Source organism: Sinohyriopsis cumingii, chromosome 8 (genome assembly GCF_028554795.1).
Source record: "Sinohyriopsis cumingii isolate HCF-2022 chromosome 8, ASM2855479v2, whole genome shotgun sequence".
Classification (NCBI taxonomy): domain Eukaryota; kingdom Metazoa; phylum Mollusca; class Bivalvia; order Unionida; family Unionidae; genus Sinohyriopsis; species Sinohyriopsis cumingii.
Window position 1 is genome coordinate 3,537,249 of NC_142968.1, and position 144,179 is coordinate 3,681,427.

Below are 144,179 nucleotides of genomic sequence, written 5' to 3' on the forward strand. Positions count from 1 at the left end.
CATGCGTACCGAACAACGAGAAGCTTTCTACGCTTGGTACCAGGCTCACGCCTCGGACCCTTTCGACTTTCAGGAAGAAATGCTAAAGTATTGTCGTTCCGACGTGGACATTTTACGGCGTTGCTGTGGAAAATTTCGAGAACTGTTCATGGAACACGGAGGGGTCGATCCTTTGAAAGAAGCTTGCACCATTGCCAAAGCGTGTTCCTTAGTGTATCGACAACGATTCATGCCTGAAAACACCGTGGCTGTCATCAGCCCTCAAACGACCCACTATGTCAAACGTCAATACTCGGTCAAAGCCCTACGTTGGTTACATTACTTGTGCGACAAGGAAAACAAATGGATTCAGCATGCCCGCAACGGAGGGGGTGAAAAGACCATCGGAACGTATTCGGTCGATGGCTGGGACTTAGAAAACCCCAAGATCGTGTACGAGTTTAACGGTTGCTTATTTCACGGATGTCCTGTCTGTTACCCTGATCGTAGCACTAAAAATCAGTTTTTACAACGAACCATGGAAGACTTGTACCAGGACACTTGTCAGCGGCGCCTAAAGTTGGAACAGGAAGGATACCAAGTGGTGGAAATGTGGGAACACGAGTACGATCACCGTATGAAAACCGATCCCGAGTTTAAACGCTTTGTGGAAAGTTACCAGTTCATGGACCCGCTGAACCCGAGGGATAGTTTGTACGGAGGAAGGACCAATGCCACCTGTTTGCTGTACCAAGCCGACGAAGAGAAAGGAGAAGAAATCAAATACTTGGACGTGTGTTCGCTGTATCCCTACGTGTGCAAATATTGTCGCTTTCCTGTAGGGCACCCGCAATTGTTAACGGAACACATCGACCTGGTCAACATTCGACAATACGAAGGCTTGATCAAGTGTAAAGTTTTGCCTCCCACGAACCTATACCATCCCGTCTTACCTCACCATTGTCAAGGCAAACTGATGTTTCCATTGTGCCGTACTTGTGTCGAAACGTGCAACCAAGACCAACCTTGTCAGCACACCCAGGAAGAACGTGCCTTGACGGGAACCTGTGTCAGCGTAGAATTGTTCAAAGCTCTGGACATGGGATACCAACTGTTAGAAGTGTACGAAATTTGCCACTTTCCCAAGACACAACAATACCACAAGGGTGATCCCAGTCAGAAAGGCATTTTCGCTGACTACGTGGATGCCTTTTTGAAACTGAAACAAGAAGCCAGCGGCTATCCTTCCTGGTGTCACACTCCCGAAGACCAAATACAATTCAAAGAGAAATACTATGAACAAGAAGGCATCTCTTTAGACCACATCGAGAAAAACGAAGGCAGGCGATCGTTTGCCAAAGTGATGTTAAATTGCTTGTGGGGTAAAATGACACAACGACCGTGTTTACCCAAGACGGAATATTTGACAGAACCTTCCCGCTACTTCCAGATGATTCACGACAAAACCAAATACATGAAACACGTGGACGTCGTTCGAGAGAATTTGATCTTGGTCAATTACGAAGAAAATCTGGACTTTGTACAAGACGACCCTTTTGGAAATGTCATCATTGCGGCTTACGTGACAGCTCATGTTCGCTTAAAATTGTACGAAGCTTTAGAACTGTTAGGGGAACGCGTCCTGTACTTTGACACGGACAGTTGCATCTACATCGATCGACCGGGTCAGCAACACCCTAACATCGAAGAAAACCGTTTAGGAGCCTGGACAGACGAACACCCCGACGACAAGATTCTAAGTTTCGCGAGTGGCGGTCCTAAAAATTACGGCTACCAATATCGGGACAAACAAGGAGAAGTGCAGACGGAGTGCAAAGTGAAAGGACTGACTCTGAATTATCGTACCAGTCGAGTGGTCAACTTTGGGGTATTGAAAGAAGCCTTGCAATCGGGAGAGGATGGAAACTTTAAAGTGACCACTCACCAACCGAACAAGATTGTACGTTTACCCACTCACCACATCGTCAGTCGACCCGTGGAAAAAATCTATCAAATCGTGTACTAGAAACGAGTGAGACTTCCCAATCACTTTACGTTGCCGTACGGTCACATCAATATTGGTCAGCATATAAAAAGGGACAACGTCCAAGACCAATAGTTCATTGTCACTGCCAAGACCAATCGACAAAAATGAATCCTTTCAAACAGCAAGTATAGAGCGTAAGACTCAAGTCCAACGAGAAACTCGGGTGTGATTCTATGCCTCACGATCACATCACCAATGCAATACCACATCTTAGTTGTTATGTACTAATGCCATGACAAACTACGTGCAACCAGTGAAACTTCCAGACCACAAAACTTTACCTTATGGACATGCTGATATCACCCAGTATAAAAAGGGACGACTTCCAAGAACAACACTTCATTGCGAGGACAAGCGACGAGAAAGATGAATAACTCTACGCAGAAGAAAAAAGAGAAGGAACAAACATCATTGACCTCTTTCACCACCATACCGTCACAGCAAAGTGCGTTCAAGAAGGGAAAGGATTCAATAGACCTAAAGGAGTATTTTAGCATCCAAATGATCCAGACAGCGACCTCGAGAAAATTTAGAACGACAACTTACACCTACACGGTGAAATTTAAAGACTTCGCGTCTGACGTTCCAGCCGAGGAAGTATCAGGTTTCATTACGGATCTACTTGACTCACTGTTAGAGGAACTCAAATGTCATTGCCAAGTCAAAGATGAAGGTCGTTTGAGCCTATCTATGTATCACGACAGTTTGAACTCGCCTGTATGTCTCGGATTTAGCACACCTGCAGAAATAACTTCTTCCAAACTTTTGAGGGCTATTGAAGACGTGCGGTCGGTGAGAGAACAATTTGACATCACCGATGGAAAAGTGACTATTCATATGGCATATGTTGTACCTCCATGGGAAGAAGACGATCACTGCTCTTGATCTGCTTACCGATAAGTGTACCTAGCACAATGGACGTAACAGCAGATTTACGACTGACAGGGAATACGAGATCGGAAACATCTATGCTGGGACACAAGTGGTAGCTGACCAGATTTTAAACAACGTGTGTAACGGATAGAGAGACAAACACGAACTTTCTCTTATTTGATTGTTTGTTACTTGTTTTGTTTTAACTTTTTCTTATAAACGAACATTTAATGTAAATTCGTTGCATATGAAGTGATTTTAGAAAGGAGTGAACGTTAATTTTAAACATTAGTTTACTAGAGTCAATAACTAAACAACTCGTAAATATGTTTCTTTTATGTTCAAATGTTTATGTATTTAATGGATAGTGCTTAGACCAAAGCACAGGCCAGAGAGCCCATGTATATATGTACTTGAATAAATGTTTTGAACCCATACAACAGACTTTTCTTTATCGAGTCTCTATTCTATCTGTGAGTCTTTCTTTAGAATATTTCTGTCCTCTTTTCTGTGTGTTTCAATGTGGATTTGTTTGTTTCTGTATGTCTATGTTTGTCCCTATCAACCCTTTGTCCCTACAAATACATTTCACCCTATAAAAGGTTTTGACCCTATAAACCTATGACGTTACCAATGTTTAATTCCCACTGATCCCCAGGTGACATTCCCATGTTCAATTTCCATGTTCAATTCCCCTTGTTGCTAGAGTGACCCAGGGTTTTTCTCCATGTTAAATTTCCCTTGTCGCTAGAGTGGCCCAAGGGGTTTTGTAATGCTAATTCCCATTTTCTCTAGGGTGGCCCCATATACTACTTATAATTTCCTAATTTCCCTCCTATGTTTTGTCTCCATCCATCAAAATATACTCTTCAATGTAACTGCTTTTAGCTAATTATTTCTTTAAATAATCCTTATTATTTCCATTGGAATTTAATCGTTGCCTCTTCTTTTCAGTAAGTAGTAACTTCACTTTAAAGAAGTGAACTATATTTCTATTCCTTCCCTCTTTCGTGCTACTTTTAGATCTTTCTGTTTTGCCTCCTTTTTCTCCAATGTTTAAATTATATCACCGAATACCTTTTTTAATACAAACGAACCTGGATTAGAATAAATGAAAAACCTGAAGATTATCTGAAGGTGTTATTCCGTCCGTTAATCACCCACCCACCCCCGCCACCATCAATCATGCCAAATGCTTATTGAGGTGTAAACATCGGAGAAAGCCCTAATTAAGTTCTGTAAAGAATTGCCCCCGTTACAAATGCAACATAGCATTTAAAGACATATATATAGCAATATAGCGTGTGAAGACATAAATATAGCAATATAGTATTTGAATACGTAAATATAGCAATATAGCGTGTGAAGACTTAAATATAGCAATATAGCGTGTGAAGACATAAATATAGCAAAATAGTATTTGAAGACGTAAATAGAGCAATATAGCGTGTGAAGACATAAATATAGCAATATAGCGTGTGAAGACATAAATATAGCAATATAGTATTTGAATACGTAAATATAGCAATATAGCGTGTGAAGACTTAAATATAGCAATATAGCGTGTGAAGGCATAAATATAGCAAAATAGTATTTGAAGACGTAAATAGAGCAATATAGCGTGTGAAGACATAAATATAGCAATATAGCGTGTGAAGACATAAATATAGCAATATAGCTTGTGAATAGATAAATATAACAATATAGTATTTGAAAACGTAAACATAGCAATATAGCGTGTGAAAACATAAATATAGCAATATAGCGTGTGAAGACATAAATAAAGCAATATTGTATTTGAAGACGTAAATATAGCAACATAGCGTTTAAAGCTATAAATATTGCAATATAGTATTTAAGACATAAATACTGCAATGTAGCGTTGGAAGACCTAACTATAGCAAGATGGCAAAATAGCGTATGAAGACATATATATATATATATATATATATATATATATATATATATATATATATATATAGCGCTTGAAGACATAACCATAGCAATATAGCGTGTGAAGACATAAATAAAGCAATATTGTATTTGAAGACGTAAATATAGCAACATAGCGTTTAAAGCTATAAATATTGCAATATAGTATTTAAGACATAAATACTGCAATGTAGCGTTGGAAGACCTAACTATAGCAAGATGGCAAAATAGCGTATGAAGACATATATATATATATATATATATATATATATATATATATATATATATATATATATATATATAGCGCTTGAAGACATAACCATAGCAATATAGCGTTTGAAGACATAAATATAGCACAACAGCGTTTGAAGACATAAATATAGCAATAAAGCGTTTGAAGACATAAATATAGCAATATAGCGTTTGAATACATAAATACAGCAATACAGCATTTGAAGACATAAATATAGCAATATAGCGTGTGAAGACATAAATAAAGAAATATAGTATTTGAAGTGGCAAATATAGCTATTAAATATTTAAAGACGTAAATATAGCAATATAGCGTGTGAAGACGCAAATATAGCAATACAGCGTGTGCAGTCATAAATATGGCAGTATAGTTTTTTGAAGACAAAAATCGTAAATATAGGCTACTGCATTTGTGTAAGAAACAGGAAGGAGCTGGGTTTTTTCTTCGGATTAATACTGCTCAATCTTTGGGATTGAAGTATTCATCCTAGAAAACGAATTCATATTTGCCCATACAAGTGCAGTAATCTTTTTATTATATACTCGTTTTCGTATCCTACCAAAAGCTTAATTATAAAAAAATAGACTACAAGAAACAAAATAACTGAATGTATGCTGTATTCCAAAATAAATACACAAACGTAGATTCATTAATACACATTAACAATTTTAATGCGCACATAGCACCGCCTAGCGACCTTTGAACTTCGTCCCCCGATCGAAAGTAGTTTCAAAGAGAACTGTCGTTTTGGTCTACTTAAAATTGAAATTTAGAGTCATATTGTAAATAAATGCTCATTGCAACAAATTTTATTTTCGTCTGGAATGGATGGAGTTTGTTTTTATTTTGACCCAAATCAATTCTGCTTTTCTGATTATAATGGACTGGATTTATTGGGTCAATACAACGCAGTAAAGAGAATGGATTTTAGCTGGAAATGACTATAAATTCCATTACAGTTTCGCTATGTATCAGGTTTGAGGGACATGTCATTCGTATTTGTAAGACTAAGAAAGAACATTTTAAGGAAATTCAAGATGCATGTAAATATATTTATTACCATTCTAATTACAAGCTAAAGAAGACATGTTCATGTCCTGTCAATTGCATCTAGCTCTTGGAGGGACCCTAACAATGACCTATATCATCCAGTGTGTCTTCTATCGCTAGCCTTACATTGTATCAAAATAGTTACACGGCGAAAATTACAAAGCAGCAGTTGTGCGGCAGTCCATCTAGCCAGCGAAAATAAGGCTTTTTCGTCTTCAAAACTTATTGGCTCTGTTGCTCTTAGTTTCCTTGCAAAACATTCAGTTGATTTTCTCCTCGAATCTAGTATTTTACAGACTTGTAAAATTGTACGTCTCTGATAGATATGCGATTGTCCTTAGCCTCAACATGCTTCTCTGTGCTATATTTTTTATTGACCATAGAGAACACTGGTCATATTCGGAACCATTCTATTTGCGAAACGTATTTATTCTAAATAACTGTTTCAATTATCAGAACGGTAATTTCAATTACTGCGTCTCTCACGTTTGTTTTTGACACTGCAAATATCACGTTCATTCGTGTGCTTGTTTGAAAGTTTCGTAAGTGACTCGGTGAACTCGTCCACGTCGTTAACTTGATCATCTGTACTTCCAAATGGAAGACACAGCTTGTTCATTTTATTCACAAACAATTCTAATCAATCAAAACCTAAAGCATTTACTACATGTGTACATGGTTTGCAGACAAAGTAGTTCCTAATACACTAGATTATTTTTAGGCAAACTTGTCGTGAACGTGCGTGCAGTATCATAGTGTTCAGTATCGTAAAATACTGCACGATTCTGAAAATGTAAAGTTAACTGAGACTAAAATAAGCATAACATAAATAAGCATATTCACCGTATGGTACAAAAGTTTGCAAACAAAACAATCATGATACCTCAACATAAAAAAAAAATTCATTTTATGGTACCATTCATATATAAATACATTGACACTTAATTCATCTATACATACATTAACAATATGTACTGGCAATTAATGACACTATATTCACATCCAACCCAAGAAAAGAAAATCTAAGTATTACCTTCTAGCACGTTATTAAAGATTTTTATTTTCCTTTTTGATCGACTAACATGATGTGCAAGTGGCGAACATATTTACATTCCCAATATAATTTTTATTTGCTCTATGGCTACCCGACATTATTTTTCTCCTAGCATTCATCCATTAAACATCATTCCTTTTGGCTAATATTTATATAAAATAAATTTTCACTACGAATCGATAAAAAATTCTAAGCATTACAGCGCGGTAATAAACTTTTTATTTTGATCCGTGTTTAACATACAAGTTACTGCTGTATCAGCTCTTGTGATTTTAATTCTTGTTTAACATACAAGTTACCGTTGTAGCAACTGTAATTGATTTAATGCTTGTTTATCAAAGAAGTTACACAGTGGCGTCACTCGGGTTGGTGTCACCCAGTGCGATAGCTCATGGCGTCACCCCTATGGTCCTCCTTCCGTAACAGACCATACAGAATCCTTAGTAATGTCATTTTGGTGTCACCCCCTCTGATGGTGTCACCCGGTGCAGTCCGCACCCCCCTCCCCGCATCCCTCTAGCGACGCCACTGCTGTGCCTGCTAGTCATGTATTTAACTATGATCGGTTATCCGCTTATGAAATCCGACTAGACCGAGCAGTGTGTGCTCTGTAAAATTTGGAATTTTTCATTTTGGTATCACCCCTCTTAGATGGTGTCACCCGGTGCGGTCCGCACCCCCCGCACCCCACTAGCGACGCCACTGAAGTTACCGTTGTAGCAACTACAATTGATTTAATGCGTGTTTATCATACAAGTTACCGTTGTAGCAACTGTAATTGATTTAATCCGTATTCATCATACAAGTTACCTTTGTGGCAACTGTAATTGATTTAATCCGTATTCATCATACAAGTTACCTTTGTGGCAAGTGTAACTGATTTAATCCGTATTCATCATACAAGTTACCTTTGTGGCAACTGTAATTGATTTAATCCGTATTCATCATACAAGTTACCTTTGTAACAACTGTAATTGATTTAATCCGTATTCATCATACAAGTTACCTTTGTGGCAACTGTAATTGATTTAATCCGTATTCATCATACAAGTTACCTTTGTGGCAACTGTAATTGATTTAATCCGTATTCATCATACAAGTTACCTTTGTGGCAACTGTAATTGATTTAATCCGTATTCATCATACAAGTTACCTTTGTGGCAACTGTAATTGTTTTAATCCGTATTCATCATACAAGTTGTTTCTGTAGCAACTGTTATGATTTTAATCCGTGTGTAGCATACAAGTTACTTTTGTAACAACTGTTTCTGCCTATTATAATGCTGTAAAGAGCAACGATAAACACAAATCAACCTTCTGCATCAATAATTACATCACCACCACCACCAACAATACTACTACTACTAATGCTACTACTACTAATACTAATAATAATAATAATAATAATAAATAATAATAATAACAATAATAATAAATGAAGTTCACCGAAAACTTGTAAGAATAACATGCAAAAAATTGATCAATTAAATGGCATGAATTATGTAATAATACTAAATGCAACAACGATATCAACAACAACAACAATAATAATAATAATAATAATAATAATAATATAATCACAACAGTTAATCATCATCATCTTCAAAATGATAAAAGCAGGATTCGTATATATATATATATATATATATATATATATATATATATATATATATATATATATATATATATCCCAATAAAAATGAGGTGCGTGTAATAAAAGTGACAAAATTAATATAATCTGCGCAAACATGAACAGCTTTCTCATTGGAAGGCATGAACACACAAACAAAATGTCCTCCGTTTTAAAAAAAATGGCACAAGTATACCGATCTTTTAGGGAGACCACTCTATAACCGGATTATATTTTGTTAATCTGAAATGTTATGAGTATCCGTGTACAAATGTTGATGTCCATTAGTTATAATGTAAATGTGAAGTATTATAAGCAGTCAGTTTGCAAAGTTTTGCTGTCCATCAGGTCTAATGTCAAACGAATAATAGCGTCCCTAATAAAAGATATCCACGAAAAAGATACCAGCGATAAAAAATCTATTGTTTTCATTTAAAATATGCTGAATGTAATCTTTGCACATTGCATTTGCATTGCAATCAAATCTGCAATAAGCCATCCCCATCCTACAAACGTGCCAATGCAATCGAAGTCTGATATTTCGCAACCAAATCCGAGTTATGATAAACAAGCATTGTACACTTTTGTCATTAACTTACTGTATATTTATTAATTCTAATTAAGTACAGATTCGTGGCAGATTCGTGGCAGAATCCCGCTGCAGCTAGAGGCTTGTCAAGATCACTCGTTCGTTCACATGTCCGGTATCCATACAATACTTTGCAATCGTATCAAGCATCCTGTGACGAGTATTTACCTGGATTCGTTTGTTTACAATTTCAAGAAAGCATGCGTCATAGTCCATTTTCGGCAGCAGACGACTGGATGAATATTATCTCCGTTATAGGCTAAACAATAGAATAAGCTGGTTCACACGTCAAGAATCCACACAGCAGTTTGGACGCTTATCATGCTTCTGGTATGGTTATTGACCTTGAGCCATTAGGCAATGCATCAAATATTTCCGCTGTTCGAGTCTTGTCAAAACACTAGCTGGGTGACATATCCAGCTTCGTACTAACAGGGGGACGGATGGAGCGGTTGCTTCGGGCGCAAAAGGTCCTGGGACGCCAAAACCATGGGCGCCAGAGGTTTTGGTGTGCCAAAATCCCCTTGAGCCATCATCGTCCTAACGGGCGCCATTTACCCTTAGTACACAACTGGACATATCCAGTATCCAGGAAGCCCTTTGTATTAGCATCAACATCTGTCACTAATATCAACAATGCGCCGTTGTGTTGTGAACTGAATGAGTGCGTTGTTTGGAATACTTTTTAGAACACCAGAGTCAGTGTAACTACACAGCAAAGGATGCTCCCAAGAATTTCTCGAATTGCTGAAAGGATAAAAAATACCATATCATAATATGGAACAATGAACACAGATTGCTTAAAAAATAGACAATTGTGTTTCTGAGTAACTAGAAAGTACTTAAGAGTTTAATGGTTTTTTTTTTCTGAGTTTATCGTGTTATAAACTATCAGCTGCTGAATCACACAACGTTTTTATTTCGTTTTAAAGGCATGCAGTGTGTATGCCTTCCAATTCAGTGTTTACGTTAGTTACTTTGCACGCAACTATAGAACTTAGTAAAAAATAGTTTTCCCTACAGTTTATACAGAAATAAACCCACCTGTGTATGATCACATGATTATGTTCTGACCAATGGAAATCTTCCCCTCATTTATCAACTGATGCAACTGCACTTATTTTTTGATAACGTACCTAATACAATAGCCGTTACTGCGTAAAACTTGAAGCTGTTTCATTAAAAGTAACTTAAACAGTAAAATAAATTTCAATACGTTGTGTATGCAATGTTTTACGTTTAAATACATACATATATATATATATATATATATATATATATATATATATATATATATATATATATATATATATATATATATATATATATATATATACAGAGAGAAAGAGAGAGAGAAACAGACTGACAGGCAGGCAGACAGACAGACAGACAGACACACACACACACACACACGTTTACAAAACCTATAGCACAACGCTTTATCGCTAAGGATGCCTCAGCTAAGAACTGATTGATACATCTGGTCAGGCAAATTGCAAAACTGAACCATTAACTAATGCGTTGATGGACTGTTGAAAGTCGCATTGCAATAAACATCGACTTGATCATACAAGGAAATCAGCGCTGAGTTGATGGACAGTTGAAAGTCGGATTACAATAAACATCGACTTGATCATACAAGGAAATCAGCGCAAAGTTGATGGACAGTTCAAAGGCAGATTACAATATACATCGACTTGATCATACAAGGACGTCAGCGCCGAGTTGATGGACAGTTGAAAGTCGGATTACAATAAACATCGACTTGATCATACAAGGAAATAAGCGCAAAGTTGATGGACAGTTCAAAGGCAGATTACAATATACATCGACTTGATCATACAAGGACGTCAGCGCCGAGTTGATGGACAGTTGAAAGTCGGATTACAATAAACATCGACTTGATCATACAAGGAAATAAGCGCAAAGTTGATGGACAGTTCAAAGGCAGATTACAATATACATCGACTTGATCATACAAGGACGTCAGCGCCGAGTTGATGGACAGTTGAAAGCGGGATCACAATAAACATTGACTTGATCATACAAGGAAATCAGCGCTGAGTTGATGGACAGTTAAAAGTCGGATTGCAATAAATATCGACTTGATCATACAAGGAAATCAGCGCTGAGTTGATGGACAGTTGAGAGTCTTATTACACTAAAAATTGACTTGAATATACGAGGAAATCAAGCACTATCTGACTGAAGTCCTACAGTTGTCACTCACATTTTGTCTAGGATATTGTTTGGAGCCAGACTCCTAGACATCATGAAAAACAAAGTTTTTGTTAATGCGTACTTTCGCATTAATTTGAATTTTCTATTTATTTTTGGCAATGTCACTTACATGGACCCAAAGAACAGTTTCAAACATACTTGGACCCGTATTATGTGAGCTATCTGTGCACGAAACTCAACTTCACAGTTTTTAACATTCTTTGAAATGAAATTAGAATCACAGAACATTCGTAACTGTGTAAAATTCAGTCCCTCTACCTGAATGCTAAATTTGACTGCCCTAAACGTATCTATAAAGGTCTATATGTTTGGGTGTGGGCCCGTGCCACGAACGTGCTTGTAAGTGTCTATTTGTTTGGGGAGGGTGGGCATGACCTTTAATTTCTTGCTCAAAATATTACTAGAATATTGAGTTTGTTTAGTTCTCTAGAAAGCCAAATAATTAATTAAGTCTTCATTAATTTTGCAGATGCTGTAAATATCGGTAGCTTCCTTATTGCAACATTTTATATGAATGAATGCTTTAATTCGAACCAATTTCTTTTTAATAAATTTATAGTCAAACTAGAAATGAAGTTGATGTACAGGTTAACTTAACAAGATCGATATGTTTAAAAATAGGACACTAGTAACTGGAACAATAAAAGCAATTATTGAAACACAACAAAATAATCGACCAAAATGATCAGATCACTTTTTTTCAAGATCGTTGCCAAAACAACTGAGAACAAAATAATGGTGGCAGTGGAATTATTGGGGAAGATAAAGCGCCATCTGGAGAGTAGCATGCACAAACATATAGCCGAATCTATGCGATGTAATTTGTAATTTTTCTCTATTTACTTCTGATGATGGGAAAAAAACCAACTAGATTTAGGTCAGTCAGAGAAATCGCATAAATAATTGGTAACAATGTGTCGATGCTAATTTTGCTTACCTTTGTGATTGCTGCTTCATTTACACCAATAAGTACCCAGGTGTAATATTGACGGTATTCAACGGCGTACCTTTTGTAGTTAATTTTCTGCTTGTTTTTATAAAACGAGTTTATTCCTTCAAGCTTTTGTCTAGCAGCGGCTGTACGTAAAATCCCCCTTCTGTAAAAAAAAAAATGATAATGAACAGAATATTTTCTTTTCTCCATTATATTCTTCTCTCCGTATTTCTTTCCTTTCATCACATGTCCTTAACGAACAAATGTTTCAGATGTGACAAGTAGCAAGCACTTTGCACACAAATCACGTGACTTTTAGAGATATCGTGAAATGAATAAAACCCGCCCACTAACTGAATCCTATATCTAATATTTGTACCACGACATCACGTGCCAGATATACACCGTGACAGGTACACGTTCACTATCCGCATATTGTCCATATCCCCAAAATTGAAACGTTACAGATTTGGCAAGAGACAATGACGTATTACAGTTTACTTGACAGAACGGAGCAGACATTTATTTCTCTCGGGGTCAAAAGGTGATGCGCGAGACAATAGATAAAGGTAATAGGAGAAAGAAAAAGAAAGAAAAAAGTTACACCGTACGATTATTTTCATTAGACACTGAAAAGTTTGCACAAAATGTTTATATTGTAAAAGTGAGTATCAAATTAAATTTATGTGCAATAGTAAATTTATAACATTGGCTAATATGGTTAATAATATGTGTGATAATAATTTCTCCAAAGAAGATAACAGAAATCGTCTCCTACTTCTGGTCAGCAATACAATTCAGACTTTCTATCACTCATTTCTGTAGTTTGACATATTGCAATTTTTATGTCGGTTGATGATGATCAGAAGCGGAATTTTGCAAACATAGCTGATCAACGCGGTGGTAAAAATGTCAGATTCGGTTCTAGACAATTACGATGTTTTTGGAAGATTCTGTATATGATCTACTTTTAGGAAACCCACCCCAGTGCAATCATTTGAAAACAATACATTTTCAATGTCGTTTAATACATTCCAAAACAGGTCATGATAGCATCTCCTCTTGAGTTTCATTACTGCATGTCACTTGTACGAAACCTTTATGGCATGCCTACACATGATTTTCACCTGTCTTGTATGTTATTGATTGCTCTAAACAATTTACCACCTATACCAAAATTAAATAACTTTTGTAAGTCTCTGTACACAAACTGCATCAAAAGTCTTACTCAGCCCTATAAAACACAATGTAGGTGCTTTTTTCCCCTTTATCCTAACCCTCAATATTAAAGCATAAAATACACACACACACACACACATTCCATACATACATACATACATACATACATAACTACATACATACATACATAGAACCCCGAGTGGCCGAGTGGTCTAAAGCGCTCTCCGTTACGGATCACTGCCATCTCACCTCTGTCTGCGTTGGTTCGAGTCTCGGATTCGGCTAATGTGGGTATGTGAGAAAGCTTGCCAGTAGCTTCTCGTGGGTCGGTGGTTCTTTCCGGGCTTTTCCCGAGTTCTTCCTCCACCATTAATACTGGCCGCCATGTATAGCCTATCGTGTGCTGAAAAATGGCATTAAACCGTACAACAACAACAACAACATACGCACAAGTTTTTGTTGTTGTTTGTTTCTTGTTTTCTCAATCAGTGGAGAGAGTTTGACATGGCGTATGGATACGTAAATCGGATATGCATTCATAGCTCACACTAAACGAGTTCTGCTCAGTGGTTAAAATGCAAGCATGAAAAGATACTGGTTTGCGGATTCGGACACTGTGCATACCAACTCAGGATAGCTGCCATTGTGTGACTATAGACAGATGTAAGAGATTTTCAGATAGCTGAAATAATGGTCATACATCTCATTTTTTTCTTCTTCTAATGTGTGACTATATTTAGCTGAATTAGACAAAAAAGTAATTTAACTAAGAGCAATGAACGATTCCAGCTTCAAAGACGCTCGACAGAGCAGTACGTTTAGAGTGTTTTATGGTTTCCTTATAATATTCATGGAATATTCGAATTTTTGCTGTCAAAGCTCAAAACGAAACTTTAAAAGATAACTCTTGGGATAGTACACCACTGTTTGATCTTTAATGATACGAGTTTGTTAAGTGTTGAATTTACGCAAGGGAATAAGTAGTTGTATCCGAAAGTTAAGAAATAAAAAGCAAGCAATGACTTTAATGATATTAGAAATAAATCAATAAATAAAATTTAACAGAAAACGATGTTATTCATATAATTTTTCCTTCCAATTATATTTTTTAACATGGCGCGTTATCAGAATCTTGATTAAACGATATTATACAACGAATACATAAAGTAAAAGGTCTTGCTGTGTCACGGAATCGTATAAATTCCTTCATTTGTTAGACACATCTACTCGGGTTTCGTTTTTTGTGTGCATTGATACCCGTGGGTGATTTAAGTATATTGTAAAATAGTTCGAAACAGTGAGTTCGGTTCATCCTATGCCGCACATGTGAAGTGCTTTCGATGGGAAAAACCGAATTCTTCCAGCGTACAGATGATGTAAGTCTGTATCGTCTGTATATAAATGCCTCACCGTAAGATTAGATCTTCACATTACCGAACGTCTTGTAAGTGATCAGTCTACTTAAGGACTTGCACATCTTCAGCTGTAGAGGTATGTGAGTTATTTATTAATTGCTTGTGTACAAATTTTAACTATCGTACTAACACGTGTATTATTTTATATTTTCTATGTAACTTCAGCGTACGTAGTATAATGCAGATATTTTATGCTCTTGTTTGTGACTTAGCAGGAGATTTATATTAAAAGTTGCATTTTTATGAAATGCTTAGTATCGTAGGATTCTTATCGGGCACGGGTAGGTTCACTTCTGAACCTTTTTATTGTTTTATAATGATTGTGTCGATAATGTAATCTGTATTGTTTACCGGGGTAAGGGGGCTCTGGATAGCGGTTGTACTTTTGTTGTCTGGCAGCTGCATTCTCTGAGTGGACGGACGTACTGGTACTCATCTATCTCCCAAATCTCTCACGTCTGCCTCCAAGAAGGAATCATTCCCGGCATAGCCCGGTACACGGCTTCAGCTGGCGGGCCACACGACTTTGACGGGGTGATTTTAACACTGCATCACTAGGCGTATGGACATCGACAGGAAAGTCAACGGCTAGGGCGGAAGGTCTCCACAGAACAACAGCCAAGTGCTCGGGACCAAGGCGCACCATATGTAGTTGTGGATTGCGGCTGTGGCCGACCAGCTATTTTTCAAAATAGCAGGGAAGTTAGATCTCTTCAGCCATGGTTGACCATCTGCCTAAGAGAGGGAAACTTTGATATAAAACCTACGGCCTGTGGTCCTTGCTGTCACCGTCCTGGTTTGCTGGGCCATGGCAGATGAACACCATGTTTTCCAGTTTGCACAGACTGCACTTTATCTAAAAGCTCCATTGCGCAAACATGAAGTAACTGTCAATTGTCTACTGTTTACGTTCGACTCTATCAAGCCCTGCAGCGATAGGAAAGGAGCGAAAACGGCAGGTGAAAGATGTCACTGGAACCTCAGTCCCAATCTTACATGAAGGTGACTCAGGCCTTTGGCCGTCTGGTGTTGATCCGGAGACGACACCATCACCCGTCAGCAGCCTGATTGAGCAAGCAGCCTTTTATAGGGACAGCACTTCTTGCTCCGCAAGGACAGGGGCCTAGAAAAAATGGCCTAACCAAACCTCGTCTCCTTACCCCCCTCCCCCCCCCCGTTGGTGTTCCGCAGCCAACGGGCATCTTCCAACGCGGTCGAAATATAACAGAAAAAACAAGGCATGGCTTACATCATGAGAAAAGACTAAAACTGGCTTTTTGGAACATCAGAACAATGCTAGACTCAACCGACGGCAACAGACTAGAACGACGCTTTGCCTTAATTGCACACGAACTCTCTTGCCTTGGTATTGACATTGTTGCATTTAGCGCAGTCCGCCTTTCAGACGAGGGAAGTATGAGAGAACTCGGCGCTAGATACACCCTGTTCTGGTCAAGAAAACCAAAGACTTAAAAAAAACTTTCCGGTGTTGGTTTCATGGTCAAGGACTCAATCGCCACCTAGTTAAAAAAAAAAATACGTTCCATTGGTCACACCGACCGCATCATGTCCATGCGTTTCCCGTTATGGAACCAAAAACACGCAATACTCTTCAATGGATATGCTCCAACACTCCTGGCAGATCCTTCTGAAAAGGATAAATTCTATGCTAACTTGCGCAGACTTCTCAAGAGCGTTCCACAGAGCGACAAAATAATCATCCTCAGGGATTTCAAAGTGGGCGGAGACTCAGATGCTTGGAAATCCGTTTTTGGGAAACATGGCGTGGGTGGCTGAAATTATAATGGGCGCCTGCTTCTTGAATTTTGCGCCGAATTACAGCTCACCATCATAAATACCGTATATCAGCAGAAAGACAGTATCAAAACGACCTGGATTCATCCTAGATCAAAATACTGGCACCTAATCGATTACATCACAGTACGCAAGAGTGACTTAAAAGACGTCCTTGATACCAGAGTGATGCCCAGTGCAGAGTGCCACACAGACCATTGTCTTGTCCGATGCAAGCTCGACTTCCACTTCAAGACCAGGCCCAGACAACAAGGAGGTACCCCGAGAAGGAAGCTCCAGATCAAAACCCTTTTGTGTGCAGACGTCAAGGCAGATTTTCAAGAGAACCTGCAGTCTAGACTTGAAGAACCTAATTTTCTGCAAGATCTACCTCCGGAAGAAATGTGGAATCACGTCAAGGCTGCCCTTCGGCAAACCCGAGAAGAAACCCTTAGATTCACCACCAAGAAAAACAAACACTGATTTGATGAAAACAGCCGATAAATCCAAGAACTGCTTGCCAAAATGAGATCAGCGTACCTATCTTGCCTCTCTCAACCATCCTGTCCACAGAAGAAAGCAGCCTTCCGTCTTATCTGCAGCTCCAACCAGTGCAGGCTCCGACCGAGACATACAAAATTAATGGTGGACAAAGCTTGCAGGAATAACCCAGCTGTACGCTGACACCGGTGACTACGCGGGATTCTATGAAGCGTTGAAGCTGTGTATGGTCCTTCCTTCCAGAGCCCCCTATGGAGTGCAGATGACCAAGAGCTACTCACTGACAGGGAATCTATCCTGAACCGCTGGTCAGAGCACTTCCACACCCTCTTCAGCACTAGCCATACAGTTCAGGAGGACGCTACTGATCGCATCCAACAACAGTCACTAAAGATGGAACTCGATGAGGCACCAACATTGCAAGATACTGTAAAGCCATAGAACAGCTGAGGCTGGAAAGGCTGCAAGTAAAGATGGTATCCCACCAGAGATATAGAAGAAAGGAGGCCTAGCATTGCACACCAAAACTCCACGAGTTCTTCGTTTACTGCTGAGAGCGAGGGAACCTTCCACAAGACCTCAAAAATGCAGTCATCATCACCTTGTACAAAAATAAGGGGGAAGGTCTGACTGCTCAAACCATAGTAGGATAACTCTGCTCTCCATTGCAGGCAAAATCCTGACTAGAGGGTTGCTGAAGAGACTAGTGCCTACCATTGCACAAGAACATGCTCCAGAGAGTCCATGTGGCTTCAGAGCCAATACGGGCATTTCTGACATGGTTTCATCCTGAGACAGATCCAGGAGAAATGTCGATAACAAAACAAAGGACAGTACATCACATTTGTGGACCTGACGAAGGCATTTGACACGGTGAGCAGAACTGGACTGTGGAAATTCCTTGAAAAGCTCGGCCCTCCTCCAAAATTCCTTACCATGGTCATCCAACTACATGAAGACCAGCCATCTTGGTCAGGTCAGAAACAATAACGACCTGTCACAGACCTTCCCCCATTGTAAATGGCGTGAAACATGGCTGCGTTTTAGCCCCCACACTGTTCTCAATCTTCCTCAGCATGATGCTCCAAAAAGCAACAGAAGACCTTGATGACGAAGATGGCATCTATATCCGATTTCGTACAGATGGCAACCTCTTCAACTTAAGGCGACTTCAGGCCCACACCAAAACCTAAGAAAACTGATTAGAGAACTTCTCTTTGCAGACGACGACGTCCTTGTTGCCCACACGGAAGCCGCCATACATCGCGTAACAGCCTCCTTTGCAGAAGTTTGCCAGCTCTTTGGATTTGAAATCAGTCTAAAGAAAACTGAGGTACTTTACCAGCCTGCTCCTAAAGAAGAGTACCGGCCACCAAGTATTATCACTGACCAGACAGAGGTGAATGTAGTCCACCAGATCACATACCAGGGCAGTGTGATATCCTATGATGCCAAGATCGACAACGAAATAGACAACAGACTGGCCAAGGCAAACAGCGCCTTTGGCAGACTCTATCAACGAGTGTGGTACAAAGCCAGTCTCAAGAGAGATACAAAGATCGGCGTCTTCAGAGCTGTCGTACTGACCACCCTCCTATATGGCGCCGAATATTGGTTCACCTACAGCCGCCACCTCCGCCACCTTGAATGATTCTATAAGCGCTTCCTCCGCACTATCCTCAACATCCACTAGAATGACTTCCTCACCAACACTTAAGTCCTCAAACAAGCAGAGATCACCAGCGTTGAGGCCATGCTCATGAAGATACAGCTACGCTGGGCAGGGCACGTGTCCAGGATGGAGGAGCATCGCCTGCCAAAGATTGCACTGTATGGTGAGCTGTCCACTGGCCACCGTGATAGAGGGGCACTTCGAAAGAGATATAAAGACGCCTTGAAAAAGACCCTCACCACGTGTGGCATCGATCACCGCCAATGGGCATCACAAGTTTCTGACCGTGAAAGCTGGCGACGTACAGTTCACCGGGCCACTGCCACTTTTGAACAAAACAGACGGGCGAGCTTAGAGGAAAAACTATGGCGAAAAAAAAACGGGAACCATCGGCAGCACCCACCACAACCCAGACATTCCCCTGCAGCCTCTGAGTGCGGACGTGCCTGTCACGTATTGGGCTTGTCAGCCACCAGGGCTCGTGCAATAAACGTGGACATCCCCCTTCCTAAATCTTCACAAGCGAAGTCAAGCCAAAACAGCTTACCGTATATAACGTCATTATGTTTTATCGCATATGCCCGTGACATGCATAGTGCGCGGTGTTAGATGTATTTTCAACTGATCGGAGTCGACGTGGTATCAGCTGTAGAGCTAACCATAGAAGATGACCATAGCAGCTGTAAAGCTGAACCATAACAGCTCTAGAGCTGAGTTGACAGTGTTGCTGGTTGAGTAGCATGTGATCTGGAGTTGCTGACCGATTGGTGGGCGCTGATTGCTTGATTGACCAAGGAATTGAATGGTGGTTGACGACAATGTGGAATACTGACTGCTTGATTGACCAGTTTGACTGGTTTCCAAGTGTGCTGGTGACGGAGTGTGTAACTCCATACATGTAAACTTTTAGCCGTGGGCGAATTTTGGGGTTTGTTATACTCAGTGTTTTGGGCTTGTAAGATATTTCATATATCTCTCCCTTTGTTTTCATCATTTTACTATTTGAGTAAAATGTCTCATTTTTCACTATTTTAGTGAATTCATTTTCACTATTTGAGTAAAACTCGTCATTTTTCGTCGTGTGAAATTGATGAATCATTCACCTTTTTCCTTGTACTGTGTAAGTCATTCACTTGTATTTTCATTTGTTGCATTATTAGGTTCGTGCGGATTATGTTAATTTCTCCAATATTTTGGATCTTGTACACGCATGTATTAATCATAATTCTTTTCTCGTTCAAGTCATTCATCTTTAAGCTTTGTATTTGTATCACCGTCAAAAGTGTTCTGTTGTAAATCCAAATCCAACCCGGTTATATTATTACATTCTGGAAACCCTATCATATTCGTCTCCTATTACAATCTCTATCTCATTAACTTAATTAAATATGTTTCAAGTTCAAGGTTTTCAAAATATTTTAATAATCGTCTAATTCAAGAAAATTAAACAAGTTTCGTAAATCGTACACTGCTGCTGGTAATATATTTTACTGCATACCACGGGCGCCCATACATCCCACCCCCACGCTCCGATTTCACCTCTCACTATCTTTTTTGGCCTACATCATAAAACTTAATCGCTGAATGAATAGTACGTGTCTGCCCCCCCCCCCCCATAAATTCTGCGGGCGCACTTGTTACAGACCCATTTAATCCGTATTTCCGTAACACGAACACAGATAGGAACAACATAAATGTCTTCTTTGATATCCGCGCGTCTATATTTTTACACGTGGACGTAGTGAGCGAACTTTCATAACTAAGGCGTTAACCAACCACGTGATTTGTCAGTCGTGACGTAAGTCATATAAACATTATATACTGCACGTGCTGCGATCAAAACAATTATCAAACTTTTGTTTATATTTTATCGTTGCGTGTTTTCTCTTAAAACATGACATTGATAGCGATGGAACATATGAAATGAGGTGGAGACAAATCATGTCTAGTTCATTTATTCTTGTATCGCACCGGTGGATTAGTGGTTGGAGCGTCCGCCTCGGATTCGTGAGGTCGTGGGTTCAATCCCCGACCGAGTCATACCAAAGACTTACAAATATGGTACTAACAGCTGCCTCGCTTGGCGCTCAGCATTAAGAGGTTAGTGTTAGGACTGGTTGGCCTGGTGTCAGAATAATGTGACTGGGTGGGACATCATGGTACATGTCTGCGGCATGATGCCCCAGTGCTAGACATCAATATAAACTGCCACATTGGAGACATCGTAGCGATATGACTGAAAATTTGTTAAAGCTACGTTAACAATCCAAATCACATCACATCACATCCTTTATTCTTAATAATCAGACTGTTGTTGCTATACTATTCGACGTCACATTTATTGTTTGGCAAAGGTTCATCCAAAGTGGTTCATTCAGTAGGTACAGGACTTTGATATCAAGCAGTGTCTTCGTTTCAAATTCCATCTGGTCTCGCTGACAACCAATTTTTCGGCACATAAACATTTATTCCTTTTTCAATAACAGAATATGTATTAGAGTTCAAACAATGTCTGGCTGTTTTGTGAATTTATTTCATGCAAATTTGAAATGTAAATGTTCTCTTTTAAAATGTATGTAAACAGAAGAAAGCATTGTAGGTATTTAAGCTCTATTTCACAAATAATATGGCGGACGCTACTGCAACGCACCTAGCGAGCAAGATCAGTACAACGGGCGATAATTAGTAAAAAGTGTCTTAGATTAAGTATAAATCAAGCGGGGATCAGGGTTTAAGGTACACGTCATTACTATTGGATTTTGCATGGAGCCTTGATTTAAGAGAGAGAGAGAGGAGGAGGGAGACAGACAGACAGACACCTTGCAGGATTTATCGGGTTGCTACTGTCATTCTCATGTGGTATTGCCATATAAATCCCAACGTCTTCTTGCGGTCTTACAAACTGCATACCAGCTTTTCCAACCCTGAAATGAAAAGAGTTATCTATCTATCTATCTATCTATCTATCTACTTACCTATATATATATATATATATATATATATATATATATATATATATATATATATATATATATATATATATATATATATATAGATATCGATCTCGGCGTCCTAGTGGTTAGAGAGTCCACCTTGCATGCGGGAGGCTGTTGGTTTGATGTCCGGCTGAGTCACACCAAGGACTTATAAAATTGGTACTAACAGCTACCTCGCTTGGCGTTCAGCATTAAGAGGTTAGTGAGACTGGGTGGGACATTATGTCTCATGTTAACTGCCACATTGCAGACATCGTAGCAATATAACTCAAACATTGCTAAAGCTACTATAAAAATCCAAATCACACAACTACATCACAACATCTATCTATTGATTAAGCCTGGTTTACCAAATGAAAACCTATTTTAGGATGACAAATCATTTGCGTGTTGGGAGCTTATGTTTTAAAGCAGATAGTGATTATAAAACAAACGTTCTCATTGTACCTTATTACCCTCCCATATATATATATATATATATATATATATATATATATATATATATATATATATATATATATATATATATGGCAACATTTCAGGGTGGAGTGGGGCGGGATGGTTGAGAAAGATTAAGAATAGATTCAAGTGTGCATATACATTTCTCCATGCCCCCCAGTAAGCACATAAACGTTTATACTCACATGCATCAGGTGGGGATCTCAACAGTCTCCATTTCGTGACCCACAGACACGGCCAGAAGGAAGACAGCGGACAGCCTAGGGTCCCATTCAGAACCAGATTTGATATGTCTCAACAGACGGAACAGTGATTAAACATCCCCAGACAAATATGGCTTATGCGTTACGAGCTTTTTCAATTTTGTGTAAAACATTACTCATTCCTTTAGCACCCCCACCTCATCAAAATTAAGCAGCCGTTGTATCCGTTGTATCCGTTGTATCCGTTGTATACCCATTCCACAGTACATCTCAGTCTTGTGCAAAGGTATGAGGTGTCTATTTTAAACGGTGTAGAAAAAACGCCACAAACGTATGCACACAATGACTAAACAAAATAAATTCCACACTTTTCTTCCATTCAACTCGGAGATAATAAACCTAGCTGCAAAAATTGACAAAAGGATCGTACCGAAGCCTGACAAGCATCACAGTGTGTGTGTGTGCGTGTGTGTGTGTGTGTGTGTGTGTGTGTGTGTCTGTTCAAGAAAACATAAGTATTTAAAGGTAAATAAAAATAGTATAATGTACATGCTTTGAGATTAATAATTAAAGTTTTATCTTTTGTAAAAAATTTAATTTAAACTGAGATTAATCCAATATTAATCTGATTAGTATGTATACTCATCATAGAACGTAAGGACCGCTCCGGTGGCCAAAGTGGTTAGAGTGTCCGTCTCGGATGTGAGAGATCACGGGTTAGAAACCCGGCTGAGGCATTCCAAAGACTTATGAAAATGGTATTAACAGCTGCCTGGTTTGGCACTCAGCATTAAGAGGTTAGTGATAGAACTCGTCGGCCTGGCGTCAGTATAATGTGACTGGGTGGGACATGATTCTACATGTCTGCGGCATGATGCCCCAGTGCTAGACGTAACTATACACTGCCACATTGCAGACATAGTAGCGATATGACTGAAAAATTGTTAAAGCTACGTTAAAAGTCTAAATCACACACAAACACACACACACATACACATACACACTCATTGAAATAAGTGGGGGGGGGGGCACGGTCACTGTCAGTCGTATGATACAGTAAATCGATAAAGTAATGACAGTGTTATAGACTGTATCATACGTTTAATATTGATCGTACCACAAAAACTATTACGTACACAATTTACGTTGAAAATCTTCTTTGTACATAAAAAAATGAAATATCTATGAAAACTTTTCAAATATCAATATATGTATGCAACTACAGCTTCTGCGATAAACAAATCAATGTTTTCGTTAGGGGTAAGCCTCCTTGTGCCAGTAAAACAAATGAGAAGGTTACATTTGTATCGAGGGATCAATTCTGAAATTAGATATGCATTACATTACATATTCAATTAAAGGCCTAAGTTTGAACGCAGAAGAATACCATTCTGGAAGCTGGATGTTTTGTTAAAACTTTTCTGAACGTTTCTGATGTTAACCTTACCGAAACGATAATCTGCGGAAATACGGTGTGCTGTTTTTTATAATTAGTGACCACCTGTTCCTAAAGTCTATCAAAGACGTGATGGATATTGATCGTGTCTGACGTGTCTGACGACCGTTGACGGAAATGATAATCGGTGGACATAAGGTGTGTTGTTTTTTTAATACTGACCATCTGTTACTTACTTCAGAAAATGATTTGATTGATGTTGATCGTATCGGATGAACGTCGACTGGTTATATGTAAAGTATGGTGTGTTTCTAGCGGCTATGAAAATTTACCAATGATAGCGTGAGAAATATATATTTAATATTGACAAATTAGAAACGGACAAAAAAACCCAACAAAGTGAACTTGTTTAAAATATCCAAAAATTCATCGCAGAGTTATTTCTCATCCGTAATGCCGTGGCATAATACAACACCCCGCAAAGTATATCACTAAATGTGCGTGACTGTGACCTAATTTTGCACGTGGTTGGTCATACCCTCAATGATAAATACACCAATCCAATCCAGTAATACCCTCCATGATAAATACACAAATCCAATCCAGTAATACCCTCCATGATAAATACACCAATCCAGTCAACTAATACCCTCCATGATAAATACACCAATCCAATCAAGTAATACTCTCCATTATAAATGCACCAATCCAATCAAGTAAAAACCTCCATGATAAATACACAAATCCAATCAAATAATACCCTCCATTATAAATACACCAATCCAATCAAGCAATACTCTCCATGATAAATACACCAATCCAATCAAGTAATACGCTCCATTATAAATATACCAAATCCAATCAAATAATACCCTCCATGATAAATACACCAATCCATTCAAGTAATACCCTCCATGATAAATACAGCAATCCAATCAAGTAACACCCTCCATGATAAATACACCAATCCAATCAAGTAGTACCCTCCATGATAAATACACCAATCCAATCAATACCCTCCATGATAAATACACCAATCCAATCAAGTAATAACCTCCATGTAAATACACCAATCCAATCAAGTAATACTCAACATTATAAATACACCAATCCAACTAAGTAATACCCTCCATGATAAATAAACCAACCCAATCAAGTAATGCCCTCCATGATAAATACAACAATCCAATCAAGCAATACCCTCCATAATAAATACGTCAATCTAATCAAGTAATACCCTCCATGATAAATAAACCAATCCAATCAAGTACTACCCTCCATGATAAATACACAAATCCAATCAAGTAATACCCTTCAAGATAAATACACCGAATCCAATCAATACCCTCCATGATAAATAAACTAATCCAATCAAATAATACCCTCCGTGATAAATACACAATCCAATCAAGTAATACTCTCCATGATAAATACACAAATCCAATCAAATAATACTCTCCATGATAAATACACCAATCCAATCAAGTAATACTCTTCACGATAAAAACAACAATCCAATCAATTATACGCTCCATTATAAATACACCAAATCCCATCAATACTCTCCATGATAAATACACCAATCCAGTCAATACCCTCCGTGATAAATAAACCAATCCAATCAAGTAATACGCTCCATGATAATTACACCAATCAAATCAAGTAATACGCTCCATGATAAATACACCAATCCAATCAAGTAATACACTCCATGATAAATACACCAATCCAACCAAATAATACCCTCCATGATAAATACACCAATCCAATAAAATAATACCCTCCATGATAAATACACCAATCAAATCAAGTAATACCCTCCATGATAAATACACCGATCCAATCAAGTAATATATTCCATGATAAATACACCAATCCAATCAAGTACTCCCCTCCATTAAACATACCAATCCAATCAAGTAATACACTACATAATAAATACACCAATCCAATCAATACTCTCCACGAGAAATACACTAATCAAATCAAGTAATACCCTCCATGATAAATACACAAATCCAACCAAGTAATACCCTCCATGATATATACACCAATCCAACTAATTAATACCCTCCATGATAAATAAGCCAATCCAATCAAGTAATACCCTCAGTAGTTAAGGGGGATATTATAGGGTCAATGGGATTTATCATTACAAATACCCTTGGGACAATATAGGGTCTATGTAAATTTAACATGGAGAAAAATCGTGGGACAATATAGGGTCAATGGGAATTAACATGGTCAAAAACCCATGGGACAATATAGGGTCTATGTAAATTTAACATGGTCAGAAAACACCTGGGACTGTATAGGGTCTATGTAAAATTGAAACAGGGAGGGTCTCTATCTCTAAAAAATAAAAAAAGGGGTAGGCAATGGAAAGGCTATCTCTTTTCGAGAAATATGGCTGGCCCTGAAAAGGGCCTTTGGGTTTTCTTCTTCTAATTTCTTCTTTTCCTCCACCAAGTTCTTATTTTATCTCCTACACTCTTCTTCTCTTTCTTTTTTTTCTTCTCCTCCTCTTCTTTCTTCTTCTCTTCCTCCTCTTCTTTCTTCCTCTTTTCATTTTCTTCTTCTTTTTCAATTTTTTCGTTCCAATTGCGTATTCTTATTCTTTCCTCTTCATCCTCCTTCTCCTCCTTGATCTCTTTCATGACACCACTAATCTTGTCCTTTGCTTTCCTTAAGTTATTAATTTCCATCTTCACACGATGGGGACTATAGGAATAATGGTCTTCAACCAGTCTTAATAGCATCTGTTCCATTATTCCTAAGTTGTCTAAAACGTCTTGCAAGGTTTGTATTTTGTCGATTTGGTTTGACGCCATCTTCTTTTTATTCTTTGCAGAATGGTTTGAACAACCAACACTGTGGGTTCTTATAGTGAAAGCGCGGACGTGAAGGAAAACATCCCCCCTAATAACATAAAATGGATCTTACCTAGATCATGACCCAACATCGCGCGTACGTGAAGGAAAACATCCCCCTACTTTCTCATTTCATATAATATAACCTCAACTATACTCTCCACATACGCTAAGAAACAATAAAGAAACCCTTAATCTACTATTCACACTTACTTCAGCATTTACAAACACAAACACACAAACACATACACTTCCACTATTAATAAAGAGTTAGTGTTTATATTCACACTACTCTACCTACACACATTGGCAAATCGATCGTTATTTCTTTTCTAGAGTATTGGGTAGCCCTGAAAAGGGCTGTTTTGATTGGAACTTCATGGACACCTGGTTAATGGTGGCACCTTCCAGGCCTTGCGCCACATACACATCTTATCCCCCAGTTACTTTTTATCCTTTGGGGGGAGAGAGCAGAGGCAGGATATGTCGCTTCAGAATCCCAATTTTCGCTCTCTGGGATTTTGAAATTTCTTCTCTCCTTTTCCTCCTCCTCTTCTTTGTTTCTTCTTTCCTCTTTATATCTTCTTTCTTCTTCTTCTTCTTTATATCTTCTCTCCTCCTCTTCTTTGTTTCTTCTTTCCTCCTCTCTTATCCTTCCCTCCTCGACAATGGCTTCCGCGGCCAGTTCATTTAATATGCGCCTGGCATATTCCAGATGCACATGAAGCTCCAACAGTTTCTCAAGTCTCGTGTTCATTTTTTGGTGTTGATCAATCAACAAGGGTAGCTGGACTGCCGAACGAGTTTCAATTTATACTGAAAGCGCGGACGTGAAGGAAAACATCCCCCTAAGAACATAAAAATCATCTTACCTAGATCATGACCAAAAAAAAAAAAACAACAACGCGCGGACCTAAAAGAAACACTCACTCACTTTTTATGCTACCCATTACTATTTTAAAATTTTTTATAAATCACTTCAATAGACTATCCACATACGCAAATCAATCCAATCTAACCCCAAATATACACCTCAAACACTAAGAAAAGATATCATTTTAATCTACTATCCACACCAACTTACTTGAGCTCTTACTAACACAAACACACCAACACATACCCTCACATTTTTAAAAGCAAGAGTTAGTGTTTATTTTCACACTACTCTACCTACACATTTTGGCAAATCGATCGTTATTTCTTTTCTAGAGTATTGGGTAGCCCTGAAAAGGGCTGTTTTTTTTGTTTGCTATGGCATTCTTTTTTAGTTTCTAAGAATGCGATGTCCTCTGAGAATAGACTTTCTGGCGATAGGTCTGCTTCTTCGGAAAGAGAAGAAGAACTCTTTGGTGTCGATACGGCAATCGACAAAGCCTCTGTCAGGTTCAGGTTGCTGCTGCTGTTGTTGCTGCTGTTGCTGCTGTTGCTGCTGTCTCTGAAGTCTGTACTTCTCTGTCCATTCTTCTTTTTCCCTGTTCATTTCTTCTCTGAAGAGCTCTTCTATCAGGTCTTCAGTGATTTTTAACATTCTCACATTCTCTATTTCTTCTGGCTTCGGTATCAGACTGTGTCTGACCCTATGCAAATTCACGTAGGTTTCGTTGAGCTTAGCTAGTTTGGAGCACATCTTCTTAGGAGGATGAGTCGACAATGGATGGTTAGACTGGAAATAACCCGGTTCTTAAAGTCAAAGCGCGGACGTGAAGGAAAACATCCCCCACACGGTTTTCGAGCCGCAACGTTTAGTGAGTGTCATGAGAGGGATAGTAAGAAAAAAAGAGCATCAATCCAACATTCTTATAGCTAAACAAACCACAAAGGCATTTTTTTCAAAACACAACATTTTTTATTCAAAAATCACTTAACACTTAACAACAACTCTAACATTTTTTAACAATAATCCAACACTATAACATCAAACAATTTTTTTCAAATCACTAACATTTTTTTCTCAATTTACAATCTACTTTAAACAAGGCTGACAACGTTGTGAATGAAATCGTGATTTCCACTGTTGGAAATCATTAGGCCATTGATGGACACTACGTTTCCTAGCTTGAGACAAAAGATAAGCATAATGGTCACAAAACCATCGATCTACTTTCACATCGTTTCTAGCAGAAGAACGAGGATCAAAATGAGTCACTAAATGTTCTAAGGAATAGCCCAGGCTGCGATGATGCAGAAAATACACACAGTACTGTCCACACACCAAAGAATCTGTGCCTTGTAATTTCACATTATTGAATCGGGTGGTTTGAGCATTTCTTTTCATAAAGTCGATGATATCGTCTTCCAAAGGGGGCAATCCGTACGAATCGAAATATTCCACACATCCTTCTTGAGGAAAGTAGACGGCTACCCAGTGGGTTCCTGGGAGATGACTGTCGTCCGTGTTGATCACGTAAGCTTGATGGTCTTTAGGTTTGCGATGAGGGAGTTCATCTTTAGCACAGACGACAGGATTCCAAGAAGCCGTATACGAACTGTGGTTCAAAAGGTAATAAAGTTCCCAGGTATCCATTGTTTTGTGTTTTTTTCTTCTTCTTCACAGGTAATAATAAGTCGTCAATTCGATCCTGACTTTTTGCTTGAAAATGTCTGACGAATAAACGGTTATTCGTTCTGTTTCCTCACTCTGATTCAGGAGAGCTTCGATACGATGGATCTCTTGAGTGGTTAATGGTGGACAAGAATATTCACGCAAGTCTTTATACCACTTGTGCAACACGTCTTTGTCCGAGATGAGACTCCAAGCTTCGTCCAGATACTCGTCCAATTTTTCTTCTTGACTTAACATTATGCATTTATCGTGTTGAATTTGACTGGGATGATCGTTTTGACATCCATAACAATTTTTCTTGATCAATTCTGTTATTTTGTCGACCAAGTGTTTGGCAAAACAGGAGACTAAATGGGCTTCTTGTTCTGGCCATCTTGACTTCATCATGATTACTTCTTCTTTTTCCAGGGTCTCCTCACATTCCATGTCCAAAGTTTCTCCACTAGGTAATGAGGGATAACAGTCTTCCATGGCTTCTAGTAATCTAGAATGACTTCTCTCAAACTGTTGATTTCTATGGTATTATCGAATTCTGCATACAGGATGACGTTCACTGTCTCTTTCAGTGGTTCTGCAAACTGAAGTTCCACACGAATCTGGCCTGATTTTATAGGGTGGAAATGTCCCTCGTCGCTGCCTTGGCCAGGAGTGAAATCGAAAGCCCACAAAGCATAACCTCCTGCGTAATCCTCGTACGTAATGCCGTGACTGGTGTTGGTTCCTAACTGGCCGGTGGCTTCGTACAGGGACAAGTACGACCTTAAATAATTCATCTTCGTGTCACTAAAGTCAGGTTCGAAAGGTCGGGTACACAAGGTTTTGCCATCGCGACTGACTTCGATTTTCTTCACGTTAAAGTGTTGAAAGTTGAAAGGATTTTTTTTGAAGGCTCCATTGAAGGCTTCATTCGAGACCATACCAAGGATCAAACGTTTGGGTAGCTGTCCTTGGAACAGATGATCTTCGATCATGGAATGATGTCCAACGGGAATGGTGAACGTTTTCACTTCCACGCGTCGTATGGGATACTTGGCGGTCGTTCTGCTCAACGTTTGACTGATGTCGTTACCTACTTTGGGTAACACTTCCACGCGTCGTACGTAGAGTTTGGCCTCTAAAATTTGGCTTTTGGGATTGCTAGCAGTACTATCAGCCAACAAATGGAAAGCGGTACTGCTACGATTCAGTCTCAAGCGAACATTCACCCCGTTCAGCAAATATTTCTCTTGCAACCACATGTCCAAATGTAAACGATCCATCAGTTCTAAACTCTTTCCACCTAGGATTTTCTTTTGTCTTTCCCCGAAGCCGTTATTGTCTTTATCTGGGTTGTCAAACTCCTTCGCTTCGTCAGGTTCCCACAGCACACAAGCATTGAGATGGGTATCCTTGGCATCTATTCCGTACGTCAAAAGATTTTCCAGGTAGGCACGGTAAGGGTAAGTATCTATGCTGCTGCTGACTAGTTTGTTATTCAAGTACAAATCCACTGAGCTGAACAAGGAATGCATGAAATTGTTGACGGGAGCTATATTCTCAGTGTCATCTACTGCACCACCATCCTTATCTAGAACTTGGACTTTCAAGTACAAGTAACTGCTGTTCAGATCGATGTAATCTTCGGGCTGTCCTTTGATTTCAAACTCGATGGGAGCTGAGGCTGTCAATGAGGAGACGGGATGAAATTCCACCCATTGGGATTCTTGCATCGTCATCATGGTGGGGGGCATGGCAAACAGATCCAGTTCCGTCTTGGAACAAGCGCAAGACTCTCGGTGCATCATTTTTTGTTCTGTTCTTTCTCAATAATCGAAAACGTCTAAGTCTCGAACGGTTCTTCTTTTCTTAGCCTTTCTCGCTTGAAGTCTGGTGAAAGGGTGTTTTCTTCTTCGTCTCTTTCTGCCTTGTCCTTGCTGAATGCCTGACTCGGTAGCGTGCAGGGCATTTATAGGTGTGTCTCGTCGGCCTAAAATGTCTTTGCCCGTTTGCAGCAAGACATTTTTGCCAGCCCTCATGAAGGCTTCTTTAGGGTTTTGTTTGTCGATGATGACATTTTGGAGAAATTCTTTGCCTTGCGTCAGTGCCGCATCTTTCAAGGCGTGCAATCCGCGTGTCACCATCGGTTTCAACACCGGGGCCACCGAACGAAAGGCCGATTTTAACATGTCTCCTAAACCGTGTCCTCGTTGTCGAGCAACCCCTTGGTACACTGGATACATGACTTACTTACGAGTCGTGAGAGAACCGTTTTCGAAAATGGAGTTTCACCGTGACTTTTCCTTTGGTGAATGGAATATTTTGTCCCAAATCTCCTTTTATAGCAATGTTGACCGTGTCCAAATACGACTTGCTGACAGGCAAATAATGAGGATGTACAAATTCCCGGTGGACGTGGTAAGTGTTTCCACCTTCCTGGTCACTGGTCGTGTTACTATCCACTTTGAAAGGAATGACACGCAGTAATGGCACGGAGGTGTGTCCCACCACGTTATACTCCACCACATCGGAGTACACGAACATCAAATTCAGTCCTTGGTTCAGTTCTACCGGGGAACGAAAATACTTGTAAAATTCCGTATTGCTGTTGATCTTCGGATTAAAATTTGGAGTCATTTTTGTGTCTCCACCTAAAATATCAAACAAGTCACGATTAAAACTGATCGACAACGTTTGGGTGTCCTGAAATTTCATTAGGAAGCGACGAGCCACTTTATGGTACTACAGGGTGACACTTTTTCTGATTCTGTTCAGGGCTTTGCCAAAGACTAACTCGAACCTGTCCGCAATGGTGTCCACCAAATGTTGGCCACTAAAATAAAACCCTGCCGGAATTTTCAAGGTGTAGATTTTGAAGGTTGGATTGATGGTGGATGTTCTTGTGATCCCTGAAAACCCGCTGATTTCATTCATGCTGTCTTGTAATTGTTGGTTCAGGATTTCGACCTCAAAAGTGTTTTGCTTTTCGGTGATGTTTTGGATTTGTGTAGGGTGAATCATTTCTACTAAAGCCACTTCCCAATGGGCTTCGTGATCCAAGGGGATGCCCTGAGGTAATTTGGCCGTGTAACAGCACAACGTGTTGTGGGGAAACACCTCCATGGAACTGTCACTGGGTAAGGTTAAGTAAAATTGGTTTTCGTGACTCATAATTCCAGAGTTCTGTGGCTGTCCGAGGGGATATTACTGGACGTCAGAGTCGTGTCTCCGCCCAAAATGGGGTTCTGGTTGTGATTGAAGTGGTGACTGGCACTGGCACTGGACACGAGGTTCCCGGGGTTCCCGTTCGAGGTGAATTTCAGGGAGGGATTAGGAAGCAGGTAACCGATGCAACTGCTCAATAAAATGGTCCACAATTGTTTGTCTCCTTGTTGCAAACTCAAATTGGCAATGGCTGCCCCGATGACACAATACACCACGAAGATTTGACAGAAAAAGACGATTTGCGTTTTAGGCACACGTTCTCCACACCACACCCACAAGGGTTGTTTTTGTAAATCTTGCACAGAAGAACTGGGTGAAGAGGGAGTGGTCGACGTAGCTGCGTCTGATGTGTGAAAGGGCATGATGGTCACTTCTTCTTTTTATAGTCGATGACTTGCGAAGCGTCAATCCAAGAATCGAAACTGGGGGGATATCCTTTCCAACGTACTTTGACTTCTTTGACACGTCGTTTGCCCACTTTACGGGTTCTGCGTTCGAGAATGCTTTCGATGTCGTACACGTCGTCTTCTTTTTTGGTGACACGTTGTAATTCGGGTAAATAAAACGTTCCTTTGAGCACTTCTCCGTTCATGTCTTCCAATTTATAGACGGCAGGATGACGGCCATGCACTCGTCCAGTGACGCGAAACAATTCGGTCGTCCAGTTAGGTAAGTAACCTTTGTCGAAAGTGCGTTTGGTTTTGCCAATGCGCACCCAATCTCCTACGGTCAACTCTCCACTTTTCTTGGGGACAGCCCTCGTCGGGGACGTACCGAACAGGCGCTCAAACACCAGCACTTCGTTGTCTGGAGTCACGTCCTGCGGGGCACGTCCGATGCTTCGATGGTAAGATTGGTTGTACGCTTGCACCAGGTGCGGTAAGATGTCGATGTACTTCAGAGTGTGGTGATGCGTAAAATATTTCCACATGCGTTCTTTCAAAGTGCGTTGAAAACGTTCCACGATGCTGGCTTTGGTTTCGGGATTCTCGGTGGTAAAAAAATGAATGTCACGTTTCTTTAATTCTTTTTGGAAAGCTTGGTTCAGAAATTCGGTGCCTTTGTCCGTTTGCCATCGAAGAGGGTGACGACCGCTTTATTTCAACACCCGTTGCAGGGCTCGCACTAACTCGCTGCTCGATTTGGAAGTCAAGGGCACGACCCAGGCAAATTTGGAAAAGACGTCGATGACACAAAACAAATATTTGTAGCCACGATTGTAGCTGGTCAAATGAGAGACATCGGCTAAATCGGCTTGCCATTGATGATCGATGCCTTCCACTCGGGTGCGACTTCTGGCAAACTTGCGTCGAATGGGTTTGTGTAAAGTGTAGGTAGCTTGTTCTTGTAACCATCGTTGCACTTGAGGTAAACGGAGACTTTTCAGTCGCGTTTTGGCAGCACGATACAATTTTTGAACTCCTGCGTAACCTGCAGGATGCGAGGGATCGTAGTAAATGCTGGCTAAGACTTTTTCCATTTTTTGTGTTGGTTGGTGTGTTAATAAGGCACCCACTCTTGGAGGATGCTACTCTTTTTCTCTTGGGGTATTTTCTTGGATTGCAATGCTTTGCGTGTGCGACCGGCAATAGGTGTCGAAGAGGAGGAGGAGAATGTCTGAGCGGGGGATATCGGTTCTTGTTTCACTTCTGTCTTCACTTCTGTCTTCACTTTCTTTTTCTCTTGTGATGAAGAAGGGGTGGCCATCATCTTTTTAATCCATCTAATTCTGGAGGTAGGTGGTGTTGTTAACTTGCGTACTTTTTCTGGTGGAGTTTGAAACCCTTCTTCTTCTTCTTCTTTTCCTTTTTCTGTCTTGGTCACTGGTACTGGTACTGGTACTGGTGATGGTGCTGGACTTTTCATCAAGGTCTTAAAATCTTTCAGAGTGGGTAGAGCTGTTTCGTCTAAAGCTTTCTGGTGAAAGAGTTGCAGTCGTTGCAAGAGTTGACCGTACTTTTGCGATTTTTCTGTTTCGGACAAATCTTGGCGATCCATCAAGGACTGCAATTTGTGTTGTAACTGGGACATCTCGCTCAAATGGGGATTGGGAGGTAAATGCGGGGTGCGTTGTTCTTGCCACCGATGGTATTCCATCCATCGTTTGTAAGGCACTAAAGCTAGTTTTCGTCCTTCCATGGGGTTGTCAGGGGTCGATTCTGAGATCTTGGGACTTTCGAAGGCCTTTTTATCTTGCTCCCATCAGTCCTCCCAACATGGTTCCCAAGATTCCTTTCAGTATGGGGCCTAACAAGAGAGGCAAAATACCTCCACGTTGGACCAACATCTTCTTTTTTTGACGAATGGGAATTTTCTTTTGAACCATTTGGCGAAGAACGTGACGATGTTTGCCTAAGCATTGTTTCTGGTGTTTGGACAAAGGGATCGTGCCTTTCAAAACGTTCAAACAACATTCGCACACGGTATCGATGACCTCTTTGGAGGCCGTTTGAATGAGTTTTTTTCGTAGGGGTGGAGAAGCTTTGGACAGGACAGATAACAGGTCCCCATGTTTGGCTAAACGTGGTGGCAGTCCTTTCCTTTTCTTTCCTTGGGGTTTTCTGGAGGGTGACATCTTTGAGTCTTTAGAAGCACCAAAAGAACACTGATACCCTACTTGGTCACAGGCCTTTTTTATACTGGAACGCGTCGCCACTGATTGTCTTTACGGCGTATCAGTTTGAGGACAGGCATGACACGTCGTGCAGGGGTACGTAACTGACTAAATCGAGTCAGTTCTTGCTTGGACAAATCCAGTAAACTTTGTAACATGCCCGATCTTTCATGGACTTTGATTTTGGGAGAAGGTACTTTGTGAGCAGCAGCCACTGCCACTAAATGGGAGGGTCCTGCCACTGGGGAATTTCTTTTGGGGGTCATCAACGGAGAAGTTCTTGGTGTGATTAACGTCTCCAAGTACTCTTCAGTTCCTGGTGACATCAACGGAGAAGTGGATAAACGTGAGGCTGTCGGAGACACAGTCACCGCTGTGTCAGGTCGTGGTTTGCGAGTGTAAGGCTGCGTCCTGGCCGCAGTGCCTCTCTTGCGACTAGTTTTCTTCTGTGGACTTTTCTTTTTCTGGGGACTTTTTCTCTGTTTCTATTTCTGGGGGCTTCTTTTCTTTTTCCGGGGTGGTGTCTGGTAAGAGGAGGGTCCTGCCACTGCAGAAGTTCTTCTCTTTGGGGACCTGGTCTTTTTCTTCTTGGGGCTTCGTTGGACTTTTGTCTTGGGGATAACTTTGGGGGCATTAGGATCCCATCTTAAGAGTGAGCGAATGATGACCCCTCCTAGAGTACCGCTCCCTCCAGGTTTCAAAATGATTTGTTTTTTGGTTTGAGTGTCGATGCGGGGATCGGCCAGTTGGACCAAAGCGACTTTGTTTCGATCGAAAAAGCGTTTGGTTTGATGAGGAATCTGAATGATTCCTTGGAGTAATTGACGTGCCGTCACCGTGAACCATCGTAAGACTTCTTTGAGACTAGCTTCTAAGACACGAGCTCGTGTTTGTGGATCTTTTTCTCGACTGATGCCATACAAGGCACGAATCAATTTGACGGGAAGATGCGACTGAAGGGACGTCATGTTCACACTGTGTGAGACAGACGAAAAAGGGTCTGAGGTTTTTATAGATTTTTTATGGGGAGTGAAATGAAGTCGAGGACGGAGACGTGTACAGGACAGGCCCTCCGTCTTGGCACCAGTGGTGAAACAAGTGGGTACGAAATCGCAAATCCTCGGGAGTGGTAGGTTTCAAATCGACGAGTAAATAGGCGTGTGGCGTTTGAGTGGCATCGTCGTACGCCTGAGTCAGCCAAGGCGATCCTAACTGTTTGGCTAAGACTTGCACTTGCGATTTATCTCGAGGGCTTTTAAACAAGACCACGTAATGTGCATTGAGACTGATGGTGCGATGGGCTTTACTTTGTTGAAACAAATTTTGGGTGATGTAAATGACACTGGCATTACGGTGATGCCCTTTGCGCGTGAACCACAATTTAATTTCTTCTTCGTCTTCTCCTAACATGTCGTCGAAAATGACCAAATGGGTTTGACGGGAGTCAGAGACGATGCCGTCGTCTTCTTTAGGAATGCCTTCCACAAACACGATGGAATCGCCTTGACTTTCTCGCAAGAATCTGTACGCCGATTGCCACTCTTTGTAACACCACACGATCCGTTGAGGGGGTCGATCGATCAAATGACGACATGTTCGATCAAACGTTTGACGAATTCGGTTTTGCCTGAACCGCTAGGTCCAGCAATGAGCATGTTAAAGGGATGGCGAAGATACAAAGCCTCCCAACTGACACGATCTAAGTGTTCGTCGATGACTTTGACAGTAGAGGAAGAGGGAGTAGAGACAGCAGAGGTAGTCATGGTGTGAGAAATGTCACTTGTGACACGAAAAACAAACAAGACAAGAGTTTATATACTTTTTCAGAACACGTTTATTGAATGTTTTTTTCAAACATGAATACGAAAGACAAAAATGCATAAAAGCCAAAGGCTTAAGTACAAGGATAAAAGGCACATGATAACTATGAACGTGGAATAAACACAAGTGTCTTTACAACAACATGTTTTGGGTAATGTTCTAACCAGTTCTATAGTAGGGGGTAAGGTCACACAAGTGTCCTCCCGAAAGGGTCTTTCAGGCCTGTCCACGACAGTCCTGTCCTGGGTGACGGGTTCTTCTGGCACCGTCACTAACACGGGTTGAAAAGTAACTTTTTTCCTTGAACAACTCTCGTGCATATTGGGTCACTTCTTGGGTCCAAGCCTCAAAACCCCATTCTTTCCAGGCACGGACATCTGTCCAATGGGGATGTAAGTCACAAGCTACACACACATCGTCATACACGTCTTGGGTAGCTAAAAGTTGACGAATCTTTTTTTCCTGTTGAGGTCGAGAAGTATCCAGATGAAACCACAAGGCTTTGAGCAAAAGGAGTTTTTCGTGACCATTTAAGGCCATGGAGGTGGTAAGTACTGATCGTAAAGAGTCCACAAGGAATCGGCTGGTAAACGAAATCCCAGAAAACAAGTCACTAAGACACACACCACTTGTCGTCCCAAATTGAATGGATACAGTTCTTGTAATAATTGATGGTAATGATCCACAGTTTGAATATGGTCATTGAGTTCCTTCCACGGAATCTGTTGGATGACATGTGACATAAACCGTGGCATGGCAGCCTGTTTTTATATTCTCTTTTTTTCGGATGCAATACACGTACTTTCTAGCCAGAGATCTTCGTTCTCCAGTAGCGAATCTAAATCTTGCATACTGTAGCCGAAACGTCAGAGTTCGTTTAGGTGTTTCCTCTTCCTCTAAGTAGATTCCACGTAACAAATGTTTGTAATCCTTTAACTTGTCTTCCTCAATGCGTTGCACTAGGTGAATCTCGAAGTAACCATAATCATGAACATGTCGATCATTAGCGACCTCAAAGTTTTGAACAAGGTCTGACCATTGAAAGAATTTCTGACGAATCAGTTCTCTTATACCATTCAGGTACCAGTGGTTAAAGATCTGGTGACGTATCGGATGCAATTGTTCTTTACGTTTCACTTGTATTTTGACCAGCTCTCGGTAAATCCTTTCTCTCAATTCCACAGGCAAAGCACGAATGTTCTCTTGTAAAGTACTCATGAATAGGTCAGTCTGTACAATTCACAAAAGTAATCCACATAGTGAGTAATTTCTGACCACTGCCATTCAGGGTAACGTCCAAGAATGTCACTGAACTCTTTTGATGTAAACGGTCTAAAGCGATATAATAGGATGAATGCACCCTTGACCCAAAGAAATCTAACACACTGGTTGACTTTTTTCACTTTCCTCTTATGAATTTCTCGACACAAAAGTTCTACAGTGACCCATTGAGATTTCACTCTGGCAAACCCCTGCCAAACTTCCTTGTAAATCTTCTCTTGCAGTTCTTTAGGTAATGATTCAATATCGTTTTTGAAATGAAGTTTAAATACTGGTCTCGGTGATGTCCAACATTTGACTCCTAGCCAATCTGGTTTCTTCTTCGTCAACGACATGGTAAGTTACTTCAATGTCTCGGTCCCACTAAGGGTAAGTAATGACAATTCGGTGACCATCGAGCATGTTCTACGTAGGCCGAATCTTGCGGTTCCCAGTGATGAAGTGACACACCGCAACTGAAGCACTTGACTTCATCTCCTTCGCCCAAGTAGAAAAATCCGGCTCTGGCTAATTCTTCGGGGGTCGGTCCTCCCAGATACTTTGGCCATTTTCCTTTGAACGATTGAAGACGATTTTCAAAGTCGCAGTATTCCGACAAACGCACAGGGAATGAATATTCGTCTTTCACAGGTTCGTTTCGATGAGGGTTGAGTGACATGGGTAGGAGTTTGCTCAGGGCTGGATGACATCCGTAGGGGAGTAGACGTGAAGGTGAACATTCCCCTTTAAAACGAAACCCAGTAAAATGTCCAAGAGGACGAGCGGCATCACTTTCGCATCCCTCAGGTTTGACACGCACAGCATCCCTTTCCATGATAGGGGTAGGGATACTAAAGTTCCCATGATGCTTTACGGCATCGCTCAGGTCACAACGTACAGCATCGTACCCATCGCAAGGCTCACAATCGCACTCGTCTGCAAACTCCGTTACGCAATTACAATGGTAACCACATGGACAATCGCAGTTTCCTTCCGGACATTTTCCGTCGCAATGCCTGGGTCTTATCCATCCAATATTAGTCACACTAGAGGAAGATACAACTTTTTTACAATCCCCAAACTGGAACGATGTCTCTTTCAAAGTATTCATCTTGTTCGCTCGATCTTGGTAGTCACAATGAACTATCGATCTTGACCATAGCCCCCTTTTTATACTAGTCGCAATGCAGTCTCCAGCTTGTACATCTTTCCTTTTTTACGTTTTTTATGTCTTGTTTCGGAAGGTACCGTCTCTAAGGTATCGTCAACATTGTACCGTAGTGTGATGGGTGGAAAGGCCAAAGAAAGGTAAGGGCAGTGCGTAGACCATCGAGTATCTTCCAGAATAGCTGAATCTTTATAGATACATAGATCCATTCGTAACTTCAGTCCGCAAGCGAAACACTGTACCTCGTATCCCAATCCTGACTCAGGTCCCAAGTAGACAAATCCTGTTCTAGCTAAAACATGCGAAGAAGGTAATCCTTCCCTATTCGTAGGCCATTTCTGAAACGTGTCCAATCGACGGGCACAATCACAATAGTCAGGTAAGAAGACTGGAAAATGGTAGGGTTTGAACTTGGAGTTCTCATCGGGTTTCTTACTCGATTCTTGCTGTGGCGAAGTCATCTTTCTGGTGGGTGACTATCCTCTTACAACCAATGTTTTATACCAACGTGTCCATACGGTAAGGTGAAATGATTGGGAAGTCGCACTCGCTTCTGGTACACGATTTGATAAACGTTTTCCAAAGGTCGACTGACGATGTGGTGAGTGGGTAAACGTACAATCTTGTTCGGTTGGTAAGTGGTCACTTTAAAGTTTCCATCCTCTCCCGATTGCAAGGCTTCTTTCAATACCCCAAAGTTGACCACTCGACTGGTACGATGATTCAGAGTCAGTCCTTTCACTTTGCACGTCGTGTGCACTTCTCCTTGTTTGTCCCGGTATTCGTAGCCGTAATTTTTGGGACCGCCACTGACGAAACTTAGAATCTTGTCGTCGGGATGCTCGTCTGTCCAGGCTCCTAAACGGTCTCCTTCGATGTCAGGGTGATGTTGAATCGGGTGATGGATGTAAATGCAACTGTCCGTGTCAAAGTACAGGACGCGTTCTTCTAACAGTTCTAAAGCTTCGTACAATTTTAAGCGAGCATGAGCTGTCACGTAAGCCGCAATGATGACATTTCCAAAAGGGTCGTCTTGTACAAAGTCCAGATCTTCTTCGTAATTGACCAAGATCAAATCCTCTCGAACGACGTCCACGTGTTTCATGTATTTGGTTTTGTCGTGAATCATCTGGAAGTAGCGGGAAGGTTCTGTCAAATATTCCGTCTTGGGTAAACACGGTCGTTGTGCCATTTTACCCCACAAGCAAATTAACATCACTTTGGCAAACGATCGCCTGCCTTCGTTTTTCTCGATGTGGTCTAAAGTGATGCCTTCTTGTTCGTAGTATTTCTCTTTGAATTTTATTTGGTCTTCGGGAGTGTGACACCAGGAAGGATAGCCGCTGGCTTCTTGCTTCAGTTTCAAAAAGGCATCCACGTAGTCTGCGAAAATGCCTTTCTGAGTAGGGTCACCCTTGTGGTATTGTTGTGTCTTGGGAAAGTGGCAAATTTCGTACACTTCTAACAGTTGGTATCCCATGTCCAGAGCTTTGAACAATTCTACGCTGACCCAGGTTCCCGTCAAGGCACGTTCTTCCTCGCTGTGCTGACAAGGTTGGTCTTGGTTGCACGTTTCGGCACAAGTACGGCACAAGGGAAACATCAGTTTGCCTTGACAATGGTGAGGTAAGACGGGATGGTATAGGTTCGTCGGAGGCAAAACTTTGCGCTTGATCAAGCCTTCGTATTGTCGAATGTTTTTCAGGTCGATGTGTTCCGTCAGCAATTGCGGGTGCCCTACGGGAAAGCGACAATATTTGCACACGTAAGGATACAGCGAACACACGTCCAAGTATTTGATTTCTTCTCCTTTCTCTTCGTCGGCTTGGTACAGCAAACAGGTGGCATTGGTCCTTCCTCCGTACAAACTATCCCTCGGGTTCAGCGGGTCCATGAACTGGTAACTTTCCACGAGGCGTTTAAACTCGGGATCGGTTTTCATACGGTGATCGTACTCGTGTTCCCACATTTCCACCACTTGGTATCCTTGCTGTTCCAACTTTAGGCGCCGCTGACAAGTGTCCTGGTACAAGTCTTCCATGGTCCGTTGTAAAAACTGATTTTTAGTGTCACGGTCAGGGTAACAGACGGGACATCCGTGAAATAAGCAACCGTTAAACTCGTACACGATCTTGGGGTTTTCTAAGTCTAACCGAATACGTTCCGATGGTCTTTTCACCCCCTCCGTTGCGGGCATGCTGAATCCATTTGTCTTCCTTGTCGCACAAGTAATGTAACCAACGTAGGGCTTTGACCGAGTATTGACGCTTGACATAGTGGGTCGTTTGAGGACTGATGACAGGTACGGTCTTTTCAAGCATGAATCGTTGGCGGTACACTAAGGAACAGGCTTTGGCAATGGTGCAAGCTTCTTTCAAAGGATCGACCCCTCCGTGTTCCATGAACAGTTCTCGAAATTTTCCACAGCAACGTCGTAAAATGTCCACGTCGGAACGACAATACTTTAACATTTCTTCCTGAAAGTCGAAAGGGTCAGAGGCGTGAGCTTGGTACCAAGCGTAGAAAGCTTCTCGTTGTTCGGTACGCATGTTGTCGGGGTCGTAATAGTGAGCCTCGGGCAAATGGGGTAGAACGGCATGTTGATTGGCTTCCGTATTGAAAAAGTGTGGAAAGTACCCTTTAGCCATTTCTGTCATTCCAAACGTTTTAGGCATTCGACTCAAAGGCATGGCCAAGTAACTCATCGAATCTTTAAACTGTACTTGTCCCACTTGCATGAAAATGATTTTGGCTCCGTTCAAAGTGACTTTAGGACGTTCGGTGACTTGTTCCGTATAGTACCTCAAAAGAAACTGTCCATCGTATCCGGAGAAATTGTGAGCCATCACCGTGGCATGACGATGACAATCTCCGTAACGTTCGATGTCCTCTTGGCTCCACGTCTTGTCGACGGGGTCTAAGACCCATTGGGCAAAATCGGCTAACGTGTTCGGCCCCCGAAAGATTTTTTCACGCCCTCCGGGAATCTTGCTGCAGTGAGGGCAATGACTGAAGATAGGTTCTTGAATGCACTTCTCGCACGCTCGATGAGCCACGCAGAAATTAGGAATGTGAATGCCGGTCTCTTGCATGCATTCGAAATCGAAAAAGATGAAATTGCCTTTCTTCTTGTGACCGTCCTCTTTCACTGGTGGGGGTTGGTATTTTTGCACGTGACATTGGTGTTCCAAGTCCACGATGTGGTGACAAATGTGACATTTTTTCTTTCCTGAACATACGTGTGCCTTGGTATTATTGGTACGTATGACTTGTTCACACGTAGAGCACAATCGCAGCAGTTGACAAGCGCATTTCTTCTGTGAACCTTGCGTCTTCAAATGTTGTTGGTAACAGGTAGGGCTGACAAACGTGCGCAGACAAGTTGAACAAGGCACTGGTTCTTCGCTCAGACAGGGTGAAGAGGCCAAACATCCTGTGCATTTCGATCCACAATGCTTGTGTTGCTCTCGATTATTATAACCATGGTCACATTTCTCACAGTAATAACCGTATCCCAGGAATCCGGTGATACTGGTAATGGTATCGAAATGGTCATCGTGATGATAAACGTGAATGTATTTTCCGTCCTTAAAATCTTGCCCTCGAAACAACAGAGACCCGCGCACTTCTTGAGGATGCACTTTCAAGGTGTAGCGTGGAGCTAGAACATCTTGCAATTTTTGCATTTCAGGAATGCCACAGGGTGTGTCTTTGGACAGGCCAGCTTGTTGCAACAGGAGTTCTGCTTCGTTTCGTTGTTTGGCTCGGTCCGATTGTTGAATAGTTTTCCAGGCTCTTTTCCATTCTGCCGTGTCGTTCTTGTTGGCATAGGTTCGTCCCACCACGATGGCACGGGCTAAACACATCTGGTCATGAGGATTGTGAATTTGGACGAGGCTACGCTTAATGCTGCGAAGGTCGTTCACCAATAACATCTTTTTGCGTCCGGTCCCTTGAGGAGGAGAGACGTGGGTCATGTCCAATGTGGCTTTTCCATCGGTGATGTCAAACTGGTCATTAGATTGTTGCACGTGTTGAATCTTGTCCATGACTTTGGAAGCGGTCAATTCTGCAGGGGTGCTAAACTCGATCCAAACAGGGGATTTCAAACCGTCGTGTTGTATGGAAAGTCTCAAGCGATCGTCTTCTTTGGGTTGACATTGTCGCTTGAGTGAAGTGAGCAGAGAATCCCACACTCCGGTGATGAACCCTTCTGCTTTCTCTAACGGTACTTCGGACTTGAAATCTTTAAACTTCACCGTGTATTTGTAAGCCGTGGTTCTAAATTTTCTAGAGGAACGCTTTTCCGTCTCTCGAATGGAATAGTATTTTTCAGGGTTGACTAAGGGTAGTGAACTTGGTTTAGAGGTTTCAAATTCTGGTTCACTCATGTCCTCTTCAAAATCACTGGCATGAATTTGTGCCAAGATTTCAGCCCTGGTTCGAGGCGATAGAAGTCAATGAACTTTTAATTAAAGTGTTGTGTTGGTAATTGTGAATTGGATTGTAAAAAATGGAGAAAAGAATAAATTAATGATATAAGGTAAGTGTCTTTGAGTTGTGATTTTAAAATAAGAAGCTACACTCACGCACTCATACACAGACACGTACTATAAGGGTAAAATGGGTGGGGTTTATTTTTGGAGTTTTTGGCAAATTGAAATTGTATTTCTTTTCGAGAAATGTGGGTGGCCCTGAAAAGGGCCTTTTTTGGTGTAGGGGTGAGTTTAAGCAATCAACTTTAACTGCCTTAAGCCTTTGCCACGGCCAAGGCCTACTTCTGGACTACGTACTGTTGATGATGATGATAATGATTGAGTTGAAATCACTAAGGGTGGTACGGTAGGCTTAGTCACAGGGTTGACGTGTTTAGCTCGGGAAGGTCGTATTCTCTTCGGTCGTGATAAAGAAGTCTGATACATTTGTTTCAGACTTCTTAACTCCGCTAAAATGTCCAACAGTACCGTGACCGTTTGATTTTCGCCCTCTTGTTTCTTTGCTGCTACTTCTTCTTCTTGCTGCTGCTGCTGTTGTTTTTTTCTTACCTCTTCTTCTTGCTGTTGCTGTAGGAGAAAAGCCTGTTCCGCTTCCTTTTGTCGTTGTATAAATTTCTCCAATTCTTCTTTCTGTCTCTCTCTAAAATTCTCCACTTGCGGTAATGAAGAAGGTAACGAAGGTTCCGGAACAAATTCTTGCGAGGAGAGAAAATCCACAAAATCCCAATTCACCTCTTCTGAAAGTAAGTCCGGGTTCCCTTGGGCGGTCTCCGCTGCTGGTGCACCCCATTGGATCGTTTTCTGAGTTTCCGTCATGTTGAATCACTGTCGCATAGATTGACTGCACACAAGCGCTAGCAGATCTATATTGACTATGTGACGTCACAGACTGCTCTCTTCGGATTGGATGCGGCTGGCTGAATTTTGTAACGCGTTTTCGGATTGGTGAATGAACTCAATCCGTTTCAATCCTACCTGTACCTATAAATAAGTGCCGTTGACTGCATTGATTCACTTGTTTCTCGGAGCCTCAAGATGTGGACCGACGTTCAATCTTCAACCCTTGTGTCAACAATGATGTTCAGAACGGACATGCTCATGTATGTCCGGTCCAAGTGGACTGTTGTTGATAGGACAGATACAAGTCTATGGATGAGGAGAGTTTATATAGAAAGACAAGGATGTCTGAAGAGGGTACTTGTGTATGGACCGGCAGTTAGAAGGAGTTTAAGAAGAAGAAGATGTAACAGATGCCATCTATGTTAATATTAATATTAACATAAACCCAAAGGCCCTTTTCAGGGCCAGCCATATTTCTCGAAAAGAGATAGCCTTTCCATTGCCTACCCCTTTTTTTATTTTTTAGAGATAGAGACCCTCCCTGTTTCAATTTTACATAGACCCTATACAGTCCCAGGGTTTTTTTGACCATGTTAAATTTACATAGACCCTATATTGTCCCATGGGTTTTTGACCATGTTAATTCCCATTGACCCTATATTGTCCCACGATTTTTCTCCATGTTAAATTTACATAGACCCTATATTGTCCCAAGGGTATTTGTAATGATAAATCCCATTGACCCTATAATATCCCCCTTAACTACTACCCTCCATGATAAATACACCAATCAAATTAAGTAATACCCTCCATGATATATACACCAATCCAATTAATTAATACCCTCCATGATAAATACACAAATCTAAGTACTACCCTCTATGATAAATACACCAATCCAATCCAGTAATACCTTCCGTGATAAATTCACCAATCCAATCAAGCAGTACCTTCCATGATATTTACACCAATCCAATCAAATAGTACTCTCCATGATAAATACACCAATCCAATCAAGTATTAACCTCAATGATAAATACACCAATCCAATCAAGTAGTACACTCCTGATAAATACACCAATCCAATCAAGTGGTACACTCCTGATAAATAAACCAATCAAGCTGCATGGCTATATCTAGAACAGTATCTAAGAAAATGAGTTAATGAAAATAACTGGAGCGTGAAAGTAACTTCCAAAATTGAACATGTCCGCCAAGTCTCACAACAAGTACAGAGATAAGTGTCTGAGAAACGGCTAAATGTAAAGCCTAAAAGCGCTCCCCTACTTAAACTACGACATCGATGATAAAAATAACGAACCGTGCCATCATAAAAATGAATCATCAGTCATGCATGTGCCTTGCATTCGAGACAAAGAAATGTAACAAAATAAATGGACAACTGTGCTGGTTTTGACAAGAACCATTTGTTTTTTATTTATTGAATATTTCCAAAGGATTAAGGTGATTTCGAAAACCGTTTCCATTAAAATTGAACATTCTTGCTATTACATTCTTAAATATAGAACGAAATACAGTTTATTATTTTCGAAAAAGTTTGTGTTGCAGGTAAAAGATGACTACAGTCTCGATGTATGTATTTTATTTTCATTCTGAAAGAACTCTGACCTTGTAAAGAAGAGAGTGTCATTAATCATAGAATATTTAGACTGTTCTTATCATAGAATATTTAGACTGGTCTTTTTAAAGTATAATATGATTTTACCTAAAACTAAAATCGTCATCTTCTCCACCCCATCCAAAATAAACATTGGAAAATCCGTTGGCTTTTTGGTACTGAGCGTCCGTTAGGGCAATGACTCCACTCATGTATTGCTTATACGGCAAACTGCGGGAAGAAAAAGAGAGATGTATAAATACTGATCAGCAATAAATTTTGAAAATGGAAAACAATATTTGCAACATAGCCATATTGAATATTTTATCAAGTGACTTCAGTGATACACTGTCCCATAATCCCATCTTAACTTACACAGATGCAAATTGTTCGTAGAGGAACATGAACTACAAAATGTATTGTCAAAACCCAGGATAGGTGCGATTTGTCTTTAAGTCTCCGTTTATAGCCTTGTTAGAATTTGGCGATTATATTTTCATCATGTGGAGTCGGTGCTGGGAAGATAATTTTCAATCCGAGTCATTAACCAATTTCTAGGAGCTGACGTCATAATGTTCAGCATGCACGGAATGTTATGACAGCATGAATTAGTTCGTAAAATGTCCTCTCCCTAATTTATTAACTTAACTATTTGGATATTTTAGGCATATATGTTCAATAATTTGAGATATGAATAAGTCTTTGTATTGGTAGTTTGGGTAGTGTTTTGCATTGTATAACGTAAACTCCTAATATTCGGCTCGTAAAGACTTACTGAGGAATCATACTGATGTGAAATAAAAATGCGAGTCTGAAATTATAGTTTCGTGATGTGTGGTAATTGAGCGATTAGAAAGAAAGTACTTCAGTATTTGCGTGTTTAAGAACCTTTAAGTTGACAATGGCTGTTATCTTAAAGTCCTTGGAAATAGGGGAAAACATGGACTATCAAGCCGCACTCGTTCAGATGTTTGATTCGCTCGGTATCTTCGTGTATCAATATTTTTTCGATTGCTCGCCTTCCTAAGTCCCTGTGTTTGTTGTGGCGGAAGTATGGTGGATACCAGAGTGTGGGGTCCTAAGTTTTCATTGCGAAATCTGTCCATCGATGCAAGGAACCAACGAAAGAGTTGATAGAATGCCTTGCATGTTTATCATACACCAATTGCGTTAGGTGGATTGGCATAGTTTTCATGCTATTTATTCAACTGTATACATCAGTCCAGAATCTGCTTGAGCGAGACCACACAGAAACTGTTCGATATATAAATAAATTAATTTTTTTAAGAATATTTATGACCATATAACGATACCTCTTTCGATTTTATTTCCATTTGAACAATTTTTGCATTGCGAAATGTTAGATCTGTGCTCACTATCTTAAGATTTTGTAAACGCGTTGAAAGAAAAGGTGCATTCTCTAGCAGACACTTAATGTTCTGTATGAGTGTCCATTGACGAGAATGCAAATTGATAAGGGTGGTGAGAGAACATTTATGAATTTTGTTTGGTTATAATAACAAGTCTAGTCATAGTAAAAAGAATAGGCTGCTTGTCTTTCTTTTTTGTTTCCTTACTGATAATGTACTTCAGCGAAGAACGGAGGGATACAAATAGTAGCCATGTAATACCACACTTTCCTAATAAAGTAATGGTGTGGCAGTAGATAATTGTGTTTTGTTTGGCAATGTGATGTTATTACAAAAAACAAATGAAGAATAAAACTTTTCACTTGTGTTTCAAACACATCTCCCAGTTATGATGTCATATCTCAGATCAGCAAATTTGGGACACAGCATGCCAAAATATGAACTGTACTTATGATATCTGAGATCAGAAATATTGGAACACAGCTGATCCAATTAGCAATGGTACGTATAATATCTGAGATTAGAGATATTGGAACACAGCAGATCCAAATAGTAATGGTACGTATAATATCTGAGATCAGAGATACTGGAACACAGCTGATCCAATTAGTAATGGTACGTAAAATATCTGAGATCAGAGATATTGGAACACAGCTGATCCAGTTGGTAATGGAATGTATATTATTTGGGATCAGAGATATTGAAACACAGCTGATCCAGTTGGTAATGGAATGTATATTATTTCGGATCAGAGATATTGGAACACAGCTGATCCAATTAGTAATGGTACGTATAATATCTGAGATCAGAGATATTGGAACACAGCTGATCCAATTAGTAATGGTACGTATAATATCTGAGATCAGAGATACTGGAACACAGCTGATAGAATTAGTAATGGTACGTATACTATCTGAGATCAGAGATATTGAAACACAGCTGATCCAGTTGGTAATGGAATGTATATTATTTGGGATCAGAGATATTGGAACACAACTGATCCAGTTTATAATGGTACATGTCACATCTCAGATCATAGATAACGGAACATAGCTGATCCTCTTAATAATGGCATGCGTCATATCTCAGATCAGAGATACTGGAACATAGCTGATCCAATTAGTAATGGTACGTGTCATATCTCGTATCAGAGATTTTCGAACACATGTGAGCCAGTTAGCAATGGCACGTGTCATAGACCAGATATATTGGAACACAGCTGATTACATTAGTAATGGTACGTGCCATGTCTCATATCAGAGATATTGGAACACAGCTGATCCAGTTACTAATGGTACGTGTTATAGATCAAAGATATCGGAACACAGCTGATCCAGTCAGTAATGGTATGTGTCATACCTCAGATCAGAGATAATGGAACACATCTGATCTAGCTAGTAATGGTACGTGTTATAGATCAAAGCTAATCTAAAACCTAGTGAATCTGGACAGATTTAATCTGGTAAACCAATCAAAATTCATATGTGGATGACCTGACTGGATTACATTTTCTTGAAAAATTTAAATGGATTGTTATTTTAAAAAATTATATTTGAGAGTGTGTGTGCATTTTAGACACGAACTGCAGTAATAGGCAATTTCTGGTTTCAATGTATACATTCACCTTTTCACCTAGTTATTTAACTTCGTTGAAATTCAGTTAGTGTGACCAAGACTCCTCCAACCGCTATGTCCACTGATACCATGCTATGCGTATACAATGCCACAAACTCTACAGTGAAGTGCGTCGCCCAAATATGTATATAAAGGATGCCGGCCTGGAATGCACCAAACGGAATTTAAAGGACTCACGGTACTAATTCAACTCCAATAGTAAACATATGGAAAAACCATCATGTTCAAAATTCAATAACTTAACATTTCTGGGTGCTGATGATGAGACCTATATTTCTCCGTCCACAACTAACCTTGGTTCAAGCTTCTGCGTGGAGAACACTATATGAGCAGCGGCATTTTTGTTGTATCTACATGTGCATGAAACACGTGTTATTGATACTGCACCAAATGAATTAGGTGCTACTTTCATTATTGAATACACCTAAGTCAAGTCTGTGTAAAATACTAAAATTGCATAAAAGAATTTTGTCTATATTTTTTTTTAAATTACAGATAGGATAAACTCTCAAAAGATATTTTTACTAAAATTTAACGTTTTATTAGTAACCAATTATGGACCACCAAATCCTTATATACTCAATTATTTGTTCACCCATTTCTAGACTGGTTAACAGTTCTTCCAAATAATTAGTACCGTGTGTCCTAAATGCCCACTGTACTGGTTCTGATTCCGGTATGCTAATTACTAAGTCACCGCAACTTTTACCGTATAGAACCCACCATAGCAACACTGCACCCCCAGTATCCACGTACAACAGTAATAGTTTGGACTATCCCCAGTGACTCCACCAGTACTATCACTCTTGACTGTGACCTAAGCGTAGTAACCTGAAATTTATTTCTGTGCGTTTCTGACCATTTAATATCAACCCTACCCCCTCAGAACCAGCGTCCCAGAAGGATATATGGCGTATTGGACAGACAGACGGACATAGGGTAACGTGATTTTAAAATATCATGGGTTCAACAAGTCCTACCCATATTCCTTGTTCTTGGTGCCATACTTTGTGTTTCCAGTTACAAGATGTCTCGGCTGACTTCCACATCTGTACAGATTTGCATCGTTCATCATTAACGAATCGACGTCATGGATTATGAAGCAGGAAAAGTTACCACTTTCCTTTGCAATTACGAACCCTATGTTTGCCAGTATACCCCTGTTGAATTGTGTTGGAAGTGCCTATAAAAGACAACCACTAAAAATATTTGATCAGTTAATACCAAGTGAATAAACGAACGCGGATGCTTATATTGCGTATTTAATACACTGCAACTTGTGGACTGGATTACGTCATACACACATACTCCTATGTTCCATTTTTTAAATATTGAATGTATCAGTTTAGCTGAACCAGTCACCCTCTTCCCCTTACTCGTCGACAAAGAATAATCCAGCTATAGGTGTACTATGTATGTATGTATGTATGTATGTATGTATGTATGTATGTATGTATGTATGTATGTATGCAAGTATGGATGTATGTATGTATGTAAGTATGTACGTATGCATGCATGTATGTATGTATGTATGTATGTATGTAATAATGTATGTATGTAATAGGAGTATCCTTGGGTGGTCTCGTTCAGCTGAAGTGGTTCAAGAGCCGTCGACGTGGGTCTAATTCTTTGATCTCATAGCAGACACTTTGAGCATCTGAGGGGAGCTTACTCGAGGATGCTTCGATCCCATTCACGGGACACTGTTGATATCTGTTTTTTGTGATAAAAGCAAATATCCTACTTTCAGAATTTAGGCAGTTACAGGTACTGTTTTATGGGAAATACAGATATTAAATTCTGCCTAAGGTGATACAAGCACACAGCCTACAATCACAGTCCCCAACTGCACCAGCAGTTACAGATATTGACTTATGCAGAAGACAGAAATAAAGTATCTCACATGTATGCATTTTTGAAATAATAAAGGCGAGCTTTGGTAAGCGAAAAAATAAAATTATTTAAAACGTTTCATAAAGCTAATATGACACGAACACAAAATGTACGATGATATTTATTGTATGAAGGAAACTACTGAGCCAGTTCTTTCTTAAAACTAAAGTGCTTGAAAAGAACTTCTGCAGTTCATGTGTCTGCCTGTGGCATTACCATTCTGTCTTATATGACGCATTAATGTCATTTTGTGACGTCAAGATGCATGCGTGATAGAGGATCTCAAGCTGAGATTCTGTTTATCATATGTTTTTTATTTTAATGGAAATAGCTGAGATAGAAAGAAGAACTAATTTCGTCCATTCGGTTCAGACGAGGCACCTATCATTTCTTGAACGTAAAAAATAGTCCCAGACGCTATATGAATTAATAATACGTTTTTCTGTAACCATTAACATTTAAAAGTAGATTTTATATTCAAATAATAGTTCCAAGAGCAACGGTCCTTTTAAATCACCGATGGAAATTAATGTGTGATGTCACGTGGTAGGTTCATGTTTGGTTAGACGAGCGGTTATATTTCAATTTGTCCACCTAAAATGTGTCAATTATAGTACTAAGCATTCCAGTTCTTGAATATTCTTGTAAAGGGTTTATTAATGGATGAAGAAATACCAGATTTACTGTAATGTAATTGTGACCGAATATTTGCACTATTTATTAAATAGTAGAAATAGATACAAACAAATTTGTTAGAACTGCATCACATAATACGAAGCATCTGCTCGTAGGACCATTTTAACTGAGTTAAAATGATGTGGTTGGAAGGCATTTTGTCGGCTGATAGACCGGTATTTATCTACATTCTTCTCTTAACATATGTGAATTTATTTAACCCCTTTAAATCAATATTTAAACCATGCTTGTCATGGGGTGGATTCGCTATAAGAGGATCCTCCATCCAGCATTTCATCAATTGACACACACTCTGTTTTATGTGAAACACCCCTGTGGGCTGAAATGGAATTTTCCGACAGACTTGACCTTTCTTCAAATGGCCACCGAAATGTTGAAAGCAATACCAAGCACAATTCCAGAAAGTGATTAAAGAAAAAGTTATACGATAGTAGCCAATCAGTAAGATAGAATATAGCTCGAAATTTTAATTGGCTTTTATGACTAATTAGAATCACATAAAGAAATATGTTTATATGCTCTTATATCAATGTGATGTGACGGGTCGTTAGGCCGCCACTGTGGTAGGTGTAGAAGTCCCACTCGATTTTGGTTGGAAGTTAAATTAGTGAAAGATATATATAAAGCTCCGAGACCCCAGTCAGCAATGCCGACGGTTAAACGACTGAATATAAAAAAGCGAAATGCAACGAATAACAATTTAATGACAATTCAACAGTCAATTGATTACAATTTCACAAGTACTCTTCTTCCGCTCGACCATGTGATAGCCTATTGCATCATTCGATTAGTAGTGTGAGATAGTTTTCCACCTGTTCTTGTATTCTACTCATCTATTCCACCAATTCCTTCTCCTCTTCCTCCCGACTTTCTCAGAATTCCTTATCCTCCTCGACTTTTCTAAGCTCCTCCGCTTTGCCCACGTTCTCCTCCTCGACTCCTTTTCCTCCTCTTCTTCGACTCTCTCTACAGACCAGACTTGTCGACTCCGACTGCTCTGCTAGTCAGACTTCCGTCTCCCCTCTTAGAAACTCAGGACTCCACTGAACCGAAAGTTCTGTCACCCCAAAAGCTTCCTTCACCAAGCTTTGTCTTTCCTTAGAATCTCATCTCTAAGTTTTACCACCAAATTACGAGTAGCTTCCTCGAAGTAACCCTATACTGCTCAGCAATCGTCCTAGGCGTGACTAAATTTTGCTTGCTAGTTAGAAGCTATAATTCAGATCGAAACTGTTATCACAATTCTGACTGGGCGTCGTTTTGACCCGATCCAATCAAACTGTGCGGATAATGTCCTTCTCGCTGTCTGTCCACGTGGGGACGGATTTAGAACACGCCCCGGTGCCTCGCGGGTTCCTCTGATCTTAGGACTATGCTGTAACACATAGGTGGGAAGTCGCTCGATCTAACGCCTGTGCCGATCCAAGATGCCGGGTCTTCTCTCTGGTCACGGTAACCTTGTGTAATAGACCAACTCTAGCCTACGGCAATGTTTATACATCAACCATGGCTTGTAATAATACCTTAGTTTATACACGACTTACGAACTGGGGCTGAGCAAACTTGACAATCAATAATAGTAAACTGCACATATTATATGTAAAGTGTACCATCTATGTGATAAGCAAAAATATTAAATGTGTTTTTGTATTGTTTAAAAAAGAATAGTAATGAGTGGTTACTAGGGTCAGTAAAGCCCCAACAATATTGATATAGCAAAAAGGAAAGTCTGACAGTACGTTGCCATTTTCAGACGATGATGGCCGCAAGGGGAATTTAATGTTAAAAATGTCCACTGTATAAAGTTTGTGTCACTATCTGTACTAGGTGAACTTAAAATTACGCCGCCATTTTGATTGGGGTAGCTATGTGCACTTACGGAATTTAATATTGAAAACGTCCATAGCATTAATATTGTTGGTCAGTATGGGTATAACTCAATATTGTATGGACTTTTATATTGTGGGACTGTATACACTTTTATATTGTGGGCCTGTATGGACGTTTATATTGTGGACCTGTATGGACTTTTACGAGAATTTAACACAATGGACTTTTACGAGAATTTAACACAGTGAATCGGTATGGGTGTGTTACGCATTTGATGATAATCCAGTTGAAGAGATGGCTGGGAAGCTGATTTATGCTGACATATATGCAACTGATATGGTATGAAAGTACCACAAGATTAGGTGATATTCAGAAGGGCGGTTGTAATTAGGCTATCCAGGAGAAGGAGGACTACTTTTAGCATATTGGCAATCGCCATGAAATTTCATGCAATGACGTTAAGAATATGGCGGCCGCATAATTCGAGATGTCTACCGGATAAATATGCCCTAAACTAAAGGTCGTACTGAAAATGAAATGGAATTTAGAGGAGACAAAAGCAAATACCAATAAAATTGGATGGAAACGACTAAGACCCTGAAGTAAGACTGAAAATCAGAAAATTAAACGGAGTTTACCTGAGACTAATATAAATCCGAAATATTACGTTAGTAAAATGACCTAGAATAAAAGTGGTAGTGGTACTGAATTTAGCAGGGAGGAATGTAAATGAATATTTTATTAAATTGACCCAGACTGAATACTAAATTTCTGAAACAGACAAAGAATTCATCAGATTACAGAATTTCCGATTGTCAAAGTTTAAAAATGAATATATTGTAACAACTTAAATTATAAAACAATTAAAAAAATGAAATGATGCAAGAGCCAAAGTCACAATAAAGTCTAAAATATTACAAAAATAAAGAACAAAAGATGTGCCTGGTTTCAAAACTTGCGTTAAATAATTTTGCTACATAAGGGCCAATGATTGGAGTGGTGTTTGTGTCATCTCGGCTATTATTCCATCAAGTCCACCTGATAGATATTCCTGATTTTACGGTTCAGATACTTTTGAGATCTTCAGCTTTGGAGATAGGAGTTTCCTAAATATAATCCGAGGTTTCAGTCATAAAATTAAACAGTGGTTAATTTCAGAGTCACAACTATAGAGTAACGATCTGAAGTACTCGTACAATTGATGACACAAGGTCGTGCCCTGATTGAATGCTTTGTGCGCGCGTGTTTGTTTGATCAGCTTCCAGAACTTAGAGAATATGAACTTAATTTGATTAATTACTTTTTATACTTTTAATTCTCTACTTTCGTGCGAATTACATTTTTAACCTACTTCTACTAATTGTGTAATCTGTCAGCTTGTGAATGGAACTGTTAAATCTAAATTTATCTTTGTTACAATGAAACAAGATATACCGGGCTGATTTATGATATATATTTTAGTGATACATTGCACATCATCCTTAATCCCACGAGATAAAGAATGATTAGAATTATATCGAAAACATCAGAAAGTTCACGCTGGGATTAATTAATTAATTAATTAGTCATTTTTTATTTCATCCGTACCTGTCAAATTTTCCATCGGTATACCTTTTCTCTAACATATGCATGTTTCTAACGTTGGCAAGTGGGGAAGTAAACTAACATATACTAGCGAAGTGTACACATTCACTCCTAGAGCCAATTTCGAAATCTGAACAATATTTAACACATTCACTCCTAGAGCCAATTTCGAAATCTGAACAATATTTAACACATTCACTCCTAGAGCCAATTTCGAAATCTGAACAATATTTAACACATTCACTCCTAGAGCCAATTTCGAAATCTGAACAATATTTAACACATTCACTCCTAGAGCCAATTTCGAAATCTGAACAATATTTAACACATTCACTCCTAGAGCCAATTTCGAAATCTGAACAATATTTAACACATTCACTCCTAGAGCCAATTTCGAAATCTGAACAATATTTAACACATTCACTCCTAGAGCCAATTTCGAAATCTGAACAATATTTAACACATTCACTCCTAGAGCCAATTTCGAAATCTGAACAATATTTAACACATTCACTCCTAGAGCCAATTTCGAAATCTGAACAATATTTAACACATTCACTCCTAGAGCCAATTTCGAAATCTGAACAATATTTAACACATTCACTCCTAGAGCCAATTTCGAAATCTGAACAATATTTAACACATTCACTCCTAGAGCCAATTTCGAAATCTGAACAATATTTAACACATTCACTCCTAGAGCCAATTTCGAAATCTGAACAATATTTAACACATTCACTCCTAGAGCCAATTTCGAAATCTGAACAATATTTAACACATTCACTCCTAGAGCCAATTTCGAAATCTGAACAATATTTAACACATTCACTCCTAGAGCCAATTTCGAAATCTGAACAATATTTAACACATTCACTCCTAGAGCCAATTTCGAAATCTGAACAATATTTAACACATTCACTCCTAGAGCCAATTTCGAAATCTGAACAATATTTAACACATTCACTCCTAGAGCCAATTTCGAAATCTGAACAATATTTAACACATTCACTCCTAGAGCCAATTTCGAAATCTGAACAATATTTAACACATTCACTCCTAGAGCCAATTTCGAAATCTGAACAATATTTAACACATTCACTCCTAGAGCCAATTTCGAAATCTGAACAATATTTAACACATTCACTCCTAGAGCCAATTTCGAAATCTGAACAATATTTAACACATTCACTCCTAGAGCCAATTTCGAAATCTGAACAATATTTAACACATTCACTCCTAGAGCCAATTTCGAAATCTGAACAATATTTAACACATTCACTCCTAGAGCCAATTTCGAAATCTGAACAATATTTAACACATTCACTCCTAGAGCCAATTTCGAAATCTGAACAATATTTAACACATTCACTCCTAGAGCCAATTTCGAAATCTGAACAATATTTAACACATTCACTCCTAGAGCCAATTTCGAAATCTGAACAATATTTAACACATTCACTCCTAGAGCCAATTTCGAAATCTGAACAATATTTAACACATTCACTCCTAGAGCCAATTTCGAAATCTGAACAATATTTAACACATTCACTCCTAGAGCCAATTTCGAAATCTGAACAATATTTAACACATTCACTCCTAGAGCCAATTTCGAAATCTGAACAATATTTAACACATTCACTCCTAGAGCCAATTTCGAAATCTGAACAATATTTAACACATTCACTCCTAGAGCCAATTTCGAAATCTGAACAATATTTAACACATTCACTCCTAGAGCCAATTTCGAAATCTGAACAATATTTAACACATTCACTCCTAGAGCCAATTTCGAAATCTGAACAATATTTAATGAGGCCGATTTAAGCAATTCTATGGTCAGCTACTCTATGCAAAATCATGTCAAATTTTTATCTAAAACAAAATGGTTTCCTTTAAAGTGGACAAAGACACAGTCCTCTAGTTCTAAATAAATTCTTTCCACAGTATTTTCTACTAATAATTTTTACTTTTCACAAATACGGTCACACCTCCCCAGTATCTGCCGAAAGTATCTTACTTAATTTTATTAAAACGTAAAGCACTCTTCCGCAAAAGCCGTTAAATTTACTTTCTGACTCGCCCCAAGTTTAACAAAAAGCGCAGATGTCAAATCTTGTGTTAAAGGAATGAAATATTGACTGAGGTACGTATCTGAATAGGCATTTAATGTTCCAAACAATAAGCGGAGTGCTGTTTTCGCATGTTGTGTGTGCGAGCCTTGACAGAATTTCTATTTATGTATTGGTCTTTCTGGCGTTTCAGGTCAAGCTTAAGCAGTAATAGTAGCAGTAGAGTGCATCAGCACATGAATCAACCTGCATTCATGTAAAAGAGACAGACAGACAGACAGACAGACAGAGAAACAGAGAAACAGAGAGAGAGAAAGAGAGACAGACAGAGACAGAGACAGACACAGATTTTCGATGGCTATATCTATGACATTGCGTGCTAAAAATTCATATTTTCGTTAAAAATGTTTGACATGAGAGTATCTTCCCACTTCATCTTACTATTTCAATTACGAATATTCGGTACTCCAGCTGCTGTCGTTGAAGAATGTTATGTAAGTGCCTTGTCAAAATATCCAGATGCTCTGCACGGTCCCTGTACGGTATGATAATGGCAGTTCTCTCCCTTGCAACGCAGGCGGGTTTGTACCTTCCTCCATACGCAACACGTCTAAGACTCACTTCATTTGTAACACTTTCTGTAAGGTTGTGTATACTTATGTTTAGTTTTCCAACTGAAATGAATCGGAAAAATAATCGATCAGGTAAGCAATCAATCAAATAATACTTCATAACTTATTTGATAGAATATCCTTTAAGAGTTCACTAATCTATATTCAAAAGAATTTAAACGCGTATTGCTTTGGAAAAGTATGGAATGTCGTATGTTATATTGTGACAGACTGGTAGGGTAGCCTAAGTAAAGTGAGTTAATGTAAAGCTTACGTTTGTAGTTCTATCTATTGATACAATAATCGACAACCCGTCGATAGCAATATCGACTGACTACCAGTCACAACAGCACGTGTGAAAAATGTGTTGAAAGAACATATAAAGGAACATGGTTTTTTTATTAAAAAAATAATTACATGGAAATTAGCAAATCCATTAGAAATGATTATGACGTTGACATTTTCCTGAATTAAACCTATGAGTATAAATAAGTGGAAGATAAACAGAAGTATAATGAACTGATAGCTAAACGTGTAAAAAAAAAAAAATGCTTCTGATAGATACACTGAATTTAAATATTTAATCATATTTTAAACAATTGGAAGAAAGTGGACCTGATAATTTACATAAAGAAATAATAAAAGTGCGTGTAAAATTAATCAAAGCAGGACACATTAGAGGCATTGATAGTAACAGTAACAGAATATACAAGGACACAAAAAGAGAACTCATAAAGAAACTCGGGCGAATTAATATATATATATATATATATATATATATATATATATATATATATATATATATATATATATATATATATATATGTGTGTGTGTGTGTGTGTGTGTGTATGTATGTATGTATGTATGTATGATGTATGTATGTATATATGTATGTATGTATGTAGGGTCTTTATGTTGAAGAAAAAAGAATGAGTGCATAACTGGGAGCAGACCAATTATACAAAGTCATTGCGGAAAGAAGCAATCAGATTAAAATATCAACTGATGTACATGAAGATCTGACAGCGATCGCATAGGGGTCATGTTCTGTTAACCTATATTATTACCATACTCGCTAATTTTATCAACCAATCAGATGAAGTCTTATATCTTCGCGTTTGGAGACTGAGTAGTGTGGATGTAGATTGTACAGTATGAATTTGTATCGAACGATTTGATTCGCTTTCATAATTTCGAAAGCTGAATTTCTATTGGCTAATTCAAAGGTCACCAGAACATGACCCTTAAAAGGTCGTCGTCAGATCTTCACGTAGGACAGCGGAGATCTGATTATAATCAGATTGGGGAAAGAAGGGAAAAGAGGTCAGATTTAAGTAATACTGTATTCGTGGATTAGAATAAAATAATTTGGATGAATGTGTCAATTGATGTAAACCGTATTTTTCTGATTTAAGTGACATAACAGACGATGAATATATTGACTGTGATAATGTGAATAAAATGAACGAATAAAGCAAATTAGAGTCTGATAGCATAAAATAAAATTACTAGTTTTTAAAATCGTGTACAGCCAGCATTTAAAGTATGGCGGAAAACATCTAATATGATGTTTAACTGCTGTTTTGGGGACCTCATGTGGTCGAGTGGTGTAAGCGCCTTAAATCTTAAACCGGGCCGGGTGACAGTGGTCTAAGGCGCTCGCCCTTACAGATCACTGACAACTCACCTATGTCCGCTTGAGTTCGTGGTATGACATTGACGTCATTTATGGACAGATTGTTTGAAAAAATATCGATGACCAGAATTCAAAAATATTTAAACTTTTCGCGTGCTTGTCAGTAGGGTTTTCATAAGGAGATATCTCTGTTGCATTTACACTCCCAGAATGTCTCATGTACTGTTTATAAATAATAAGTCTGGTATATATTATGCTTTTTTCTTGAGAACGAAAAGGCATTCGATAGACTGGCATTAAGGACCATTGAAATCCATTTTACATATTTGGATATTAATACAAAAATCTTGAGAATAATCGCTTATTCTTGCACAGAGTCAATTGCTTGATTATCGTGTGGGAAAAGAGTAATGAACTCATTTCTGCTATAAAAAAAAATGGGAAACTGGTAAAGTGCGTGTAATGTCCGTTTTTCTATTTCTCGTATACACAATGATCTATTTAATGAAATAATAATGGGGTTGGGGCCCCGAGTGGCCGAGTTCGTCTAAAGCGCTCTCCGTTACGGATCACTGCCATCTCACCTCTGTCTGCGTGGGTTCGAGTCTTGGATTCGGCTAATGTGGGCATGTGAGAAAGCTTGCCAGTAGCTTCTCGTGGGTCGGTGGTTCTTCTCGGGGTTTTCCCAGGTTCTTCCTCCACCATTAATACTGGCCGCCATGTATAGCCTATCGTGTGCTGCAAAATGGCGTTAAACCCCACAACAACAATAATGGGGTTTAGCGGTTTGACAAAGGGTTACACATATATGGTGTGCTTTTAGCAGACGATACTATGCTTCTGATCTCACGAATACATCTTATCAATCTGGACACTGAGATCCGATCCAGGCAAGAGCATTGTGGATGATACTCCGTGGAAACAAGGAAGTATATCCATCAAACGGAAGTATTCTGGAATTCCAGGATATTCATATAACAAGAAAGGTGAAATATGCAAGAGTTAATTTTTCCCTAAACGTATAATACGCTCATTATAATAAAATGGATTAAATGCAATTCGAATGAACCCTATATTTTGGGGAACATTCTGGGAATAAGCTGTGTTCCCGTCTACTTTGTATGTCTCAGAACTCATGTTCATTATATCGTTTCAGGGCGTTGAATATACAACGATATTTCGCCCGGAGAGGGCAATGCTTGATAGGATAAACTACAGCATGATGGGATGAGTTCGGTCAGTTTTTTTAATCAGTAATTTGCAATTAATAATGCACCATTAAGGGAAATTCATTACATCATCTCGAGCAGAAAAACGGGGTTGCAACAATATTTCGCATTGAAGAAATGAAAGCAAGATCTGAATTATATCCCCGATTCGTGAACACAAGTATTGACCCTGTTTTATGTGACCCTATATTGACCCTGTTTTATGCATTTCAATGTATTGTCCATAAACCTAGGACGATATAAACCATTTGTAGGAAAATCTGTTGTCATATTTGCCTCCGGAAATTTATTATCATTTCGGTGATCAGTACGATGACGATGTATTGATTATGCTACATGCTGATTTAAACATAACGCATGACTTCTTTGTTTCATTGTTGTAATAAAAAATAATAATGTTATAGTGTATGGATCGTTTTCTATAATATTCACGGCCAAAAGCCATGTACATTATATAAAGTAACTACGTTAATGTGTTTTGCTGCTTTCTTTGTGTAAAGGATCGAATACGATATGCAATCTCTCTCTCTCTCTCTCTCTCTCTCTCTCTCTCTCTCTCTCTCTCTCTCTCTGGGCCCCGAGTGGCCGAGTGGTCTTAAGCACTCTCGGTTACGGATCACTGCCATCTCACCTCTGTCTGCGTGGGTTCGAGTCTAGGATTCGGCCAATGTGGGCACATGAGAAAGCTTGCCAGTAGTTTCTCGTGGGTCGGTGGTTCTTCCCGGGGTTTTCCCGGGTTCTTCCTCCACCATTAATACTGGCCGCCATGCATAGCCTGTCGTGTGCTGAAAAATGGCGTTAAACCCCACAACAACAACAACTCTCTCTCTAACTCTCTCTCTCTCTCTCTCTCTCTCTCTCTTGTTGTTTTTTTTATCGAAAGTAATTGCAAAACACAAACAAGACATACATTAAACACGAAATAAAATACTGAGTCACAAAAACTTTACATGGTTATGGATCAAATGAAAGTATCATTAAAAAGATGTGGTTATCACGACTTATTGGTTTCAATTCCGATGATACAATGCCAAGTTAGATGTCACAGACCTACAATAGCACCATATATATCGGAATATAAAGTGATGCAGCCGTAGATTATATCCCAGATGATTTATTGTCTCTTTATTAAAACTAAAAATTGCAATAATAATACTTTAATAATAATAATAATAATAATAATAATAATAATAATAATAATAATAATAATAATAATAATTACTAAATGGAGTAATTTTAGAGAGGTGCGTGAATAATGAAGGGAAATGAGGGAACTATTTAACTTAAAATATAGGCTCTAAACAGACAACGATTTTAATTTTTATTTTATTTGCGTTTGGATGCCTTTTGGTGTCTTGATTTAAGCTGGCGGCGTATCCTGTAAAATTTATTTTCTTTCTTGGTTTCAGTATTTCAGCTATGGTAGTGGGCTTTTGTAGTTAATATATTGTCACGGTAAGCACTGCCAGTGTTCAATGTCCAGTTATTAAAGGAGATAATAACAATGCAGTGGTAAATTATATGGGTAGAATGCTGGTTAATGTTGTAACATATCGTATTTAAGCGATGATCATATTTAAGTTGAATGACACTCATTTACGACACGCAAGAGTTTGTTTTATAGCAAACAAATCCTAAGCCATTCATCAACAATTTCAGACAAAGGACAGACATTTGAAAAATTTGTATTACCATCTATGATTATTTACTGCTGTTTCATTTTTAGAATTGCTGCTTGTTTAATAAGTGCATATAGTATTGATCAAGTTAACAAAAGCCTTTGTCAAACTCAGCTGGTGTCTCTGGTCTCAAATTTGTTTTCTGTACGATTTTAAGTAGTCGCAATTCAGACAGGAAAACGTTTAATATCTTTTTCAGATGTATACAGAACTTTATTCAGTCTTTAAGTTTCTAAGTTGATTCACACATTTTCCTTTACTCTCTGTTGGTGCATACGAGATTACAATTGGATTGGTACCTTTGGTGACAACTTTTGTCAGGGACAAACATCATTTTCGGTTGGAACTATGATAGTCATTGAAAAGTTATGGAGGTGTAATGCGATAACAAAATTTACTACGAACATGCAACATGTATAATTCTCTTCTGGTATTTCAAATAAATTTGATTGTATCCGTTTCATTGTTCATCAGTTCTCCATACTAAAGCAATTCTTTGGCCATAAAGATTGTTGGTGTCTAAGGACACGGGCAACTGTTCTGGTCCTGGCCTTTTTTGTACTCACTGTAATTCTTTTTAAATCCTACCATCTTCGACAGAAAGATTTCCTGTTCAATTTGATATCTTAACAGATCTTTAAATGAAAATACTAAATGCCATAGCCAGACAAATTACGAATAGTGGTATACAATGTGTTATTCGGCATCTAATATTACGTCCGTTGTACCGCTGTATTGATTTCTTATATGACTGTGATCACAAACCTTGTCTTTAGTAATTACTATATTTCTTTCTTTACTTTTTTGTCTTGTTTTATTTTATTTTTTTATTTTTTTTTTTTTGTTGCATTTTTTGCTTTTGTTTTTGTTGGCTTTTATTGTTTTGTTATATTTCGGTTTTTTAAATATCTTACATCTTTCTCTGTGAACCAGATGTGTTTTGCCTTTTTCGGTTTTAATTCTTCGCACAATAGTTTCACAATCCTATCTAAGGTATCGTAAAATACTAGAATACAACATGTTCCTCTGTAAAATCGTGCTTTCTGCTGATTCAACATGTACATATTATCTGATGGAATGTGTATGTCAGTACCTCTTGTGCATATCGATTGACCAGGATAATAGTTATTAAATTGTGTAACTGAGCATTCCTTGGTATTCTCTAAAGGTATCAAGACTGTAACATATTCGTTTATATCTGATACTTGTTATTGAGTATAGAATCAAACTGTAAAGATATCATTTTCTCAGTCATGCCCAGCTTTGTTTCATTCCAAGATAATGGTTTTTTCCCGCTTTGCAGTCATGAAGAGAAGCACATTGAAATATGAGTTACATGTCAATATTTCTTTGTCTTCTCCATCATGTGTTCGAAAACGCACGATTTAAAGGTTTCTAACTGTTGTGCAAAACACACACACACACACACACACACACACACACACACATATATATATATATATATATATATATATATATATATATATATATATATATATATATATATTCAGCTTTCAGAATTTTCTCTATTTTTACCTGGAATCTGTCAAAAAAGTTTATGTTTCTATCTGAACTGCATTCTTGTGGTTTATCAATATTATCCATTGGCATCTTTCGCACAGATTCCACAGCAGAAGGTACTTACATCCTTATTTCTGATATTGCCTCAAGCTGTTTACATTGTAACCTGTGCTGGCAAATCTAAGTATGAACAATAGGTGTCAATTTATGCGTTATAGCAACTATCCAATCCAGTCAAACAGACACCTTGTTCTTTTATTTATTTCTTTTCCATATTTAATATGCAAAATGTCAGATCAAAGTTCAATGGCAGTATCCGAGTGACCTCGATATAATAACTGTATAGGTGTTGGTTTTGAGGTGGAAATTCAACTTATTCAATGTGTCCACTTTCCTTCATAGGGTCCTTTATAAAAGCTTGGTTATTAATACGAATGAAGCCATTATAAAACCAAATTTTCTATTTTTCTGCTAATAATATTTTTCAAAATTTGCTCCATTGAAAAAGATAAAAGAAATAAGATCTATGATCATTCAAATATTCCTAAAATGAATCGATGCATTTTCGTTATAATTATGTATATACTCTCCATGTCCATATTTCTCAGCTAATTTCTATTTATAAAACGTAATAACGTAATTGTCCCCCTTGTTTTGCTGTTGGTACGTTATTTAATCGAAGTCTTCATTTTCATTTAAGTACCTATAAATATATTTCAGTATACATGTAACTACGATATGTTCTTACATTGCCCGGCAATTTAAATGGTGACAGAATTTGATTTCTCGTGGATTTATAAGATGTCAGGCATACGGAATTTGTATCTAAATATGCTACACATTTCGCCACAACTCCTTTAACCTATCGTATCTCAATAGCCGCGGAAATACCAGGGAGTGGCTTAATTGGTGGATACGTAAACTTGTTAACTGCGGGCAAATCAGGAATTTCTAAGGCGTGAACGGCTGGCGGTACTTAAACCTGATGAAGATAAACTATGCAGATGTGAGGTTGATAGATGTTTGGTAGGCTGTTTTATCTGTGGTCTTACATTGATTAGAGTAAAATTTAGGTATAGAAATGACACGTCGGGCTTTCTAATTTACACCTGAAGTTGTATGGAAGTCTTTGGAAAGTTGGGGTAAACTTATGACTTCTGGCGGGAATCGCGACAGGGTTTGACAACCGCTCGGTCAAGTAATGACCCTTGGCTTGTAACTCGACATATACGACACAGTGGGTTACGTCCCATTGGTAGGATAATTCAACTGACACCATGATCGAAATTTGGTGGTAAAGTAGCACCTGGAGAAAGCTGTACTCACTGATTACTTTATTACACTTGAATTAGTCAGTACTCACTGATTACTTAACGAAGCTTACTTTAGATTATATTCACCGATTACTTTATTACACTAATTTAGACTGTACTCACTGATTATTTTATTACACTTGATTTAGTCAGTATTCACTGATTACTTTATTGCAAAGTTATACTGTATGTTCTTTGATTTCGCCTTACATTTTTTTTATTGCCGAATATAAAGATTTGTACAATATGTTTGAAGAAAATCTCCCATAACTCTTTGCGCCTCATTGTCTTTTCACTTCGTTTCTTCTCCGTAATATCTATACCAGTCAGCAAACATTTTGTAAGGTCCATTTAGTCTCTTTAAGTCTAGCGTCATTTTTGACGTTAAGCATAGTATGATGTCATAATCGAGACCATGCCAACGCCTACTTACGGGATGGAATCGGAATGTTTCTATTTCATGTAAGGAATCCTCAAGGGGGCGTATTTTTATGCTGTAATTTCCAATGACTGGTTTCTGCACGTTCTGTATGCAGATACAGTCTGCGCAAGACAAGACTATTAAAAACTTCGAGACTGCAATGAACTAGACTGCATTGTCCATCGTTCTTCTTGGGATTTTAACGCATGCAGGTGCTGCTGCATATTCACCCAGACTATGAACTAAGGCTTAGATTAGATTAGAGGTGGGTTCTACGAACAACTTTGTATTGTGGTATGTATTACGGTGTACATCAACAATATTAGGAACCAATAATGTCATGTTCTGAGGCAGGGACCTGACACGTGTATAGTTTCTAAATTTCCGCCTGCCAATGCTGAAAAAAATGTCTTACTCTGAATTATACCGAAATAACAGTCATTATATCATTTGCAAAAATAAATTATATATCTTTAGATGACCGATAATAAAATATCTCACCTCAAAAGAATGTCGCAGCCACCAACCCACTACAATTAAATGGTCAGCACCTTACAGCAGATGAATTTGCTAGGTTAACGTTAAATGATGTATACGTTGTAATCTAAAAACTTTAACTAAGGTGGAATGATTAGGCTGGCACTATATTTGACACTCAGTGAAAGAGTGTATACTGACATTAATGTGTTTGCTGCTAAAACATATAAGACAATGCCAGTAAACATAAAGCATTCTTACCAGACAAACGAAAAATATATGTAGTGCACTTTAGAAAATGTGAAAAATTCAAGCAGAAAATAACTTCCATACTGAAAATATTATTCTTATTCTTATAAATAGCTGTGCACATACATTAACTAAATAGTGAAAAACCTTTTAAATCCGAAGTTTATCCAAAAAGTTTGATTTATCACGAATATCTTCCACAACATCCAATCTGGCCGCTACGCTGGCATATAGGACACTAGTCAAGCATGTGATCATAAATACAATCATATTTGTAATATTCAAATTTTATTTTTGATAACTACCGCTGTATTTAAAAAAAAACAAAAAAATATTTAAAATTATTTTGTCATAAAAATGGAAACATGCTGTTAATTTCATCATATTCGGGAATTTTTTTATAGACTGAATATATACCATGTATACTTAATGAGACTGTTGAAGTACCGGTACAATGAAGAAGTAAAGCAGTATGTATGAAACAAAATATTGCGGTTAACTTGCTTACCGGTAATTGCGCGCACATCTAGCTTAGATGATTCAGAAGTGAAAACATGGTTTTTGAAAAGATAAAATCTAAATGAGTATAAACTTTGAATTCATTTATCCAAACCTACGTTCTTCAGAACTTTTATGATGTCTGCCAGTAAGTTTGCTTAAACGAGGAATTACTACGCTTGTTTTCATTGACTCTTTAGGCAAAACTTGAAGACGTTCTTGACGGTGAACTTACCGAGGCCAGGAGGCGTTTCTGGACAAGGCTGAAAGCTGATATTATGTCCATCTCTTTTTTTCTCTGCCACTAAATTTGATAAGTCGTCCATATTTGAATCCCTTAGAGAGTTACCCCGGGAGATGCTGTATAACTGCTCCCTCTCGTACCTCAGCAACTGGGACAACCTTTCCTCAACATAACGACTATCATTTACGGACGGCCAAATAACCCCGACAAAGATAATGGACGCTGTGTAGATGACGAGTACGAAGGCGGTAAATATACTGTTGCTGTTCAATAGGTACTTGGACAAGCGTTTTAATTCCATATCTCCTGCAAAGATAAAATAAACATGCAATTATGCAATACGACTGTTTCCTGAGAAGGGGGGGGGGGCATTTTTGTACTGGTAAGAATCTGTAATATTGAACAATTCGAATGAAGCCTCTCCTTTGCGATCTGTAAGGCTCATGTATACATTATTATAACCATTCTTTCATTTGTTTCTCATACATGATCGAAATGCTGATTCACCTGTAACCACATAGGTAAGATGAAATACATTGTGTACCTGTACTTATCACTGTGGTATACATATTTGGAAAATATGTAACAATCATACCATTATTTACTTTACGCTTATCATACACAGGTTTTGAAAACTATGTACGAGAGTCATTCCTTTCTGTACTTACATGCATCATATAAATGTATGACAGGTAACAATCATGCAAATTTATCTGTACTTACACGCATCATATAAATGTGTGATAGGTAACAATCATGCAAATCTACCTGTACTTACACGCACCATTGAAATGTATGACAGGTAATAATCATGCAAATCTATCTGTACGTACAAGCATCATATAAATGTATGACAGGTAATAATCATGCAAATCTATCTGTACTTACACGCATCATATAACTGTATGACAGGTAACAATCATGCAAATCTATCTGCACTTATCACTTATACATACATAATGAAAACTATGCAGCAATCATACAAAATCTGTACTTATCACATTTATATACATAACGTAACTATGTATCAATCGTACAAAAGCTATACTTATCACTTTTATATACATAACGCAACTATGTATCAATCGTACAAATCTGTACTTATCACATTTATATACATAACGTAACTATGTATAAATCGTACAAATCTGTACTTATCACATTTGTATACATAACGTAACTATGTATCAATCGTACAAAAGCTGTACTTATCACTTTTATATACGTAACGCAAACTATATAATAATCATTCAGTTCTTTACTTACACTCACTGTACACGTGTTTTCCTTCAGTATGCAGTGTGGATCTGTATATTGTATATTTTCGTTTCGTTAAATTTGTCAGTAACTAAGCACAACATTTTTGTAGTCAAAACCAACTACAAACTGCTTGGATTAAGGTGGCAGGGTCCAGTTTCGCACATTGGCCCCTGGCAAAATTTCTTAACTTAAGGCTAGGGTGACTTTTTCAGCTATTATTGTTTATTATTTAAAGACATGGACATATTTGTGAGCTTAGGCGTTTGGGGCTTGCGTTGCTCTTGAAATTGATGTCAGGCATGTACAACTTCCATAGTTACTCTGCAGTATGTTGATAGTGAAATACCAATAATCGGCTAGGAAGAAGAGCTAGCCTCCCATATCAGTAAACACATGGGTTTGGGGCAAGTAGAATATCTCCCAAAACTGCTTGGATGACAACTATTTTCAATGGCATCAGCCTGTTTAGTACACACTGTTTTGCAGAATTGTCATCTAGGAAAAGGGTCTGTGTTTGCACTGTGAACATCACATAGTGTCAAAAATGACCTTCGGACATGAAAATTGCAGATAGAAATTAGTGATTGGGGTGCAAAAACTTCTTCTGCTATGATCTGCCGTTGACTTCTTTGGTCAAGTGGATAATATTCTTATGCTTTGTTTTAATATAGGTATCCAAAACTATGGACCTTATTGATCTCACTTGTGTATTTGATTTTTCTGATTTTTTATACGAGGTCGCCGATTGCGGCATTAAATTTGTACATAAAATCTGGCCCCCTGTCCCTTAATACATGCTGCTGTGCAAGTTTTGTGGAATTGGGACAAGATTTTTTTGGGTTATAATTAATAAGAATAAACAACGCAAAATAGACCGGTGTGCATTATTCAACGGCATTTACGGATCTATATTGGTTACGGTTGAATGAGCCCTATGCGACAGGTGTTTTACGGCAGGTGTTTCTTATGCAACAGGTGTTTTACGGCAGGTGTTTCTTATACGACAGGTGTTTACGGCAGGTGTTTCTTATACAACAGCTGTTTTACGGTAGGTGTTTCTTATGGTGGCGCTCTACAGTTTTGTATTTTGCATAGGGCTAGGATTTTAAAGAAAAAGAATTTTCCTGGCTTTCCTCACTGGATATACTGACTATTAAAAAAAAAAAACTTGTATATCTTAGGTTTAATTCAAAGAACCTTGAATTCCCTTTATTTTGGTGTATGATTGATGGGTGTACTATGGGTTATAGAGTATACAGCTTGGCCTTACTTCAGATGTGCACCTTTCAAAAAAGTGCTAGCTCCACTTGGTCATTTTCACTTCCTGAACATCAGAGGTAAATTGTATAAAAAAGAGCCGTTAACGTTTTTTACATTTTATATATTTGGTAATTCATTCATTGCACTTTCAGAAGCTGGTATTGTCTAGTCTGGCAAAATTCATTTTCCCTATTTTAATAGCTGCTATGTATAGTGTACTTTAGACTAATTCAGGCTGATTTTTTAGCACAAGGGAGCATTCATTTTAGTTAGCAGTGTGCTTAAATCGTGTAAAATTTCCAAACGTACAATATCCAAAGAAATATCATCCACATTACATTAATGTACAATAGAGGTATGCCAACATTCTCTCCATTGTGCATGTTTTAAATGCGAACTACTTCACCTTACATACGTCACTCTCTCAAAAGTACATATTAACTGGTGAGCGCTCCCTATACGACAGCTGTTTTACGGCAGGTGTTTCTTATACGACAGCTGTTTTACGGCAGGTGTTTCTTAGGTGGCGCTCTACGGTTTCGTATTTTGCATAGGGTAGAATTTTAAAGAAAAAGAATTTTCCCGGCTTTCCTCACTGGTTATACTGGTTTTTTAAAACAGACCTTGTATATCTTAGGTATAATTCAAAGAACTTTTAATTCGCTTTATTTTGATGTATGATTGATGGGTGTAATATGGGTTCTAGAGTATACAGCTTGGCCTTACTCCAGATGTGCACCTTTCAAAAAAGTGCTAGCTCTACTTGGTCATTTTCACTTCCTGAATTTCAGAGGTAAATTGTATAAAAAATATCTTTTTTTACATATTGTTGTTGTTGTTGTAGGGTTTAACGCCATTTTTCAGCACACGATAGGCTATACATGGCGGCCAGTATTATTGGTGGAGGAAGAACCCGGGAAATCCCCGGAAAGAACCACCGACCCTCGAGAAGCTACTGGTAAGCTTTCTCACATACCCACATTGGCCGAATCCTAGACTCGAACCTACGCAGACAGAGGTAAGATGGCAGTGATCCGTAACGGAGAGCGCTTTAGACCACTAGGCCACTTGGGGCCCATTTTTACATATTATGTATTTGGTAACTGGTGAGCGCCCCCTTATAAGAAAGGTGTTTTACGGCATGTGTTTCTTATACGACAAGTGTTTTACGGCAGGTGTTTCTTATACGACAGGTGTTTTAAGGTACGTTTCTTCATAACGTAATGAAAACCTTCAAAACTTTTAGTTTCGCTATTCCTTTTCTACGATACAGTTTGCAGTATTGACTCGATTAGGGCTCGCACGATAATGCGATTAGTGTGTATCAAGATGTATCGTCCCTCGATACAGACCGGTGTCTACATCGTTAGTTTTGATTTTAATTGAGAAAAAGAAACCAGATACTGTCTGAGGTCATGTACAAAAACCTTTGCAAACAGCATAAAACATTGAAACTTCAATCACTTTTAATTTCTAAAAACCTCGGGACCTATTATCATTGAATATTATTATCATCCTGAATATATGCTTCTGTGCCTTGAATATAATATGAACCAATACATTTTTTTAAAGCTATATGTATTGGAAACATTTGTCATCCATCTGCAGTTAAGTAATAAACAGATATACGCATTACTGAAGTTACTTAAAAGAAGATAGTAAAACAAATACAACATTACACTTCTTGAACCATTCCTCTATCTCATTTCAAGTAATGATAGTCAGATTTAAAAAGATGGCGTGAGTAAATTTGTACTTATCACTGTCAACCATTCGTGACCGCCCAAACCCACATAGCATAGTTAGTTCCCGGCATCCTCAAGCGAACACCGGCCTGCTTGCTACACTGAAGAGTATGGATCAAGTAACATCTTGCAATCTGCCCGAGGACAGATAGTCCATGGATTGTTTTGATAATAATATAAGGAGGGGGCAGCCATCATAGTGGGCCACAGATAGTCCATGGATTGTTTTGATAATAATAAAAGGAGGTGGCTGCCATCATGGTGGGCCACAGATAGTCCATGGATTGTTTTAATAATAATAAAAGGAGGTGGCTGCCATCATGGTGGGCCACAGATAGTCCATGGATTGTTTTGATAATAATATAAGGAGGGGGCAGCCATCATGGTGGACCACAGATAGTCCATGGATTGCTTTGATAATAATAAAAGGAGGTGGCTGCCATCATGGTGGGCCACAGATAGTCCATGGATTGTTTTGATAATAATATAAGGAGGGGGCAGCCATCATGGTGGACCACAGATAGTCCATGGATTGTTTTGATAATAATAAAAGGAGGTGGCTGCCATCATGGTGGGCCACAGATAGTCCATGGATTGTTTTGATAATAATATAAGGAGGGAGCAGCCATCATGGTGGACCACAGATAGTCCACGGATTGTTTTGATAATAATATAAGGAGGGGGCTGCCATCATGGTGGGCCACAGATAGTCCACGGATTGTTTTGATAATAATATAAGGAGGGAGCAGCCATCATGGTGGACCACAGATAGTCCACGGATTGTTTTGATAATAATATAAGGAGGGGGCAGCCATCATGGTGGGCCACAGATAGTCCACGGATTGTTTTGATAATAATATAAGGAGGGAGCAGCCATCATGGTGGGCCACAGATAGTCCACGGATTGTTTTGATAATAATATAAGGAGGGGGCAGCCATCATGGTGGGCCACAGATAGTCCACGGATTGTTTTGATAATAATATAAGGAGGGAGCAGCCATCATGGTGGGCCACAGATAGTCCACCGATTGTTTTGATAATAATATAAGGAGGGGGCAGCCATCATGGTGGGCCACAGATAGTCCACGGATTGTTTTGATAATAATATAAGGAGGGGGCAGCCATCATGGTGGGTCACAGATAGTCCATGGATTGTTTTGATAATAATATAAGGAGGGAGCAGCCATCATGGTGGGCCACAGATAGTCCACGGATTGTTTTGATAATAATATAAGGAGGGGGCAGCCATCATGGTGGGCCACAGATAGTCCACGGATTGTTTTGATAATAATATAAGGAGGGGGCAGCCATCATGGTGGGCCACAGATAGTCCACGGATTGTTTTGATAATAATATAAGGAGGGGGCAGCCATCATGGTGGGCCACAGATAGTCCACGGATTGTTTTGATAATAATATAAGGAGGGGGCAGCCATCATGGTGGGTCACAGATAGTCCATGGATTGTTTTGATAATAATATAAGGAGGGAGCAGCCATCATGGTGGGCCACAGATAGTCCATGGATTGTTTTGATAATAATAAAAGGAGGGGGCAGCCATCATGGTGGGCCACAGATAGTCCATGGATTGTTTTGATAATAATAAAAGGAGGTGGCTGCCATCATGGTGGGCCACAGATAGTCCATGGATTGTTTTAATAATAATAAAAGGAGGTGGCTGCCATCATGGTGGGCCACAGATAGTCCATGGATTGTTTTGATAATAATATAAGGAGGGGGCAGCCATCATGGTGGACCACAGATAGTCCATGGATTGTTTTGATAATAATAAAAGGAGGTGGCTGCCATCATGGTGGGCCACAGATAGTCCATGGATTGTTTTGATAATAATATAAGGAGGGAGCAGCCATCATGGTGGGCCACAGATAGTCCACGGATTGTTTTGATAATAATATAAGGAGGGGGCAGCCATCATGGTGGGCCACAGATAGTCCACGGATTGTTTTGATAATAATATAAGGAGGGAGCAGCCATCATGGTGGGCCACAGATAGTCCACGGATTGTTTTGATAATAATATAAGGAGGGGGCAGCCATCATGGTGGGCCACAGATAGTCCACGGATTGTTTTGATAATAATATAAGGAGGGAGCAGCCATCATGGTGGGCCACAGATAGTCCACCGATTGTTTTGATAATAATATAAGGAGGGGGCAGCCATCATGGTGGGCCACAGATAGTCCACGGATTGTTTTGATAATAATATAAGGAGGGGGCAGCCATCATGGTGGGTCACAGATAGTCCACGGATTGTTTTGATAATAATATAAGGAGGGAGCAGCCATCATGGTGGGTCACAGATAGTCCACGGATTGTTTTGATAATAATATAAGGAGGGAGCAGCCATCATGGTGGGCCACAGATAGTCCACGGATTGTTTTGATAATAATATAAGGAGGGGGCAGCCATCATGGTGGGCCACAGATAGTCCACGGATTGTTTTGATAATAATATAAGGAGGGGGCAGCCATCATGGTGGGCCACAGATAGTCCACGGATTGTTTTGATAATAATATAAGGAGGGGGCAGCCATCATGGTGGGCCACAGATAGTCCACGGATTGTTTTGATAATAATATAAGGAGGGGGCAGCCATCATGGTGGGTCACAGATAGTCCATGGATTGTTTTGATAATAATATAAGGAGGGAGCAGCCATCATGGTGGGCCACAGATAGTCCACGGATTGTTTTGATAATAATATAAGGAGGGGGCAGCCATCATGGTGGGCCACAGATAGTCCACGGATTGTTTTGATAATAATATAAGGAGGGGGCAGCCATCATGGTGGGCCACAGATAGTCCACGGATTGTTTTGATAATAATATAAGGAGGGGGCAGCCATCATGGTGGGCCACAGATAGTCCATGGATTGTTTTGATAATAATATAAGGAGGTAGCTGCCATCATGGTGGGCCACGTGATCTAAGTGCGGTTCCAAATGTTTGGTACACTATGACACTACAGAGGTTTACGTTTTCGAAAGTGGGATGCGGCTTCGCGTTGCGGACTAATATGCTACACTTCCAGTTGTCGAGATTTCTTAAAAGCCTCTCAATTGATACTTGTTAATCATAAGTTACGAGCAAAAGACTTTGCGATAAATCGAAGGCGTCCATATTTGGATTCCTAATGTGAGTTTAAGAAGGAAATGAAAAGGCATTGTTCTAGGAGTGTTTACGCAGTGTGAGTAAGTAAATAAACTTCAAATTTTTTGGAGGTTGAAAAGTTCTGAATTTGCATCTCCGTTCATCACTTAAATACATATAAGATACTATGCAAAATAAAGTTCATGAAATTAGAATGAACTGCAAAATAGTTTTGAATGGAAGTTATGTTCGACTGTATCAAAAGAGCGTGCTATACAAATGAGATCTAGACTCTGGCCATTTGAAAAAATCTAAGCTACAAGTTTTGTCTGCATATCTAGTGTGTTATAAATTAACCGTGTTGACTTTTCGTCTAATTTGAGCGTTAAATTGTGCATTTTTTTTAAACATATACTTAAGTGTTGCTGAACTTTTCTTGAGAATTGTCTGTGATTATAAATCTGTTGTGTCATATCTGTATAAAACTTTGAGAATATCACATGTATATCCTTTATATATATATATATATATATATATATATATATATATATATATATATATATATATATATATATATATATATATAATCTCTCGGCATTAAATTTTCTTATTTACCATAGCTGCTTACCTGCAGATATAACGGTTTAATTTTTAAGACTCCTTAGCTCCTTAATATTTCCCATTGTGGCTGTGTGTGTGGCTGCGTGTATCTGTCTGTGTCTATGTGTGTGATATCTACCCTTTTGTGTAGATATAAAGGAAATATTTCACTCGTGACAATATAACTTTACCTATTTGACTCTTTAATTTTTTTTCCTATATCGTCTCAAATTTTTTAGATATCCGATAGTTATTTATATAAAAATGTACCTCCACTTTGCACTGTTAAAACTGGCAAACAGTCCTCACTAATTTGTTCAAGGACACAAGTACAAATTTACATATAATTGTTTGGATTATACGTACATTGAAAAAAAAAGGTAAGTTCTTCACCTGACTTATGAACTGTCCATGGAGCCTCTCACCTACAGTTAGGGCTACCTATAAATAATGAATATGAACTATAGGCAAGATTAAAGGTGTTTCTTTTCTGAAGTACGCTCGCCTGAAGAGATATAACAAAGATAGTAGATGGGGGGGGGGGTCTAGAATATTATATCTCTACGACCTTTTGTAGAATTCAGGAATGTACGAACATTTCACAAACCTGTTATATTACTCTTTTCATACTGTCTTTAATGTATGTACTTCTTGTACAGTTTCCCCATGAAGGCAGAATTTCACGTTATAAAATCGAATTTGTTCACATATGCAAAGAATTATTCGCACCCTTAAAATTCCAAAATCAGTAAAGTCCATCACAGTTTAAAAATTGGATCATATGGCAAAGGTGAACGTGCCGCGGGTTTCAGATATTATTATATACCAAGGGCGGCCGCGGTCGTGGACCGCCTGATCTTAGGGCAACTGCAAATTGTCGACCCTGTCTATCTTTGTATCTTGAATATATAATACAATCGACTAAGATGGAACGTGTTAAACATTGTCCCTAGAAATATTCAAAGAACATCAGAGTGTAACTGACATTGCAAAATAAAATTACCGGTAAATTCATCTTCTGTTTGGTCTTAGTCGCAGAAACGTAAATACGTTGATTAGGCGGTATGGCGATGTCTTTCGGTCTCTGCAGCAAGAATGAGACTGCAAAATCAGAGCGTCGCCAATGATTGTAGTTGATTAAGTAAATATCCTACGGCCTTGATGCTTTCGTTAAACGGTCACGTGACCAGTCCTTTGACTGCCAAAAATATATATACTTAGCGTGGAAATGGTGGATATTACATTTGCTCAAATTTAAACAAAGCCAATAATATTTTCCAGTTCTGTCAATACTGTTAAGATAGTCGTGTTATTTATTTCTTCAGATTGGCTATTCTCTATATATTTGCAAATAAGAACTGGCCGTCATAGTTTAAAACATTCATGACGTCATGAAGCTGTAAACTCAATTACACACTGCTACATACACGGTCATACAGTTTAATTGTCGCATTAGTGATCGTCCAAGAAAGGCAGTCACTGCAATAAATTTGCTTGTATAACCTGTTTAACATTTCAAATCGGTATAACTCCGACCGATTCACCCAATGTTCAGACCTTGATGAACTGTATTCGGTCAACAACCGTGTTTCGGGCTAGGGAGGTAGGGTGACCCTGGTTTTAAATAAGTAAATGTTTCAATTTGTTGGTAGAGCAATCTCCTCAAATCTGTGAGGTAAATTACATTTAAGTATTCATATCCCAATATATGAAGCTTTTGTGTCATGTAATCAAAATTAATAATGGTTGAATACGCTTAATTTCATAACACTCACCTACCTGTTTTGAAGTAAAAATTATGACATGCAAAGTTTTTTTTTACCAAAAAAAAGTATGGGTACACGCAGGGGGTCTCATACCAAGTTAATCAAACAGTCGAGTGAGTCTAGCTTTTGACGTCCATTATTTCCCGTATTTTCAATGACCACATATAACAGTTACGGTCAAATGAAAGGTTCTTAAACGCGCGAATACTATCAATAAGTTTTTTTATATCACCTAATGACCACACATCACGAAAATAATTTCACACCTACGTGTCTTTTGCTTGTTTTGTTTCACATTTTTTCGACACTTTGGTAAGCCTTTCCTAGCCAGATTCTAGTGCTTCACTCCATGCTATGCAAAAGACAATCCAAACTCAAAACAATATAAAGAAATATTCCTACCTCAAATTACTAAACATGTATAGTTAAACGTATCTTGAGAGTTCCCTGTGTTACGAAATAATGAAGGACACATATTACGATATTACGAATCATATCCAAGTTGTTCTATAATTTTGCGAATAACATATATTCAGACGTCTGCCCCTAGAAATTAGCTAATTACTCAGTTTGAGAAATATCTTCCCAACAATGGATTTTCAAAATCGAAAAATAACCAATAAAATCTAAGAAACCTCTAAATGGAAACTAACTACAAATAGCACATACCTTTTGTTTATTAGCTTTCCTGTGAAACCAAGCATTGGTAAAAATTCATCCTTGTGTGTGCACTTAATAAGGTGAAATATATGGCGTTGAAAACAAGTCATATTTCGACCCTATTCAGGTGCTGTCGTCTTACTGCTTGCTGAATTCATTTTAATGTTACATGTATTCTGTTTAAACAGCTCAAAATAGGTCATTGCCATTCAGCGACAGAACATATGAAAGAAAGACTAAAACGATATGCTTCATAAGACAAAAATAGTACAATTTCGTTAATTCGCATGAGCTGTTCCGCTGAGATCAAAACATTAATACCTTCTGCCATTTCAATTTTTAACTTGTGTGTTCTGTTTTGCTTATCGAGTCGAGGCACATGACAAGAACAGTGCCTGATATTTGTGAAAGCATGAGTGAAATCTCATAATACTGTATGATCTTAAAGCTATAAAATGCTTTTCTTATTCAAGGTAAGTATCAATACCAAAGATTTGGTGTCCATGTAAATCAGCCAACGTTTGCCTCACATTCAGTTATTTGTGTCCATGTCTACTGAGATGGAAGGCTAACGAAAGCATATTGTTAAAGATAGTGAACGACTGTGAATTCGCGTTTTATTTCACGAAGTGATACAAATTTGGCCACATTTATATCAGCGGATTAAAATATTTGACAGAATTATTATTTTGCGATCAAAACTCTAGACCGCTGAGTCACTAAAATGTTTTCCACGGCGAAACTTATCCACAAACAAAAATCATAAGTAACCCAATACTGCTAACCAATTGATACGCGTGCGTATAAATATTTAATGTTGGTCTGTTAAAGTTAATTCGCTTGCAAAGTGCATAATGGAGGTCACGTACTGATAAGAAAGAAGTTCCCCACAATCTATATGTATCACATATTTTGTACTCTTTACGTACGGTGTTTGAGGTTCAATATTTTCTGTATGTCAACACGTTAACATCTCACTTGTTGTGCATTTTTATTGGCCCAAATCAGCCAATGAAATTCTTGTGGCAGTATTCTTATTACTGATTGGTTGTGACATGGAAATTGTGCTTTCCCCGCCTTCTGGAACCATTGTTTTGACTATTACTCTCACCAATATAGCCAACGTCTTTCCAATCGTAAGCCCAAAAAAGCACTAGGCGAGAAAAAAAAAATGTTTTACGTATGTCGGAATATGGCCAATGTCCCCTAAGCAGAATTTTCCAAATGAAAAATAAAAACATGAACACGAGCACATTGCTGCTATGGCATTCTATGGATCTTGCATCTGTACCGGAGAACAAGCAGGAACTAAATAAATTCACTTTGCTTATGAAAAGAACGGTGGGCAAACGTTCACAGCAAACAGAAAGTTATCAAACCAAACAATTCTTCCAAGTCAAATAATATAAAAATCTGGTCAGAAAATCTGGAGTCTCCCTAGGCAGAAAAATCTAAAGCAGTACAATTTCTGCATTCAGTGAACTTCCCTTCAGACAAATATATAATGATTAGAATGCTTCTACTCTTTCTGTCATAGCTAATGCTGAATCTGTGGAGAATGTCCTTAGTGGAATCGAAACTTTTCAGTGAAGTCTTATAACTCAAATTGACATCGCTGGCGTGAAAGATTTAACATTACACAGGACCTTCCGTCTGAGATCCAGTGGGGGAAAAAATATGATTTTTATGTATAAAGTTATATTATATATATTTATATGAGGTATTTAAATTACTGGCAAAATATTTTCAAATTTGTTTCCATTCCTATAATTTCGCACGTGAAAAAAATATATCCCTATTATGTCCATATGTAAATATACAAGATTTCCCATCATACCATGCGACGCTTGATTTTCTGTGCATACAAAAATCGTACCTGAAACCAAAACTCGAGAACTTTGCGAGTTAGAACAAATAAATGGAAACTACAGTACCTTTCAGACATGGAAATTACCTTCTACTGTAGAAATGTGACTCGACGCCGTTCACGTGTCTGTCCAATTATTTCCCCTCACCACCTTAAAAACAATGATAAAGCAGCTGTGATGCATTCAAGCATCGGACTTTATGGTCAAATAAAGTAAACTAATTTACAAAAGGTAAACTACTGTCAGAGATTAGGTCACATAGTACACTTTACATATTGTATTTTCGAATCGATTGCCAGGAGGCTGTGAAAAAAAAAAAAACCATTTACCCCACAGGGACTCGTTAAAAATGATGATACTGGTATCAGTCAATTGACGGAGGGCTGGGAGGGGGGCCTGTTAAATGGACCCTAGCCAAGGAAAGGCGTGATTTAAATGTTAACTTATCGGAGTAAATAAATTCAGCTGTGGACATTTGCAGGTCTTCCATCTGACATAAATTCTCAAACGATAGCTTTTTATTTCGCGGCAAAATAGCTCTAACGAGTTACTGTTTCCTTTTATGTGATGCAGTTCAGATTCTGGTATAACTTGTCATATCGATGTCTACAATATTGTTCTAAATCAAGTAATGCAAATATCGGGTCACAACACATTGAATCTGGAATATCTGCATCCAGGAATCGTTCCTTCAAACGAATACCCAACAACGTGAATGCTTAGTGGTCAAATTTACACATTATAGATGGAAACTGACACACTATAGATGGAAACTGACACACTTTAGATGGAAATTGACACACTTGAGATGGAAACAATGTAATCGATTTCTACCTTTTGGCTCGTCGAAGCTAACACCAGTAAACCACGTGACACCATACCGTACCGGAATGTTCTAAGAAGATGAAGTATTCAAAAATGATGACCTGTGTCAAATGTTTAATTGATTTGGAAGGAGAGATAATCTTTGGATAATCTACTTTTAAATGTTACTGGCTACAGAAATCCGTATTCTTAATGCTACTAATGTCTTTTTTTCTACTAGAAGGATGGGTGGTAGAGACAGAAAAAATGGATTGACCATTGCTCCATTGTGAGTGAGGTTTGGACTAAGTTAAATGATGTATGTTCAAAATTGAAAATTGTAATGTAGTTAAAGTGAATTATGGAGATCTTTATGACAGCATTTCCGCCTCCGCATGAGTGGCGTGGGAATGACTTGTTGGAGTAACCGGAGTGTGTTAGATCACACATTGTGGTTCGCTGAATGCCGTTTACATTTAAGTAAAGATGAATGTATTCCCAGTTTGTTTAGTGTATTTCAAAATGCAGTGTGAAAGCGCCAGATATCTGTTATTTAATGCAATTAGTGAGGATCAATTGTAGCATACACGGGTCGACTGGCAAGTACTAAGTGATGACATCACCTTCGCAACACAAGTCGGTTGTAGTACAAGTAGGGCAAAACGACTGAGAAAAAAATACCTAAATCAGTTCGCCAGAGCAACTACATCAAGCCTGTCAAGCGAAGATATCCATTTGAGTCACTGAAAATATCTGAAAAGTTTCAAACGATTTTCAAATGTAATTTACTAAACCATTCTGCGGATTGGCTAACTCAGTGTTTTTCGTCATGGGATTAATTGAATATTCAACTTGTGCTCATTTCAAGTTCAACGTTCGAATCTTGTCATTAATTTCAATTATGTTTCTCGCCAAGGCTCAAAAAGGATACAATTTATTGGAATCGTTTCATAAATTTCATGTAAAATTAACACTAATATAAGATAATTCATATTTTCCACACATGCATTGCATTTAGTATCTCTGTATTTTGCAGTAGGTTACTCCTGAGTGCGTCTTTTACTTTGAATTCTATCGTCTATTTCAGAACATATTGTATCTCAGGAAAATTGTATGATTCTGTGTGGAAAAGATATAAGCCGCTGAAAAATGGTAATTTAATATACTGAAAGGCAAACGTATGTACATACATACATACATACATACAGACATACATCATTCGTATTGTTATTCATACTTATATTTCACCCAAAATAATAATCATCGCTGGAAAGGGTACCTTTGTATCTAACAGTGAATACATTTGTATCTATATTGTTTCCTCCATATTCTCGCCCAGGCAGTAAAAGTTAGTACATGTCGCTGCATAAGTTTTGGCTTACGTTAGAAATACGTTTCCCGGTAAAGATGTTTCTAGAGTTAGTTGTTCCACTAAAAAAGGCGAATATTAGCATGCTTGATACAACCGCTGAAATTATTGCTTCTCTGTAACTCCAGTTGCTGAAGTACAACTAGCCTATATCTACCTCCAGCCCTGTAAAAACTTAGCTACGAAGAAATAAGTGTTCGTGTGTGTGCGTGCGTGCGTGTGTGTGTGTGTGTGTGTGTGTGTGTGTGTGTGTGTGACATCTGTGCAGAACATTAATAATCCTAAATAATGTGTTATGTATATTTGATCTAATTATATTTTATTTAATATATATTTATTTCAATTTAATTATTTGTTAGTTTTAATTTTTTTATTTTTCATTACATGCTAATGTAATGTAAATTTATTCACTAGAGATAAAACGTTTTCCAGAAAATAATTTGACCTTGACTGTTCGTTTTGTAAACAACCAGGTGTTGATCTAGATTCTGACTTTGATTCAAAATTAATAGTAAACCAAGTAAATAAGTTTTATTTTAAAATGATTGGTTGTTGTCATGGTCATGATAGGACTACGTGTTTAAGATGCAAACATTTATTTTTTTAATTTTTATTTCTTCGAGTAAAATGATTGGTTTTCGTAAGGGCCACACTGGGTGCACGTGATCTTTAACAAATAACTAATTTCTATGGGCTTCTGGAACATTATCACGTGACCCCCTTTTTGCGTTTTAGAAGATATGACCTTTGTTTTTGGAGATTTATTCTCAGTAGAAGCTGGACTTTTTCTTACACTGGAAGTTGTATGTTGTGCTATTTGGAGTTATTTCAAATTACTTTGATTCAAAAAGGATTAAAAAAATTCCTGGAAAATACGTGTGCTCATGTGAAATTGTTGAATAAGGGTAGCTTTTATAAAAATGTATTCAGTTTTCCAAAACAGGAGTGATAATTCTTTTTTCTACAAGGAACTGAAACTTCAATACTTCAGATTACAGCATACGTTATCGTCTTCCATCATGGGTTCTTCGTCGGGATTCGAACTTGAAATCAGTAGAACATTTTGTTATTAGGAATTCAAAAATTTTGTTCGTGGATTATTCTTGGATTATTTTTGAATTTGATTTTTAAAACGGTAAGTTCATATGTTTTTCATTTTTACAGAAATTTTACAGGGAAATAAATTATTCTATTTTTTTAAAGCTTGTTATTTTCACTCTTTTTTGTGTTACTGTTTATCCGAGCCTAAACAGGTAACATAAGAAATGACGTAATCTATTCTCACACTGTGCGCATGACATGGCCGCAACAACAATTCTGAAATTGACAGAAACTTCAAAAACCAAAGAAACTAAAATTCGATTCAAAGAAAGCTTTCGCAGCGGGCGAGAGTATCTGATTCATGAGGATTATCTCCCAAAATCTATTGACACAGAATGACTTTTCACTTGTCGATTTCATCTCAGTCATTGATAGATTCACTGCTCGATTTCATCTGAATACTTGATGGATTCACTTGTCGATTTCAATTCAAATAATTGATAGAATGACTTGTCGATTTCATTGAAATAGTTGATTGATTATTGACGAACGTATTCCCAAAAGAACATAGTCCAAAAAGAACGTAGTCCCAAAAGATGAATATGTTGACACTAATGAAACATCAAACTAATGTTAATTTAAAAATAAAAAAATGCATGTACAGTAATTGTATAATTTCTCGTAACCAGGCTGCTATACCCTGCTGATTTTAGTTTGTCTTCTGTGCGGTGGAGAAGAATCCCAAAACCTAATCGATCAGTCAGTGACAATGTTATAGGACAGGCACATGCAGAATTTGAGTTATGTACTGTCTGATATTACGGGTGAAAATGATAACGTTTTCAGTTTTCAATAGCTTTGTTAGGAGGCTTTTAAATGAAAATATCCTTCAAGAATTTTAGCAATAATGTAGATGGAATTTAAGTGCCGAATTTAAGGGCCGAACTTTGTGTCTCCACATTCTAGAAATTGATACGAATTAACAGCCTCACGTATCACCAAAATTAGTTATGATAAAATTAATAACATGATATTACGTATGAACGTGCACAAACACGTGCGGTCGAGATATCACATGCGTCACTTTCAAACAACTGTAGCAGCTTTTCCAGATCGAACATATACAGTGATTGTGTGTGTGTGTGTGTGTGTGTGTGTGTGTACTAGATGTCATTGTAACACTGTGTGTTATATATTTGTAGCCGTGGCTCTTGATAAATTGATTTCTGACATTTCAAGAAAAAGGCTAAATTAGATCAGAGAATGCATTTCACAGTAGGTCTGTCAAATTAGGGGACAATCAATATTTACAAGGGATAAAACCTGTAAATTCGACATCATCCCGAACATACCAGTATATTCTATCAGGCTTAATTGCACCCTTGAATTTCCACAAAGAAACACGCCCTAGTTTAAAGAATAGAAATCACACAGCAGTCCAACAAAGGAAGATCGCCACAAATACATCTGTGAAAAGTACTAATTAGTACACAACTGACATGTTTACCCAGAATGCCTGTTTACGTAATGGTTTATAGGGTTCCTGATTGTTCTCGTATGAATAGAAATAAAGAAGGACAATAGGTTTAAAGTTATTCTTACGAATATCTCAAAACAGACATGCGTTCAAATTCTCTTTGGTCTGGGACTTCAATAATGTTTCGAATATTTATATCTGCTGCTACAGAATATTCAAATTAAGAATTTCCTTGAAGTATCTTCCTATAAATTCTAGCTAAAGGTTACCCCCAAAATTCATGCAGGTTCTATATTGTATAACTAATACATACCTAAGCTCAAATGGGTTGATAGTTTTAGTGGTCTGGCAATAAACGTCATTTTCGACCTTGATTTTATTACCTGCTGGTGGAAAAACTTGAATATACATATTTACATATACGAAAACAGAAACGTTCATAACAATTATTAAAAGCAAATTATCTGGTAGAAGAACATGGAGGTGGTTATGAAGGCGTGGATCGGTTCATTAGTTTATTTTCACGCACCACTCCTATCTTAAATTAGATTTAAATGATAGTTTTGGGGTTATACGTATGTTTTGTCCACTCTACATACATATTTGTGTATATTCAATCTTCCTACCAGCATGTCCAACAAATCAAGGCCTTGACACTCTTTATCTCTTTTTGAAAAATAACTTCTGTTTATTGCAGAGGGGAGATCGATATTGATTGATATTAATAATCCAAATAATCGTTCAATAAAGCAGTAGTAGTAGTAGTAGTTCTAAGCGGCGGGTAAATGATTCATACCGTTCTCATTATGTTCTCATATTATGACGATTGCTAATTATAAGAATTGCTTGACTGCCAACAAATTAAATAAGAATAATCAAAACTCGTATTGTGTGTATTTATGTGCGCTCACCCACCCGTCACCAGCTGCCCCGCTGTATGATTTCAACTGTACAGAATTACAAAATGGAAGAAGGCGCATTTTTACGTTAGTGTATAAACTTCTACCTAGCTCAAAATGAGCTGTTTGTTATCATAAAAAATAAAATCAGTCATCACAGTGAGAAGCATTATCCCCACCATCATCATCAAAGGGATTACAGACACCACAGAGAGAAGCATTATCCCCACCATCAATATCATACGGATTACAGACACCACAGAGAGAAGCATTATCCCCACCATCAACATCATAGGGATTACAGTCATCACAGTGAGAAGCATTATCCCAACATCAACATCATAGGGATTACAGACACCACAGAGATAAGTACTATCCCCACCATCAACATTATAGGGACTACAGACACCACAGAGAGAAGCATTATCCCCACCATCAATATCATACGGATTACAGACACCACAGAGAGAAGCATTATCCCCACCATCAACATCATAGGGATTACAGACACCACAGAGAGAAGCATTATCCCCAACATCAACATCATAGGGATTACAGTCATCACAGTGAGAAGCATTATCCCCACCATCAACATCATAGGGAGTACAGTCATCACACTGAGAAGCATTATCCCCACCATCAACATTATAGGGATTACAGACACCACAGTGAGATGCATTATCCCCAGCATCAACATTATAGGGATTACAGACACCACAGAGAAAAGCATTATCCCCACCATGAACATTATAGGGATTACAGACACCACAGTGAGATGCATTATCCCCAGCATCAACATTATAGGAATTACAGACACCACAGAGAGAAGCATTATCCCCACCATCAACATTATAGGGATTACAGACACCACAGTGAGAAGCATTATCCCCACCATCAAGATTATAGGGATTACAGACACCACAGTGAGAAGCATTATCCCCACCATCAAGATTATAGGGATTACAGACACCACAGTGAGAAGCATTATCCCCACCATCAACATCATAGGGATTACAGTCATCACAGTGAGAAGCATTATCACCACCATCAACATCATAGGGATTACAGTCATCACAGTGAGAAGCATCATCCCCACCATCAACATCATAGGGATTACAGTCATCACAGTGAGAAACATTATCACCACCATCAACATCATAGGGATTACAGACACCGCAGAGAGAAGCACTATCCCCACCATCAACATTATAGGGATTACAGACACCACAGTGAGAAGCATTATCCCCACCATCAACATTATAGGGATTAGACACCACAGAGAGAACCATTATCCCCACCATCAACATTATAGGGATTACAGACACCACAGAGAGAAGCATTATCCCCACCATCAACATCATAGGGATTACAGTCATCACAGTGAGAAGCATTATCACCACCATCAACATCATAGGGATTACAGTCATCACAGTGAGAAGCATCATCCCCACCATCAACATCATAGGGATTACAGTCATCACAGTGAGAAGCATTATCACCACCATCAACATCATAGGGATTACAGACACCGCAGAGAGAAGCACTATCCCCACCATCAACATTATAGGGATTACAGACACCACAGTGAGAAGCATTATCCCCACCATCAACATTATAGGGATTAGACACCACAGAGAGAAGCATTATCCCCACCATCAACATTATAGGGATTACAGACACCACAGTGAGAAGCATTATCCCCACCATCAACATTATAGGGATTACAGACACCACAGAGAGAAGCATTATCCCCACCATCAACATCATAGGGATTACAGTCATCACAGTGAGAAGCATTATCACCACCATCAACATCATAGGGATTACAGTCATCACAGTGAGAAGCATTATCCCCACCATCAACATCATAGGGATTACAGTCATCACAGTGAGAAGCATTATCACCACCATCAACATCATAGGGATTACAAACACCGCAGAGAGAAGCACTATCCCCACCATCAACATTATAGGGATTACAGACACCACAGTGAGAAGCATTATCCCCACCATCAACATTATAGGGATTACAGACACCACAGAGAGAAGCATTATCCCCACCATCAACATCATAGGGATTACAGTCATCACAGTGAGAAGCATTATCACCACCATCAACATCATAGGGATTACAGTCATCACAGTGAGAAGCATTATCCCCACCATCAACATCATAGGGATTACAGTCATCACAGTGAGAAGCATTATCACCACCATCAACGTCATAGGGATTACAAACACCGCAGAGAGAAGCACTATCCCCACCATCAACATTATAGGGATTACAGACACCACAGTGAGAAGCATTATCCCCACCATCAACATTATAGGGATTAGACACCACAGAGAGAAGCATTATCCCCACCATCAACATTATAGGGATTACAGACACCACAGTGAGAAGCATTATCCCCACCATCAACATTATAGGGATTACAGACACCACAGTGAGAAGCATTATCCCCACCATCAACATTATAGGGATTACAGACACCACAGTGAGAACCATTATCCCCACCATCAATATCATACGGATTACAGACACCACAGTGAGGAGCATTATCCCCACCAGCAACATCATATGGATTACAGACACCCCAGTGAGAAGCATTATCCCCACCATCAACATTATAGGGATTACAGACACCACAGAGAGAAGCATTATCCCCACCATCAACATTATAGGAATAACAGACACCACAGTGAGAAGCATTATCCCCACCATCAACATCATATGGATTACAGACACCCCAGTGAGAAGCATTATCCCCACCATCAACATCATATGGATTACTGACACCACAGAGAGAAGCATTATCCACACCATCAATATCATAGGGACACATGACAGTAAGCACATTGAGAAGCATTCTCACCATGATCAGCATCACAAGAACTAAGTCATCACAGTTAGAAGCATTATCCCTACCATCAACATTATAGGGATTACAGTCACCACAGTGAGAAGCATTATCCCCACCATCAACATGATATTCACTAAGTCAGCACTGTGAGAAGCATTTCCCCAACATCAGCATCATATGGACTACACGACAGTCAGCATGATTCGATGTAATATCCCCATTATCAGCACCGTACGGACTACGTGACAGTCAGCACAGTGAAAATTAATATTCCCACTATCACCTTCGACGGGTTTAGATGACAGTCAGTCAGCTATGACTCGAACTCTAATGCACAAAACCCAATTATAGTAAGGATTTTAGCTCATGCGTATTTCTGTCATAGAAAAATCTTAAGGAAATGTCACAATCAACACGATCTAAACTTTATAATTGGTGTAATCAGTCTCTTGCCTTTCATCAGCTGATATGGATTTTTGTGAAGTACTGATAAACGTGAAGTTAAATGTTCATTGCAAATCTTAATATGATTAAAGCGTTTCTTTTCAAATTATTATATTGCAGAAATAAATTACTAAAGCACCAATCATTTGACTTTAGGGCAGGGTTATATATCTTCATCGGAACCTGAATTGTTTTATTTTTTCATAAAAGAACGAATTTTATTTTCGTTGTCTTACATGTAGCATGACTGGGAAACGAATAATCCACTTCAGCAAAGGAGTGATACAATAAAACAATATAATACAAATCCGAGAAATCTCGCCAACACTTTAAAATGGTGATAACTAAATATCATCATGATTTGCTTGCATTATTCATTTGCACTGTCATTTAATCACGTATATTCCATGCTGCTGTTCAACATCTACAAAAATCAGAAAGCAATATTTGAGCAAAAAATCCTGGAACTCAAATCAGTCCATTTGAAATATGGGGTTTGAAGGTCTTTGAGCTGCAAACTTTAATAACGCCTTCTGTGTAGTATTTAATAACATAATAGCGTGTTCAAAACAGGTTACTGCTAGTGGCAATGAAAGGCAAAATTATCTAAAACACGTTTCATATGTAAAACAGATAATCGTCGTCCGGATTACGGAAGCCGGTTCGTACCATGACATACTAGTAACAGCAAAATGTTAGTGCAAGGAGTTTACCTAATTCAATAATTTGGTTTTCACGTGAATCAAATTGCTTCCTCAGTCCTGGTCGACACAAACAAATCTGTGATTATAAACGTGGTCAGTAATAAGGTTGCTGATCGTGTCGATATCTCTATGAAATCGAACTTGTGTGATTTGCATGTGTGCTTTTGATAGTGATGTGATATTAAACAAGAAAATTCTGCGTCATTTTGTCATACGGTTTGTACCATTTTAAAGAGTATTCACGGAAACATTTCCATGTATGATTTATAACAAAATATATAGGTGGATTCAAAAGAAAGCCAGAAGCTTGTTCAAAACTGTCTCCCCATCTTGACGACACTGCTGTCTTTACGTAAGGGTGTTGACTTGAAATGCAGTCATATTCCATTCTTAGAACTCTCCTCTAACGAAAAAGTTGTTGTTGTTGTTGTTGTTGTTGTTCTAGGGTTTAACGCCATTTTTCAGCACAAGATAGGCTATACATGGCGGCCAGTATAACTGGTGGAGGAAGAACCATGGAAAACCCAGGGAAGAACCACCGACCCACGAGAAGCTACTGGCAGGCTTTCCCACGTACCCACGCTAGCCGAGCCTTGGACTCGAACCCACGCAGACAGAGGTGAGATGGCAGTGATCCGTAACGGAGAGCGCTTTAGACCACTCGGCCACTCGGCCCCCCCCCCCCCCCCCAAAGAAGTAAAGCTGCCACTATTTCATCTGCTGGAGGAAACATGAATTTAAAGTGCAAACTATTTCAACACTCCAAATACACGTTTGATGGAAATAGCACATTGCTTTTGTTTCTGTAATATATTCGTAATTATTGAGCATGAGAATTGCGCAAATTAAACCTGCAAAATACTGTAAATTATGTCAAACTGAATATATGGACGATAATGTTAGGGATTTATTGTGGACCTTCTTTTTTAAGAAATGGTTAAAAAGGTTATCGGTACCGTTGTCTTTCTTCTTTATCTTTTCTTTTCTTCTCTATCGCGACAATCACTTTTTTTTAAACACTTTTTTCAGTGTTCATTTACTGGATGGATTAATACAAACAAATGTCTGGTATTTCTACATCGATTTCGAAAATCTCTCTCCTACACACACACAGTTGCGCGCGCAAATGTATATATATATATATATATATATATATATATATATATATATATATATATATATATATATATATATATATACATATATATATATCTCGACTGGATATAGGAGAGAGTGCCTCACGTCATCATTCATTGGGTTAAAAAACAATTATAGCACGGGAAAGAGCTGACGAGAGAGTTGTTGTTACCTAATACGCAGTGTTATTCTTTTCTTCAAATTAACAAAACTAACACATAACGAGTCCCTGCAAAAGTAGCGGTTTTCAACACAGTGTCAGCAAGTTCTGGAAACATTTGAGTGTTCTCTCTGCTCTGCAAAAATATTCGCTGACGGTCAATCCACTGTAGACACCGGTTAGAAATCAAAACCAATTTGTTATCTCCTAACTGCGAGTTCTCTTCTCGTAATTATGGCTGCACTATCATGTTAATTAACCAGCTTCCGTCATCGGGTTGATAATGATCTAGTTTATACACCGTCCAGACTCTGGAGAGTTTAAGAAATCGTACACATTTTTTACATGGTGAGGAAATATATTTAGTAAACAGCAAAACTGGAAGGCTATTTCTCAAAATATGGTCCGCGCTAGTTGATTGAGAGACGTCGTACAAGGTAGATTTTCCTGATCAATTCGCTTGAACGACCACAAGTGGAGTCAAAACATGTTTGCTAGACACAAAACTGGTAGAATTACACCGCAATTACCCGATATTGGATTAAAACCATTACAGGAAAGGATGAAAGCAAAGAAATCGTCCAATCTATACGCACCGTGTGTTTTAATAATTTTGCTGACACTGTGTTGAACACCGCTTCTTTTGCAGGGACGGGTTATGTGTAAGTTTTGTTAATTTGAAGAAGAGAATTACTCTGCGCATTGGGTAACAGCAACTCTCTCGTCAGCTCTTTCCCGTGCTATAAACAACCACATTGGTCATGAATGGTTGAGTGATCGCCAATTCGTTTGTAGTTTGGTACAAGGAAGAGAAAAATTAGGTCATAGGAACGTCAAAGCATACAGTTATAAGTATTTGTAAATAGTTTTGATAGTATTTCCTTACCGTGAGTTACTCACACAGAACTTATACAAGAAACTCAGGATCTAACACGAGTGCTCATTTTAAATGGAATTCATAAAACGAGTTGTGTATCTTTTGCAAGCTGTGGCGATCGAAAGACTGGAATAATTTGAAGTTTCGCATATTACGTCTGAAATGAGGACGTACCTAAAAGGTCTTGTTTATTGCATGACGAAAAATACATATTTTAGTTGACCAACCGCAAAGTAGTTTTGAGAAATGGCCTTGAAATATATAATTCGGGTACCTCGGTCATTCCGTGTTATAAATAGAGCTTTTGAATGATACATGTACACGGTTTCTGAAGCAGAAAATGTGGTTCGGTACAGTAACGCATGTGATTGTCAGCAAAACAACATCAGTAAATGAACGTAAAAAAAGCTAGCGAGTTGCCATCTTCAATGGTTTCTGTACTATGTTCTTTTCTTATACAGTAATCGTGATAAGCCACGCACTTGGTTAATACTCAAACCAGAGCGATTAATACGGTAACAGTAAAATCGAAAGATACAGGATCGGTATCACAGTCACGTACTTCTCTCAGAAGCATAGACAGGTTTGTCAACAATAACAGTAACAAAGAAACTCCCACATACGTTAGGCTTGTGAGAAAAACATGTAATTCAAAAACAAAAATTAGAGATATCTTAACAGTGCTGAACACACAAACAATACCAAAAATTGACATCAATTCTACAAGCCCTAAAAATTATTAAAACACATCTTTTGATTATACAGTTTTGGAAATATATTATGCCTGTCCAACATACAATAGACATTAAAAATACTTTCTCTAAATATGTGGCTTGAAAAAGCGGTTGTTGCAAATTACAAATATATGCATGTGCTCATAATCAAGCTTGAAGATTTATAATGATATCATTGCAAATTTATAGATGTATTCATCCAGTAAGGAGACAAAAATATCATACATTTCATGATGATGATAAGCCATTAATATGTATATCGCATCCAAATGTGTGAAGGCAAGAACATCAGATAACAATGGCTGCGTAGAGAACTATCCGGAATTTGAGAATACAATTACAGATTATTTTAACAAAGTTTTCTCTTTAAATTCCAAATCAGTAATTACAAAAACGCACCAATAAAGATAAATGTTCGAATAAGCAGTGACCAAAATAACTTGACTGTTTAAGATGTAGCTATCTAATAACGAATGGAAGGTGTGGTAAAGATAGAGATACTGGTAATTTTCACTTTTTGTGATCTATCTTTGATTGATTACGTTAATTTGAGGATGGAAGCCCTAACAAACATGAAATATATAAAAGTTGGTGGGGGGGGGGTCAGGCTTGGGGGTTGGGGATTGTTATTTTTTAAATCTAGACTGAGTTTAAGTTTGTTTTTGCTTTTTATTTAAATCTAGATTGACGTTTTAGTGAATATCATGCATTATTTATCCTTGCTATTTCTTCCAGCAACGTGGTACAATGTAATCCAGGTGGGGCACGTAAATGATTTATAACAAATCATGATAAGGGGATAAATAAAAAAAATTGCGTCATTGTAACTCCTAACGTAATGAGTGAATTACTGTCCTGTATTAAAGCAAAACGATACATTTATTACATTTGTAATATAAATTAAATTAGTCCTGTTAACGAGCATGTATCGTCCCATTTTAGAAAATTAATTAGCGAAACATATGGCATTAGACACAAAATGGTTACTCATTCTCTGTTTAGAAGATTTTGGTTCGAAAGTGAATATCAAAGGCTGCAGAAGGAAACATAATACGGTAAAGAAGGTGCTTAATAGGTGACTGAACAGCGGTCTATATGCAGCACATTGCGAGTCGATCCATAGTAAAATCGGGCAATGACTGATTCTGTCTGTACAAATTTAATTAAAAAATCATTACTCTCACAGTCAAATGATTTTTTTGGGTGAATTTATTGACTTTCAAAAAGTGTTTCAATCAGTCTGGAGACTTGCTTATTGATGAAAGGTGCATGGTTACAATATTGATGGCTGTAAGGATCAATACGAAAATGTACCACGATACATAAACACTGTATAGTGATAAATCAGCCTTTTTTATTGTAATATAATGGACCTATACAATTCTGACTCTCTCTCTCTCTCTCTCTCTCTCTCTCTCTCTCTCTCTCATTTGCAATACACCATGTGATCTTCTTAAATGGCATAACATTGATTGCTCTTGACTCGTTTGCCACATAGTTATAACGTGAGGATGAGTTCTTAAAAATACATTCATTCCGTTCTGTTGTATTAGTTTTGATGGGATCGGATTGGTCATCGTGCTAGTCGAGAGGTGGGATTCATAGACAACCAGAAAGACGAGACAGGTGTAATATGAGAGAGAGAGAGAGAGAGAGAGAGAGAGAGAGAGAGAGAGATTCACTTACTGTTTACACATATAAAGTCCCTTTAAGAAAGGTCCCGGTTTCAAGTCTATATATTAAATCTAACCAACAGTTGTATTAATCAGTGTCACATATTATCGTGGACTGTATTCCAATGCGTAAAGACAAACTTCTACTGTTTTTCAGTACATCATGTGATAAATTGTCATCCGGTCTCCTAGTTAGAACAGCCAATTAAAATGAAGTAAAATACTATCCAAGATTCACTGAACCAAGTTCTCTACTCATCGTCTGATTCAATGTACCTCCAGTCGCAAACGAGACTGATTTTGATATCTGTGTGAGTTATCATTCGAAACTTTGCACATGGCGGAGTGAAATTCTAATAATACATTGATGACTGTGACAAACTGTACCTTTCGTTGCTAACCTTTGTTGGCTATGGGAACACTTGATCACACATAAAGTGGATCCATTCATGGCGTAAGCCACGTGTTGGTGCCGTTCTGGGTCAACGGTTTGGGATAAACGCTTAATGTTCGTCCAGTTTAAATTTCGTGTCTTGTGTATGTCATAGTGACGATGGAACTGGCATACCGGTGAATATCTTACACACACACACACACACACACACACACACACACACTATATCTGATATATGGAGTGTGTATGATATACAGAGTGCCTATACTATACTGACATTCTATATTATCTCTCATCATTAACGTTTCTTTATACTCACTGCACAGAGGATATAAATTACTTTCAAACGTACCACAACATTATAATCTATTGGGCGATAAACTATCCCATTAAGAATCGTGTTGCCCTCTCTATATTCATTTAGACAATAACTACTCCAAGTCATTTGAATCTATAATTACTCGCCGTCATTTGGATCCATAATTACTCGCCGTCATTTGGATATATAATTACTCGACGTCATTTGGATCCATAATTACTCGATGTCATTTGGATCTATACTTACTCGACGTCATTTGGATCTATAATTACTCGACGTCATTTGGATCTATAATTACTCGACGTCATTTGAACGTAAATCATTATTTTCCCTGCAGTAGATGACTGAAGGAGGATAGAATGCAACAAATCCTGACCCGATTGGGGGATTATCTTTCCCTCAGGAGATTATACTCTGAAATTTTAAAACTTGTGTTGTCTTAACGGTTTTTATATTCTCCTCAAATTCTGATATACGTTTTGATAGGTATGCATATGTATTTTGAGTCCATGTCATCAATACAAGTATCACAATACCACTTGTTAATTAGTAATTAATTGCTGTCAACAAGGTACTGGAATTTTCCCAATGTTTTGGAACCAGCTTTGTTTGATCCCAACAATGTGGCCGGTTTATTAAAACAGACACTGCTTGATCACCGAAGAATGGCCAATATTTTATAACTGACAGTGTTTGATCTCAGAAAGGTGGCTAGTTTTGTAAAGGTGGTTAGTGTTATAAAGGTGGTTAGTGTTGTAAAGATGGCTCTCCTTGGTCCCAGAGAAAAAGGCTATAGTTGTACAACTGGCACTGTTTGATCTCCGAACTAAATAAGTGTTTATGACTGCCTCTCTTAAATAACAGAAACGTTGTCTTTAATTAAAACCCAACTGTCTTTGACCCTGTGAAATTATTGTGAAATAACAAGTTTTAAAGTTATATGGATAATATGATAAACTGCAATATAAGGGATTAAAAGTATTGTTTTATACTATAGCATATATGATGATTAGCAAATTGTTTCCATTATTATGTTTACAATGGTTTTATTCGACACCGATGGAGAGAGTCAATTTTACATACATACATACATACATACATACATACATACATACATACATACATACATGCATGCATGCATGCATGCATACATACATACATACATACATACATACATACATACATACGTATTTTATGAAAGGAGATTTATCCATCAGTTTTTATGAAGAAGATTCTTCATCAGTTAAGAGTCTTTGTCCATGGAGAGAGAGAGAGAGAGAGAGAGAGGGTGCCACTCATAACCGTGTAAATACGGCTACATATTGGGAAATTTGGCAGGCGGAGGTACGGGATGCTGTAACGACACGAGCCTCTTTGAATTTCTGACGAAAGAACTATTTATTTAAATATTCAACATATAAAATTACATTCCAGTATCAATCTACATAAACTTAAATTACAGATATAAGAGATACATACAATACTACGAAATTCCATCACTTACCAACATCATACATCTTTATACTTTCTGCCGTTTAGAATATAATACAGATAATTAAATATCGAATAAATTCACGATAGCTAAAGAATCTAAAATTGATTATTTCAGACTAATACCGTAATCATTTAGTAGAAATAAATTTTGCTGAATTTAATTTAAAATTTCAACATTTTGAACTATATTATTTAAATAGTATTTTATTTCTAAATTGACTATTTACTGAGTATAAAGTTGGTAACGAAAGTCGTTTTTTACCATAATCAATAATATAATTACAAGTAAATATAAGTTCTTCAAACAATTAAACTTTCCAATACATTATATTAAAGAATAGTAAAGAAATATTAAAATAATCTAATGTTGCAATGTACTGATGTTAGATTAACAACTTAACACTAAAAATCCTTATACTATCTGAAAAAGTGTACACAGACGATAATCTTACCTGTAACGACACAAGCCTCCTTGAATTTCTGACGAGTGAACTGGCGTGTCCGTGGATTGACGCTTTTTATACCAGTTTCTTAGGACATGTCCTAATATGGAGATAGGTCTAGTTCTTGTGTTCGCCAGAATCTCAGAGTGAGGCTCCATCGTTCCCTACAGACTATCGTCTTGGTCTATGTACGTCATTAGGTAGACAATTTTGCCAGATCAGCTCATTTACCCTTCTAGGAAAATCTTTGGAATTCGTCTAGTTGATCTATCTACACAACTTACCGAGTGTAGTTTTTTGCTGACTTATGATACAAGGGAAACGTATGCACAAGAGGGTTTTGCCTTTTTGCTCATATGGGCGCAATCTTTATTTAATAGTATACAATTGTAAAACAACAAAAAACTTGATTTTAATCATAATATATTTTAATAGAAAACTACTTTCAATATTATTTAGTCAAACATTGCTTTTAATACAATTTAGAGAAAATTTCAATCTTATTACTTGTACTGAAACATGAAACATTATGTTCTCATACATACATACAAACATACATGCATATATATATATATATATATATATATATATATATATATATATATATATAGAGAGAGAGAGAGAGAGAGAGAGAGAGAGAGAGAGAGAGAGAGATAGATAGACAGATAGATAGATACATGTAAACTTAAACCAATATGGCTGAAAAATTGTTAAAGCTACGTTAAAAAATCAAAGTCTCTCTCTCTCACACACACACACACACACTCGCTCGTCAATGCTCTGATTACACATGTATCACCACTAGAGGAGCCTGCGTGTATACGCTGTCAAACAGTTCTCACTAAAGTCGTTGATCATTTTCTATCTGTATCCAGTTTTGACAGGAAAATGTTGTTACATTCATGATAAATTTTCGAGTGTATGTTTACATTATTTTAGACTACATGTACAATATTAATTTTGTAAATACGTAGACATACTTCCAAATTTGTTATCAAGCCTATATTTTTGTTCAATTTATTATTATATATTCTGTGTAGTTAATTACTGGTGGTATCTACATCATCGTAATCTCCCCGTATGCATATATGACTTCATGTTATAAAGCATTTCAGAATACGTATTGTGTTGTTGTTGTATTATTTCCTCTGATACTGATGAGCACCGCTGTTACTGGCTCATATCTTACCAATCTTTTACGGTTTAGTAATGCTAAGGGGGCGCTCACCAGTTATTATGTACTTTCGAGAGAGTGACGTATGTAAGGTGAAGTTGTTTGCATTTAAAACATGCACAATGGAGAGAATGTTGGCATACCTCTATGCTACATTAATGTAATGTGGATGATATTTCTTTGGATATTGTACTTTTTGGAAATTGTACATGATTTAAACACACTGTTAACTAAAATGATTGCTCCCTTGTGCTAAAAAATCAGCCTGAATTAGTCTAAAGTACACTATCCATAGCAGCTATTAAAATAGGGAAAATGAATTTTGCCAGACTAGACAATACCAACTTCTGAAAGTGTAATTAATGAATTACCAAATATATAAAATGTAAAAAAAGTTATCGGCTCTTTTTATACAATTTACCTCTGAAGTTCAGAAAGTGCAAATGACCAAGTGGAGCTAGCACTTTTTTGAAAGGTGCACATCTAGAGCAAGGCCAAGCTGTATACTCTATAACCCATATTACACCCATCAATCATACACCAAAATAAAGGGAATTAAAGGTTCTTTAAATTATACCAAAGCTATACAAGGTCTTTTTTAAATAGCCAGTATAACCAGTGAGGAAAGCCGGGGAAATTCTTTTTCTTTAAAATCCTAATACGAAACTGTAGAGCGCCACCTAATCATTTAATTAATTTCCCGAAAAAGAGAGACAGAAAGATAGACAGACAGACAGACAGACATGGAGAGACAGACATGGAGAGACAGACATGGAGAGACAGAGAGGCATACAGAGAGACACACACAGTGGAATAATGTACACACACACACATACATATATACTAGATTTCAACATCAGCTATGTACATTTATATGTATTCATATCTCTTTATGTATAGATTCAATGTTTGCCATCATCAGGTCCTGTAATCGTGGGACTCCAGGTCTCAATTCTAAAATATGGTAAAAGTTTAAATTATATTATATAGGCAATAATAAGAGGTCAATGAGGAATTTATTGTATCCTATATGTCTTCGTTAAATAAAGCCTTTAGTGGTACCATTAGTAGTAGTAGTAGTAGCAGCAGTAGCAGCAGTAGTATTGGCAGTAGCAGTAAGAAAAGCAGTAGTGTTAGTAGCACTAGCAACAGCAGTAGTAGTAATAGTAGTGGTAGCAACATTACTAACATTGATGGTGGTAGTAGTAGTAGTAGTAGTAGCAGCAGCAGTAGTAGTAGTGTTATTGTTCTTCATGTTGCCTGAATGAATCATATCGTTCTCATAAGTTCTTGCTATTTATAAGACCTGTTTGGTTCCTAACAAATACTAATCTAAAATAGTCCTTCGTGTAAAATAGTCCTTCGTGTAAAATAGTCCTTCGTGTATGTGCGTGTCCTCTATCTCACACTTATATATGAATGACTTCAGTGAAACAAAAAATATAAAATACTCATTGCCTTTTGAGTTCACTCTTCATGATTTTCTGGTACATTGCAGAAATAAAGTACTGAAGTACGAATCATCTAATTTTAAAGGAGGGTATATATTTTTATTGGAGCCTGACGATTTCCGTTGTTTCATAAAATAAATTAATTTTATTTTCTTAGCCTTTGAATATATCGCACGTAGCATAACCAGGGGAGGAAAAATATATCTCGTGAAAAGGGCAGTAAAGGGAAGCCAAGCTATATAAATCCAATAAGCCACGTCTACCATTTAAAAATGGTGAGCGTTTCAGATTACAGTATCGATAACATCGTACTTTGCTGTCATTGAAACGTGCCCTTCCTCCGATTGCATTGTTATTTTATCACGCATGTACTATCGTTTACATGAGTTCACTTGAATTGTGGTTTAATCAAGTGTACACCTGCAATGTACTACCTACCGTACCTGCTGCTGAACGACCGCAATGAGCAGAAAGCGATATATGAACACATACATCCCTGATCTCAAATTTGATATATCCATTGGAAATAAGAATTTGTTTTTATTCTTGTTAATATTTTGGGTTTAACCCCGTTTTTCAGCACATGATGGACAATACATGGTGGTCAGCATATCTAGTGGAGGGAGAACCCTGAAAAATCCTGTGAAGAGCCGCCGAACCACAGAAAAGTATTGGCAAGCTTTCTCACATACACTGGCCGAGCTTGAGACTAGAACCCAAGCAGACAGCGGTGAGATGACGGAGATCAGTTAAGGCGAGTGCCTTAGACCACTCTGCCACCGAAATGAAGAGTTGAAGGTCTTCGTTCTACAAACTTGAAATAACTCTTTCTTTGTAGCCTCTAATAGCATAATGGCGCGTTTAAAACATTATATTACTAGTGGCAACGAAGAGACACATTTCATGTATAAACGAGATAATCATCGTCCGAATTACGGAAGCCGATTAGTGTCACGATATACTAGTAACAGTACGACAGTAATTGCAACAATATCAACTGAAATATTTGGTATTCACCTGAACCAACATATGTACTCTGTCCTGGTTTCTTCCACCTGATGTATTGTATTACCGCGACTTTGTTTCCGATTTGTATATGTATTTATTCAGTTCTCTTTTGCATTGGTTTCTCTAATGAGCCTTATCTCCAACATCCCGTCCATTTATTACAGTTTGTATTATCTCTCAAGACCCATGTAGCCAATCATTTTTGATTACTCAGGTGAGCATAGTCATGTCTCTATGAAATCGTAAACATGTGTAATTTGTACATGTACGTTGTACAGTGAGGCAATGTTGAAAAAATATTGTCAATAGGTGGTGAAATGTGTGACTCTCCATACTCCTTACGGTGCTTTGGTTATCGCTATCTATGAGATGATAGACAAAGTTGTTATAGCCCGGATCCAGTAAACAATAAAATAAAATATGAAAATAAGGATGGAATAACAGAGACATGAGCAGAGATAAAGAATAAAATAACACGAACCTCCGTATGCAAAATACAAGATTCACTCATTTGCATCAACATAATGAGATCCTACATGGCATATGAATGATCCACTTTCCTTCAGAAACAGAGTTACAAAATTATCCGAAATTCAATTAACAATTCTGCTATGCCGATAGAAGAAATTTCGTCATATGATCGAGTGACTTATCAAACTGAGATTTTCGGCATGACAGCATCACCTGGTGCCTCTGATCTTTTCCAAATCATTGCTAGTGATTGGTCAGCTTTAGCCTCTCTCTCTCTCTCTCTCTCTCTCTCTCTCTCTCTCTCTCTCTCTCTCTCTCGCATGTCATTAATCCCTTCATTCCAGACTTCTGTTTTCACAGTGAAATCGACAAATATATCCCCATTCGTTATCTTCAGATATCGTTTATCGAAATGCAACAGAACTAGCTATGGTCATTTCGCAACCTAATACACAATCATATAAATCGTGAATTTATGTATTTATTAGCACCTTCGCATTCCTACAAAGGACATGACGTAATTAGACATCTCAGATATTATTACTGCCCTGCTTTGGCTATATATTTTCCAGCTGAACTATGCCAGTCGGTTCACGTCCTTTGATTCTAGGTTGAAGACATTTCACAACTTAATTACTCACGACTTTACTCCTTGTCTTAACTATGTTACTTTGATAACTGGCGATTCAGTGACATATTTTTCCAGACAAAGGAAAATCAACTCTCAGCATAAAAAATACAAATCTTTTAAGACAGATAACTTACATGTTCACACAATTTATATCAGAAGAAATGCTTGAAATCTTGAATATTCTTTATATTATAGTCAAAACACTTAAATTCGAACTCATTCATATAAAAAATATTGTGTTACATTCTTAAAACAAATGAGTCATATAACATGCACGATTATTTCTGAACTCAAGGAAAAATTGAAGTATTAATTTCAAATGAATAAATTCAGCAATAATTATAAACTTACTCAAATGAACAAATTGTATGTAATCGAGACTAGCCATATGATTTCCCGAGCTCTCTCGCTTATCATCAGAGAATTCCCCCACCCCCTTTTCTGGACACTGGTTTCTACTCGTTTCAGACCCCTTGTTCTTTGGACAATGTGATTAACAAAAGAAAATACTTATTCATTTTCTCGGACTCCCTCACACTTTCCCCCTCGGCAGAAAATCTTGGACTGCCTAATAGCCGAAGGAAATTATTTTAAAAGCCTGTATTTGTATTCCCGTCTGGAACCCTCTTTTAAGCTTAGCTAATTAGGATTACTTCTTTACCCGCTCAAAATCTGTATAATTCCCATCGAAGTTAGAGTAATCCTCACTAGTCCATCTTAAGTAATAACCAATCTGGAAAATATCATTTTATGATGCCTGTTTCAAATGGACCATAACTTCCTAAAATTTATATGATTATGTTTCATCTCAACTCTTAATATGTTAAGGCTACGATCTCGTGTTAACATTGCACTCTTATCAGGCTCTAACCGTTAAGCAAGCGAGCCATAATTAAAATTCAGTTCATGCCCCAAGCGGAAAAGGGTACAAATTCCATCCCTTTCAGTCAAAAGTTTGTGGCAAGTCTAACCCATACGTCAAACTTAATGATTATGTGTGACGCCGACCCCGACAGAATATAGGGCAAAGTTAGCTCTACAAATTTTTGCATCCTTACAAAATTCTACATCATATTGTCAAAAGTTTCTGACCAATATGAAGCCACGGCTGGAAATGACGATATTATATACTTTAAGGCTTTACATGGAAGTGGAATCATATTTAAGGAATATCTGTGTACAGCTGGATATGTAAATTTGACTGATTGCCAATACTTTCCCTCTAATCAAGTAAAATTTCCATTTCATCTACTAAGGCAAATTGTACAACACATGTCAACAGTCCAACTTAAATTTTTCCTGGAAATTGCACATTGCTTTTGCTTCTGGAACATATTTGCATTACGTCGACTAGAATCTGGTGTCACGAAAGGAAATTTTGCTGACACTGAAGACTACACTAATGACAAAATTGGCATGGAAATGTTGAGTGAGATGCAAATACCCGGGCAAGATAATTATAGGAGATGTCCAGTAAACATAAAACACAACCAATAAACCAGAAAATATTTAGTCGACATGAGGAATTACGTAAACCAGTACACAAACTTAACACATTAGCATACGCCAGTAAAATCCTTATATGTCCACTAGTTGGATTTGGTCCAACATATCTGTCCCAAACTCCCATTTGGCCAACAGTTTGGCAAATGAGACATTGTCAAGCATGTGAAAAAAGGAGAACAAATATATTTATAATATTCAAAAATAATTTATGACAATTTCAACAATTTTCTACATAAATGATAAGAATTTTTAAAATTATTTTTTTCATGAAAAATGAAACATTGCTGTTAGTATCATTCAATTACTCTTGAATGTCAGTACTTTTCTTACTCATTCAAACTACCGAAGTACAGCTACAGTGGAAAACTACCGAAGTACAGCTACAGTAAAAAACTACCGAAATACAGCTACACTGGAAAAATACCGAAGTACAGCTACAGTTGAAAACTACCGAAGTACAGCTACAGTGGAAAAATACAAAAGTACAGCTACAGTGGACGAATATCGAAGTACAGCTACAGTGAAAAAATGCCGTAGTACAGCTACAGTGGAAAAATAACGTAGCAGGTACCACAGGAAAATAAATACCACGGTATACCGGTAATACCGCGCACCTCTAATGTCAGGATGAGCGTTGCGAAATTTATGCCTGCAAAATATTGCCAAAGTGAATATAAGGACGAAAATGTTATGGTTTCTTTCTCAAACTAATTCTTGGAGCAATGGTTGAGAAATGTAATGGTATTTTGGTCCTTCTTTTTCTCCATCGCGTTCATTCACTTATTTCTATTTGCGATTCGATGTTTCTTCATTATTCATGTACAAAATAGCAAAATATAAACAGCCAATATTGAATGTTCGTCATTTCTTCTTATTCTCTATATCGATTTTTTTTGCACACACACACACACACACTGTCACGTTGTGTGAGAAAATTTGCTAACAATTCCTACCTCATTTTTAATAATGTCTTCTGAGAGAATTCGTAATTCAAAGTACTTTGGGTAAAGCAGCAGAGAGGGTGAACAGACCACTTAAGGGAGTGGTCACACTTGTGTTTGGACCAAAAAAAATAGTGACCACTCATAGAGGTCAATACCACGTCTACGATTATTGTTTGTCCCAAACAGAATTGTAGACGAACCCTCTCTGCTGCTATCCATGTTGTAAAGAAATTTTAAGTTTGATGAATATTTTTCTTTTCATCTTCATCTGTTTCATCTTTATTTGTTCTATGTTTCAAGTAATATTCAAGTTCTGATGGTGGTTTTTCTATTTTTGGATTTATGTTCTTTCTGTGTTTATAATATATCATGAAACTTCTGTATCGATCTCCGCCGCAATTTTTGCAAATCTGATATAATCCTCTAACGCCGTTGTTACATCCAACACATCTTCGTGAACCAGCATGAGGGTTTTTCTTTATAAGATAATTAGGTTTTTTACAATATTCTCCACGACATTTTTTATCACATTTGTTAGTGGTTCCTTGACGCGGCCACGTACAATTGTTCATTATATGAATGATATCAGTTTAATTTAATCATCACCCCTTCTGCTGTTATAATAATTAAATCATTATGTTATAATAAAATGGTACATCCGGAATCTCATACTGCAAGGATAGCTCGAGAACGATTAGAAGCAATTAAAAAATTTCTTCCTGTTAGAGATTCATTTAGAAAAAATCTACAAGCGCAGCAAGAAGCTCAAGTTGAGTACGAAGAAGAAACTAAAAAACTGTTTAAGCGCGTCACTGCAGCTACTGAGAAAGTTACAACAGTCATCAAAGAAGATCTTCTTCCGGTATCAAAACAAACTGCGGCGCAGACTGAAAAAATAGCAAGAAGAACTAAACAGACAAAAAAGATTTTACGAGATCTTCCAACTGATATAGCTGCAGCTCAACCTCCACCTGTCGGTGAAGAAATACTTGAAGGTATTGAAAAACTTCGTTCTGAAGTCGCCGACGTGAGAATAAAACATGCATCTGAATCCAAACCAGTAGGAGAAAACTTAGAATTGATTGCAAGATTTAATGAAGGAATTGTTGAAGATATTAGAAATACTGAAAAAGAAAAATTACCTGAAATGATATTATTTGGTATATTTAATAAATCTAGTATTTTAAAACCACGTCATGAAAAAGTAAATGATGATAATTTTATTAAATGGATATATCGCGTATATTACAACAAAAAACAAGCTAGAGGTCCAGAATACGAAAGTCTTCATGAAGAAGTAAAAAGACTTTATAAAGAGAGAATGAAACAACTAAAACAAGAACAACTCTCCCAGTATCAACTTCCTCCACCTCTGCAACAGATAGAACAACAACAGTCTTCTTCACCGCAGCAAAAACCTTCACCCATGCAGCGGTTATACGCCCGACGAAGTACTATATTGAGTGAACCAATTGAGGAGTTTAAAAAAGAAAGAAAACAGATGTTGGCAGAAAAGGATGACGATGATCCTCCGGGCGCTGTAGGAAGTGGTTTTTTGACTGCATCAGGAGAAAATAATTTTGTTTGTCCTGATAATATCCTCAATGACGTCTCACGGTTAGAAGTTCTTATGGGGGGAAACGTGCAGGAAATAACTCAACAGAAATAACCAATGAAGCAGCTGATATTTGCCGGCGACTATTTCAAGGTGGTATCATGGATATCGGCGTTTACCGAGAGCTTATTGATGAGCTCGTTGATGATTAGTCACCGCGATATTTACGGAGATGGACTTGGTGATGTCATTCGGGGATTATTCACAAGGATAGCTCCAAAATCAGCACCTATTGCAAAACAATTATCGATGAAAGCTATCGATATTGTTCGTGAAAAAGCTCCTGGAGCAATTGTCAATGTTGCTGGTAAGGCATTCTCGGCGATCAAAGATAGACTAGCACGATTATTGCGACGAAAACGACAACCACCAGTGAAACTGGCAAGTACTGATATTATGCCCCCAGACGTAAGCAAAATAATAAATCAAGCTGCAAATCAAAAACTAGCAGCGTTAGCAGATCAGGGACTCGGTGAATCGGGAAATAATATTTCAAGTTTGATATCCGGAAGTGGAACTTCCCGAGGTGGAATTTTCCGAACGCGGTAATCAACGTGTTAGACGAAATAATTATAATAAAATGTTCAAGCGCGTATCCGACACAGCATTTGACATGGAAGTACCTGTCCTTAAAGATCAATCGGTACGTGATTATCAGTTTTATTCTTATGACGCACGAGTACCAGATCAACGTGGAAGAATTGAACTACAAGTTCATGACACAAGTAGATACTTTTTACCCGCTGAGGCCTTTATTGAGGTAGAAGGTACAATTATAAAAACGGATGATACTAATTACGCAGGTGCAGTAAAAGTTGGTTTTGTCAACAACGGGATCATGACATTATTTGATAGTGCCACGTACATGATTGATGGAAAAAATATTGAATCGATTGAGAAGGATGTAGACGTTGCTACAACAATAATAGGATTAGCAAGATATTCTGATGATTATACAAGATCAGCAGGTCCTACAATGATGTTTGTGAAAGATAACTACAATAACCCTGAAAGCGATCCGTATAATATGAGACGACCAAGAAATAATGCCGATAACGCGGATGCTGATGTGTGGCCAGTGGTTCATGGTGCTAACCCAAATTTCAACTTGGGATTTGCAACGCGTAGAAATATGTTGTCATGAGACAACAGAAGTTTTTCATGTACAATTCCACTATCGCACATTTTTGGATTTTGTAGGAATGTTAAAAGGGTTATTTTTGGAGCTAGACACACGGTTGTTCTTGTAAGAAAAGTTAATGATAACGACGCTCTGTGGAGACCTGTTGGTGATGCTGGTAAAGTAATATTATCGAAACTTTCACTGTGGTTGCCGGTAATGACTCCAACGGTCGCAGAAGAACAAAAATTGATTTCTTTCATGGACACAGGTGGTAAATCCTTGTTGTCATGGTTGATAACAAGCACAGATAGTATGCAAACTAACGTTAACGGTCAGTTTACATGGCATATAGCATCACAACAAGGTGTTTCTGCACCACGGCATATTTTTATTGCGTTTCAGGAAACTAATCGTTTAAACTCACAAACTCACTCTCATATGATATTTAACCAACTAGGTCTCACAAATATTTCCTTACGGATAAACGGACAACAAGAACCAACAGAAAATATACAACTAAATTATGCACAAAATCATGTAGGACGTGCATATCATCGTTTGATGTCATTTATGGGACATGATCAAAATGTAGATACTGGGTTGCAAATATCACAATATGATTTCAGAACCTTGTATCCGATTTATTTTTTCTCACTGGAGCATCTTGATCTATCAAAACAATCTGTCGTTGATATACATCTTAAAGCAACATTAGATACAGGTAATGTTAATTATAGAGCAATCGCGGTTATTCTCAGCGATAAAGCCATGTTACTTGAAGGTGGTAGTGGTCGAATGAGAGTCGTTGATGCACCAGTGGAAAATCTTTAATCGTGTTATTTAAAAACACAAGTATTATCATAAAATGCCATATCAACACGTTAGTGTCAGTCTGACTCACGGTCAGATTAAAAACCTTCAATCAAATTCAGCAAAAAACTGCGGAATGAAAATATCACTAAAGCGAGATCAGATCACGGGTGGTCAAAATAAACTATCATTATCAGAACGCCAGCTTAAACATTTCAACGACGCTAAACAATCAAAAACAGGCGTCAAACTCAATCTCTCTGCGGGTGCGGTTAAAGACTCAATTAAAACAGGCGGTATATTTCCACTTCTTACGGCTATTCCAGCGTTAATAGCTGCTGCCGCGCCAGCCGTAGCAAAAGCAGCCGCGTTAGGTGCTGTTGGAACAGCTGCTGAAATGGCTCTAAAGAAAGCAACAGGGCAAGGATACAAAAAAAAGGGACGCGGCTTAAGATTGCCAGGATCTCGTTGGGGAAGAGGCCTGAGGCTTCCACGTTAGACGTTCCAGCATCAAATTTTGATTTACTTGATGCCGCTAAACGATTAAAAATAAAAGCCTTTAGAGGTGTTTTCATGCGAGATCAATTACCAAAACAACCAAACAAACTCGAAACAGGTATTATTAATCTCGACGAACGTTCCGGACCTGGTACTCATTGGGTATCATACGCGATTGATCCACGTGGAATCGTTTATTTTGATTCATACGGGTTAGCTCCGCCTGTTGAATTTATCAAGTATGTTGCACCACTTCACGCAAGAACCTCTGGTTCCAAAGTTTGGTATTCAACGCTACCCACACAAACAATGACAGATCCGCCAATATGCGGCCGTGAAGTAATTAATGTACTCGACGCTATATCAAAATCATCCAGGCCGCCACATAAAGTCGTGCATGATTATACAAGTAACCGATTCGTTGCGCGTAAAGCGTTTTAAACAACAGGTCTTATTATAATGGTTGATATTTACGGAAGATCTTCTTCACGTGTTAAGAAAAAGCCCGGCGACGTTGATCTATCGAAGTACGCGACTAAGGATGACCTCGCTGATATTATGAACCTGGCTGGAGTTGACCCAGATGAGGTTGTTATTTTTCAGGATCGACATGGTAAACTAAAAAGCAGCAATATCAACTGGAATGATATAATTCGACGAGTACTTGGTGCAGTTACGGATAATATACCCGTGTTCACTGACAGCGGCAGAATCAGGGATTCAAGTATATCGTTTACAACCATCAGAAATCAAATTACGGCAGCTGCTGATAATCGCGTAAAAAATACCGGTGACACAATGACAGGTGAACTTAGCATGAACGGAAATAAAATAGTAGTTTTAGGAGATCCAACATCCGGTGAAGATGCTGCAACGAAAAATTATGTTGACACCGTAGATGGTAAATTATCCACGCTGAGAGCCGAGTATGATGTTCACGTAGGCGCTTTTGGAAGATTTCGAAGAAATTTTCAAAAAACCGACGAATCCACAGATAAATTCTTCGGCACTCCGCACGCCGTTGACATGAAACTCGTTGATATCAAAACTAACCTAGACACGATCAAACAAACACAGCAAAACATCGTGGTGGGAATTCCTGAAATCGTTAATAAAACCAGTCTGATTAAAATCTCAGCCGGAATAACTTCCGGGCATATCACAAACATCGTATGCACGGTATCATCGGGATTTGCAACATGGTCGCAGCAAAATAATACTATCAAATATACCGCAACAGTCACTGGCGTGTACAGGCTGTCTGTGTTTAGTGTTGCAAAATTTGAAATATTTACAACGTTTCCATGGCGTCATTCCACCGACAGGTTTTCCGGGGTTGTATCTGTTATATTAAATAGCGGAACCGAGGTAATATTTATTCTGGAAGCAGCTGATAAAAAATTAACCGCAACATCCTTCTGGTGGTGTTTGGAATTTGTAGCTGAAACACCTCAATTGGTTACGGCATAAAATATAATGAGTGCTATCGACGTTCAAGGATTTAGGTACAATCAAACGCGTGAATGGCAGGCAGCGCTGAAAGATCGAGTCGAACAATATACAGTAAAAATAAAAAAGTATCAACGACGATTAGTTATCATCGACGTTGTTGTTTATTCGGTATCCGCTGTTGTTGCCGGAAGCGGAATAATATTATCCGCGGTAACAATGATGGCACCAGTAGCTGCGACTATTTGTGTTTGTGCAACTACGACAATTGCAGGTGTGCTTAATATCGTTGCAAAACAAATATGTACTTGCACGAATGAAAAATTATCCGATTACAAGATAAAATTACACATAGCATGGAACACCTGACTGGGTTGTTGTTGGAATACCAACTGGTAGTTATGAGGTCGAACAAATCAATGATGAATTTGCTCGTAGAATAAAATCAATAACAGGAAAAGAAGCAAAAATATCGATTAATGTTCATGAACCGACCCTGTCCTCGACGATTGAAATATACTCGCCTGATTACGTCGTTGATATTTATCAATCTTCAATCAGATCCGTGCTAGGTTGGCCTGAAATAACACCACAAATACCTGCACAGATACCAGAACCAACTCGGGCTGATTTTACATCGACGAAGAGTTTTCATCATAATATTAAAATGAATTACACAAGTTTTGGTGGAACATAGAAAAACGGGTATGGGATAAACGTGATCAATTTCATGTCAATAATATTGGTGAATACTATTGGCTTTTACACAACGCTGATGACGGTAATAACCTGTATAATTCATTTTACGATATAAATATCAATAACGTCATTGATATCATAAATTCAGACCATAAAGAACAACTAGATAATTTACGTGTTCTTTTTCATGAATATTTGTCTGATTTGACATCTACGCGTGAAGAGATTATTAAACGAATAGAAATTTTAAATCATATAGCTGATACCATTGAATATTTTCATAACAGAATCATAAACCTGGTTTTTGAATCATCAGGCGATTATAGAAGGTTTTTCGCAACCAAATACAAAATATCCGAAGCAGACATTGTAACGTTTAAGTTCCCTAATTATAATCCAAATGGATTAAGAAAATCTGTCAATGATGTCATTGATGAGTTCTTTCCTAAAATACTTGATGCATGGACAAAAATAGCCCCACCAGCAACTGTTCTCAGACATAATAATGATCTACTCGGCGGCGTTAGGCACGTATCTCCGGGAATCGTTAATATAACATCGACGATCGCGGTTAACCTAGTTTGTGACGTAATCGAAGGCAGTTATCAAATAGATCTTGGAAAATCAAATCAGGCTCAACAAGGATACATCCTATACACGTTCACACCACAAGTTCCCCCTGGCGATTTGATCGTGCAAGTACCAACCAATCCTGTTTATCTACGCACACATAATCAGTATTTGTCACGAATAAATTTCAAACTCACAGACCACCTTAATCGCTTAATTGACCTACGTGGAGAAGAGCTTGTAATAAATCTGTATGTGAAATCGTAGAAAGATCCAGCACGTGAGGGTTTTTATACACTTGAAAACGCGCGTTTTCACAAAACATGGAGCAATTTAGCCACGGAAACGAGATTTCTTATTAACACAATGAACTCCGTCGAGAGAGATCTGTAGCAGAGCAGGCACATTCCTGCATTAAAGTCGATCAACTTAAAAAAATAATATTCCAGAATGAATAAAATAAGGAGCGGATTAAGAAATATTTTATTTTATCAGAAATATTTTTTTTCTGAATTTCAGTGAAAAATCAACAAATTTCGTGTTTTTGATGGGTATTTTATTCGATTTGTCAGGGAAAATTTGTCAAATTACAGTTTTTCGTCAGGTCAAACCTCAAGCGGTTTTATCGATAAATCGTCAAAAACCCTCATTTTTTTCGAAAACTACCAGAAAAATTAACAAAAATCGCATGAAAAGTCTCATTTTTTGAGCTAATTTTACTGATTTTTGACGATTTATCGATAAAACCGCTTGAGGTTTGACCCGAATGATAATGGAAAATTCATCAATTTTCACCGACAAATGTTGAAATATTTTATTTTTTTTCTGAAAATTTGATCATTTTACATAAATCTGAGTACCAACTAACCCATCAATTTCAGAAATAAATAATAATTCAGAATAAATAATAATAATTCAGAAAAAAATAAAATAAATAATAAATCTGACTACCAACTAACCTATCAAAATTACGAAATTGATCATTTTACATAAATCTGACTACCAACTAACCCATCAAAATTACGAAATTGATCATTTTACATAAATCTGACTACCAACTAACCCATCAAAATTACGAAATTGATCATTTTACATAAATCTGACTACCAACTAACCCATCAAAATTACGAAATTGATTGGTTTGCATGATTCAGAGTACCGACTAACCCATCAATTTCAGAATAAATAAAACAATAATTCAGAAATAAAATAATAATTCAGAAATAAAATAATAATTCTGAGTACCAACTCACCCATCAAAATTGCATAAATCCAAGTACCAACTCACCCATCAAAATTGCATAAATCTAAGTACCAACTAACCCATCAAAGATCTCAGTCATCTTCATCGAAATTACTCCTTTGGGCTAGGTTACTTTGGATCGTTTCACCAGTAACGAAGTTACTCTCTGACATAATTTTTCTTAATTGTCTTATACGAGTACTAATCGTTTTCTTTGCCTCGTACTCGCGGGATAACAGCGATCTAATTTTTTCCACTGCGGCAGAGAGAGGAACGAACTCCTTCACCTGATTATCTTCTACGGTAGCTAGCGACTGAAACATTGCCGCCTGAATCCGTTTCATGAGCTTATATTCAGATGATAGTGTGTGTATTCCTTGGTTTTTACGTTCTTGTAAAATCTCAAAATCAGAAACTATTTTTTCAGGATTTAGTTCATTAGATATATTAATTTCATCTTTTTCCAATTTTTTAATAGCAACAATTACATCATTGATATTTTCGTAGTTCATTATTTAGCATATATATATATATATATTTAAAATAAAAAAAATTATCCCTATAGAGAACCCCTAGCGAGTGTTTAGCGAGTTCGTCGGGATGTTTCAAGGACAGCACAAACATATATTATGAAATGAATGAAAGACAGTACAGCCAAGAACTCATAGCTTGCCATCGCATTCTATCAAGTTCACCAGGCACATGAAATATTCCTTCTACGAGAGCTTCTAACCCGTCAAACAACGGTCTAGAGGTCCAAGAAGGGGGACGGCACAAACATATATTATGAATGAACCTCTATTCGAGTCTTTTAGCAGGTTCAGTAAATATGTAATGAGATGTAATGAATGAATGAATGTAATGAGATGTAATGAATGAATGAATGTAATGAATGAATGGCCATTTTCTCCGCTCAACAGAACCACCCACCCCCAATAATCAACCCGTAGGTAATACAAAACATGTATTAACCACCGGTGATATGTGGTTTGGATGGTTTTGAGAGCGGAGAGAGGCTGGCGGTGCCCCAATTAATTATAAAAATCGCTAATATGCGTAACCACCCGACCAATTGTCAGTCATGGGATTCGATCCTGGACCGTGAGCGTCACAGTCCAATACGATACGGATTGAGCTATCAAATCTTATTACAAATATATGTTTCGGAAGTTAATATATAGCTACAGCATTTCTGAATTAAAACAGCGGAATAGTTTCTACATTAAAATAACGGTTTCTGAATATATCTGTATTATAACAACGGATTCTGAATATAACAGCGTTTTTCGTAACAGACTGTAAATACAAACCTGCGTGCGGTATGAATCAACTGCATATCGATTTGTGCATAACAACGGTTTGTAAATGCAGCATATACAGCTACGTGCGGATCAATAACAACGGTCAAGTTACCTCAGTTTCTCGCTATGTTGTATGATGGGAAATTTCTATTTTGTAAGTTAGAAACCATAAATATACTTCTACGAGTAATTAATTACGACGTAAATGGTTAATCTGACCATAAAAATCGGAAATTTACGAAGAAAACTATATATTACAAGGTAATCTCCCTTTGCATAATTAAAAATTCAGTAGTATAAGGGGGACATACAGCGACTAATATAATTCGAGGTGGTTAAATATAATTCGAGGTGGTGATGATAGTTAACAATATTGAAAGGTGATTTTCTGTTTATATACTTTTGAGAAAGTAGATTTGGTTATATTTTCTGCGACATATTTTACCACACGCGTGTTAATATCAAAATATTTCGCAGCCGCGTTCAAAGACTGAAATGTAATTTCTTCACCGGTTTCTATGTTTGTAGACTTTACTACCCTTCTAGAAACTGTCTTACATCTTCCAGTATTACCACGTGCAGAGTTCACGCTTTGCGTGACAACAGGAAGGTTGGATAAGGAGTTGTTCTGAGGATCCCCGTCAAGATGATCAATAACAAAACCATCTTCGATCAATCCGTTATGACACTCATACGTAAATCTATGACACAGATAATGTTTCTTTCCTCCAGCGTTGAACATTAGATAACCAACATTAGTAATATAACCAACCGGTCTCTTCAACCTGCAATTTCTAATCATTCCATTACGATTTGATTCGTAATTTGTTATTGTGGGATGTGGGACAAATTTATTTTGCTCCATTATAATAATATTATTTGTTTAAATCATTGTTTGTCTGAAAACTTAGTTAGATAATCCTCCACGGATTTTATAGCGTTTTCACTATTATTATTTTTTTTGTCATAATATCTTTTAAGTTCTCTGAACCGTTTCCCCCCGCACTTTCCACATAATCCTGTTTTTCCTCGCACTCCAATACCACACCGCAGACATGGTATTGGTCCTAGACTTCCTCGTCGTATGCTTTGTGAGTGCATCCAACAAAATTCCCTTCTGCAGGATTTGTTGCATCGATTTACTGAGCCAATCATCAACCATTTGCATTGAGACATTGTATATATATATAATTTTCTTTATTTAAATATTTGTTTTAATTATATGAATGAGTTTGAGAGATTATCCCAAACTAGGTCTGTTAAATATAAATTCAACCTCGACAGATTATCTTCTGACTTACCAGTACGAGATCTGGTTGATCCGAAAAATAAAAGTCTGATCTCGAAAATTCACGACGCCAAGAAGGAATTTTACACGGATGGTGCATCTCATACATGGTCAACGTTCAAGATTATACGCAATAGTGTCACGGACGCCACAATGAATGACAAACGAGCGGCAACTATCATTAACTACGTCGCTGAATACGAGGGCAATCAAAAATATTTCTTCAGAGTAAAATTTATTGTATTAACAGAAACAGGTAGTTGGATTATCCGTGACAAATATGATCCTGTCCTTGGCAATAATAAAACTGTCATATTAAGTAAAAATTCCAGACCGGGTCTACTGACGGGTATTGACAAACCGTATTATGAGCGAGCGTATCCTGTAACAGCGGTTATTTATGGAATCTATGAGATAAATAAAAAACCCAACGTTGATAAACTGGCACCCATGAAATTTTCAAGGTTAAATTGTGTAGCTGAACGAGTAATAGAACATTTTACAAACGCGATGCGTGGAAATGGATTAACTGATTTAAGGTGTGAAAAAATAAATTCGTGGGCTGATTCAGTTAAGGATACAGGTGCTACAATAAAAGATGTTGCTGAACTAGGAAAACTATTAAAATTTCCAATAACCGTAGCGACAATAACGGGAGAAGTACTGTACGACTCGAAATATAAATCGAAAGGAGCTCCAATAAATATTATCGGTCATAACGCGCATGCATGGACTAACGCAGTAACAATATTTCCACGTGATCGAACTGTTAGATTTTACTCCGGATGCATGTTTGATTTTATTAACAAAATAAGTAAAACCGATCCTGTATCGGTATGGTTATTTAAAAGTAATGAGGAAGGTGAATTTGATCAGTTTGTCAGACCAAATGGTGAAATATATCGAACAGAATCCCTCCATGACGAAATGAAAAATCTTGCGGAGATGTTTTTAGAGTGCAAGCACGCGGAAAATACTGAAAAATTACTAACTAATTGTTTTACCGTTCCATCTGTTGCGGCTCATTTTGCTAGAGAAAGAAATTCATGGAAACCATCACGATTTGATTTACTCGAGGACGTACGCGCAAGTTGCGTCGAATACGGACATGGCGGATTATGGAATACCAAATATAATTACAATGATGTTATTTCGGTTGATATGGTTGCGTGTTATCCGGGAAGTTTTCTTGGATACGGAGATTGTTCTGTGTACTTTGAAAGATTTGGTCACCCAACAAACGAGATGGCGCGAGTGGCAATTAATGGACCATTACCTGAATTTGATCTGACTGGATTTGCTCGTATCGAGTCATTCGAGTTTAACGAAAATATTCACAAGATTTGTTATGTTTGGTTTGGTAAACATTTTTGTGAAAAACGTTGGGCACCTATAGTTTTGTTACGATATATGCTAGATTGTATGATACTGACATCGTTGGTGGTCAGTGAGGCGATTATATCATATCATGCACAGACGAAAGTTTGGTTGCCCATGTCAGATTCTGAAGTTATTAGCGAGTTTAAGGAAAAATATCCTGATGTTTCCGAAGATGATATTCCTAATAAACTCAAAACCGCAAAAGATCTCAGTAGAAAAATTATAGGTAAATTTACTCAAGGTGGTGCATATGATTATAAAAGACATCACGCACGATAAATTTTAGATGATGCCGAGTACGATTTTATAATCGCTGATACAACAGCGAGAAATATATTTGTAAATCGAGAAGGTGTTTATTTATCCGACGGAACAAAATTGGGCACGATCGTTAGTTACATAAATGACGTCTCCCCACAATATACTCATCTAAGATCTTCCATGTTGGCTTATGTTTCCATAAATTTATTATCGATGATTAATAAATTTCCCAAGACCGCAGTCAGAGTCGCAACAGACTCATTTTATATTTCAAGTAAATATTTAGAACCTGTTATGAAATTTACAAGTAATGATGAACGATGGGGTTCGTGGAGAATAAAAAAGGAACTATTACACAATTATGCAGAATCAGCAGATGTTCCAATGAGAGATTTTTATCGTAAGGGTAATAAAATATCAGAAATGTCGAAAGCACCATCGTTGAGTGTTCCAATAACCAGATATAAGACAGTATATCTCAATGGACCTGGTGGATGCGGCAAAACGACTCGAGCGATTAATGTGTTTAGAAATTCAGATATTATCGTGCTGACACCCACACATAGACTCGCACGTGAGATGAAACAGCGGCAAGTACAATCGTGCACGTATCATAGTTTCTTTCGGTGGCGCGCGGGATACATGGACTCCTGAACGGATGGGAGAAAAATATATACCTAAAATAATTATTTGGGATGAGATATGCACGGTGTCATTGGATACATTAAAAATGTTTCTTGATTGGTTGTTGACGAAAAATACCGCTATAATAATGTGTGGCGATCATGGTCAACCGCCGCCTTTTGTTGGACCATCTCCACATGATTGGTTAAAAAAATTCGTTGATTATTACGAAGAAATAGATGATGATCATAGAGCTCTTGATGCAAATTTGAAGGAATTAAAAAAATTAATCAGATTACAATCAAACAAAATTCAGTGTGAAATATTACGTGGAGTGATCTCAGAGACCTCAATGAGTGATTTTTTAAATTTATGGAGACCCAACGATTTGATCGTAGCAAGCAGAAAAATAATCAGAGACGATTTACAACAGCAGTTATTTCAACTACATAAAGAAAAATACTCAGAATTACCCGTACCGTTGTGTTATAGACCATCAGATACACGAAAACAGAATATTAATGTTGATATTCCAGGACCCTTGATAGAGTCAAGAAAACAGAATCTCGTATTAAATGATATTGTCGCTGTTGATATCAGTGTGGTCGAAGATGCATTACACGCTGACAAATCTCCATGGGTGTTGGGATACGCCATGACGATCCACTCGTCTCAGGGATTAACTATTTCTGATACACGAGTCTGGATTGTAGACGATCGCATCGAGTGGTCAAATTTAGTTTATTTAGCGGTATCGAGGGTCAGAAAAATATCTCAATTACGTAGAATTATAATTCCTGAAATCGTTGATAAATTTAACATCATCGATGATGATATAATAAGAAAAAAAACTAATCGGATACAAACAATCTGATAAAAAAAATAAACGTGACTTTGATCTTGATGTTGAATTTATTATTGAGTTAAAACAGCAGCAGAATAATCATTGTGCAAGTTGTAATTGTATAATGTCATGGCGGTATCTGAAAAATGATCCAAGACAATTTACCGTAGATAGAAAAAATAACAATCTTGGTCATACACGAGAAAATATCATGTTGACCTGTCTTGAATGTAATCGACGTCGCGGTGCAGGCGCCAGTGCTAGTTAAGTGATTTGGGTGGTAATTGTGTATCCGTGGGGATTACTTGTAATTGTTCACGTACAAATCCGCGTTGAGGAGCAGCCGAATCTAGTCTGTAGATTGCGGGTCTACCCGAGGATCTAGTTACGGTGGATATCTTATGCGTGGTAACACTCCAAATAGGATCAGTCGCTCTCGCGCTACCGCCTTCAAGTTCGCCGGGCTCATATAAATATCTAACTGTAACATCACCCAATATTTTTTGTTTTTCAATATCTTTTCGTTGTGTTGGTATATTTTTTTTGTGACTGCGCTAATGGGTTTCATGTTGGTTGTTCGTGTAATCTCATTATTTAATGCAGCTATCACGCTTGGTAATCTTGCCACCCATTCACGAGATCTTTTATCCTGAATCAATTCCTTCGCGTATTGATATCCAAATAACCGCTCAGCGAGTGTTCGATTAAATCGCTCAACAATTGCCTGATCACGATGAATTGCAGTATGCCCTCGTCGTATTTTGGTATTATGTTGTTTCATCAACGATGATACTGGACCAAGAAATTCCTTGCCAGGATCAACCTGTAGCAGCTGTGGCCATCGCAGACCACCTTGTGGTCCGAGTCCTCGTTGATAAATTCGTTTAAATGCGTCGGCTACTTCAGCAGCTGTTTTAGTCGCTAACGGTTCTGCTTCTTTATATATACTTGCAACATCAACAACAGTTAGCACGTATTTGTACGTTTTTCTACGTACAGTATCATATGGTAAAAATAAAATATCAGCTTGATGAACTTCATTAGGAACACTGACACTGAAATACGCGTACTGAATTTGTTTAGGACGTGGTAGATAACTTTGCCATATTGCCTGCCTGGACAACCACGTTTTAGCAGTAGAATGTTTAACCGCTGCTGCATCAGCGAGTTTACCAATTGCTGCTTTACCCTTCCAGTATCCTCTTGGTGAATAATAAATCGATTCCATTATTAATTACCAGCCCCTAGCGCTAATTTACTTTTCATCGCAGATCTTACTAACCAATTAGCTAATGATTCTCTGATATTTTTATTTTTTATTTTTTATAGAATTTAATGCATGAATTAATTTCACATCTGCAATATGCCTATCTTGTAGATTTTTACTCTTATAAGCTACATCATGAACATGACAAGCTCGATCAATAGCGTTTATTGGTTCCTCGCCTGGTTTTGGTTGATCTTGATTATCGAGCCTGATATCAAGTCTGGTACCAGGACTAATAATAATAATTATATCCCGGTAGATGTTTTTCTCCGCTGTATTTAGCCCATGGAGCACCTGGAAACTTTGACATCAAATTAGCAATATCACCACCGCGCTTATTAGGTAAAAACGAAAATTTCTTTCTACCGCATATATAACATTTTCCACCATACGCTATTTTTTTATTTTTTGTTGTAACCGTAGCTAAATCAGTAGTTGGAGTTTTAACTTTACAGCGTAAACAATATAAATTCATGACATAATATATATGGATATAATTGATTTCTCAGCAACAAGAAAACGAGAGCCAGTTAAACACCATCCTGCACTACCGAATTCCATCAGAATGATTATCATAGGACCATCTGGATCGGGTAAGACGCAGTTATTACTTAATCTGATAATGAGATGGTTGAAATGGGATAAATTGTATTTAGTAGCACCATCCGCTGATGATCAACGATGTTATGATGTACTTAAAACTTTCAATGAAAACGCACGATTACTGGATGAAGGTAATGATGTTATAGAGTTTATAACCGATATTGATGAAGCACCATCCGTAGATTCCATAGACGGATTTATTAATAATTTAGTTGTATACGACGATGTGATGCTAGATAAACAATCAAATCCAGCCAGAATATTTTCCCGAGGTAGACATAAAAATACAGACGTGATCTATGTTACTCAACGATATACACAAATTCCGAAGGTGATCAGAGACAACTGTAACATTTTAGTTGTGTTTAATGGCGTAGACACACACACACACTTAGAAATATTCATCAAACTTGGTGTGGTGGTGACATGGATATAATTAAATTCAAAAATTTCTTCTCACGAGCGCAAGCTACTCCACATGGATTTATAACAATAAATCTACATGATCCAAGAACAAGATATCGTGTGGGTCTTGATAAAATATTTGGGTAACAGGGGTGATGATTAAATTAAACTGATATCATTCATATAATGAACAATTGTACGTGGCTGCGTCAAAGAACCACTAACAAATGTGATAAAAAATGTCGTGGAGAATATTGTAAAAAACCTAATTATCTTATAAAGAGAAACCCTCATGCTGGTTCACGAAGATGTGTTGGATGTAACAACGGCGTTAGAGGATTATATCAGATTTGCAAAAATTGCGGCGGAGATCGATACAGAAGTTTCATGATATATTATAAACACAGAAAGAACATAAATCCAAAAATAGAAAAACCACCATCAGAACTTGAATATTACTTGAAACATAGAACAAATAAAGATGAAACAGATGAAGATGAAAAGAAAAATATTCATCAAACTTAAAATTTCTTTACAACATGGATAGCAGCAGAGAGGGTTCGTCTACAATTCTGTTTGGGACAAACAATAATCGTAGACGTGGTATTGACCTCTATGAGTGGTCACTATTTTTTTTGGTCCAAACACAAGTGTGACCACTCCTTTAAGTGGTCTGTTCACCCTCTCTGCTGCTGGTAATGTCAAATCGTGTTACATAATATTACGACTTGAGGCCGATTCTAAAACAAAGAAACTACTTGCCCGTGCCTGCGTAACAGCCAAATACTTGTCCGTGCTTGCGTAACAGCCAAGTACTTGTCCGTGCCTGCATAACAGCCAAGTACTTGTCCGTGCCTGCGTAACAGCCAAGTTCGCGGGATGAGAAAATGTGTTTTACCGTCAGCCACTGATGTCACTGGTCTGCTTAGGCATAGAGACTGGAAACCCGACAGTGATATTATCCCGACAGTTTTCGAAAAGAGACCACCGGTATCCAATCAGAACTAAAATAGGCAAATTTTGGGCGGGTTTCTCAAGCATCCATACATTATTATGTTTCACTAATCACAACGGTACTTGAAGCTAAATTAATCCAGACAATTACCGTACAAGGACCATACAAAGTTCTTTTGGAAAATGTTTCACATAAATCTTAAATTTCAGATTACCATATTGTATCGATAATTTGGTAATCTAGAAGAAAACCAGATTGGATTTCGTAAAGAAAAACAATGACAACATTCCTTCACTGAGATACATTCTAACAGTAATTTTAAAAAAGTGTTTTGTTCTTTTGTTGCGTCTCAAAAAGCGTTTCGATTTGTTTGAACGTCCAGCCTGGGGAAAGACTACGTTGTGTTACGACTCGAGGTCTTAAATCAAATAACGGAAACAAGTGAAACCATCAATTAAAGTAAAATTTAAAAAAAAAAAGAATTTATTTCTCTAAGTCACAAAGTTAATATTATTATTATTATTATTATTATTATTATTATTATTATTGTGTGTGTGTGTGTGTTGTGTGTGTAAACGTCTGGATGGACAGATGAATAGAGAGTTTTAGTGCAGGGTTTAAAGTTTGTAGTTTGATTGTTCTGTTATAACGTATATTTTGAATCTGTCATTTGCGATGTTGAGATTGGTCATAGGGTGAAGGGTTTTCTTTATTTTGTAGAGCCAATAAAAGCTTACAGAGTAATTGTGTCAAATCATGTGCCGATTTTTTTAATAAATTACTTGATTTCATCAAAAGAAGCTCTTCCATGCATACGTGAATAAAGGCTATATTAATTTTATATTTTCATCATCGACAACAAGGAATGCTTTTAGTAAAGATCAGAAAACACATTTATTCAGTATACGCACTGCCTACTCGTCGTTTCTAAGCAACTAATACATATGTTTCTTTTGAGCTGAAGTGGCCCGTATAAAAACATAAGTAGACCGAATACAAAGGTTGTTTAATTTCATAAATTTTGCTTGATACTGTATCTACAAAATGCTTCAATGAATAACTTAAAGGAAGGAAGGGACCCGTGAAAATAATCATTTGTCAAAGAGAAATAAAGAGTAAGCTGCAAGGAAACCTATGTAAGACCGTATTTGAATCACTTATTTTTAAAAGGAAACCTGTGTAAGACCTTATTTGAATCACTTATTTTTAAAAGGAAACCTATGTAAGACCGTATTTGAATCACTTATTTTTAAATGGAAACCTATGTAAGACCGTATTTGAATCACTTATTTTTAAAAGGAAACCTATGTAAGACCGTATTTTAATCACTTATTTTTAAATGGAAACCTATGTAAGACCTTATTTGAATCACTTATTTTTAAAAGTAAACCTATGTAAGACCTTATTTGAATCACTTATTTTTAAATGGAAACCTATGTAAGACCGTATTTGAATCACTTATTTTTTAAAAGGAAACCTATGTAAGACCGTATTTTAATCACTTATTTTTAAAAGGAAACCTATGTAAGACCGTATTTTAATCACTTATTTTTAAAAGGAAACCTATGTAAGACCGTATTTGAATCACTTATTTTTAAAAGGAAACCTATGTAAGACCGTATTTGAATCACTTATTTTTAAATGGAAACCTATGTAAGACCGTATTTGAATCACTTATTTTTAAATGGAAACCTATGTAAGACCGTATTTGAATCACTTATTTTTAAATGGAAACCTATGTAAGACCGTATTTGAATCACTTATTTTTAAAAGGAAACCTATGTAAGACCGTATTTGGATCACTTATTTTTAAATGGAAACCTATGTAAGACCGTATTTGAATCACTTATTTTTAAATAATATAGGTCATATTTATTATGTTTCTGACTTATAAATATAAACATATTTTTTCCCGAGTAATAGTTTTGTCATTCGAATTTCGTGTTGGCGAAATGTTTACATCTTTAGAATAAAGTAATGAAGGCTATTTATCGTGGATTTATACTAGCATGCGTTCGCTTGATGAAATTTTTTGAACAAAATAATTCTCAAAAATTAGAAAAACTCGCACGTATGGCTATCAAATTCGTATGGAATGATTTTAATAGTGTTTCTGATGCACTACATAAATATGGATTGAGGCAGATTGTACTAGAAAGTTGTTAATGGTTTAACCCATGTTTACAATTTTGTTAGCAAAGTCTCTCCAAATATATTTTTAGGTACGAAAGCATTCATACAAAAAGTACGAACAGCATGTTGTGGTATAAACAATTCTTGCTGATTAGCAGCTTGTCAAATTTTCTCACCACAACAAGCTAGACATGCCAGCAGCCACACTAAATTCCTAATATTATTTTTATACTGAGAATATCTATGTGTGTGTGTGTGTGTGTGTGTGTACGAACTTATGGATGGGTAGATGTAATGCATGGTGTGAAATTTGTAGTTTGATTGTTTTCCTATGGCGAAATTTTGGGATCTGTGATCGAATCTGTCATTGAATCTGTCATTTGTCATGTTGAGAATTGTGATCTTATGGGGATTTTTGTTTGAATTATTCATATTTTGTAGAACTAATTTAACTTTATTGTGTAACTGCGTCAAATCTTGCACTGACTTAAAATAAATATTAGTTGATTTCATCGAAAGAAGCTCTTCCACGCTAGCCTGAAAAAAAATTATATTATTTAAATATTCGTCATCACTGACAGCAAGTACAGCTTTCCTGTGACGTTTCGCATCCCGCGGGGTCCTTTGCCTCCTTACCTCGGCCGGACATGTTCATGAATAGCCCATTTCATACAGACTTCGGTGAACTTCGTAATTTGCTCGGAATTTTGATCATGTGGCGGGTGGTCAGCTGACCGTAATAGCCACTCTATAGGTGGTGGGCAAAATATGGCTAACGTTTCAGCATCAGCATCAACTTCTGTAACTACTTCAACATCGTTTATAGAGTTAAAAAATGCATATTTAACAGCGATGCTGCCGCAGATATTGACGAAATTTAATATTGGAACCATCCTGTCTTATTTTCTGGAAACCAGGGCGGATTTCAAACCCATACGAGAGAGTAGCTTTGAGCTGTTTACATCTGGACATGTACATTTAAGTAAGGAAACGGTGTCGAAGTAAACAAATTTAATCCTGACAATCAAAGAGCAAGTTGTTCAAACTATTTCTGTGCATCCGAAACATCACTATAATATAATGCTTTTCATATGAGTTTATCAGATTTGTTTTTGAAAGTCTGTGGATAATTTACATATAAATTTCAATCATTTAATTAATTTTATTTCTGAAATATTTCTAAACATCAGTGGACGCCATTTTGTTATGTACATGTACCCACCAGCGTTTGATTGGCTGGAGTATAAAGTAACTCGAAGGTTATTCGGATAATTACGGAGCAACTCGGTTAAATTCGGTATCAAATGGGCTATTGAAAAGTGCGACATTCGCACATAAAAGCTGGACTGTAGTGGTTCCATTCCTACAGTCCCGATTAATTGAAAATCTCGATCTTGGAGACTTAACCAGTCGCGAAAGCACTAGTTGTATAGGCGACTTAAATCCTTTAATTGTTTGATTGACAGCAAGCAAATGCAGGTAAAAAAAATGTATACTCAGTCATAGTTGCTGGGAATTTATCGAACCAGAACCTTTACAATCTTCGTTTGTAAGCAACAAATACCCCTTTGAGCTGAAATGGTCCGTGTCAGTGAAAAGACATAAATAGATATGCAGACCAAACGTAAAAGTTGTTTAATTTAATATAATGTTGCATGATACCAGTGCCGGATTAAACCCTGTGTAGGCCTTTACGCAGTCTAAATCTTGGAGCCCCACTCGCAGATGATCTCCTAATATGTTTTTAATTTTACCAACCAACAATTTTAATAGACCAATTTTATTACACAAAACAAATATTAACAAGTATTAATGTTATTTAACAAATTAACATTTTATGTTATTAAACAAAATTTATTAAACATTATAGAACAATATTGCACAATATTATTAAACAAAACTTAAAACAAATTAATTTAAAAAAACAAACAAAACTTTAAGTTGTAAATGGGTACATACATTAATACAGTATTTTCTCTAAGGAGTCTTTAACGTACAGTTTACGTTTCTTTGGTTAATTATTTTCTTTCTATCTTTGGAAACAATTTATAAAAACTTGATTGTATTTTCTTTCAAGATCAAATCAATATTATTTTGATCTGTTGTCGTTGGGCCCCTAAAAGGCTTGGGGCCCATAAGCCGGTGTCTACTCTGCCTATTTGGCAATACGGCACTGCATGATACTATATGAAATCGTAAGCAGATGTCTACAAAAACCGGTCAGAAATAAATACATCTATCACAGTTTTCCGTATACTAAAATGGATGGATGGATGGATGGGTAGGTGGGTGGGTGGATGAATGGATGGATGGGTGCGTGGATGGATGTGAAAGCGTGATTGAGTGACGTAAGACCGTTGAGAGAGACTAGCTTGGCTCGGCTGGATTATTTTTGGGATCTATGGATTCCTTTCTCAGAGGATAACTACACGAATAAACAGCATGGACTACCAACTCAAAACGAATACGCAAAAATAGATATATATGTATAAATATATTTGGGTCTTGAAGAACAATCCACTTATTGTATGACTTTTGAATGAGCGTCATTTCATCGTTTGATTAATATTGTTAGATACGCATACTGTGTTCGTACGCACAAATACTCAATTGCTAAGTAAAAATACTGTATTGCTATGTACAAATGCTATCTTGATAGATACAGAAATGTATTGCTAAGTACGAATAATTTATTGCTACATATAAATATTGAATTGTTACATACAAATACTGATTTGATACATATACATACTGAATTGCTACATACAAATGCTATAGTGCTACGTACCAAAATGTATTACGATGTACAAGTACTGTTTTGCTACGTACAAATACTGTATTGCTACGTATAAATACTAAATTGCTACATACACATTCTGAATAGCTACGTGCAAATGCTACGATGCTAGAGACATATACCGATTTTCTACGTACAAATGATATATTGCTACGTAAACAAATTATTGCTAGGCATGAATAATGTAGCGTTACGTACAAATACTGAATTGCTACATACACAGATCAAAACAATTAGTACCGTGAGTCAACGATATGCCTGTTTCTGTTTGAGGCAAAAAGGTGTTTGAATATGTATTTTCCAGGCTAATAAAGTACAAGGCCAGCTTCTTTTCTGACGCGAATGTAATACTGAGTTCGAAAACAAACACATAAGATGGGATTTCATTCCTGTATCCCCAGTTTTCTTGACAATTATCCTGCTGCAATGAAATCCATATACAATCACAACTATCCATTGTTTACATCTACATTGGGGATATCGATTAAGTTGTTCCATTTTCGCAGGACTGTACGAGATAACCAGGCTCGATAATATTTGTAACGAAGAAGGGGAGAACTCTTAGAAGTGAAAATAATTTTATGGTTATGACTTGAAAGCAACGTTTCAACTAGATATGAAAATAAATCATTGAGTTGTTCGACATTTGCTGAAAACTAAGGCTTGCCAATTTCATACATTCGTAAAATTGCTTCATTTGCTTCCTTTGACATATTTAGTAAATTCAAACAGATTATAAAATAATTAACTACATTAAAAGTAGCCAAGATATACTTGATATGTAGTACGTAGTTACATGGGCCTGTTCGGGGGTGGGGGTGGGGGTGGGCTCGGTCACTGACAGCGTATCTCATTTCTTTCAGAATATATCGCTACAATAAGGCTACTTTGACCCCTGTGTCATCTGAACCTTAATCTATGGTCTCTGCGCAGTCGCACTTGAGCACTTTGACTAGATCATAATTCCTTCGCTAATCACTGCCTCAATCCAATCAAAACAAAGTATTGAAACAGAAACTCGACTATGTATGGAGGCCCAGATTGAGAACGTGATCCGTGACATGTGCTACTTTGCATCATGGTGATCCATGACATGTGCTACCTTGCATCATAGTGACCCATGACATGTGCTACCTTGCATCATAGTGATCCATGACATGTACAACCTTGCATCATGGTGATCTATGACATGTGCTACCTTGCATCATGGTGATCAATGACATGTGCTACCTTGCATCATGGTGATCCATGACATGTTCTACCTTGCATCATGGTGATCCGTGACATGTGCTACCTTGTCTCATCGTGATCCATGACATGTCCTACCTTGTATCATCGTGATCCGTGACATGTGCTACCTTGCATAATCGTGATCCGTGAGATGTGCTACCTTGTATCATCGTGATCCATGACATGTTCTACCTTGCATCATGGTGATTCATGACATGTGAGTAGTGAAGGGGGACACTTTACGGTCAATGGGAATTAGCATTACAAGACCCCTTGGGCAAGATTACCGTCAAGGGAAAATTAACATGGAGAAAAATCGTGGGTTAGATTACCGTCAAGGGAAATTAACATGGAGAAAGAAAAAATCGTGGGGCACTTTAGCGTCAAAGGAAATTAAACAGGGTGGGCCTTTATAGCGTCAAGGGCTTTCACTAAAGTGGGCCTTTATAGCGTCAAGGGGAATTGAACATGAGATTTTTTTTAAAAAAAAAAAAAATTAAAAAAGGGGTAGGCAATGGAAAGACTATCTCTTTTCGAGAAATATGGGGCCCTGAAAAGGGCCTTTGGGTTTTCTTCTTCTTCTTCTAATTTCTTCTTTTTCTCCACCAAGTTCTTATTTTATCTCCTACACTCTTCTTCCCTTTCTTTTTTTTCTTCTCCTCCTCTTCTTTCTTCTTCTCTTCCTCCTCATCTTTCTTCCTCTTTTCATTTTCTTCTTCTTTTTCAATTTTTTCGTTCCATTTGCGTATTCTTATTCTTTCCTCTTCATCCTCCTTCTCCTCCTTTATCTCTTTCATGACACCACTAATCTTGTCCTTTGCTTTTCTTAAGTTATTAATTTCCATCTTTACACGATGGGGACTATAGGAATAATGGTCTTCAACGAGTCTTATTAGCATATGTTCCATTATTCCTAAGTTGTCTAAAACGTCTTGCAAGGTTTGTATTTTGTCCATTTGGTTTGACGCCATCTTCTTTTTTATTCTTTGCAGAATGGTTTGAACAACGAACACTGTGGGTTCTTATAGTGAAAGCGCGGACGTGAAGGAAAACATCCCCCTAAAACATAAAATGGATCTTACCTAGATCATGACCAAACAACGCGCGGACGTGAAGGAAAACATCCCCCTACTTTTTCATTTCATATAATATAACCCAAACTATACTCTCCACATTTGCTAAGAAACAATAAAGAAACCCATAATCTACTATTCTCACAAACATACCTTTACTCTTACAAACACAAACACACTAACACATACTCTCACATTTTTTAAAAAAGAGTTAGTGTTTATATACACACTACTCTACCTACGCACATTGGCAAATCGATCGTTATTTCTTTTCTAGAGTATTGGGTAGCCCTGAAAAGGGCTGTTGGTTTTTTTTTTTTGAACTCCTGATGCACTTATCTAATGGTTGTACCGTCCTGGCCTGGCGCCACACACGCATCTTCTTCCCCAGTCTTCTTTCACCTTTCTTCTGGGGAGCGCAGAGGGAGGATGATTCGCTTCAACACCCCAATCCTCCGTCTCGGGAATATTGAACGACATCCTCTCTTCTCTTTTCTTTTTCTCTTCTTCCCTCTCTCTTCTCTCCTCCTCTTCTTTCTTCATTCTTCCTTCTTCTACGATAGCCTCCGCTGATAGTTCGTTTACTATGCGCCTGGCATATTCCAGGTGCATCTGGAGTTCTAACAGTTTCACTATTCTGCTATTCATTCTTCTGGCTGTGTTGATCAATCAACAAGGGTAGCTAGACTGCCCAGCGAGTTTCAATTTATAGTGAAAGCGCGGACGTGATGGAAAACATCCCCCTAATAACATAAAATTGATCTTACCTAGATCATGACCCAAAACAACGCGCGGACCTAAAAGAAACACTCACTCACTTTTTTATGCTACCCATCACTATTGTAAAATTTTTATAAATCACTTCAATAGACTATCCACATACGCAAAGCAATCCAATCTAACCCAAAATATACACCTCTAACAGCCAAAAAAAAAAACAAACATCATTTTAATCTACTATCCATACCAACTTACTTAACCACTTACTAACACAAACACACAAACACATACACTTCCACTATTAATAAAGAGTTAGTGTTTATTTTCACACTACTCTACCTACACATTGGCAAATCGATAGTTATTTCTTTTCTAGAGTATTGGGTAGCCCTGAAAAGGGCTGTTTTTTTGTTTGCTATGGCATTCTTTTTTAGTTTCTAAGAATGCGATGTCCTCTGAGGATAGACTTTCTGGCAATAGGTCTGCTTCTTCGGAAAGAGAAGAAGAACTCTTTGGTGTCGATACGACAATCGACAAAGCCTCTGTCAGCTTCAGGTTGTTGCTGCTGTTGTTGTTGTTGCTGCTGCTGTTGCTGCTGTCTCTGAAGTCTGTACTTCTCTGTCCATTCTTCTTTTTCCCTGTTCATTTCTTCTCTGAAGAGCTCTTCTATCAGGTCTTCAGTGATTTTTAACATTCTCACATTCTCTATTTCTTCTGGCTTCGGTATCAGACTGTGTCTGACCCTATGCAAATTCACGTAGGCTTCGTTGAGCTTAGCTAGTTTGGAGCACATCTTCGTAGGAGGATGAGTCGACAATGGATGGTTAGACTGGAAATAACCCGGTTCTTAAAGTCAAAGCGCGGACGTGAAGGAAAACATCCCCACACGGATTTCGAGTCGCAACGTTCAGTGAGTGTCATGAGAGGGATAGTAAGAAATGAAAGAGCATCAATCCAACATTCTTATAGCTAAACAAAAGACAAAGGCATTTTTTTCAAAACACAACATTTTTTATTCAAAAATCACTTAACACTAAACAACAACTCTAACATTTTTTAACAATAATCCAACACTATAACATCAAACAATTTTTTTCAAATCACCAACATTTTTTTCTCAATGGACAATCTACTTTAAACAGGGCTGACAACGTTGTGAATGAAATTGTGATTTCCACTGTTGGAAATCATTAGGCCATTGATGGACACTACGTTTCCTAGCTTGAGACAAAAGATAAGCATAATGGTCACAAAACCATCGATCTACTTTCACATCGTTTCTAGCAGAAGAACGAGGATCAAAATGAGTCACTAAATGTTCTAAGGAATAGTCCAGGCTGCGATGATGCAGAAAATACACACAATACTGTCCACACACCAAGGAATCTGTGCCTTGTAATTTCACATTATTGAATCGGGTGGTTTGAGCATTTCTTCTCATAAAGTCGATGATATCGTCTTCCAAAGGGGGCAATCCGTACGAATCGAAATATTCCACACAGCCTTCTTGAGGAAAGTAAACGGCTACCCAGTGGGTTCCTGGGAGATGACTGTCGTCCGTGTTGATCACGTAAGCTAGATGGTCTTTAGGTTTGCGATGAGGGAGTTCATCTTTAGCACAGACGACAGGATTCCAAGAAGCCGTATACGAACTGTGGTTCAAAAGGTAATAAAGTTCCCAGGTATCCATGTTTTTTTTCTTCTTCACAGGTAATAATAAGTCGTCAATTCGATCCTGACTTTTTGCTTGAAAATGTCTGACGAATAAACGGTTATTCGTTCTGTTTCCTCACTCTGATTCAGGAGAGCTTGTTTGAGATGAGACTCCAAGCATCGTCCAGGTACTCGTCCAGTTTTTCTTCTTGACTTAACATTAGGCATTTATCGTGTTGAATTTGACTGGGATGATCGTTTTGACATCCATAGCAATTTTTCTTGATCAATTCCGTCATTTTTTCCACCAAGTGTTTGGCAAAACAGGAGACTAAATGGGCTTCTTGTTCTGGCCATCTCGACTTCATCATGATCACTTCTTCTTCCACAGTCTCCTTACATTCCATGTCCAAAGTTTCTCCACTAGGTAAAGAGGGATAACAGTCTTCCATAGCTTCTAATAGTCTAGAATGACTTCTCTCAAACTGTTGATTTCTATGGTATTGTCAAATTCTGCATACAGGATGACGTTCACTGTGTGATCTGGAGGTGGATTTGCAAACTGAAGTTCCACACGAATCTGGCCTGATTTTATAGGGTGGAAATGTCCCTCGTCGCTGCCTTGGTCTGGAGTGAAATCAAAACCCCACAAAGCATAGCCTCCTGCATAATCGTCGTACGAAATACCGTGACTGGTGTTGGTTCCTAACTGTCCCGTGGCTTCGTACAGGGACAAGTACGATCTCAAATAATTCTTTGCGACACCAAAGTTGGGCTCAAAGGGTCGGGTACACAAGGTCTTGCCGACGCGACTGACTTCGATCTTGGACACATTGTAATGTTGAAACTCAAAAGAATTTTGATCGTGGGTTCCGTTGAAGGCTGAATTCCTGACGATACCAACAATCAAACGTTTGGGTAACTGTCCTTGGAACAGATGATCTTCGATCATAGATCGCTGTCCAGCAGGAATGGTGAACGTTTTCACTTCTACGCGTCGTATCGGATACTTGGCAGTCGTTCTGCTCAACGTCTGACTGACGTCGTTTCCCACTTTAGGTAACACTTCCACACGACGCACGTAAAGTCGGGCTTCTTGAATGATAGTTTTGTATTCGTTGGCATGGGCCATCAAATGGAAAGTGGCACTGCTACGATTCAGTCTCAGACGGATATCCACCCCGTTCAGCAAATACTTTTCTTGTAACCACATGTCCAAATGCAAACGATCCATCAGTTCTAAACTTCGCCCTTGCAGAATTTTCTTACGACGGTCGTTAAACCCCACATTGTGAGGATTGTCATCTTCTGTCAGGACTGTGTCGCTAAACGTGCCTACACCTGCCGTGTCAGGTTTCCATACCACGCAAGCATCCAGATGAGTATTCTTGGCTTCTTTTCCGTACGTCAAGAGATTTTCCAAGTAGGCACGATATGGGTAAGTATCCATGCTGCTGCTGACCAGTTTGTTATTCAAGTACAAGTCCACTTCGCTAAATAAGGAATGCATGAAATTGTTGACAGGAGCTACTCTAGCATCGCCTCCTGGATTGGTGTTGTCCGTTTTGATCACTTTCACTTTCAAATACAGGTAACTGCTATTCAGATCGATGTAATCTTCGGGTTGTCCTTTGATTTCAAACTCGATGGGAGCTGATTCCGTCAAAGAGGAGACGGGATGAAATTCCACCCACAGGGATTCTTGCATCGTCATCATCGTGGGGGGCATGGCAAACAGATCCAGTTCCGTCTTGGAACAAGCGCAAGACTCTCGGTGCATCATTTTTTCTCTTTCTCAATAATCGAAAACGTCTAAGTCTCGAACGGTTCTTCTTTTCTTGGCCTTTCTAGCTTGAAGTCTGGTGAAAGGGTGTTTTCTTCGTCGTCTCTTTCTGCCTTGTCCTTGCTGAATGCCTGACTCGGTGGTGTGCAGGGCATTTATAGGTGTGTCTCGTCGGCCCAAAATGTCTTTACCCGTTTGTAGCAAGACATTTTTGCCAGCCCTCATGAAGGCTTCTTTAGGGTTTTGTTTGTCGATGATGACATTTTGGAGAAATTCTTTGCCTTGCGTCAGTGCCGCATCTTTCAAGGCGTGCAAGCCGCGTGTCACAATCGGTTTCAACACCGGGGCCACCGAACGAAAGGCCGATTTTAACATGTCTCCTAAACCGTGTCCTCGCTGTCGAGCAACCACTCGGTACACTGGATACATGACTTACTTACGAGTCGTGAGAGAACCGTTTTCGAAAATGGAGTTTCACCGTGACATTTCCTTTGGTGAATGGAATATTTTGTCCCAAATCTCCTTTTATAGTAATGTTGACCGTGTCCAAATACGACTTGCTGACCGGCAAATAGTGAGGATGGACAAATTCGCGGTGGACGTGGTAAGTGTTTCCAACTTCCTCGTCAGCGTTCGTGGCAGAATCTACTTTGAAAGGAATGACACGCAGTAACGGTACGGAGGTGTGTCCCACCACGTTGTACTCCACCGCATCGGAATACACAAACATTAAATTCAGTCCTTGGTTCAGTTCTACCGGGGCACGAAATAACTTGCTAAAAGACTCGTTGTCGTAAACGATGGGTAATTCGTTTTTCTTCATCATGGCCATTCTCATGTCCATGTCTCCGCCCAACATGTCAAACAATTCAGGACAAAATAAAATGGACATGATTTTACCCGCGTCAAATTTCATCAAGAAGCGACGAGATGTTTTGTGGTATTCCAGGGTGACACTTTTTTTGACACTTTCCAAAGCTTTCAGAAACACGACATTAAACCTGGAGGTAATGGTGCTCACCAAATGTTGACCACTAAAATAATACCCTGGGGAAATGAACAAGTGATAGGTGGTGTACTTTTGATTTTTTGTGCCAGGGGTTTTCTTGTCATATTTGCCATAGGTATCCAAGTACTGTTGCAATTGTTCGTCATAAACTTCCACATCAAAAAAATTTTGATTGGGAAGGACATTGAGGACTTGGGTCGGGTGAATCATTTCTACTAAAGCCACTTCCCAATGGGCTTCGTGATCTAAGGGGATGGTCTGAGGTAATTTGGCCGTGTAACAGCACAACGTGTTGTGGGGAAACACCTCCATGGAACTGTCACTGGGTAAGGTTAAGTAAAATTGGTTTTGGTGACTCATAATTCCAGAGTTCTGTGGCTGTCCGAGGGGATATTACTGGACGACAGAGGCGTGTCTCCACCAAAAATGGGGTTCTGGTTGTGGTTGGACTGGTGACTGGCACTGGCACTGGACACAAGGTTCCCGTGGTTCCCGTTCGAGGAGAATTTCAGGGAGGGATTAGGAAGCAGGTAACCGATGCAACTGCTCAATAAAATGGTCCACAATTGTTTGTCTCCTTGTTGCAAACTCAAATTGGCGATGGCTGCCCCGATGACACAATACACCACGAAGATTTGGCAGAAAAAGACGATTTGCGTTTTAGGCACACGTTCTCCACACCACACCCACAAGGGTTGTTTTTGCAAATCTTGCACAGAAGAACTAGGTGAAGAAGGAGTGGTCGACGTAGCTGCGTCTGCTGTGTGAAAGGGCATGATGGTCACTTCTTTTTATAGTCTATGACTTGCGAAGCGTCGAGCCAAGAATCGAAACTGGGTGGATATCCTTTCAAACGTACTTTGACTTCTTTGACACGTCGTTTGCCCACTTTACGTGTTCTGCGTTCGAGAATGCTTTCGATGTCGTACACGTCGTCTTCTTTTTTGGTGACACGTTGTAACTCGGGCAAATAAAACGTTCCTTTGAGTACTTCTCCGTTCATGTCTTCCAATTTATAGACGGCAGGATGACGGCCATGCACTCGTCCAGTGACGCGAAACAATTCGGTCGTCCAGTTAGGTAAGTAACCTTTGTCGAAAGTGCGTTTGGTTTTGCCAATGCGCACCCAATCTCCTACGGCCAACACTCCACTTTTCTTGGGGACAGCCCTCGTCGGGGACGTACCGAACAGGCGCTCGAACACCAGCACTTCGTTGTCGGGAGTCACGTCTTGCGGGGCACGTCCGATGCTTCGATGGTAAGATTGGTTGTACGCTTGCACCAGGTGCGGTAAGATGTCGATGTACTTCAGAGTGTGGTGATGCGTAAAATATTTCCACATGCGTTCTTTCAAAGTGCGTTGAAAACGTTCCACGATGCTGGCTTTGGTTTCGGGATTCTCGGTGGTAAAAAAATGAATGTCACGTTTCTTTAATTCTTTTTGGAAAGCTTGGTTCAGAAATTCGGTACCTTTGTCCGTTTGCCATCGAAGAGGGTGACAACCGCTTTGTTTCAACACCCGTTGCAGGGCTCGCACTAACTCGCTGCTCGATTTGGAAGTCAAGGGCACGACCCAGGCAAATTTGGAAAAGACGTCGATGACACAAAACAAATATTTGTAGCCACGATTGTAGCTGGCCAAGTGAGAGACATCGGCTAAATCGGCTTGCCATTGATGATCGATGCCTTCCACTCGGGTGCGACTTCTGGCAAACTTGCGTCGAATGGGTTTGTGTAAAGTGTAGGTAGCTTGTTCTTGTAACCATCGTTGTACTTGAGGTAAACGGAGACTTTGCAGTCGAGTTTTGGCAGCACGATACAATTTTTGAACTCCTGGGTAACCTGCAGGATGCGAGGGATCGTAGTAAATGCTGGCTAAGACTTTTTCCATTTTTTGTGTTTGTGTGTTAATAAGGCACCCACTCTTGGAAGAGGCTACTCTTTTTCTCTTGGGGTATTTTCTTGGATTGCAATGCTTTGCGTGTGCGGCCAGCAATAGGTGTCGAAGAGGAGAAGGATGTCTGAGCGGGGGATATCGGTTCTTGTTTCACTTCTGTCTTCACTTCTATCTTCACTTTCTTTTTCTCTTGTGAGGAAGAAGGGGTGGCCATCATCTTTTTAATCCATCCAATTCTGGAGGTAGGTGGTGTTGTTAACTTGCGTACTTTTTCTGGTGGAGTTTGAAACCCTTCCTCTTCTTCTCCTTTTTCTGTCTTGGTCACGGGTACTGGTGGTACTGGTGCTGGTACTGGTACTGGTGATGGTGCTGGACTTTTATCAAGGTCTTAAAATCTTTCACAGTGGGTAGAGCTGTTTCGTCTAAAGCTTTCTGGTGAAAGAGTTGCAGTCGTTGCAAGAGTTGACCGTACTATTGCGATTTTTCTGTTTCGGACAAATCTTGGCGATCCATCAAGGACTGCATTTCGTGTTGTAACTGGGACATCTCGCTCAAATGGGGATTGGGAGGTAAATGCGGGGTGCGTTGTTCTTGCCACCGATGGTATTCCATCCATCGTTTGTAAGGCACTAAAGCTAGTTTTCGTCCTTCCATGGGGTTGTCAGGGGTCGATTCTGAGATCTTGGGACTTTCGAAGGCCTTTTTATCTTGCTCCCACCAGTCCTCCCAACATGGTTCCCAAGACTCCTTTCAGTATGGGGCCTAACAAGAGAGGCAAAATGCCTCCACGTTGCACTAACATGTTCTTTTTTTGACGAATGGGAATTTTCTTTCGAACCATTTGGCGAAGAACGTGACGATGTTTGCTTAAGCATTGTTTCTGGTGTTTGGACAAAGGGATCGTGCCTTTCAAAACGTTCAAACAACATTCGCACACGGTATCGATGACCTCTTTGGAGGCCGTTTGAATGAGTTTTTTTCGTAGGGGTGGAGAAGCTTTGGACAGGACAGATAACAGGTCCCCGTGTTTGGCTAAACGTGGTGGCAGTCCTTTCCTTTTCTTTCCTTGGGGTTTTCTGGAGGGTGACATCTTTGAGTCTTTAGGAGCACCTAAAAAACACTGATACCCTACTCGGTCACAGGCCTTTTTTATACTGGAACGCGTCGCCACTGATTGTCTTTACGGCGTATCAGTTTGAGGACAGGCATGACACGTCGTGCAGGGGTACGTAACGGACTAAATCGAGCCAGTTCTTGCTTGGACAAATCCAGTAAACTTTGTAACATGCCCGATCTTTCATGGACTTTGATTTTGGGAGAAGGTACTTTGTGAGCAGCAGCCACTGCCACTAAATTGGAGGGTCCTGCCACTGGGGAAGTTCTTTTGGGGGTCATCAACGGAGAAGTTCTTGGTGTGATCAACGTCTCCAAGTACTCTTCAGTTCCTGGTGACATCAACGGAGAAGTGGATAAACGTGAGGCTGCCGGAGACGCAGTCACCGCTGTGGCAGGTCGTGGTTTGCGAGTGTAAGGTTGTGTCCTGGCCGAAGTGCCTCTCTTGCGACTAGTTTTCTTCTGTGGACTTTTCTTTTTCTGAGGACTTATTCTCTGTTTCTTTTTCTGGGGGCTTCTTTTCTTTTTCCGGGGTGGTGGTGTCTGGTAAGAGGAGGGTCCTGCCACTGGAGAAGTTATTCTTCTTGGGGACCTGGTCTTTTTCTTTTTCTTCTTGGGGCTTCGTTGGACTTTTGTCTTGGGGATAACTTTGGGGGCATTAGGATCCCATCTTAAGAGTGAGCGAATGATGACCCCTCCTAAAGTACCGCTCCCTCCAGGTTTCAAAATGATTTGTTTTTTGGTTTGAGTGTCGATGCGGGGATCGGCCAGTTGGACCAAAGCGACTTTGTTTCGATCGAAAAGCGTTTGGTTTGATGAGGAATCTGAATGATTCCTTGGAGTAATTGACGTGCCGTCACCGTGAACCATCGTAAGACTTCTTTGAGACTAGCTTCTAAGACACGAGCTCGTGTTTGTGGATCTTTTTCTCGACTGATGCCATACAAGGCACGAATCAATTTGACGGGAAGATGCGACTGAAGGGACGTCATGTTCACACTGTGTGAGGCAAACGAGAAAGGGTCTGAGGTTTTTATAGATTTTTTTATGGGGAGTGAAATGAAGTCGAGGACGGAGACGTGTACAGGACAGGCCCTCCGTCTTGGCACCAGTGGTGAAACAAGTGGGTACGAAATCGCAAATCCTCGGGAGTCGTAGCTTTCAAATCGACGAGTAAATAGGCGTGTGGCGTTTGAGTGGCATCGTCGTACGCCTGAGTCAGCCAAGGCGTTCCTAACTGTTTGGCTAAGACTTGCACTTGCGATTTATCTCGAGGGCTTTTAAACAAGACCACGTAATGCGCATTGAGACTGATGGTGCGATGGGCTTTACTTTGTTGAAACAAATTTTGGGTGATGTAAACGACACTGGCATTACGGTGATGCCCTTTGCGCGTGAACCACAGTTTAATTTCTTCTTCGTCTTCTCCTAACATGTCGTCGAAAATGACCAAATGGGTTTGACGGGAGTCAGAGACGATGCCGTCGTCTTCTTTAGGAATGCCTTCCACAAACACGATGGAATCGCCTTGACTTTCTCGCAAGAGGTTGTACGCCGATTGCCACTCTTTGTAACACCACACGATCCGTTGAGGGGGCCGATCGATCAAATGATGTTTATGTTCGATCAAACGTTTGACAAATTCGGTTTTGCCAGAACCGCTAGGTCCAGCAATGAGCATGTTAAAGGGATGGCGAAGATACAAAGCCTCCCAACTGGCACGATCTAAGTGTTCGTCGATGACTTTGACAGTAGAGGAAGAGGGAGCAGAGACAGTAGAGGTAACCATGGTGTCAGAAATGTCACTTGTGACACGAAAACAAACAAGACAAGAGTTTATATACTTTTTCAGAACACGTTTATTGAATGTTTTTTTTTCAAACATGAATACGAAAGACAAAAATACATAAAAGCCAAAGGCTTAAGTACAAGGATAAAAGGCACATGATAACGATGAACGTGGAATAAACACAAGTGTCTGTACAACATGTTTTGGGTAATGTTCTAACCAGTTCTATAGTAGGGGGTAAGGTCACACAAGTGTCCTCCCGAAAGGGTCTTTCAGGTCTGTCCACGACAGTCCTGTCCTTTGTGACGGGTTCTTCTGGCACCGTCACTAACACGGGTTGAAAAGAAACTTTTTTCCTTGAACAACTCTCGTGCATACTGGGCCCCTTCTTGGGTCCAAGCCTCAAAACCCCATTCTTTCCAGGCACGGACATCTGTCCAATGGGGATGTAAGTCACAAGCTACACACACATCGTCATACACGTCTTGGGTAGCTAAAAGTTGACGAATCTTTTTTTCCTGTTGAGGTCGAGAAGTATCCAGATGAAAACGCAAGGCTTTGAGCAAAAGGAGTTTTTCGTGATAATTTAAGGCCATTGAGGTGGTAAGTACTGATCGTAAAGAGTCCACAAAGAATAGGCTGGTAAACGAAATCCCAGAAAACAAGTCACTAAGACACACACCAGTTGTCGTCCCAAATTGAATGGATACAGTTCTTGTAATAATTGATGGTAATGATCCACGGTTTGAATATGGTCATTGAGTTCCTTCCACGGAATCTGTTGAATGACATGTGACATAAACCGTGGCATGGCAGCCTGTTTTTATATTCTCTTTTTTTCGGATGCAATACACGTACTTTCTAGCCAGAGATCTTCGTTCTCCAGTAGGGAATCTAAATCTTGCATACTGTAACCGAAACGTCAGAGTTCGTTTAGAAGTTTCCTCTTCCGCTAAGTAGATTCCACGTAACAAATGTTGGTAATCCTTTAACTTGTCTTCCTCAATGCGTTGCACTAGGTGAATCTCGAAGTAACCATAATCATGAACATGTCGATCATTAGCGACCTCAAAGTTTTGAACAATGTCTGACCATTGAAAGAATTTCTGACGAATCAGTTCTCTTATACCATTCAGGTACCAGTGGTTAAAGATCTGGTGACGTATCGGATGCAATTGTTCTTTACGTTTCACTTGTATTTTGACCAGCTCTCGGTAAATCCTTTCTCTCAACTCCACAGGCAAAGCACGAATGTTCTCTTGTAAAGTATTCATGAATAGGTCAGTCCGTACAATTCACAAAAGTAATCCACATAGTGAGTAATTTCTGACCACTGCCATTCAGGGTAACGTCCAAGAATGTCACTGAACTCTTTTGATGTAAACGGTCTAAAGCGATACAGTAGGAGGAATGCACCCTTGACCCAAAGAAATCTAACACACTGGTTGACTTTTTGCACTTTCCTCTTATGAATTTCTCGACACAAAAGTTCTACAGTGACCCATTGAGATTTCACTCTGGCAAACCCCTGCCAAACTTCCTTGTAAATCTTCTTTTGTAGTTCTTTAGGTAATGATTCAATATCGTTTTTGAAATGAAGTTTAAATACTGGTCTGGGTGATGTCCAACATTTGACTCCTAACCAATCTGGTTTCTTCTTCGTCAACGACATGGTAAGTTACTTCAATGTCTCGGTCCCACTAAGGGTAAGTAATGACAATTCGGTGACCATCGAGCATGTTCTACGTAGGCCGAATCTTGCGGTTCCCAGTGGTGAAGTGACACACCGCAACTGAAGCACTTGACTTTATCTCCTTCGCCCAAGTAGAAAAATCCGGCTCTGGCTAATTCTTCGGGGGTCGGTCCTCCCAGATACTTTGGCCATTTTCCTTTGAACGATTGAAGACGATTTTCAAAGTCGCAGTATTCCGACAAACGCACAGGAAACGAATATTCGTCTTTCACAGGTTCGTTTCGATGAGGGTTGAGTGACATGGGTAGGAGTTTGCTCAGGGCTGGATGACATCCGTAGGGGGTTAGACGTGAAGGTGAACATTCCCCTTTAAAACGAAACCCAGTAAAATGTCCAAGAGGACGAGCGGCATCACTTTCGCATCCCTCAGGTTTGACACGCACAGCATCCCTTTCCATGATAGGGGCAGTGAGAACAAAGTTCCCATGATGCTTTACGGCATCGCTCAGGTCACAAGGTACAGCATCGTATCCATCGCAAGGCTCACAATCGCACTCGTCTGCAAACTCCGTTACGCAATTACAATGGTAACCACATGGACAATCGCAGTTTCCTTCCGGACATTTTCCGTCGCAATGCATGGGTCTTATCCATCCAGTATTAGTCACACTAGAGGAAGATACAACTTTTTTACAATCCCCAAGCTGGAACGATGTCTCTTTCAAAGTATTCATCTTGTTCGCTCGGTCTTGGTAGTCCCAATGAACTATCGATCTTGACCATAGCCCCTTTTTATACTAGTCGCAATGCAGTCTCCAGCTTGTACATCTTTCCTTTTTTACGTTTTTTATGTCCTGTTCTGGAAGGTACCGTCTCTAAGGTACCGTCAACATTGTACCGTAGTGTGATGGGTGGAAAGGCCATAGAAAGGTAAGGGCAATGCGGAGACCATCGAGTATGCTCCAGAATAGCTGAATCTTTATAGATACATAGATCCATTCGTAACTTCAGTCCGCAAGCGAAACACTGTACCTCGTATCCCAATCCTGACTCAGGTCCCAAGTAGACAAATCCTGTTCTAGCTAAAACATGCGAAGAAGGTAATCCTTCCCTATCCGTAGGCCATTTCTGAAACGTATCCAATCGACGGGCACAATCACAATAGTCAGGTAAGAAGACTGGAAAATGGTAGGGTTTGAACTTGGAGTTCTCATCGGGTTTCTCACTCGATTCTTGCTGTGGCGAAGTCATCTTTCTGGTGGGTGACTATCCTCTTACAACCAATGTTTTATACCAACGTGTCCATACGGTAAGGTGAAATGATTGGGAAGTCGCACTCGCTTCTGGTACACGATTTGATAGACTTTTTCCAAGGGTCGACTGACGATGTGGTGAGAGGGTAAACGTACAATCTTGTTCGGTTGGTAAGTGGTCACTTTAAAGTTTCCATCCTCTCCCGATTGCAAGGCTTCTTTCAACACCCCAAAGTTGACCACTCGACTGGTACGATAATTCAGAGTCAGTCCTTTCACTTTGCACGTCGTGTGCACTTCTCCTTGTTTGTCCCGGTATTCGTAGCTGTAATTTTTGGGACCGCCACTGACGAAACTTAGAATCTTCTCGTCGGGATGCTCGTCTGTCCAGGCTCCTAAACGGTCTCCTTCGATGTCAGGGTGATGTTGAATCGGGTGATGGATGTAAATGCAACTGTCCGTGTCAAAGTACAGGACACGTTCCCCTAACAGTTCTAAAGCTTCGTACAATTTTAAGCGAGCATGAGCTGTCACGTAAGCCGCAATGACGACATTTCCAAAAGGGTCGTCTTGTACAAAGTCCAGATCTTCCTCGTAATTGACCAAGATCAAATTCTCTCGAACGACGTCCACGTGTTTCATGTATTTGGTTTTGTCGTGAATCATCTGGAAGTAGCGGGAAGGTTCTGTCAAATATTCCGTCTTGGTCAAACACGGTCGTTGTGCCATTTTACCCCACAAGCAATTTAACATCACTTTGGCAAACGATCGCCTGCCTTCGTTTTTCTCGATGTGGTCTAAAGTGATGCCTTCTTGTTCGTAGTATTTCTCTTTGAATTGTATTTGGTCTTCGGGAGTGTGACACCAGGAAGGATAGCCGCTGGCTTCTTGTTTCAGTTTCAAAAAGGCATCCACGTAGTCTGCGAAAATGCCTTTCTGAGTGGGGTCACCCTTGTGGTATTGTTGTGTCTTGGGAAGGTGGCAAATTTCGTACACTTCTAACAGTTGGTATCCCATGTCCAGAGCTTTGAACAATTCTACGCTGACCCAGGTTCCCGTCAAGGCCCGTTCTTCCTGGCTGTGATGGCAAGGCTGGTCTTGGTTGCACGTTTCGGCACAAGTACGGCACAAGGGAAACATCAGTTTGCCTTGACAATGGTGAGGTAAGACGGGATGGTAGAGGTTCGTGGGAGGCAAAACTTCACACTTGATCAAGCCTTCGTATTGTCGAATGTTTTTCAGGTCGATGTGTTCCGTCAGCAATTGCGGGTGCCCTACAGGAAAGCGACAATATTTGCACACGTAGGGATACAGCGAACACACGTCCAAGTATTTGATTTCTTCTCCTATCTCTTCGTCGGCTTGGTACAGCAAACAGGTGGCATTGGTCCTTCCTCCGTACAAACTATCCCTCGGGTTCAGCGGGTCCATGAACTGGTAACTTTCCACGAGGCGTTTAAACTCGGGATCGGTTTTCATACGGTGATCGTACTCGTGTTCCCACATTTCCACCACTTGGTATCCTTGCTGTTCTAACTTTAGGCGCCGCTGACAAGTGTCCTGGTACAAGTTTTCCATGGTTCGTTGCAAAAACTGATTTTTAGTGCCACGGTCAGGGTAGCAGACGGGACATCCGTGAAATAAGCAACCGTTAAACTCGTACACGATCTTGGGGTTTTCTAAGTCCCAGCCATCGACCGAATACGTTCCGATGGTCTTTTTGCCCCCTCCGTTGCGGGCATGCTGAATCCACTTGTCTTCCTTGTCGCACAAGTAATGTAACCAACGTAGGGCTTTGACCGAGTATTGACGTTTGACATAGTGGGTCGTTTGAGGACTGATGACAGCCACGGTGTTTTCAGGCATGAATCGTTGTCGATACACTAAGGAACAGGCTTTGGCAATGGTGCAAGCTTCTTTCAAAGGATCGACCCCTCCGTGTTCCATGAACAGTTCTCGAAATTTTCCACAGCAACGTCGTAAAATGTCCACGTCGGAACGACAATACTTTAGCATTTCTTCCTGAAAGTCGAAAGGGTCCGAGGCGTGAATCTGGTACCAAGCGTAGAAAGCTTCTCGTTGTTCGGTACGCATGTTGTCGGGGTCGTAATAGTGAGCCTCAGGCAAATGGCGTAGAACGGCGTGTTGATTGGCTTCCGTATTGAAAAAGTGTGGAAAGTACCCTTTAGCCATTTCTGTCATTCCAAACGTTTTAGGCATTCGACTCAAAGGCATGGCCAAATAGCTCATCGAATCTTTAAACTGTACTTGTCCCACTTGCATGAAAATGATTTTGGCTCGGTTCAAAGTCACTTTAGGACGCTCGGTGCCTTGTTCCGTATAGTACCTCAAAAGAAACTGTCCATCGTATCCGGAGAAATTGTGAGGCATCACCGTGGCATGACGATGACAATCTCCGTAACGTTCGATGTCCTCTTGGCTCCACGTCTTGTCGACGGGGTCTAAGACCCATTGGGCAAAATCGGCTAACGTGTTCGGCCCCCGAAAGATTTTTTCACGCCCTCCAGGAATCTTGCTGCAGTGAGGGCAATGACTGAAGATAGGTTCTTGAATGCACTTCTCGCACGCTCGATGAGCCACGCAGAAATTAGGGATGTGAATGCCGGTCTCTTGCATGCATTCGAAATCGAAAAAGATGAAATTGCCTTTCTTCTTGTGACCGTCCTCTTTCTCTGGTGGGGGTTGGTATTTTTGCACGTAACATTGGTGTTCCAAGTCCACGATGTGGTGACAAATGTGACATTTTTTCTTTCCTGAACATACGTGTGCCTTGGTATTATTGGTACGTATGACTTGTTCACACGTAGAGCACAATCTCAGCAGTTGACAAGCGCATTTCTTCTGTGAACCTTGCGTCTTCAAATGTTGTTGGTAACAGGTAGGGCTGACAAACGTGCGCAGACAAGTTGAACAAGGCACTGGTTCTTCGCTCAGACAGGGTGAAGAGGCCAAACATCCTGTGCATTTCGATCCACAATGCTTGTCTTGCTCTCGATTGTTATAACCATGGTCACATTTCTCACAGTAATAACTGTATCCCAGGAATCCAGAGATAGTGGTAATCGTATCGAAATGGTCATCGTGATAATAGACGTGAATGTATTTTCCGTCCTTAAAGTCTTGCCCTCGAAACAATAGAGGTCCGCGCACTTCTTGAGGGTGCACTTTCAAGGTGTATCGTGGAGCTAGGACAT

At 38.6% G+C, this 144,179-nt stretch overlaps 1 protein-coding gene across 3 annotated transcripts; it reads right to left on the reverse strand.

Moving 5' to 3' along the window:
* Window positions 1–5,684: 5,684 nt before the first annotated feature.
* Window positions 5,685–94,306, reverse strand: LOC149792869 (beta-1,4-galactosyltransferase 4-like). 3 transcript variants are annotated; one of them, XM_089966658.1, is made up of 8 exons: window positions 94,065–94,306; window positions 67,596–67,910; window positions 58,167–58,399; window positions 50,634–50,836; window positions 46,757–46,879; window positions 21,963–22,067; window positions 12,586–12,745; window positions 5,685–10,154 (listed from the first exon to the last, which is right to left on the reverse strand). In XM_089966658.1, the coding sequence occupies exons 2-8, from the start codon at window positions 67,903–67,905 to the stop codon at window positions 10,116–10,118; spliced, it is 1,173 nt and encodes a 390-aa protein (XP_089822784.1). In that variant the 5' UTR covers window positions 67,906–67,910; window positions 94,065–94,306; the 3' UTR covers window positions 5,685–10,115. The 3 variants fall into 3 exon arrangements, with proteins under 3 accessions (XP_089822784.1, XP_089822786.1, XP_089822785.1); XM_089966660.1 differs by lacking the exon at window positions 94,065–94,306 and adding an exon at window positions 79,955–80,018; XM_089966659.1 differs by lacking the exon at window positions 94,065–94,306 and adding an exon at window positions 78,010–78,154.
* Window positions 94,307–144,179: the final 49,873 nt, after the last annotated feature.

What these genes read in the sequence shown, in the direction of transcription:
- LOC149792869 (XM_089966658.1), bottom strand. Translation starts at nt 67,905, where the DNA reads ATGGAATTAAAACGCTTGTCCAAGTACCTATTGAACAGCAACAGTATA. An exon ending in GAATATTCGTAATTGAAATA is followed by an intron (nt 50,837 to 58,166) that starts GTAAGATGAAGT and finishes TGTCTTTTATAG; the next exon opens with GCACTTCCAACACAATTCAA. An exon ending in AACCCGATAAATCCTGCAAG is followed by an intron (nt 12,746 to 21,962) that starts GTGTCTGTCTGT and finishes TTTTTTTTACAG; the next exon opens with AAGGGGGATTTTACGTACAG.